At 38.4% G+C, this 144,179-nt stretch overlaps 2 protein-coding genes and 1 long non-coding RNA gene across 8 annotated transcripts in view; 2 read left to right on the top strand and 1 right to left on the bottom strand.

The window, feature by feature from the left end:
* LOC122757341 overlaps positions 1–4,924 on the top strand; it is a 6,461-nt gene extending 1,537 nt beyond the window's left edge. The window contains exon 2 of the mRNA XM_044009209.1: positions 4,091–4,924. Within this exon, the coding sequence (XP_043865144.1) occupies positions 4,091–4,747 (657 nt within the window). The 3' untranslated portion in view covers positions 4,748–4,924. The remainder of the gene's footprint in view (positions 1–4,090) is intronic.
* A 22,606-nt stretch (positions 4,925–27,530) lies between these two features.
* Positions 27,531–129,576, bottom strand: LOC6577922 (fasciclin-3). 6 transcript variants are annotated; one of them, XM_002003817.4, is made up of 7 exons: positions 128,494–129,575; positions 38,263–38,580; positions 37,792–38,136; positions 36,617–37,051; positions 33,241–33,271; positions 28,468–28,831; positions 27,531–27,825 (listed from the first exon to the last, which is right to left on the bottom strand). In XM_002003817.4, the coding sequence occupies exons 1-7, from the start codon at positions 128,534–128,536 to the stop codon at positions 27,622–27,624; spliced, it is 1,740 nt and encodes a 579-aa protein (XP_002003853.2). In that variant the 5' UTR covers positions 128,537–129,575; the 3' UTR covers positions 27,531–27,621. The 6 variants fall into 6 exon arrangements, with proteins under 6 accessions (XP_002003853.2, XP_032584605.1, XP_015021388.1 ...); XM_032728714.2 differs by having other exon boundaries at positions 28,468–28,828; XM_044009318.1 differs by lacking the exon at positions 27,531–27,825 and adding an exon at positions 27,973–28,057.
* Positions 59,986–69,317, top strand: LOC122757361. The gene is made up of 2 exons (XR_006357386.1): positions 59,986–61,738; positions 69,141–69,317. It is a non-coding gene; the product is annotated as an uncharacterized LOC122757361 (long non-coding RNA).
* Positions 129,577–144,179: the final 14,603 nt, after the last annotated feature.

The raw sequence follows: 144,179 nt of genomic DNA, 5'->3' as shown, positions 1-144,179 counted from the left end.
CTCTACAATGATTAGCTCAGTGTCACATTCTAGGAATCTACCGAATATAAAGCTGCCAAAGTTTAGCGGAGAATATTCGGAATATAAGAATTTCATTGGACTTTTTGAGAGTTTAGTCGACAACGAGCCAGGGTTATCAAATATAGAAAAGTTTAACCACTTGTTGTCATGCTTGGACAAAGAAGCATTAGGCACTGTCAAGGCATATCAGGTGACAGATGCAAATTATCCAAAAGCGTTAGCTGCTTTAAAAAATGTGTACGACAATCAGTGTCTCATATTTTTTAACAGCATTTCAAAACTATTTGATCTCCCACACATGTCCGAACCGTCAGCATCATCTTTGCGCATGCTGATAGACTCAGTCCGTGCCATTTACGAATCTCTTTTATCGCTAGGATCTGATAAGCAGATTTCGAATGCCATGCTCATCCATTTGGTAATGATGAAAGTGGACGCTGGCACGCGCTCTAGGTGGGAAGAGAATCTTGACTACAATAAGCTTCCATTGTGGCAAGATTGTGAAGCTGCCTTGAACAGACGGTATCAGCATTTAAGTGCTGAAGACTCATCTGGTCCACGTCGTAAGGTAGCTCAGGATAATAAGAAAAGAATTGGGAAAACTTCTCTAGCTGTCGCTCTGCCAAGTGAGCCGCAGAGTCCCAAATGCGTGTTTTGTAAAAAGAACGATCACTTCATTCACTCGTGCTCGTCGTTCGCAGCAATACCTTGCCAGAAACGTTTTACGTTCGCAAAGAGCTATCCGCTCTGTATAAATTGTTTGCGAACAGGACACTCAGTGGCTGCTTGCAAATCAGCCCACTGTCGTGTGTGCTCTAAGCCGCACCATACCATACTGCATAGATACAGCTCTGAAGCGGCTCAAAGTAGCTCAGCAGTTGTATCAGCAGTCCCTCGTGTCACTTCGTCACAGATTTCATCTGTAAATCACGCACGGATAGCCTCTGATCAAGTTCTTTTGGCAACTGCAGTTGTGAAGATAAAAGATCAATCTGGATCTTATCACTTAGCTAGAGCTTTATTAGATTCCGGCTCGCAAGTAAATTTCATAACTGAAGAACTGGCAAAACAGTTGAAATTAAAACGGCAAAGATCTGGGATTCAATTGTTGGGCATTGCTAATTGTCAGTCATCTGTTCGGCACAGCGTTCAAACTTCGATAGCGTCCCGAACGGACGACATAGAAATCCGAACAGACTTTGGTGTGTTACGTTCCATTTCGTCGTATCAACCAGAGAAGCACACTGAAGAGATCAAGGTACCTGATAATGTACAATTAGCTGATCCTCAATTCCACAAGCCGCAACGTATTGATTTGTTGCTCGGTGCTGATATCTTTTTGATATATTAAGAGAAGGCAAAAATAAAAGGATCCGATAACAACCCAACATTGCAATTGACTGCCTTTGGTTGGATTGTATCTGGTCGCTGCCGAACATTGAATGCAGCTACTAGTTCGTCGACTTTCATTAGCGTCGTAAACGACGACATAGCTATAGATTCAATAGTTCGCAAGTTCTGGGAGTTGGAAGAAAAGCCAAATACAATTAATTCGAATTTGTATACCCCAGAGCAACAACTGTGCGAGAAGTCATTTGTGGAGACTATTTGCCAAACTACCTCGGGTCGTTTCAGAGTGTCGCTGCCATTCAAATCAAGCCCACATTGTCTTGGTACGTCTTACGACACAGCCAAGCGACGATTTCTGGCCTTGGAAAGAAGAATGAGCAAGCAAGAAGACATTCGGCCAATGTATATTGACTTTATGAAAGAATACTTGGCCTTGGGTCACATGAGCCCAACTAACAATCAAATTCCGAGAGAGCCGCATTATTTCATCCCATATCAATGCGTGCTAAGACCGCACAGCGCATCCACTAAACTTCGAGTAGTGTTTGATGCCTCTAGCAAGTCCTCCCTCTCAATTGTCGCTGAATGATCTACTCATGGTGGGTCCGACCATCCAGCCGCAGTTATGGGAGACTTTGCTAAGATTTCGACTTCGTCCTTGGGCTGCTACAGCAGACATCGCTAAAATGTACCGTCAAATTGAACTTGACGAGTCCCACCGCAACTTTCAACTTATTGTGTGGAGGGAAACGCCCACTGATCCGTTACAAATCTTTCGATTAAACACAGTAACGTACGGGACAGCGACTGCTCCATTCTTAGCAATTCGATGTTTAAAACATCTAAGCGACTTGCATGCTTCCACTCATCCAGCTGCTGCAAGATCGTTAGCCCGAGATTTCTATGTTGATGACCTGTTGACAGGAGCAGATAGCGTCGAAGAATTGTGCTTGTTGCATCGAGACTTGATCGCAATTCTTCAAAAGTTTGGATTTCCTCTCACAAAATGGTCGTCCAATTGTAAACAACTCGCAGCACAACCAGCTAGAAACGATATAGTTATTGGTCATCAAGAGGACACAAAAACATTGGGATTAATTTGGAATCCAATGAATGACAGCTTTAGATATTCCATGAACTGTCCAGTAGAAGTTCAACAGACCAAAAGATCCGTTTTGTCATTTGTAGCAAGGTTATACGACCCCTTAGGTTTGTTAAGTCCGATCGTAACTCGTGCGAAGGTCCTTTTACAGGAAATGTGGTTGCACAAACTTGGGTGGGATGACCAATTGCCTGTTCAAATGAGGCAAGAATTTGAGGCAGTAACTAGCTGTTTCTCAAATCTAAACTCGTTGCATATACCTCGTTACGTTGGCACACTTAAATCGAAAGGATGTCAAATCCATGGATTTGCTGATGCCTCAACGAGAGCTTACGGTTGTTGTTTATACGTAAGAATGCAAACAGATAAGGGTATCACTACCAGGCTGCTAGTCGCTAAATCTAAGGTAGCGCCCTTGAAAACAAAATCTGTTCCGCGGCTGGAGTTGTGTGCTGCAGAATTGTTAGCTACCTTATGGGATGCGGTAAGGAAAGTACTTGATTGTCCTATTAATCAAGTCACATTTTGGTCAGACTCTGAGGTGGTGCTTCATTGGCTGCGAATGCATTCATCTAGCTTGAACACATTCGTTGCTAATCGCGTTGCAACCATCCAAGAGTTGACAACTAATGTATCTTGGCGTCATGTACCAACGAAAGACAACCCAGCAGATATTGTATCTCGGGGATGTTCAGTTGAGGAGCTTAAAACATCATTGTGGTTTTGCGGACCAGGATTTTTAAAGCTCTCTGACACATGGTGGCCAGCCAACCCACAAATCACCCTATCAAAGGAGTTAGAGCTGCTAGAGAAGCGTAGAACTGCAATTACTATGATCGCGGTCGATGAGGTAGCAAATCCTATCGTACATCTTATTGAGTCAACGTCATCATTTTCTAAGCTAATCCGCATCGTTGCCTATATGTTCCGCTTTATCAATGGAAAACAAGAAAGTCATTCTTCACTTGTTCCTACAGCTTCTGAGTTAAGCTTCGCATTCCTTGCAGTTATATCTGTAATTCAACACATTGAATTCAGCGAAGAAATAAAGAAAATAAAGAAGTCAGTCGTGTTGCAACCGTCATTGCAAAAACTGACACCATTTTTGCACCCACATCAGCATGGCAGGCGTATGTTATGGTTGCTACGAGTAGGAGGTCGTTTATTGAAGGCACCATTAGCACATAATGCCAAATTCCCATTGTTGCTTCCAAAAAAATGTCGTTTCGTAACGCTTTATTTGGAGCATTTGCATCACTCTCATTGCCACGCCAATCCCCTAGTACTAATGGGCCTGCTTCGTCAGCAGGTTTGGCTGGTCAATGCTCGACAGGCTTGCAGTGCAGTAGTCCGAAAATGTGTACATTGTTTTCGCTACAAGCCGAAACTCTTATCCCAAATAATGGGCAATCTTCCCGCTGATCGCTTACATGGAAATAGGCCATTTGAGATCAGTGGAGTGGACTTTTGCGGTCCAATACTAGTTTCGCTGGGAATTCGGGGCAAATCGCCAGTCAAAATGTATATTGCCATATTTGTTTGCTTTACTTCGAAGGCAGTGCATCTTGAATTAGTCACCGATTTAACCACAAATTCATTTCTAATGTGTTTATCCAGGTTCGTTGGTCGACGTGGGCTTGTCCGGAAGCTGTACTGCGACAATGCCACCAATTTCGTGGGTGCTGCACGCACGCTGGACCTCAAAGCTACGTTCCATGGCAACACAGCGGACATGGAAATGTTTGCTGCGGAGCGGGGCATGGAGTTTGTATTCATCCCTCCTCGAGCGCCGCATTTTGGCGGCCTTTGGGAAGCGGCGGTGAAATCCGCCAAAGGTTTGCTGCTGAAAGCGATGGGCAGCGCTCGATTACGGCAAGACGAGGTGGCCACCGTGCTGGTCGAGGTCGAGGCCGTGCTCAATTCGCGGCCAATGGTCGCTCCCAGCAGCAACCCCAACGACGGCGAAGTGCTCACGCCAGGGCACTTCCTGATAGGAGCAACGCTCGTGCCGCTGCCAATCGCGTCCACAGAGCCAGTCGACGACGTCAAGCTGACACTATTAAAAGATGGCAGCTGACATCCAACATCAAGCGTCGATTTTGGAACGACTGGTCAAGGGAACTACCTGCTCAGCCTGCAGCAGAAGTCAAAATGGACGAAGGAGAGACAGAACATACAGGTCGGAGCAGTCGTGCTCGTGGGAGAGGACAACGCTCCTCCACAACAGTGGATGCTAGGCGTGGTGACGGAAGCCATAGTCGGAGGAGATGGTAGAGTGCGCGTAATTGTCGTTAAGACAAAAAATGGCACATATAAAAGGGCAATTCATCGCGTTGCACCACTGCCACTCCACTAATACACCATGTTATTGAAGCCCTGCGGCCTTTCAACGCGGCCGATGTTAAGGCATTTGGATATTGCCTTCTGAAATATTATTATTATATTATTATAAGAAATTGAATTATTATGAATTATTAATTGAATTATTATCGAAATTGTATAGGTTAAGTAATTGAAGCTGAACCACTGTACAGAGAAGTTGTTATTGTACGCGCTAGCACGGGAGTGTCGCTCTCCAAAAGATCGCTCTCTCGCTGCTCGCTGTTAGATGCGCATAGGTGCGCTCTCTACTGTGCAAGCTGCGCTTGCGTTCATGTTAAATTTAATAAATTCAGTACAAAATTGAACACCGGTGCCAGCACTTCGTATATTTCAGAGAGACCGCAAGTTGCTGTCTACTTTTTTTTATAAATATTATACACTGGCCATCGAAGGACCAGACTCCTTTTGGAAGGACATATAGCTCAAAACCGTTTAGAAAATTACCCGTTCAGGTATCGTATTCAATAGGCAGTTGTATGTCTATGATTACAGGGTATTCTAAATTGTTGCTGCCAACAACAAATTGTTTACTCAAATAGTTTGCTTCAGGGCGATTGCTTGTCGTTCGCATCGCAGAGGCAAGCAGCCAGACAGGATAACCTGGTTGGCCCCCTATACTCCCCTTTTGGGGGGCTTTGGCACATTTACCTTTTTCAATTGAAAATAAATTAGAATCGGGCTGCGTATTTCGCACCCATTTTTGTTGTTAAGTGATAACAGCAAATATGTGTGTGAGTGTGTGTGTGTGTGGCTGCTTTTGACAGACGACATACGCAGCGTGTGCATGAGTTGGGGCAGAGTGAGAGAGAGATAGAGAATGAGAGAGAGAGGGGGAAAGGGAGACTCGACTCGAATTGCCTGCAGGGCTGCAACATGTGTTGTACGTTACATTTCTATTAATGCTCGGCCCTGAGCTGGGGGCAGGGGATCTTTCATCTAGTGCTCTCATTGAGACCCGGACGCACTCTTTTCGCATGCTGAAAGAAAATGGGCTCTGAAAGGCATTGCAACAGCAACGAGGAAATTCACTGAAGAAAATATGAAATGTTCATTACAGTTGACAAATATTTGCGCTTGCTGTGTTTTTGTTTTTTTTTTTTTGTTTTTTGCCTAGAATTTTGTGCCCAGTTTTGTGTACACGCTTCTGGCAACTAGGTTGACACGCCACTCCCCCGTCTTGCCTTTGATGCAACCTGTCTGGCCCCACCGCCCCGAAGGAGAGACCCTCTCTGTCTCCCTCTTCCTCTGTCTCTCTCCGTCTCTCTCTCTCTCTGGCCGTCTGCATGTTTGATTAAACGCATTTGTTGCTTTTTGACGCGCCAGTTTGTCAGTTTGTTTGTTTGTCTATCTGTTTGTTGATGGAGCGGGCTCTACTCTGCAGCTTAGTTCGCAGCGCTTCTATGCAGTTCCATTTAATTGAAAGCACCGCCTGGAATACGCTCTATTTCCTGCCGGATTAGTTTACACATTGTCAAACTTTTTTTTTTTTTTCTTTATATATTTTAAGCTCCATCTTTGCTTTCGCTTAAATGCTGCACAATTGATTTTTTAGGCGAGTGAGTTTTTGGATAGAAATTGTTATTCATATATTTGCCAATTCAGCATATTTTTTGGCAGAATTTCTGTAAATTCTTTAATAAATGTTTTTCACATTTTCATCTTAGAATAGCTAACTGGTTAGCCTAGATTTTAATTCCAACAGAGTCAGAGCGACAGAGAGAGAGAGCTATACCATAATACTATATTTTTAATAGTCTAAATGTAGACTTCTTAATTTCAGCTTTTCAGCTAGAAGTGAATTGTTAAGCAATACAAAATGTGTTTTCATTTGCATCAGCAATTTAAATAAATATTTGCGCAGTTGGACATGCTGAAAAGACATTTTTAATAGAGTTGTCACGACTGGCCGCACATAGAAGAGTCAACTTTTGCGCTCGACAATAGCTACAAAAACAAGAAACTAGAAATAAAAATTGTTTTTAATACAACTCGAAAGTAGTATTTGCTTGACTTAGGCAAAAGTTTTGTTATTGCCCTGCGAGCGATTTAAGCCCACTCCACTCAATGTGGTCCAAAAACCGGCGGCCCCATTTGCGACTTCTGGCACTTGGCCTCAGCTTGGCCAAATAAACAAATTTTCAATGAAAAAGACTTTTGTTGCTGCTGCTGCAGCTGCCAAAAATGCAAAAATGTTTATAAATATTCAAATTCTTTTGCAGCAGTTGCTTTGGCTCCAGCTCTATATGAACTACTCATCTTTAAAGTTTCTTTTACTAGACATGCGATGTTTGTTAATTCTCGCCTGGATTCAAAAATGCCAGGGAAAAGCAAGTCGGGAGAGTTCGACTGGCAGATACGCTACATAGAGCTGGTATATATTTTTTGATTTATATTCACATGGGCTCCGATTTTTAATATTGATGGAAAAGTTGAACAAGTTGAAAGGAGAGAAAGCTTCTTATCGCAGAATAAATATATTTAAAAAAACATATATATATATATTCAAGATGCTTATGAATTTAAGATTCAATGCTTAAAAATTTAATCACAATATCGATTATTATCGATAGGAATAAAAGGATAATATTATAACAAAATTATGCATAATGTTTTCTTCTATTTCCCACACATTTTGCCAGCATACATTTTTCAATAAATCATTATATTTGCTTACTATAGAATTTTAATGTAAATTATAGATAAATTATACGGAAAAAATACGTTTAAAATTTCATGTCCTCCGTTTATGTGATTAACTACATCACTGTGTTCATATGAATGGAAACCCGGTTAGGAGATTATTTATAAAACTCATGGGCTGTGCCACGCCTCTTCCATGTCACATGTATTTGCTCAAAACTATTATATTCCGAATACACCCATTTGCATTGGGCACAGGGTATAGAAAACGAAAAAAAAAAAAAAAAAAAATTGTTGGCCAAAAAAGTCCACAAAAGAAAAACTTGAGGCAAACAACTTTTCTTGGCAATTGAAAAGCTCTGGTGCATGTGTGTGTGAGTATGGGTTATTTTGTGTGTGAGGGTAAATGTGTGTGCATGTGTGTGTTTGTCTGTTATTGTGCAGATAGAAAGCAAATGCTAGAAAAGTATTCTTCGTTTTTCCTTGAATTAGTTTGGAGGTCAATTCTGCATTGAGATTGGCCCAGGTGAGAACAGGGTCGAATCAAGGCTTGTTATTTCTTGAGAAAACACTCAGCTCTTACAGAAAAATGTAAATTCGAATTATATATGCAATGCGTAGGCGATTTCCACTGAGAGTTTCCTAAATCATTGCAGGACAGAGAATCTTGTTACGCATCCATTAGGGCAACTCTTCAAAGTCAATGCTCTCGTGCTTACGTGTGCCTATTAATGAGATTACCACCAGGCCAACTCCACCCCCCCTGCATGGCCATATCTGTGGCGCATTCGTGTGGGCAACCACCTGTCGCGACTTGTGCGGAACGGCGACAGTAAATATCCGAGAGTCGAGCGCAAAGCTGCCGCATTTTAATAACTTGCCGTGCGAAAGGCTGCCACCCACGCCCACGCCCACACTCACTCACACACACCCACGCCCACATTGAGGTATGCCACACCCACTTGAGCCTAACACATGATGGCGGCGACGCGTTATTGAAGTCGTAAATAAAAAGGTGATTCCCGTCTGGGCGCCCAAATGTATGCCACATTAAACTGCGGTTAGGCGTGTAAGCAAGATTTTGCGGTTAGTTTCTGTGGAACAGCTGCGAGATTTTAATTAAAAATGTTCTATGCGAGAGCACTTAGAATATTTATTTCGACTGCTACCTGAATGGCTGTCTAACTCGACTCAAGAGTCTAGACTGCCATCCAAATTTGCCAAAGTTCACAGAAATATACTCGAATTTGTGAATTTGATATGCACTTGACTTTGATTTGAATACAATTTGGATTTAAATGGCATATTCAACTGTTAAATTCGTATTAGACAGCATCATATTAAGATATATTTTCCACTAATATCTAGCTTTACAGCATTACAAACTAAACTTGCAAGGTTTTGCAGGCAAAATAAAAAATGTAATTAAGTGTTGAATAGGGAAAATGTTTTGCATCAAAGTTGTAGCCCAAGTTGAATCAGCCTTGTTCTTGTTGCTGTTGTATTTGTTGCAGTGTGGAGTAAACTGCATTGCAAAAATTAATTTATAAAGCTCTGGGCGCAAGGACAGCCGGCTGGCAATTGGCTTAAATTGTTCATGAAATGCAATGAAATGAAGTGAGAAAAAGTCGTTTTCATTTTGCGGCGTTGCGGCCTTACGGCCCGGCAAGCGGCAGCGAAACGGGTCAAGGATATGCGCCCAACGAGGACAGCCAGCCAGGCTGCAGGATGACCAGGCTGAGGTGGCGTCTGCTATGGATCTCTCTCTCTCTCTCACTCTATCTCTATCTATCTCTGTCTCTCGCGTGCCTTTCTCTTTCTCGGCGGATTTGCAATTAATGTTGCCTTCAACTTTTGTCCCGACAACAGTTCCTATGCCTCCGCCTGGGCCACGCCTCCCTGTAAATTTGCTTAAACGAAAGTGCGAGCATGAATTTAATTAGAATCGCCAGCTATCTGCCGGACAGGATCTGTTTCCCAGGCATGCTCACTGCCTGCAGTTGCTGTTGTTGTTGTTGTTGTTGTTGTTATTGCTGCGACTTTTTTTCCAATTACCCGATGTCATTTTTTTAGTGCAACACGTGCAGCCATTGTTGTTGTTGCCTGGCTCTTAAAAACGTCAGCCTCTCAAGCAAATTAGCTGAATCAACTGCTGTGTTTGCCAAGAGCTTCGCACTTCACATTTCTCGAAAGGTCTACGATTCGTTGGCTAATTAACTTCCATTTGGCATGAGCATAATTAGCCAATTACTCGGATTTCTTAGGGCCTACGCGCTGGTATTTCAATATCACATTAATTTTGAAGATGAAAGATATTAAAATGAAAGTGCTTCACTTGATGTTGTTATCGTTTATACTCAATTCTAATACGAAGAGAAATCGTAGACTTCCCAATTTAATATGTAATTTAATTTACTTGAACATGAAAATCTCCGTGAATTATTGATGATCGCATTTGCCTGGCAGTTTTCTTTGTTTTTATAAATTTACTTGCACTTTTCCCAAAAACAATTTCGAATTTTCCACACATGTGACGCAAACGCAAACGTATTGATTTACGTACGAAACAATCATAAAAATATTGATGTGCATGGTAAAAACAAAACCCAATTGAATAATATATTTTCTACGGCAATAAAAACTAACACCACAGCAACAAGGTATAAAGGCAAACGAACAAAGCAAGAAAAATGAACAGGGAAAGAAAAATACCTATATATTGTATATATATTTTATATATGTATATAAAAAATATTTACAATGTTTATTGTTGTGCTTCGTAGAGCGCAAATACATTTCGTATGCAAATATGAAATGTGATTTTGTATGCAGTTGTGCGACTAGCAGGATCCTGGATCCCTGCAGCACCCACTCTCTATCGCATTCTCTGGCGACCACACATAAAGCATGCATGGATAGGCGTTAGGTGGCGTTAGCTGCCTGCTCTGGGCGCTGCTAGTCGAGCGAGTGCTCTGCGGACGGTGGTGGCCTCTATGCACCGTCAGTGGGGTTGCGGTGGTTGCGCTGGGTCAGCAAAGTTTTTAGCAAATTTAAGTTTCTAACTAACAACGTTTCTTATAAGCCGTCCTGGTTTTAGTTGCACCTCGAGGTGGTAAGAAAATTTCAAAGTTTGTATAACGCACAAATTTAATGGCATTTAGTATTAAATTATAAATTTGTCATATTTTACACAATTTTCATACAGTTCTCTGGCAGCGCAGATATTTTTTCCATTTCTTTGTACGGATCTACGTCAATAAGTGTATCCAATATTCCGACAGTCAATCATTAACCATTATTTCTCAATTAATCGGTCATTGTCATCAGTATTAAGTCATTAGTCATTGGTCGTTAGTCATTAGTCATTAGTCATTAGTCATTGGTCGTTAGTCATTAGTCATTAGTCATTAGTCATTAGTCATTAGTCATTAGTCATTAGTCATTAGTCGTTAGTCATTAGTCATTAGTCATTAGTCATTAGTCATTAGTCATTAGTCATTAGTCATTAGTCATTAGTCATTAGTCATTAGTCATTAGTCATTAGTCATTAGTCATTAGTCATTAGTCATTAGTCATTAGTCATTAGTCATTAGTCATTAGTCATTAGTCATTAGTCATTAGTCATTAGTCATTAGTCATTAGTCATTAGTCATTAGTCATTAGTCATTAGTCATTAGTCATTAGTCATTAGTCATTAGTCATTAGTCATTAGTCATTAGTCATTAGTCATTAGTCATTAGTCATTAGTCATTAGTCATCAGTCATCAGTCATCAGTCTTCTGTATTATGTCTTCTCTCTCTCTCTCTCGTTTTCTCTCTGTCTTCTCTCATCTGCTTTCAGTCTTCTGATCTATCTAATTTTTCATCACAAGACTGTTGCAGCTTTGACAACTTTGCTGCTGGCTTTGCTTATTTGCTTCTATTCGACAGTCTCGTCATCAAGCTCTCATTTCTGTGTTGATTCCTTGCACGTGTTGGAACTAGTTCCCTATGCACTGCTCTTTTTCGCATAACATCTCTGCCCTCTGGCGGCGCACTGCTGCCCAGCAGTATCCAGTCACAAGTTGTTAAAAACTAATCAATCTTTCAACTTGACTAACGGTTTTGCCTGTGCTTTGACTGCCGTTGACGGCCGCACATGCATGGGAATTTCAGTGTCAGTGTGCTGGTGTATGTGTGTGTGTCTATGTTGGTGTTGGTGTTAGTGTTGTCCTGTTTCATTTTTTCACGCTTGCCGCGTTTTTCTAATGTCTCGCTAGCTTCAGGCCACTTAGCCAAGAACTAACTCAGCAACTTGGCCTTAAATCAAATTCAGATGCACACAAACACACAGGATCTATCTCTCTCTCTTCCTTTCTTTCTTTCTCCCTCTCCCTCTCTCTCTCTATCTCTCCCTCTCTCTCTCTTTCTCTCTCTCACCCGCACACTGGGTAGGCGACTGTTTCATGCAACACTGCGCTGCCTTTTGCCATTGACACATCACAATAACTGACACCAATACAGGCGCACTAACACACACACACACACAGCCACGTACATATACACACACTACACTAGCCTATTAGCCATCGATTTTCAACGCCAATTTGTGGTAGCCATTTTGAAGGTTACACCACTCGAGTGCATGAGGCGGGGTCGGGGGCGGCGACAAGAGCAGTGAGTGGGGCTAGTGTAAAGGAAGTGGCTTAGAACAGCATCGAGACACACTGTGCGACTTTTTTGATTGATGTCTCGCTGCGGGCTTGTGTTATTAAGCGCTTGCCATCGGATACCTGTCAGCGCAAACTGCCATCGCATCGAGCTCACTTTTGTTTCTATGCACGCTAAAGGAATTAGATTGATAATTTAAATAATATTTGGTTTTTATGAATGGTGAGTGGGCATATAATTAAATATATCAATAAGATTGGATAAACGAATTAGGTTGATATTTTAAATAATATTTGATTTATAAGTTAGCTGAACTAATAAATAATGAAATCAGCATTTACGTACTCCTTCCGTCAATCTGATCAAGATACCCTGTGGGTAAAGCTACAAACTCTGTATTATTAAATTTATATAAATTATCGACATAAAGAAAAAAAGATTACGTTTCTTGGATTTAAGAAAAGACAGTATTGAATTTAAAATGAAATGTACCTAATCATATAATAATACTATAGGTAAGTACAATCATACTATAGGTAAGAACCACAAGGTCTAAGATTAAGTTTATAATAAAGAATGAAATATTTATATATATATATATATATATATATATATATATATATATATATATATATATATATATATATATATATCTTTCTAATTTATTAATTTATATATTTATTAAACAAGACTCGCTTGTTTCTTGGTAATTGATTTTTTTTTTGTTTTTTATAAAATAATTTTTATTTATATTTTATAGATTTAAAAAATCTAGTTTTGCTTTAATGAATTTATCTTAATTTAAAAAATAATTTATTTTATAGAAGTCCAATTTTGTTCATGTCTCTATTTTAGGTTTAATTTACTTAGCATTTTCTTGGTTGTTTCTGTCTTGAGACATCTCTGGTTTAATGTGCCCTGTGCTCTTTCCAGTTTATTGCATTTCAAATGGAACTTCTTTATTTTTCTTCCGTCTTCTACTAATAGAAAACGCATTTGCAGCCGGCACCTTTCAGCCGTCACTTAATGCACTCCAGCAACCTTTCTCCAGCAGCGTATCCAAGTGTTTGTCATATTCATGAACTTTTATGACCCAGAGGCTTTCGCTCCAGCGACGACGGCTTGAGTGTTCTGTAAACGTGGCTAATAGCATAATTAATTAAAGACATCCAGCTAAGAGCCTTTGATAGTTGTGGAAAAAAGCTGAGTGAATTCTCTTGGCCCCGCGTTGTCCCCTCCACAGCAGTTCCCCCCTAAGTCACGTATTCGAAATTGTTCAGTGAGCTGCTAAACATGCCAAACGATTCGAACTTGCAAATTGAATAGATCTCGCTTATACATACGATATGAATGTTTTTTTTTTTTTTTTTTTTTTTATCGAAGTCTTTATTTTCTTTTCTGTTTGTTTTTGCGTTCTGCTTAAAGGAGATAAAGAAATCTGGCAACAACAAGCGAATTTGTTGCCAAAGCCGCGACTGCCAGTGGATGTGTGCATGTGTTTTTCTTTGGCCCGAAACCCAGAGCCAGGCCCGAAGCCCATAGCCCATGCCAGCGCTCAGTCTCCTTCTGCCGCGGATATGCTCGAAATAACAAGTTTAAAGGCAGGCGAAAATCGCATCGGTACGAGTCGCTGGTGTTGATTGAGGGATTGAGCGTGAAAATCGAATACGCCAACAAGAGCAACAACAACGACGGAGAAATGGCAACAAAGCTCGCCAGCAATTTTCACGTATTTTTCACGCATGCCACTTTTGCTTTTCACAATGCCGTTTTCTTTTTTACAAATACCCTAACTAATTGCTCAAGCGGGTATGTTTTATTCTGCTGGCAAATTGACTGATATGTGAACTTATTCTAAAGTAAGAATAAATTGATTTGATTTATTAAAATAAACAAGATTTTATTTTTACTTCAAATATTTTATTATAAAAAAAAAAAAAAAAAAAAAAAACAAACATAACAAGAAGAAAAAAATATATATATATATATATATATATATATATATATATAGAAATTAAAAATAATAGATGTACTTATGTATTTAAAAATATAAAAAATTGTACAAAATATATACTTAATTTTTGTTTACTGATTTTTTTTTTAGGATTATTCAAAATTAAAATTTGCAAAAGCAATATTCACATATGACCTATGTGAATCTCAATTTCCGATCAACTAATGCCGAGTAAGGGTATTGCAAAGTCGTATACACATTCTGATTTGTTATTCACTTTTTTCCATTTATCGCTACAAAAATTACATTTTGTTGCTGTTACCAAAGCTGTGTATGTGGGCGTACTTATGTACATATGTATATATATCTTTATATACACATATACATACACACATGTATTGTGTGTGTGTGTGTGTGTGTGTGTGTGTGTGTGTGTGTGTGTGTGTGTGTGTGTGTGTGTGTGTGGATGTGTGTGTTGCTGGTGTATGGCAATACAATATTTTTGTGCAACTCAAAAAGCGTAGCATATTTTTCGGGGCGCGCTGTAGAATTGCAGCCATGTAGCTGGCGCGTGGAATCAATTTAATGCACGCCGCTTGGTTAAGCGTTTTCAATGCAATTTTTATTGGCAACTGTTTCGTCGACTGCGTTCGCCAGCCAGTTTCACCATGGCCCCATCCAGGCTAGCCTTGTTTGATATTCTTCTTGCTTGCTGCTGCTTCTGTTTCTGTTTCTGCTGCTGCTTCTGCCGCTGTCGCTGTCGCTGCTGCTGGTTCTGTGTCCTCATCATTCGTTGCCTGCAAATGAAATAAAATCAAAGTATCGCTGCAATTGCGTCAATTGTGTACCCGTCTGCCAGGAGTCCAAAGACCACCCCCTCCCCACTGCCCTCTGCTCTACTCTATTCTCTATCTGCCCCACTTGCTGCGACTTAATTTCAAAAGTTCTTATGCCACCCAGCGCAGCTGGTCTTTAACAAGACGAAAGCATTTATAGCCATGGTTTCCATGATCTATCCTAAAGCCTGTTGCTCACTTCTATCAATTAAAACGATTTACCCAGCGGGTACAGTTAGTGAATGTAAGAGATATATGTATATGTATATACTGCCGATTGCCTAGGAAATTAATTTTGTTGCTTACAATTAAAGAGTTTAAGTGGAATATTTTAGCTTAAATTTAGATTGGCATTTGATTGAATTTTAGCATAAGTAAAAACAGAATTTAAACATATATAATACCCATTTTTTTAATTTTTAAAAATTCTTTTTTGAGGCTCCTTGTCTTAGACTGTATAGCGCAGTCATCATTAAACTTTAACCTAAATTATGGGCTAAAAGCCATTATTCACATTATTTACAATTATCTATTTAGATCTCTGGTCAAAGGGGCGAAGCCTTCCTCTCTTCCTCTCTTTGCTGCTATGCAATTGCTTTCAGTGATTAATTCTTCTCGCAGTTGGCCTATTAGACTAGCTCTTATATAATATATATTCTCCTTACACCAACTTCGTCTGTGTTTTCTTAGCTGTGGCTATAAAGTGATGCCAACTGAAAGTAATTGGTTTCTCAATTTCCTTCTCTTGCTCGTGCTCTGCCATGCACTCACTAAGCCCTAATGCAATCTATGGCTGTGGCGCCGAGCATCAATCACACAGCTGCAATGCTATATTACACCTTTAACCTTATATATATATATATCTATACTCTATTTATATCTGTTCCAGTCGTCGCTTCATCTTTTGCTCTCTCGCATCAGTCACTCAAAATGAAAAGCCATCACAGCCAATTTTCAAATCAAGCAATTGCGCTTTTCAGTAAAATATATAACGTGTCACTATGTAACCGTCAGCACAGAGCTCTAGCTCCAGCTACAGCTCCAGCTCCAGCTCCACTTCCACCTCCTCCTCCGTCTCCTGCACCGCCTGCTCTCTGGCTATGCTATGCGCTCACAGTCGACTTACCATGGCCATCAAGGCCACCCTCAGCTCATCCGCTGGGCTAAGGTCAAATGACAGTTGTAGTTGCTGTCGCTCCGCCAGGTGTAAATTATAACGCGCATTGTGGAGCTGCCAGTTGCCGGACGGGCCGAGCGTGTCCGCCCACCGCCCACCGCCCATCGCACACCGTTCAGTTGTTTATGTTGCTCTTGGCCAGGTAAAAAGCCATCCCGTTGTCACAAAAAATGACACTTAGCGTGCCGTGATGCTGATTTATGGCTCAAGCAATGAGAATTTATTGACTTGGCGGCGGGGTCAACCACAACATCCGGCTTATAACCAATGCCAGCCAATCTCCAACCTCCAACCTCCAAACTCCAGCCTACAACCTTCATCCCCCTTACCATCCCACACCTACACCCCTGAGCCATATTCCATATTCTTTATAGCCAACTGGCGGCCGATCAGCCGCTTTAACTGTTTGCATTGCCTTAAATTGATTTAAGCCATAAAACTAAAAATACATTTTTTGAGAGCCAACTTTTCTCAGGCACTGCACGAAATGGCAAATTTTGCTATTTATGTGAATACTTCCTTCCGGCTTTGTCGCCTCCTGCTGCTCTCCACGCTACTCCTGCTAGCCGTATAATGCGCCAACGAAATGATTTGCACTCGTTTTGCCACCCCCCCCTCACTCCTCCACTCACCTTTCTTTTATTCTCTTACCAGAAACGTGACAAAATTAAACCAATAAGGAAAATCTGAAATAAACAGGACAAGCACAGCAAAGGCGAGAGATTGAAGTCCAGATGCCCTAACTGAATTATTTGATAGTTGTAATAGTATTTGTGTTAAAATGTCTTGAAATCTATATGTGCTCTATAAGTAGACCTAGAGATAACATAAATTCATTTAGCAAGTGACATAGAGTTACAGTTAGCTGATGTACCCGGCGCAGCATAAGTCAGCAGAAAAAACTGTAGCATAGTTTTGTGCGTGGCGTGGAGCTTACCTTTCGCTTTTCTGCTTGTAGGCTTCGGGGGTTGCAATGGCTCGCACGACAGCCTTCGCCTTGGCACACATTTCATGCCAGCCTCCATTGTTTGCCTCCGCCCCACTCCAACACTCCCCCCCCTCTCTATGTGTGTGTGTGTGTGTGTGCTGTGGAAATTAAATACTTTGCCTGAAATGCTACACCCTGACGCGTGTTGACGAGCTGAAGCTGACAGCGCGAAAGTCGGACGAGCAATCCGATCGGGCAAACTAACAACTTGTTAGCTCGCTTGGCTCTATGCTTTTCACTTTCTGCATGCAGCGGGCTGTTGTCTGCCGTCCGCTTTGAGTAGCTAAAAGGCAAAATGCAGCTACAGCAATTTGCAATAAGTCAGCTTATTATTTATTTACACGCATATACACATACATATATCTATATCATAAATGTATTATAACAGAGCTTCGGCAATGTTCATTTGTTGGTTGCGACATTTTCAATTTCCGTCTCATAGCCACAAAACATTTCAGCTGAAAATTGAATGTCACTGTTTGAAAAGTGAAATTGCGCAAAACTGTTGAACTCCAGCCACGCCCCTGTCAGAATGGGTGCCCCACCAACGCCCAGTTGTTGGCTACATTAAATGCGCTGTGCTAGATTTGCGGTTTTTGTGGGTCGCATATTATTTTTAGCTGCATTTCATGCACACGGCGAGGGGTGGGGGGGACGTAGACAGCTCATAAACCAGCCGGCAAATGGAGCGCGAGAAGGACGAAGGTGAGTGCCTCTAACGGGAACAGCAGCTGCTCGCTGCACCTGCACTTCATTACAAGTATGTGTATCTTACGTTGGGCGCACTTGAACCGAAATGTTTGCCATTTATTTTAAATATATTTACATAAAATATTTGTCAGCATGTAATTTAGGCACTTGCCATACAATTTTTCTCTATTTCTATCATATATAGAATATAAAATATTTCTAAAAACTTGAAATTGCTGCAAATTTAATGAGACAGAAAATGCGCGAACAAAAGTGGGAAATAATTTTAGTAGCCGAAATGATTTTACAGGGGCGCTATTACCTTTTATGCACATACTAAATTTATATTTAGATGTAGTGGAAATTATATGAATTTGCCATGTTTGAAGTTTAATTTCTTAAACATTTGATATGTTAAGCATATATCAAATGAATTTTTAAAATATTAAATAGTGTGAAATATATTTAAAAAGAAATTGAAGAGGTTTTCGTTTATTATATATTATTATCATGCTGTAAAATCATATATTTTTTTAAGCTGTTAAGTGCAATCAAAATAATTATAAATTCAAATAAGAAAAAATAATAAAATTAATAAAAATTACATACCGTAATATAATTTGTATCTTAATACATATCTTAAATACTATTTTATATACACAGAGTTAGGCTGTAAGAAGTTTATATACATATATATATATGTAGCATCTCATAAACATGATATGATACAGATATTCTCAAAGCAAGTCAGGACAAGACAAGTCAAGTTAAGCCGAATTTCAAATTGAAACCCTTTGCCAAATTGGAGTGAAAAGTTTGATAAGAATCTTTAAGCGCACGTGCCTAAATAAACTTTAGCAAATATTTTTTTGTTATTTTTATCTTTCCCTTCTTCTTGGTATTTTTTTTTTTTATTTACACATTAATTTTCACGGAGAAAATGGCAAACAGAAGTTCAACTTCAACTTGTTGCGCAGTTTTGGTGTTTTTTATATTTTATTTATTTACTTATTTTTTTCTTTGCAAGAGTAATTAATTGTGTCCCTTTTACGCTTTTCGCTTTGGCATATTATTTTTGCCTTGGTTTGCGTTTATTAAAACCACAAATTTTATAAAAGAAATTAATGTTGAGGATGGCTGCAGAACCACCAGGAATACCTCCGACACCACCAACACGACCAACACCGCCAAAAACACCAAGCAGGCGAAATATAAACAACGCAAATATAATTAAGTATGCGCACTGTTGCCTTTTACGGCTTCCAACAGCTTCAGCGCGTTGCCAGACCAACAGACGAAAGTTTTTAGTTGCTTTCATTACATCTCTTAATTTCTGTTTCTATGTATATCTCATATATATGTTTTTATTTTTATTTATTTTTTTTTTATGTTATATTATTTCATGTTTTAATTTACGCAGCTCCGTGGCAATCAAGCGTAATTGCAACGAGTTGCAGTCGGCAATTACTTTGAATATTTTTGCCGCAGCTGACAAGACGTTCAGGTCTCAAGGTTGTGCTTTGTGAATGAGCTTTATATTTGTTATAAATATATATGTATATATTTTTATAATATTATTTCAGAAGTATTAATGTATGAGCATGAAAGTCGTCGTGGACAGGCATTGAAAAATGTTGAATAGCAAAAAAGTTTTTAAAAGCAGACCTGTTGCTACTTAAAATGCTAGTGCATAAGTAGCCCACACACCGACACACATACACATAAACACCCAGAGACACACACATACACCAACACAGAGAGCGCTGGAATTATGAAGGACACAAGCAAAAGCTTGTTGACTGCTCAAGTGGCACAGTTCCTTTATGAATTACCCAACGTTCAATTTGTATTGGTGCATATCTGTGCGTGTCTGTGCCTGTGGGTGTGACGTCTCGGCGACTTGCTCTTAAAAGTCTCCCTTTACACTCTTAAGCGTTCATCAATTAGGCAGTCTGGCTCAAACAAATTGTTATCCAAAAATATAAAATCTAACTAGAATTCATATACTTGCTCGATTTCGAGACCGTTAGAAGTTAGAGGTCTCTTAAAAAGCTTACTGCTTAAGAGAGCACAGGTAAGAGTAATGGGAAAGTTTTGAAAGCTTTCGCTCTTTTGTCAGCACGCTCTCGCATGCTTTCGCATTCAGCAGAGAGCGCACACTTTGTGTGTGGATGCTAACTGTGTTGATAAGGCCAGCTTGAACAGCTGTTTGGGCGAAAGCTTCCCGGACTACTTTTTGAGCAATTTGTTGGTGCGCCCACCTCTCATATCCTGGCAGACCGGCAAACTTTTGATTGACATATGATGTTAATAATGAGCGGGTTTAAGCTTAAGTAATCCAATCTTGCACGCGGCAGCAGAGTAAGCAATGTGAGTAAAGTGATAACTTGCTAGGAGTAAAAAAATACTTTGTTGTACGTTAAATATATTTTTTTTAATTTTAGATTTTTTTTACTACCAAAATATTCAGTTGTGAGCATTAAATAGATGTGTGAGGTGATTATAGCTAGTGAATAAAATATAAAAATAAAATCTATGTGTAATATAATTAGTTTTAACGTACATTACATTGCTAAGGATATCCTCATTCTTGTAAAGTTCGTTCTTTTGTAATCTACTGTAATTTAGTACATATAAACATGTTAGGTGAACATGTTCCAGTATAGTAGTTAGTGTTGCTTTAACTTAAGAATTTTTTTATGTATACAAATAATGTAGATGTAATGAAGCAAAACCTGGAAAAGCAAAAAAAAAAAAAAAACCTTTTTTGAAATCCTCATAACTCGTTATGGGGTTTGGTTCTTTTAATAATTTTGTACCCTTGTTCTGTTATAGTACTTAATCTGAAGTACAGGCTCTACACTTAAGGAAATAAAAAAAATAAATAAATAAAAAGCTGTTCTCAAACAGCTTTTTTTTTTTTAACAGGGCCTTTTTGCAGGCGATGTTAAAGGCAACATACAGAATATCATTGCATAACTCTGGGGTTAGCTGAAAAATCATTGGGTATATGCACTATACAAAATATAGTTGTATTACTTAGGGGGCTGCTGCTCTTGACTTTGGGACAAAAAACTCTCAGAAGTACCAGGCCAACAGAATTATAAAGCACTTCACAAAAATATTCGTTGAAATTCCGAATGTACTAGGCGAACAGCAATGAGTAGCAGAGTAAACAATATTAATTAACAGTGAGTAAGTATAATACTAAATACTTTTTTTTTTTTTTTTTTTTTTTTTAAATTCATTTATTGCAGCTTATTGTCTGAGACTATTTAGCGCATTATTGACTTAAACCTTAACTTAGAACTAAATACTATAACCGTACTGTTAAAGAACATAGGTATGATAGCTTAATGTTAATTAACATGTTTATATGAACAAGCCGTTATTATTATGTTAAAGGGTGGTTAGTTAACATTGTTATGTTCATGTTAAATAACAGTGCGTACGTAACTGCATTATGTTATGTAACTGTTACCTGTTAACTGTTACATTTTTCAACCTACAGCTCATTTCTGTGGGCCTGGTACTTAATATATACATATATAGCTCTAACAGAGTGCCAGGCGCGCAGAAACAAGCAGCTGGCAATTATCGTTTGAAAATCAATGGTCACTGTGCAAAAAATGGTTGCATTGCCTAAGGAGCCTGTTGCTGTGGCAGTTGCAGCCCTAAATTTGAATGGCTATTATCAGGAGTACCAATCTAATGTTTCTCATTCGTATAGTTTCGACGCGTTGCCACACCCCCTTTTGTCTGTTACATGTATTTTAACATTTTCAATGGGTTCACGGTATACAAACAAAATGTAACAAGTTTATCAATTAAATCTCCCTATTTTCATTTATTCATATATGCTCAAGCTCATTTCGGATAGCTTAATAAATTTTAAAATTTAAATTCTGTCCTCTCTAAATATGTTTGCTGGATAAACATTTTTTAATATCAATTGCAAATGCATTAGCAAATTGCCAATTCGATTAGAGATAAGTCTCATATGTCGGTCATTATACTGCATGGGAGCCACGCACTTATGCAACTGATATCCCTGACTAGTAGATGAGGCATTTGCTTATTAGATAATCAGCTTAAAATGCACGTGGCATTAATTACTGCCGCTGAGTGTGCATGTGTGTGTGCCCTTCTATATGTGATATGGCACAGGACGAGCCCTGGAATTGAGCAACAATAAAGCAATTGACAGGGGCCAGAGATGGCGACTTGTGGCTTATTAATTGAATAACCAAGGAAGCGCAACATAGACGTCAACTAATTAAGCACGACTTTATATGAGCTTACACATTCACTAAATCGATATGCATTAGTCAACAACAAAGATATTAGAATGGAGCTTAGCTACACAGTTCATAACAATGAAAGCCTTGAGCTTTGATTCTAATATAAATAATCCTCTCTAAGCGAATGGGTTTGGCTTTAAATTAGGTAATCAGCTACGAGATCCCCTCAACTAGGGATGCAAAACTATCGATAGTGACACCATCGATTTTTATCTCAAACGATAGTAAAAACCATCGATACTTTCAATAGTACTATCGGAAATTTTTTTAAATTGCAATTTCGTCTGCATTTACAATTCGGTACCAAAATAATGTTTCTGTCTTCGTTTACATTTATAGCTAAAAAGAAACACTTAAACAATATATGAAGCAACTAAATAACTAAAATTAAATTTTTTTTTATAATTTCCTTACGCGTTTGAAGGTGGGCGAGCTTTTGCACATGTAAGACTATCGATAGTCGCAAAATACTATCGGGGTATCGCCGTTATGTAAAACCACCGATAGTACCATCGATTATTTTGCATCCCTACCCTCAACCCATTCCAGAACTGATATTTAAATGATTTTTCGCTACTTTGCTACTAAACTAAAAATTAAATTTAATATGAATTCCAGATAATCTGAAATGGCTATGGGATCAGTTTTTTTTTTTTTTTTTTTTTTGACTTACGCAGAAATTCAAATGATCGAGTATTATCGAGAACGATTATTGATTTAGAGGGGTACAAATTATCGAGACTCGACTGTATATACTATATGGTAGGTTTATATGTATGTTTTTTATTCTGTATCTCACAGAGCTCTGGTATATACTGACTCTTCAGTCAATTCAAAATTCATATCTTAATATTGCCAAAATTTACCAAAATGACAAATTGCATTTTTCGCTTGGGTCAGAGCTGGACATAAATATTAATTGAATTAGTCAGTGAGGCAAGTTGAGCGTCCACTTACCAACTAAGTGAGCAGAAGTTTGTCTGCGTTTACTTTGCCAAATTGCACATACATCAAATCTACATACATTTGTCACACGCATAACAAACATCAAAGAAAATAGTTTCTAGTGTCCGTGCTGAAGTTTCTCGGCTTATTTATACCCTGTCCTGAGACATAACAAATGGAGCAACAGCCACTACTAAGTACAAGTGAATCCCCAGTCCGCTGAGAGCCTCTCCTCAATGTGGGCTGGGTATAGAAATTGCAGCATTCACAAGGCAAACAGCTGGCAGGCGACACAACTCAAATACAATCAAACAAAAATCAAAAATTAAGAGCAGAAGCAACTCAAGAAATAGCCCGAAAGAGTGAGAGATAAACAAAGTGCCAACACAAGCAACAAGAAGCCAGCAAAAAACAAGAAGCAGAGCACAGAAAGTTTCTAGCTATCCCCTCTGTTCATCTCGCTCTGTTTCTGCTGCTGCTGTTGCTCGTTGTGCTCGTTGTTATTATTGTTGTACAGGTGCTTCAAGTGTCTGTCCCATGGGTAGCTGCAAAGCAATTGCTAAAACTTGTCGCACATTGCTTATGTAGGCCTTCGAGTTGGAGATATAACTGCGCCTGCCCTGCCAACTGAGACAGCAATTGTGGAGCAGCATTCACTAGAGACTGAAGAATCAATCGAACTGCTGCTGCTGGAAAGCTAAAACATGATTTATGGTCGATATATATATATACCAATATATACAAAAGCAATATGAATTACAGCTCTAAAGAGATAAACAGCTATAAAGCAGATAAATATCTTCAGCTACAAATGTATATTTATCTTCATGACACATTCATAGATTCTATAATATAATCATTAAAATGAATATGCTGATACAGTTGCATCGAAAAGTAATTAAATGTGTACCTCTAATATACTGTGTATATTTGTAATTGCTAGAGATACGATTGTTTTAAGACAAATTCATATCTAAACCAATTTATCTAATTACAAACAGGCTTTATAACCAAATGTATCTTTGAAATACAAAAGTATCTCAAATCCTTAGGCCAGCCTCTTAAAGATTCTAGTGCCTTTAGAAATATAACAAACAGTTAGGTAACATACATTTGCTATAGGACAGCAGTTACAACAAATACAAATGAATCCCAATGATATAATCCCAATGATATAATTCAGTAATACTTAAGTCTTCCATTATAGAAATTAGTTCTCAAGCTGTTTATATGTATTGCAAGCTTGTATCTGAACCAAGGATAACAAGGACTTGCACCCACTCTTTGGCAGATAATCGTTAATTAACAGCAATATCTTATCGCTAGCTAACTTCAAAAGTGCAGGTGAGCCAACAATGAAGTAGATGGCTAATAGAATTGATTCGAATTGTTTGCAGCCGAGTCAAACTTGTCCCAAACAAAGCTCGTACAAGTCGAGTGCTTCATTTAAAATGCATGCGGCAGCCTGTCAGCCGGCAACGATGCCATTCGCCTCGAGCACATTTGCAGTTTTAAAGGGGAAAAAAGAGCTGTCGTGGCAACCGCTGCTGTTGCAGTCGGTAAAAAGATTTCGAGTCAAATTCAATGTACAGCCGAAGGCAGGAAAATGCAAAAATTGTATTTTACTTTTGACGCTGTCGCCGCAGACATACCCAAAAAACATCAAATGCAGCAAAAAAAAAAAAAAAAATAAATAAATAAAAACATGTCAGAACACTGCAGAAGAGTCTAACTGGCTAAGCAATACACTACACTCAGATGAATGAAAGGCTGTTAATTAATCAATGAATTGATCTTGATGTTACAGTTTATGAAAACAGAAATACATATATTCCAGCTTGTTACAATTTTACCAAAACCAATATACCCCATTCAACTTTGTGCCCAGCGCGTAAAAATGCAAAGATGTTCTTTTTTTTTGTTCGTCTAATGTAAAATGCGAGGCTCGGGGTAATGTGCAGATTTTGAGCTTTATAAATTGAAATGTCAGAAAAAGTTGAGTGCGCCCAGCGCTTGACTGACAAGCAGGCAGCCAAAGCCAAAGCTAAAGCCAAAGCTAAAGCAAACTCTAAAGCCAAAGCTAAAGCCAAATCCAAGCTGAAAAGTCAAAGCCACAGACCCAGCCAGATACAGAGCCTCCTCTACTTCGGCCAAGTCAAGTGCAAAAGTTGTTATTTCTTTTGAAAAACAAAAAAAGAATAATAATAATAATAATAAAAATTATATATATTTAAATAATTATATAAATTGCATTGTAGTAAGCCTGAGGTTTGACGGACAGGAAAAATAAAAGCATAATAAGCATAGACAAATGAGACTGCGCTCGAAAGTATGCTATAGATTTTTATAAAAATATACAAGAGACGAAAAACATTCGATTGTACGATAATTTATATTAGAAAATGATTATTAATTGAATTAGGTACAACTATAAAATTTATGTGAGGATTCTCCACTTGATAATAATAATGAAAAAAAATAAATAATTAAAAAAAAAAGATTGCTTAAACTAATTGCCTCATAGTCCAGGCAAATGATTTAAGCAATTTCTCATTTTTTCTTTCTTTGTTGTATACAATTATTAAATTATTAAATCTGTAGCGATTTCATTTCATAGGTCATAGGCTATAGCGTCTACCCTTAGGGCAAGTCACCCTATATATCAAATCTACCTTTTCTATATGTAGAGCATATTGCAGTCGTTTACACTCAAGTTGGCTAACTTGTTTGTAATTGCAATTGTCCTGGGCATTTGGCTCACCAGCTTAAGTCTTAAATCAAAGTAAGCCAAGGCGAGCTCGCCTTACACACACACATGTGTATATATATATATATATATACACGCACACATGCTGGAATTGCAAATTTGCAAATTTCAAATGTGGTTTTTCTTGCATTCAATTACGTGACTGCAGCAGACATGAAATTTCCATGTTTGTGCCATAAACTCGATTTCCATTTCAATTTACTTACTCGTAGATTTTACATTTCATTGCCAGTCAAATAATTCATATAGTTGGTTTAGTTGTTATATTTATTGCTGTTGTTGTTGTACCTGCAGCTGTTGTCATCAAATTTGTAGTTTTAATTAAACAAATAAAATGCTCTCAGTTTCTGCTTTGCATTGTGGCTTAAAGCACTCGAAAACAGCGAAAGCACGAACACACACGCGCACACACACACACTGACATGGTAGATAGCATATGGAGTGCATGATAATAGAAATTAAGTATACGACCGCGAGCGCTGTCTGGGCCTCCTTTTGTTGAGACATATCAAATGCATGCCTTTCGCTACTCGCCCATGTTCTATTGTCGTCTACTATGCCACTGGCAGGATAACAATTCCGGATTATCGCTAAGTATGCCCTGCAAATGCTTAGCAAGAGGAGAGAATAGGAGAGATACTCGACATAGTTTTATGGTAAAGAATTTTATTCAAAAAAGTTACTCGGCTTAACTTTATACAAATTATAATTTACAATGTAAAAAAATCAATAATCAAGGTATATATATAATTGTAATTAGTGCTGCGCTTAAATTAGACATAATAATTATCATAATCATAGAATACATTTTTTTTTTTTTTTTTGTATAATTAAATTAATAACATAATCATGTCTGCTAGAATTCGATTGGAAAATGTGAATGAAAATGAGCGTAAAATACTTTCGGTTACACTTTTGTTGCGCCTTCGTGGAGATTCGAGAATGATCGATATTTATCGATTACGAATATTAATAAATTAAGCTTTTCGTGTTTCTCTGTATTAAATGCTTTACTCTGGCTGCTCAAATTGTGTTTTTGTTTTTTTATTTATTTATTTTTTTTTAAACGTTTATCAAAAAGTTGTTCAAAAGAATCTATCGTTTTGTATAAAAAATCGTTTATAATAAATAATAATATATTTTTCTGGGGTTTTTGCTGTTGCATATTTTTCTTGGCTTAAATTACATTTAGCTTAATTGCGAGACATTTATGTAAATAATTGAGATTTTCAAATGTTTTTTTAAGGTTTTCATTTCATAATTTTTATTATATTTTTTTCTTATTTGTGTTTTACCTATGTATATTTAATTTATTTTTATTTTTATTTATTTTCTTTTTAATTTTATGCTTGTTTTAGTTTTTTGTTGTAAATTTTATTTAGGTGTGTGTGGGACTGTGTATGGATTTAGCTGTGCGTATCTTTTTTTTTTTTTTTAATTATTATATATTTATGTATGTGGAAAAATGTATTTTTTTTTAGTTTTGTATTTTTTTTTTTTTTTTAACACATTTATTACTCTTTGTCTTGTAATTAGCTTAAAGATTTTTGTTTTATTTTTAGTACACACATTCAATGAAGTTTTTGAAAAACCACACTTATAATTCATATTTTGTTTTTATTTTAAATTATTATTTTATGTTTTTGCATTGGGTTGTTGTGTTTTTTCTTTTTGTTTTGTATTTTGTTGTAGCTCACAATATATATATTTATTTTTATTTCTATCAAATGTTGTTGATTTTGTGTTGCTGTTGCTGTTGTTGTTGCTCTTGTTGTAGCTGCAGTTGTTACAGCCTCATTGGGCATTTGTAGAGTATTTTTATTTCTTGCCATCGCCCTTCTGCACATAGACTATTTCGGCATATTCTGTTGCATTTTTGGCAGCTGCATCTGCGCTTGTTGTTGTTGTTGCTGTGTTTGCTGGTGTTGCTGCTGCTGTTGTTGCTGTTGTTGTTATTGCAGCTGTCGTCTTCTCCTGGGCGGGCTTTAGTACAAGTTCAGCATAGACGAGTTGTTTGTCTTGCTGTGGATAGTAAAATAAAATTCCATTAATATGCAATGTAGAAAAATAAAATTTTTTAAATTATAAATTAAACCATATTTTTATACATTTTAATTGATTTATTTTTCATTTTGGTGGAAGGGCAAATTGTGATACCTTTTTTTTTTATTGCTGCTCTACGTGTTCTTATTTGCTTTGCTTTTTTTTTTTATTTAAAAGTCCACACGGGTGAAGTGCTCTGCCAAACTATAGCCTTTATATAGCATATATCGATAGATTATATAGATCGAGTATTTACACAAGTTACACAAATTTTTTGCATGCGTTATCAACACGACGAAATTACAAAAAAAAAAGCAATAAATATATAATAAGGCAAAAAATTGTGTAGCAGCCAAAAAGAGAGAGCAATAGAGAGAGAGAAAAAGAGAGTAAATAGCAAAAAATTTGTGATTATAGAAAATCATAAATCAATATATTTTGTATATATATATTTATATATTTGGCCTACAAATATTATGCTAAGCTAAATGGTGTAGAGACACACGCACACACACACGCACACAAGCACGCATAGTAAGAGACAACAGAGAGAGGGAGACAGAGATAGAGTGAGAGTTTTGTGTGGTGGTCTATTCAAGGACTGGTTCAGTTTTTGTATACCTTTGGTTCATTGTCATTGCCATCGATTGTTGTTGCTGTTGGCCCTGCTGCTGTTGTTGTATTGTTGTCGTTGTCATTTGCGCCTGTCGCCGTTGTCAACGGCTCACCATTGTTATCCTTGGCATCCTTCTTGCCGGCATCCTTCTCATTGAAGCGCTTTAAAATGGCAACGGCAAAGGCTGGCAGGCGCTTGGCCTTCTTGCCGGCCGGCGCCTCCTGGTCGTTGCCATTGTGGCCCAAATCCTCGGATCCAATGCCAGCGCCTGCTCCTGCTCCGGCTCCGGCTCCTGTAGTCGTTGCTGTTGTTGTTGCCGTGGCGGTTGAGGTGGAGGTGGCTTTTATGTCGGCGCTTTCGGTGTCGCTGCTGTTTTTGGTTTCAATTGTGGTTAAGGGATTGCCGTTTCGTTGTTGTTGTAATTATTATTATTAATATTATTGTAGTTGTTGTTGTTGTTGTTGTGAGTTCTTTGGGGCTACTTATTAAATGTGTCAAAAATAATTGTTTGCCGTGCAGCCGGGACATTAGTAAGATTAACAGACAGTACAGTATAGTATCGTATAGCATAGCAGAGCGCTGGCTGGCCCCAACAAGCGGTATTAGTCGTGGGTTAGATAGAAGGTGTGTTTGTTTGTGTGCGCTTTGGGTTAGAGAGAGTATTTGGGCTTTCCGTCTGGCTCCATTGGCATTGGGTTAGTTAGTGGCTTCAGCTTGTGCGGCGGTAACTGTTATTTGCTGTGTGGCAGCCGATTAAACCAAAATCTTTAACTACTTAAAAAATTTGTTGTCTTGGATTGCAATTAATTGGATGGTCGCTCAAGGAAAAGTTACGAAAAGAGAATGGATTAAGGAATGCGAACTTTGGTTGTCTGTGGAGCGGCATCTGTTAAATTGCTTCGGCTGGGTCTACGGGGGCAGAGTTTGAGACGAACTGGGGATTTTTAGAGCTAGAAATCGAATTTAAAGAAATGCTGCCAATAAATCAACTCAATTTGGATTGAAAAAAAAATCGCAAAAAAATTAGTTTTTTTTATCATTTATACAAATTTGAATATATAAAAGATCTTTGAGATCCTTATGATAGTTTTTGTGGCTATTGCATATTTTTTGTCAGTACGAGCTCCATCTATACTCTTAACTTTTCAACTGAAAAGTAAGAAACGCCTTCAAATCAATTTCCTTTTTTATTATTATTTAGTGAATAAACTTTTGACTGAAATCAAATAACTCTTAAAGTTCGCTAGACTTGAAAATCGAATATTTTTAAGTTACCAAGTTGCTAAAGCTGCTCTCTCTTTCAAGCACATGTTAGTATCCAAAACTCTGGGTCCTGATAATCTGCCTTGAAAACTTTTTGGCTTCAGCTTTACCATTGACCTCTGCTCAACTTGTTTGCAATCGACCTTCAAAGCTGAGGCTACTCAGATGCCAGTTAGCTGATAGCTTCTAGTTGGTCGCATAATTTGTTTGCCACACACACACACACACACACACACACGCATACACACTCACATTAGCACACAGACGTGCAGCACACGTCAAGTGTATCCATATATATTCTATAAATAATTTGTTGGCTCATTTGAATGTCTGGCAGTCGTCTGGCTGCGTGTTTGCTCAGTTGCAAATAGCTATTAAAAACTATTGATGTTTGTGAGAGTGTGAGTGTGTGTCTGCGTCTGTGTGTGTGTGGGTAGTTGAACTGCGGCACGTGTTCTCTATGCGGCCAACCATATTGGAAATGTGAAGCACGCAGCTTCTACAAATCCAATATTATGCAATTTCCATACGAAAACAAATGTTATACTGTGCTTAGTTATAAAAAGTTAAAAAAAAATAGTTGGAAAAAAACATAAAATAAATAGCATTTGAAATATCCCTGAAACCATGAAACACACGCACACACACACGCAGGCATTTATTCAGTTTTATGTTTTGCTTTTGTTAATTTATTAAAAATATATATATATTGTATATATGTATATATATAAGTTATAAAATAAAGAACAACCTTATTAAAAAAGTCAACTAACTACAACTTAATAAATAATTTCATTTCGTCTGCAACCTTAACTACTTGTTCAACTCGTAAACTTATGTTAAATGTTTTAATTACGAAATGAAAAAGAAATTAATACAATTGCAATAAAGGAAAATATGTTTTGGTTCTTAAGGAAGTGAAAGACTAAATATATATAAAGTACAGTGGGCACAGCTTAAGTTGAACACACTATTTAGCTTTGTTCCAAATAAATACTTGAGTAAAGTGAAACAAAATATGAAATCAAATCGATTGCATTTTCGCATTTCGCTTTTCTCTTGGTTTGTTGCTGCTTGAGTGACGTAACATTTAGCTTTTTGACGCTCAGACTTGGCCATGCAACTCTCTTGATTACATACATATTCGAAAAATTCTTAATTTCATGTTTAAATTTCATGCTGTTTTTTGTTTTTGTTTTTGTTTGTTTTTTGGTGAATATTCTTAACTATGTCAAGATTTCGTATATGTGTGAGTGTGTCTTTGTGTGTGTGTGTGAATGAAGCTGTCATGAGTTTCGTTTAGCCTGTCGAGTTGCATAGCTCGCTGCTATGCAACGGCATTGTGAACTAAATAAATTAGAAATTCTAGACTTCAATTTTGTGGCATTTCCTGTACCTAAACACATGTTTACACACAGACACACACACATTTAAATTTCCGTTTCCTGTGGCAGCCTTGGTGTCGTCATCATCGGCGTTGTCATCGTCGTCGTTGTCGTTGTCGTCTGTGCTGCTGGAGCTGGAGTTGTTGTCGTTGTTGCCGTTGTTGTTGCCTGTGGATGTTTGTTTGGCTTTGGGGGCGTGGCTGGCGGCGCTGCCTTTGCCACCGCCTGACTGCGTCCTGAGAGCAGCTTAGCCTGCTTCTCGAGCAGCTCACGCTGATCCTTGGGCAGCCAGCGTGAAAAACGTGACTCGGGTATGCCCAGCTGATTGCCGCGCTGCAACAGATCCGTATCCGTATCGCTGTCCGGAGTCGCTGCCCCCGCTGCCTGACCCATTGGCGCATTACGCAGCGGCTTTGTGGTTGGATTATAGACGCTGCTCTCCCGATCCGTGCCATACTCAAATGAATCATCTTCGTCGTGAACGCGTCGCTCCACCGAGAAGCGTTCATGATTCTGCCCATGCCCATTGCCACGCCCATTACCATTGCCATTGCCACGGCCATTTCCATTCGCCTCGCGCGTTTTACTGGCGCCTAGAAGCGTGATGCCGTTGGGCGTCTCCAGCAGCGCCACATTTTGGCCATGATGCGCTGCATCGCCGGAATCGAGCTGCTTCTCGCTGCAAATGGAGTCCGCGAACGTTTGGTGTGGTTGAGTGGTTGAGTGGTTCAGTGGTTTCAATGTTTGTTTTTGGGGCAGAACAACAAATTTTTGACAGTTTTGAATTTATTTGGACAGTTTAGTTTTTGGTGGATGTTATGTTGTTGTCCATATGAAAGTACATAAAATAAGTACAATGGGAAATTGTGTGGTTGTTGTTGTTGTTGTTGTATTTGAGATGCATTTGCGAAATGGACAGTTTCAATTGTTGATTTTGTTTGCATTTGGTTTTTTTTTTTTTTTTTTTTTTTTTGATATGGCTTGGACAGCGACTTGACGTTTTAGTATATGCATATTAAATTGTTGTTGTTGTTGCTTTTTTGCGGAACGGCACAGTGAATAGTGGTAGAAAGAGAGAGAGAGAGAGAGAGGCAGAGCGAGAGAGAGAGGAAGAGATGGACAGACTGCAACTAGTACGACTAGGGAGCATTTTTTGGTGGACGAGGCGAGGCGAGGCGAGGCGAGCGAACGAGCGAGCAGTGTGTGTGTGAGTGTGTTGAGTGTGTTTGTGTGTGTAGGTGAATGTCTGCGTGTGAGTGTGTGTGTGTGTGTGTGCCAGCGTGAAATTTGTATAGCAAAGTGATTTTGATTTGATTTCAATTTTGAAAAAGACAAGAGACAGCGTCACGCAACAAAAATGAGACTAAACACAACTTTATTTTATTTTATATTTTTTTCGACAATATATATTTAGTAAAATATTCTGTTTTAGTTTGTAGGGTTTTAGTTGTTGTTGTTGTTGTTGTGTATGCATTTTCCACTGACAATCAAAATAATTGCATTTCAAATTTTTGAATTTGAAAATGTTTTCAAACATACAAAAAAGTACCGTATTTATTTATTTAGTTTTATTTTGTTTTGCTTTAGCTTAAATGTTTACCTATGATATATATAACTGTTTACCTTTTCTTTTTTTGCTTTTCAAGAATTGCCAGTGGAAATTAAGAATGTATATTATAATATGTATGTGTGTACGTGTGTATGTATGTGTGTATGCATGTGCTTAGGTTAAACGCTGGCTAAATTTTGTATATGAACACTTTGAGCTTGCCTAAAGATAATGATAATAATGATAATCACGATGATAATGATGATGACTAATACTATATAGCAGCGCTTGTTAATGTAAATTGTAAATATGAAAAACAAATTAGGTAGACAAACTAACTAAAATGAGTCGCTTGAATAGCTATAAGAAGAAGCACATGCAACAAGATTCATGCAGAAAGCTGAATGAAAATTGATCTAAGAACAGTGGATGCAAAGAACAGATACCGTTACAATGGGTTAGTTGGATGGTTTGTCCAGTTAGGTGGAGTTATTTGATGACTTTATAGCAATGACCTGGTCCCGTTGCACATTGAACTTGAATTTTGACAGTTGCTCTGAGGATCTGGTTTGAGTACTTACGTTTCGTTTGTGGGCGTCTTAATGGATTTACCTGTGGAAATATATAAGAGAAGAAGATTGTATTAAAATATATATAACAATAATAATTTGGAAATTGATTTGGAATTGATTGATTGAAATTTGGAATTGATTGATATAAAAATGGAATTTATGTAGCGTAAATGGGTCAGAAGGGAAGCCCCGCCATCATCAACCAACCCCAATGCTCTAGAGAGTAAAGCTAAATGAAGCCAGTTTGTTGATTATTTAAATAAAAACACACTTTATTGTTAACTTTAAAAATAAATGTATATAGATGTTTTGTTTTCATTTGCTTATACAAACTACTAAGTGTGAGCAATTTATAATTATTATTATTTATGTTTTATGTACCGTTTGTGTTTGTTTTAGCCAATTTGTTTAGGATTTACAACTATTTCTAATTTATGTACGTCTCATCTAATTATTCAAGCCAGGTTTTATTTATAGCATATGCATAATATATATATATATTTTGCTTTTATTAACTAATAAGTGGAGCAGGCTAATAAAAATTTGTGTATTGGAGAAACAAAATGCAAAATGCTGGCAGGTCGGAGCTTAAAATAAATTAATTGCTGGCAAAAAAATCATATAAAACAAATGTGAAAAATTATGTTACAAAATACAATTTGTGATTTACATATGTGTATGTATATATAATATGATAAAGGTGGAAAATATGTATGTAAATATATAGATAAATATATATATCTATATTCTGAGCGCGGACGGGTTTATCAAAGTTGCGAGATTCCTGATCAATTCGAGATTTGTTAACCTTAACTTAAGAGAGAACGGCACAGGTTGTGCCACAGCTTATCAAAATACTTGGCCAACTTAAGGTTCTTCTTCTTCTATTTTCATTTTCATTTTCAGTTTTAGTTTTGTATTTTGTATATTTTGATTTTTCGTTTCATAATTTGTGCGCCTTTGAGATTTCTGAGCGGAATAGAGAGCGTTCTTTTGTGGTTTTGTTTAAGGTATCTTTAGGTGTTTTGTTTGCTTAGAGCAGAGGCTAAATGCGCACAGCTGACCGAGCGATCTCTCACTGGGCTCAAACGGACGTGTTTGGCGGCTTGGGTGCATCGGCGCCGCTCTGTTGGCCGTTTCCGGCCGCGATTACGGCAGCGGCGGTCGCTGCGGCGCTCTTCTTCAGGTCGGCTTTCTTCTGCGCCTCCAGTTTGTCAGTGACTGGGGGCGTGGCTTCCTCTGATTGCTGCGTGGTGTCGATGTGCTCATCGCCATTGTCTTGGCCATGGAGTTCGTCGTCCAGCTGATCGGGATGGATCTGGGCCTCCGAATCGGGACCGAGATCCGTATTAAGTGTGGCGCCTGCAAGAACAACGAACAACAAGAACTAACATTTAGCGACGAGCGAGCTCTGACGGCTTGACACAACCATTTTGGGCCAACCTTTGAACCAGTTTAGTCGGTTTGAGCCAAAGCTAAAAGAACGTGTGTGGGGTTAGTCCATTTACCAAGTAAAGCAACAGAGTAGCGAAAGAAAAAGTTACAGTAAAAAAAAAAAGAGTTGAAAACTAAAGTTAAAAGTGAAACAGAGATAAGCAAAAACCAGAATCGAATTTTCATCGACAGAAATTGGAAACACATAGAAATTAAAATTAGAAAAGCAAAGTAAATTTAATTTAAATTTAGATATAACAAAAATGGTTGTAATTAATAATTGTGAAGCGTCTCTTATGTTAGCTCTTCTTGTTGTTGTCATTTGTAGACATTTTTTAAGGCAGAGTATTTGTGTGTTTGCTAAATTATTTATACAGGTTTTTTTTTTTGTTTAGTTTAACAATTGTGTTTTTTTGTGTTTTTTGGTTTTGTTTCTTTTTATATGCTAAATACATTTAAAAAATGGATAATAAAATGATATTCAAATGTTGTTTGGCTTTTGTTTTGTATTTATTATTAACATGCTGCGGCTTGAGAAAGATATTTCTTATAAGCTGTGTAAGTGTGTGTGTCAGTGTGTGTTGGCCTCGTGTATAAACAGCACTTTTATAGGTATTTAATAGGGGCTTTGTTCACTTTTTATAGCCTAAACCGATTGATAATGGACATTTTGGGCTTTTGTTACTTTTGTTACTGTACAATTTTTCAACATTTTTATCAAAGATGCATTTATATATATATACATATATATAAATATAATATATATAAAAGTTTTTTTTTTATTTTTATTTTTTTTTAATGTATGTATAATTGAGATTCTAGTAACAACACATTTTAAAGAACAATTAATAATATGTATTTGTATATTGCTGATGAAAATTTGTTAAAATTCAACTTAAAAATGTGATTTTTACATATGCAAATATACCTACATATATTTTTTCCAAATTCTTAAATCGGAAAATTTAACTAGTTCGGAAAGTATAGAGCATATTAGTTTGACTTGCAGGTTATATTATACCTTTGCTTGAATCACCATAATCTCATGTATATAAAACGACTTCCACTGGACTCTAGCTCAATCAATTTCACCTTCATTTAGCTACAAGTTTTATCTTTAGAGAAGAGAAGTCATCTAATGCTCATTCTTATTCTCATAATAGACTCTCATCATCTAATACATCATCAGTATCCACATGCCAATCGACTACAAGTCGCATGTACTTCTCTTTCTCTTTTGTACAAATTTCTCACTAGTTGCTTGATGGCCTCTCCGTATTTTGTTTTCTTAGCATTTAATGCTAATTATGTTTTTTTTTTTTTTTAAGCATCTCGAGATACATCTAAAGAATCTGTCACAATCCCTTAATTTCCGCCCGCAGCATCAGCCAACAAATTTAGAAAGTGAAGCAAGGAGCAAGCCGCCCAAAAGTCAAGTGAAGTACAGAAAAATAAAAGGGAAAAAAGGACCAAAATATAAAAGAATTCAAATATGAAAAGTATGTTTAATTAGATGAGTTTTTAAGGCTGCGTGAGTTGCTGCCACTGCCAGGCTGCAACTCGACGCTAATTAAAATTTAAAAGCCGCACAATGAGTTAAAAGTTAGCAACTGGCTGTGGCGATGGCTGCCACGCCCACGCCCACACACATGTGCTGGATGAGATGAGCGATGGCCGAATGGCTTGGGGTAGGTTTTGAGGGCCCGAAATGATTGTTAGCATAGCTGATGATGATGGCATGTTGTCTACAATGATGCGAGTACATGGATGATGATGATGATGCTCATAATGATGATGATCATGATGATAGGGGGCTGGGGCAAGGGCAACCGCGCACAAATAAAATGTGATGAAAGCCCCAGGAAGGGAGAGAGATAGAGAGAACAAGAGAGAGCGGGAGACAGAGAGAGAAAGAGCGAGGTAGAGGAAGCAACCAGCTCTGGTTACTTACCGCCAAAGCACCATCTGCCGGTGGCGCGCGCAAACAGGATGAGCAGCACAATCAGGACTAGAACAGCAACAGCCACAACGATGCCCACAATGGCAGCCACATCCAAGCTGCTGCTGGGCGGCTTGCTCGACGAACTGATGCGCACATGGTAGTCGGTGGTGCCCAGCTCGTTGCTGGCGCGCAGATTGTACGTTTTGGTCGTGTCCTCCAGCGTGAGGCCGGCAATGGCCAGGGTCACATTGTACTCGTCATTGCCCACATACTGCGGCTCATAGGCCGAATAGCGTCCCTCGGTGCGGCCCTGCGAGACAATGGTGCCATCGATGTTCCACTCAATAGTTGGCGGCGGGCTGGCACGAATCGTAATATTCACAATGGCGGTGTGCTCCAAGTAGAGTCCATAGACCGATGCCTCTGGCTGATGAACGGGCGCATCTGTGGAACGGAACGGGGGAATATTCAGTTTAATCAATTCGTTGATAGAAATAATCAAAAGTTTAAGCTGCATATTGCAATGCCCTCTATAAAGGTAGAGCAGGCGGTGCTGATAGAGCAGATGGTGTTAGATACAGCAGATGTTGCTGGACTAGACTCAAATGTTAGTCTATAGGCGACTATACCCTTTAAGGATATCGGTTGTAATACTTGTGGGTATCAAAAATGATATTCTATACATCTGTACGTAGTGGAGGGTGTCGTGCCGTCTATAAAATATATTGCTGTATATCTAAATGATATATTATATATTATTCTACTCTTTATGAAGATAAAATAGAGGCTATTCAAGCCTGATGGAGTGGAGTATTCTACTCTCTAAATTGATATAGTAAAGGGTATTGTAGCCTCGAAAAAATAGAGTAGACCGTATTTTATACTCTAAATTTATATAGGAAAATGGATTGTAACCTCAAAAAGTTAAAGCTTTTGTAAAGATAGAACAGAGATATTATACCGTGTTCAAATAAATATTGAAGGGTATTCTACTCTCCCAAAAGAAACAAGAATTTCCTCTCTATTATCTCTAGTATTTGTTTTAAGAACTTGAATATAAATTGATATAAATCGATCAACAGATTATATGTATGTTCTTCAGATGAGACTCTAACTCTCTACACATAAATATCAACTATTTATGGCATCTATGCTATATACCCCAGTCCCTTGCAGCTACTCACATCGCACGTTGATGATGTAGGCGGCCTCCTGGGGCGGGACACTCTCGCGATCGGTTTGATGATGTGAACGGCAGACCAATTTGCGATTGCTGTCATCCGCTGTCAATGGCCATTGGATGTCCTGCACTGAGGTGGACAGCTCGACATTATCGTGGGTGGGCGTGGCCACAACCTGCAGCGGACTGGTGCGCTTGTTGGCGGGCATGTTGTCGATGTACCAGGAAATGTTGGCAGCCGGACGGCCGTCGCGCACACTGCAACGGGCGTGGAATTCGGTGTTCTCCGAGAAGAAGCCATCGCGATTAGGCTTAGAGATGAGCTCAATAATGGGCTGCTGCGGGCGCACTGCAAAGGAGTCGAAAAAAAGGGGAATGAATGAGCTGTTGGTGGAGGTTAACGGCCTAACAATTGGGAATCAATTGGGCTTGAGTGAGAGTTGAGCAATATGAAATGGATATGCGGTTAACTTACATGCCACAACCAGATCTATGGTGCCGGAGAGCTCCTCGCCCTCGACGCCCAGACTGCACTTGACCTGGCCATTGTTGCTGGCCTTGACTCGCTCAATGCTGACGCCGCACTGGCCGGCATTCAGGCCGGAGCCGTAGTAGGTAAATCCGGGCGTCTTGCTCCAGTTGGGCGACAAATTGAGCACCTTCTGCTCGCCGGGTATCTCGATGCGGCAGTAGTTGATGGCGCGTCCATAGCGGCAGAGCAGCTCGGTGCGATCGCCCTCGTTGAGCAGCGCTGTGTTGGGCTCCACGTTCACCTGGCCAAAGCTGAGCGCATCTGAAAAGCGAAATGGGAAAAAAAGTCAGTTAAATGAATGGCCATTGTTCAGACTTTGTTGTTATGCAACAAAAGTATCTTGTGTCTGTTAACTGGTATTTTATGGCTTAAAGATAAAAAGGTATATAAATGCATATATAAAATGAAATAATAATAAAGTAACGCTTGCCCAATGCCTGGGCTCAGCCACGCTCAGACACTTGCACGTTTGCATCTCTAAGATACGCAGAGTATCTTCAGTTACAACAGCTCGACATGACTCTGCGCCTCAAATAGGCATGTGGCTGCTGCGGTTGCTGTCTCTGCTCATTAAGTTTCAATTACGCCAGCTTTTTTCTTGGCAAACAGTTTTCAAATGCCTCCCCCCTCTCTATCTTCCTCTCTCCCTGTCTCTGTGGAGGACTTAACTGCAATGGCATTTGCAAAAGTTCTCTTCGAGTCATTTTTTCTTCTTCTTTTTTTGCTGCTGCCAATTGAGATGTTGAAGCGATTTGCCAACTTACAAATGAAATGATTTAGCAACATGAAAAGTTTTCTCTAAACTGTTTCAGCTGCTCCTGAAAACGCATTCTGCTTAATTACATTTAACTCTGCCGTGAGTCCAACTGCTCTTCCAACAGAAGCAAGCAGAGCATATTACAAATATGGCATTCTGTTTATTCTTTGCTTTCAGCTCTTTAAGCTCTTCCATTTGTGGCTTTGGCTTTTGTTTATTCTCGGCCCACGTTCAGTTGTGTTTTCCCCAGCCATACTGCTCTTTGCTATACCTATCAATTCCAATTCACTTTCCTCAATTCGTTGCCCTTCAACTAGGTATGCAAAACATTTATCCAACTGTTGCCAACAAATTTGGCTTGAAGTTTTCATTTCTATTTCCTTTTTTTTCCCCTTCTTTGTGCTGTTGATCGATTGATTTGTTGTTTTTGCGCTTTTCCGCATAGGCTTCGTTTTTCACACTGCCGCAATGGATAATGCTCCATCCGCTCATGACACCTACCCCTCTGCCTCTCTCTCTTTCGCTCTGCCTGGACATGCCACAATGCCAATCTAACTAATTTTGTAAATGAAAGCCGCAAAATTGCAAAATGTGCCATAAACATGAGTCGGCTGCTGTTGCAGCTGTTTGCTGAGATGGCCACAAGGGGAGGGCTGTGTAGGCTGGGGGCGTGTTGCGGGGAGCGGCGTGAAGGCCAGCCGTGTGCAGCTGGGCATGCATTGATTTCAATTTCGTTGCGCTTTTTGGCTTTTTGACTGACTCTGTCTGGCTGACGTGCGGGCCTGCCAAGACTTTTGTTTGGTCAGGCGCACACACACACACACACACGCGTTCTCCCAGCAGGCGCAGCACGACAGGAAACAGCAACAACAACAACAGCAACAATGCTTGTTTTGCATGCCGGCTGCCAATGCATCGGGCTCGTCTTTGATATTTGCATTTGTTTGGCTTTAAAGCGGGTCAGCCAGCTGGGTCCGTTAGTCTGGCTGAAATTTAAGACCCAGTTTGTACTGCCTCTCCCCTCTCCACCCCACCCCGCGCACTGCTGTTGACAGTTGACAATTGAGTTGCGAGTGATTTTTGCTCTCGGTCTCATTCAATAACTCTTTGTTATTTTATTTCACACTCTTCAGCTTGCGGCGCAATGAAACCACTTAGAGTTCTGTACATAAGCCAAATCGCTGAATTTATATTCAGTTTGAAGCTAGAATTTCAAGCGTCAGCACTTGTCGACAGCTCCCACACCCCAGCCAGACGATGCTCGGCCACCCAGCTGTGGATGAGCCCACTCACACACAACGACACAGCTATGAAAACAAAGATGATGGCGACAATGGCAAACGGATGCTGAATGGATTGGCAACATAGTCATACCCTTGACAAAAAAAAAAAAAAAAATAACCTCGCCTCAGCGTATGATGATGATGAGGTATGATGATGCTGTGTACATGATATGTAATAGAATGAAGTTATATAAATGTTTATATTATTTATAACTAAATAAGTTAAACGCGGGGTATTTGTTATCCATCATTTCACTAAAAATTCCCTTTATCGCTGACTAGCCATGCACGCCTTGTATACCCTGTAACGCATCATGATATTTATTTATTTAGTTTCTTCTGTTTTTCGAGCTGACTGCATTTTTCTGTGGAATCTTGTCGTCTCTACCCGTGTTCTATATACCCCCACACCCCTCTCTCTCACTCTCTCTCACGCTGTGTCTCTCATACTCTTTCTCACAATATGTGTGCTTTATTTGATGCCAAGTCTGCAGTTTTCGCCTTGGTCCAGCCAGACCCAGCGGCGGCTGCTGCCGGACGGACAGACGGACGGACAGATGGACGGACGGACACTGTCCAGTTCAGTGGTCATGGCTCAGTTGATGCTATGTGCAAAAGTTGCTTTCCCGTTTTGTATGTTTTTTTTTTTTTTTTTTTTTCTTTTGTTTTTGATTTCCCTCTCATACGTGCTGTACGTGTTAGTGTGTGTGTGTGTGTGTGTGTGGTTACAAAATCATTTCACTTCACTTTCTTTCTATATAAATTGTACAATATATTTAATTTAAAGCGCAATAAAATCAACTTGCCGACCATTGCCGGGCAATCGCGGCCAAGTGGCACGCCCCGCGGCACGCCCCCTATTGCATGGCTATTGTTTCCATTTGACTTTGGCCACGTTAGCGTCTTTTATGTGAAACGTGATTTTTCCTTAAATATAACGTTCAAGTATTTGATTTTCCGCCCCGCGGGGCAGTCGCATCAACCATTTTTTTCTTCCTCCATTCGAGCTATCAGTGCACAGTGGGGCAAGGCTCAATGTGAAAGCTGTTGGAATAAAATTGTTTTTTTTTTTTTTTTTTTTTTTTTTTTTTAAATTTATTGCAAGCACATGGATTCAATGGATTATCTGTGCCAAACTCTAGCTGATATATGTATATATTCCCATATATATTTTTATCTCTGCCCATTCGATTCCACTGTTGCGTCGCCCATGTTTTATTCATGCCTCGCACAGATTACACCCATCTTTATTATCTTCATTTGCTACACAATTTAGCATGGCTTGGCCCCACTGTGCGCCTCTCTCTCTCGGTTGCACAGGTCAAAAGGAATCAGCCAAATCCAGCGAGCAATGTCTGTTTGGCTGGCTGCCTGGCTGCCCGACTGGGTGGCAAGCCACAAGAAGTCAGCATGCAATTTGGGTATAAAGAAAGGAATCAGCCACACATTGCGGCCATAGAGTCATGTTTATGTCTGTGGCATAGAAAGACATGAGCGAGCACTCGGGCAAATAATGCTGCATTGTTGTCTTCCTTCGTAATTTTCAATTTATCAACGGCGGCTTATCGATATATTATTGTTGTTGTTATTGTTGTTGATTCCACCTGCAGCGCAATACAAAAAGCAACAACAACAGCAAACAAAATAAATATCGATGAAAAAAAAAACTAATAATTATTGTTGATTTATGGCCAAGGAAAGCGCGATTATATCCTAGTCTGGAGCTGATATGTGATATCTATGTGCGCGCATCTTAAGCTTGACTCTTGGCCACGAATTAAGCAAAAAGCGCAAAAACTCGTTGCCATTTCTTTATTTCGTGTTTTTTTGCTATGCGGGCTAACATGGCGTGTGTGCAATTTCTTGGGCTATTAATAATGATTGGTTGTTACATCAAATTGCCGGGTCGCGGTCTCTGGCTTTCCTTTTATTTATTATTAGCATTATTTATGGCCTGTATGAATCACGCTTTATGTACAAGGTGACCAAAATTTATTAAATATTACGTTTGATTTATGCGCCGGATAATGAAAAGTGTTAAGCGACAAATTATCAAAGCCAGCCTCAAAAGCTTGCGAAAAGTCTCTATTTCTCTCCCTCTCTCTCTCTCTCTTATAGAGAGCTCGAGTGTGTCGGCCATTTGCCACACGTGCCACACACAGGCAACGGTAAAAGTGAGCCGCACCCAGCCCTGTCTGCAGTCTGTTCCTCTCAATCGAAAACAGGCCTCAAGTTTGGCTTGGCTTTCGAATTTGGTAAGGGCAATCGTTGCACCGCAGCGCCATCTATGATTGGGCACTGCATTTCACTAATCGCCGGCTTGGGCCTTTATAAAAGTGAAAGACGACGCCAAATTGCCGAATTTCCACCGGTATTGAGTGTAATTTTCATTTGGCCAGGTGAAAGTTGCCCAGGCACTAAGAGTTTAATCAACCCGTGAAGTGTTTCCTGTTGCGCGCAGCAATCGAAACAGTCGAATGCCAATTAGAAGGAGGCAAGAGAAGGAAGTCTTAACAGTAGAGTTAGTTGAACTAATTAGAGTTTAAAATAGACATCTCCATGGATGCATTCAAAAGGCCTATTGACAGTTGAATATACTGTACAGTACATAATGAGTACAGTATTTTTGAGAACATTTTACTACTGTACAGTACTATGGTTTTTTAAATGAATACATTCATGCAGACCTCTAGTTTAAATTAGATTTTTATAAGTTCGGATCAAATCTTACTAGGTTTTGAGATACAGAAACATATACAGATACAGATACAGATGCAGATACAGATACAGATAAAGATACAGATACAGATACATATACTGATACAGATACAGATACAGATACAGATACAGATACAGATACAGATACAGATACAGATACAGATACAGATACAGATACAGATACAGATACAGATACAGATACAGATACAGATACAGATACAGATACAGATACAGATACAGATACAGATACAGATACAGATACAGATACAGATACAGATACAGATACAGATACAGATACAGATACAGATACAGATACAGATACAGATACAGATACAGATAAAGATACAGATACAGATACATATACTGATACAGATACAGATACAGATACAGATACAGATACAGATACAGATACAGATACAGATACAGATACAGATACAGATACAGATACAGATACAGATACAGATACAGATACAGATACAGATACAGATACAGATACAGATACAGATACAGATACAGATACAGATACAGATACAGATACAGATACAGATACAGATGCAGATACAGATACAGATACAGATACAGATATAGATACAGATACAGATACAGATACAGATACAGATACAGATACAGATACAGATACAGATACAGATACAGATACAGATACAGATACAGATACAGATACAGATACAGATACAGATAGTACAATCCAGTACAATACTTAAATTCTTAGATTTGCGTCTATCTATCTACACAAACATTCTTTTTCTGTAAATCAGAGAGTGTTTTGCCAGAATGCTATTATAAAAGCTATTAATGATCGAACACCTTATATCTAGGATGTCTTAATTCAGCTTCTACTTTCAGTTTAAATAATTCAATTTCGAGAAACTAAACAATTAACAATTGCAATTATGTAAAAGAGCAAGGGAAGAGCTTGTTTAACAATTGCACAAAATCTATTTTAATTGGCTTGTTCGTTAACATCCACGTTGTCTATTGCGAATGCTGAACTCTTGTCCAAGTTCTTTCTACTTTTTTCTCTGCTCTCTGTCATTTCACTGGCAACAATTGTGTGCCTGTGTGTGTGTATATGTGTGTATGTGTGTGTTAGTGTGCAGATACAGCTGGCAGCCACTTGAACAGCTTTCAGTTAATTATTATAAAATATGCCAAACACACAAAGGCAAGGGGCAAAGTATCTCTGCCAGAGAATCAGAGACTCTGGAGCTGTTGCTGATGTTGCCCGATGTTGTTGTTGCTGTTGTTGTGGCTGCTGTTATGCAGAGTCAACTTCTTACACTTGGCACTTAAGTTTTCGATGAGCTTATAAGCGTCTTATTATAATTACCTGACAATGCAGTCAAGTGGCACTACAACAAGAATAACAGCAACAATAACAAATGCTACGACAACAACTGGAGCTGACTGCAAGTGGCGAGCTGCTTGCATATTTGAATAGCTCCAACTAGGCAGAAGGCCAAGCAAAGTGGCCACAGAATGCCAAATGCTTATTAAGGCCCCAAGAATTATTATCATAATTAATGCAATGCAATGACCGGAGTGAGGAGCAGGGACAAGGGGAGACACCGTATTGAACTGACTGGGAAGTGGGAGAGACGAGGCTAAACCGCAAAGTTTGCCAGCTGTGTTGAGTTCGGATGTGGACCTCTTGACTCATTATATAAATATACAGATGTGCAAATACGTATAAATATATGTTGTATATACTATACTGTATATACATACATATATACATATATATAAGCGATTTGCCATTCAAAACTCTGTTTGCCGGACATGTGATAAATTTTGCGGTGCATTTTCCTCATAAATTTTACAGCACAACAACTGCAAAACCGATTTATATATAATACGAGAGTGAAAGAGAGAGAGAGAGAGAGAGAGAGCGAGAGAGAGAGAGTGAGAGAGAGAATGCGAGAGCCTGCTCTTGTTGTTGCTGTTGCATGCATTTAAATGTATTTTGCCCAATTACGAATATTTCAAATTAATTGCGCTAGTTTTCTGAGCGAACATTAATATGCGTCAGCTCAGAGACCATTTGACCGAGAGTCGTTGCTCTTGTTGTTGTTGTTGTTGTTGTGACTGAGCACGAAAATGAGCATAACTTGGAGCGAATTCGGCTCATTATTTATATTAAACACATACACGCTCACACAATCACACACATTTGAAGTGCAATTGCACATGGCCCACAAATCGGTTTTAGCCATTGTACAGCCGCCTGCTTGAATTTTCCACTATGAAGTTTTGCATTAAGTATGACTAGGTGCGATTCATGATAAATATATTATATACTATTGCGATTTTGAAAGCGTTTTAATCCTGCCCATTCAAGTCGAAGTGAACAATCCTTTACACTTAGCCACAAGGCGGTCTAGTTTAGATCTTGGCACAATCAAACTTGAGCGTTAGTATAAATTTACATATTACTAATCAGGCATAAGACTAACATACATAAATATGAATACACTCATGCAAATGGCTTTAGCTTGGAGCTCTTCACAGTTCTTTGAACTTGAGTTAAAGCTTTTAGGGCTTACAGGTCTTTAAGCCGATTAATTTTTCAAGCATTTGTAGTTGGCTGAAATATGTGTTTAATCTTGATATCATATTCTAGGAATAATTTCCATGTAGTTTAACACAATAATCTGTCATAAATTTCTGGGAATTTTATGTATTCGATATTAGCACGTGTGAACTCGTTTCAAACCCTTTTGGAGCAGTTTCTGTTTGTTTTGCTTCAAAGAAATACGGTTGCCCGTGCTATGCGACAGGCAGCAGAAAACTGTTACCCGGTCCCGAGGGCCCATTCCAACTCATTCCATTGCCCCGTGCTTCCCCTTTAATTTAATAATTTAATGCATGAAGCTCACGCACACGCAAAATGTGGCAGGGCGGATGTGTTCACAGAGCAGAAGTCAATGCTGTCAACTAGAATACCCTGTAAGGTGTGTAAGCCAAAGCTGCTTTAGCATGCTTATATGGGGGAGGTGAAGTAAGTCTGTCAGGCAACGCAGTTTTCGGTTTTACAGGGTATTCAGATTGATCAATATATGATAAAATATTTATTTATGAGAGCAGACCTAAAAATAGAACTCGAATAAGTCGGCTGGAATTATGTATGTAAAATTGTGCCCGAAGAGCTTTAAGATTATTTAGAATACTTGAAAGCAAAGCAGTTGTATTATGTGGAATACAATCAGTTCACGAGGTATGCCAACATGGAGCACAGTTTAGCCAGCTCCTGCTCTTTGCTGGCAAATACACACACATCCACACACATATCTATATACTGTGAGGCAGAGTGTGGCTTATCGAGGCGTTCATTAACATAATTTTTATATACACGCGCCAGCTGGCCGCACCTTATGCCAGGTGAGGCAGTCCTGTTGCGCCTTCTGCGCACTGGCGGCCTTATGCAAAAGAGAGCAGCACAGACAGGGCTCGGCTTGAATTTTATTCGATTCACATACATATATATGTACATACATACACATTTCAGTTTTTGCTCTTTAAATATTGAAGACAAAATGTAAAGAATATGAGCTCGAAATGGTTTTACGACGCGCACACAGCATGAAAGTTATTAATGCACCTAAGCAGCGACAACGTAAAGAATCGAATGGAATTTATAGAGAGCAAAGAAACGTTGCCTACTTTCAGGTCGCTTGGCTGGACGCCAAGTGTCGCCTGCTATTTGCAAAACATTTATCAAACCTGCAAACACAGAGACAAGCAAACGAAAAAAAAAAAATGGTTAGCCAAATCAGCGCCAAAAGGTAAATAAAGTTAATGGCAATCGCTGCGAGGCGGTCGGGGAGGGGCGGGCCAATAGTCCAGACGTAGTCGCCGTCTCCGTCGCCGACGCTCGTAAAATGTGTCTGGGCTTAGTTTTAATTGTTTTTGCGGCGCAACGTTGACAGAACTGACTAGCTCAGAGGGGGGAGCTGCAGGAGGGAAGGGAAAATGTCTAGAACATTTTTCTGGCCACAAAATAAATTGATCTGCGGTTTCTGGTCTCATAATTTATGTGCCAACGCACTGCACAGAGCACAGAATTTTTGTTTGACAAATGGCTGGCGTATCGTCACATTTCGCAAACGAAACTCGAAACGAAAATCAAATCAATTAATTACCGCTGCAAGTGCGTATTAACAATTAAATGAAAGCCAAATACCAATATAAAAAGCAGAAATGAAATACTCTATATATATATGTGTACATATACATATATGTATATATATGGTATATTGTGCACAATTTGTCTGGCCGCAGGTTATTGATCCCAACGGGTGTTCACATGCCCTCGGGCGGGCACTCCAGGGCAACCGAGGCGTGGGAGTGGGAGCGTGGGCTTGATGAGTGCACAAATTTTAATATTTAATTAAGTATAATTAATAAAATTACAAATTTAAATTACAACTTTTGAAGCTTCATGAAAATTTACATATTTTTATTTCAAGTGTGATTAAATTTCATTTATTTATTTATTGAAATTCTGTTAAGCTATGAAAGTTTCCATACAAATTCATGTCATTGATTGAACTGATTTTTGAGCTATTTAATTAGATAGAAGGTTCTGCGAAATTCATTAGAATTAAATTAGGAAGCAAAAGACAAAAGCTTTGAAAGCATTCAACATTTTAAAGCGAATTAAGCAATGAAAATGTTCTTAATATATAGGCTATAGAGGGTAAGGGTTCAACATTAAACTGGCTTAAGATCTTTAGATATATAAAGTTACATATACGTATATTTGTGTAGGTATTACTTCGACTACGTTTATTAATTATTTTACTTTTCTCGTTTTTTTTTTTTTTTTTTTTTTTGCAAATCGTCATATGCAATTATATCTATTCAGCTGCAGCATCAAAGAAAAATCCAATTTTATCATTTTCACACTTTAGTTAGCCTTAAGTTGGTTCATCACAAATCTTATTGAATATTTAAATACCCAAATATTATTATAAGTCAAAGCATTAGGCAGAATAAAATTGTCTCATATGAAAATATTTCACTCTTGCTGGCTAATTCCTTTGTGGCATTAAAAATGAGTCAAATTTTGTGTTCAATTTTATTTATTTATGACATTCTTAACTTCAATTGAGCAGAAAAGTGTTAAACGTAATGCGGCATGCATACAAATTAAAGACAAAATTGTTGGCACATTTCTTTTGTAACACTTATGTGTGTGTGTGTGTGTGTGTGTGCAGCAGATGCTTGCGGCATTTTAATTGCATAATTAATATGCACAGATATACATATTCATGTTCATTTATATATATATCTACAGTATGTATATGCATGTTTATATGTATATATATATTTGCATGTTTTTTCTTTGCGCAACCTTTAAGTGCTGTGCAAAAAGAAATTTTGTTTGCATGTGTCATCGCAGTCAACAACGCAGCAAACTATAAGAAATTTGTATAGTATTTCTTTCGTTTTATTTCATTCATATTTTGTAATCAAGCTTTTTCTTTTCTTAACGGTGCTTACTCAAGCATTACTAACGGCTGTCATGGCAAAAAGTGTCTTTGAACTCCAGTCCAAAACTTTCCACTGTGCATTTTACTTTACGCTGATCTGCTGAAGCGATTATAGAGCAGCTGCTTAGCCCACTGACTCATAGAGGGCCTCAGCCTCGACTTGTAATGAGCCGACACCAAACAATTTGAATTAACTGTAAATTTAAGCGACACATATGTGCCGCACTTTTGTGTTATATACATTTAGAAAATATTTTTTATTAATAATTTTGTTCTCAAGAATTTTGCTGTCTGCAGGAAATTTCGGTCACGGTGCAAATTTCATTATGAACGTCATGCAAAAGAAATGCGGAAAATATACATATAATTATTATATTCCTCCCAAGCGTATTTGAAATGTGTCATGCTATGTGTAACGCATAAAAAAAAGAGAGGATAGAGAAACAAAGAGAGAGAGATAAGTAGACTTGTTATTCCAGATGCTAGATTTACTATTCCAAATGTTTTACACAATTAAAGAGTTTTATGATTATTTTATATTATAATATATATGATAATGTATATAAAATAGCAGTTCTTGACAGCCGGAAAGCCAAGAAACATTGCTTAAGCATTTCCCATTTGCATTTAGCGCTTTTAAAGTCTTAAAACTAAAAACTTGCATAATTTTATCAAAGTAAACCTTTCTTTTTCTTCTTCTTCTCCAGCAGCTTAGTTTCATTGAGATTTATAAAATACAAGAATATTTTTAAATCATATACACATACACCTTCAACTTTTCAAAATAATTCCAGATTAAATAAAATATTTTATTTCTTTCAAAATATATCTCCTAGGCATTCATTAGGGTATTCCATCTTCGCCTCACCACAATAATTTTGGAACCTTTTTTTGTATTATGCTCTGCTCTTTCGTCACGACATCTGACAAAGTGCTAAAGAAGTTGGCCAAGTTTTTGCTGCGTCTCGTGTGTCAGCAGCGAATGTAAAGAAAAACTTGAACTTTGACTAGGATGGCAGCAGAGAAGAGGGGCGGGGCAGGTGAGAGCTCAAAGAACTTCAGGAACAGCATTTCATTTTAATTTATGCAATATTTGTCGCTATTTAAATGCTTTCCAGACTGCAACTAAATAACTGCAATTTACGAAACGATTGAATATGCATAGTTAGACAGGTTAACGCGCGTCTGTCCATGGCTTCGTTTTTCTTCTATATTTTTGTATCTACCTTTTTTTTGTTTTTTGTTCACTCGCATGCAAATTGCGCAAAGCAAAGTGGGAAACGTGTTTTGTGTTGTTTTTATTTTTGTACCATTCACAGCGCTGATTTGTGGGAAAATAAGCTGACGGCTGCTGCTGTTGCTGGCTCAAGGTTTCATTGCAGTTGCAGTTAGACGGGCTGCCTATTGGACAAGCGCCAAGAGCCCAAGGTGAGCCGCTTCTGGTTAGAGCTTAGTGTGCTTAAAATACGAGTTTGTATTTTTTTTTTTTTTTTGTATAGAAAGTCAAGAGGTAAATATATAAAAACTACGATTATATAAATGTGATTAGGTCTACAATCTGAGCGTGGGTGTCTCAATGGGTCGGCCTTGGGCTCAGCTTGACAATTGCGCTGCGACCTCTGCCCTCGGTTCAAGTACGCCAAAAGTGTTTTACTTTCCCAGCGCATAATAACATTAAAGTCAAAGCTCATTTGCATTTGCATAATATTTATATATTTTTAATCAGCTGATAGCATGATGGCATTTTATATGACATTGAAATTAACTTGGTTAGTTCTTGTTATTATTTGCATTTGTTGCATTTATTTTATTTTTTACAAGCTCGCCTAATTGAAGTTTTATGTATATTTTTTTGTATTTTATTTATTTTTATTTATTTTTTTTTTTTTTGCATTAACTGTCCGCTCAAATAATACGATATTATTAAATATATTTAGCAGCTCTATTAAATATTTTGTGACATTAATGCGCATTGAAAAGGGCTTGTATACACCCTTTATAATTATATTTATACTATATGCAATTCATTATGCATAATTTGATGAGAGACGATGACATAATCGTCAGTTGTTGTTGCACATAACTGTTAATTAGCAAAAGCCGACAATCATAAAAACTGTTAAATCTCTTCCTGAAAGCGTATTAGCTTTAATAATTCATATAATGCTAGTTAAATGCGATTGCTGCCCCTCAATTTCATTGATTTCCCATCACTCAATTGTAGATGTTTCTCAGTCAATCATAAGGAATGAGTTGGCATTATTGTGGAGAAAGTAGTTGGGGCTTATGGCGAGGCAAATGTACATTAAATAAAAAGATATATGTAGAAGACAGTTTTCAATGCGAAATCGGGGAGCCAAAATATTTAATGATGTATGATGTGGAACATGATATGAGGAAGTATCAATTGAAAGAATTACTTGCACTTTATTCTACTTTTTTTTTTCTTAATAATAATTAATTTCATTATTTATTTGTAAAGAACAGACCATTATATTTTGAAATATATATATATATTTTTTTGCAATTTATTTTAAATAAATAATATTAATTTTATTAAATTAATTTTTTAATTTAATTTTATATTTATTTCTTCGAGTCTAAAATATCTCAAGAGCTATAAGCGAATTTGCCGCTTTCTTCACGCTCTACTTTTCATAATATAGTGGCATTCCCTGAGTTTAAATTTGCATTTTCTGGCTGGCGCAATTCGAGGCGCAATTGATTTACGGAACACATGCGATTAGGCGATTAAAGGCGTTCGCCTCAAGTCGAGTACGGTCACTAAAGTTTCACCCAGTGTCATTTATCATAAGTATGGTGTGTGCACAGTACTCCCAGGTGTGGGCTGTCGTTTGTCACTTCGAATGGGTGGAGGGCGTGGCAGGTGCTGAAGAGGGCAGAGGCGGCATTGTTTTCGGACCTTTGTTGAAAGTCTAATTAAAAGCGAAAGGTGACCGCACCTTAGCTCAGTATCTCTACACACATTCTCTCTCTCTCTCTCTCTCTCTCTCTCTCTCTCTGTCCCTAACTCTCTAGTTGTCTCTTTCTGCGTCTACTTAAATTGAAGGTGGCGACAAATGTGTAGCATGCCACGAGGCGCTTTAGCTGACAGCCGCCTGCAGGTTAAATGCGTCTCACTGCGCCCGTTTAGCCTGCACACTGTGTGTGTATGTGTGTGAGTATAAGTAGGTGTGTACCTGTGTGCACCTGAATGTGCCTGTGTGTGTGTATGCGCGCGTTGGCCACGGGCAAACATAATTGAAGTCATAAATAACGAATTATGTTGCGAAAGTTGAGCTCAGAAACTGTTTGCTTAGTCAACTTTGTGTTTTTTTCTCACTTTTTGTGTTTTTTGTTTTTTTGTTTTTTGTTTTTTTCCTCTGCGCTTCACACTTTTGCATAATTATGTTGTGCTGTGCAGGAGCCGACGGAAGGGGCGATGGGCGGGACTTACTTCCCGTTTGCTCTACGAACAGGGCTAATTATGGAGCAAGCCCGCACGCTTGGCCGCCTCCTCCTGTAGGCCAGGCAGCTCGGCTACCTTTGGGCCGGTGTCAAGATTTATGATGATGGAATAAGTTTTTTGCTCAGCTCCAAACGGGGTGTGGGCTGAAGGGCTGGTGTAGGGGTTGCTAGGGCAGCTCTAATTAAAAGCTTCAATGCCTAAAAGGGGGCGTCAGAGGTGGGGCCTTAGTTTTAATAAATGTTGCGATTTGTTGGACAGGCGCGAGATCTTAGTTTTTGTTCTTTTGATGTGGATTGAAAAACAGCTTGTCAAATTGAAAAGTTCTGATGACAGCGCGACAGAGAGGAAAGAGAGAGAGAGACAATGAGATTTATGGAGATGGAAACGTACTTTTAATTAATGAACGTATCGAATCATTCTCACAGCCCGTTGATAGCCTGTGAAACTGCATTAAATTGCAATTATGTTGTATTTCGTGGTGTTAATGTCATCGTTGTTGTTGTTGTTGCTGCTGCTGCTGCTGCTGCTGATGTTATTGCCTACAAGTGAAAACACTTTGCAGTCTGCAAATATACAGTCGTCAGTCATTTAATATCGCATCTGCTGCACTTTGTGTCGAGCTACTATTAATGCCGTGTTGTTTCAGTGTTAAGCACACATATTCAATATACATACATTTATTTTAATTAAGGTCGAAAATACACTTATAAATGTCAAACTCTTTTATGCCTTTGCCCCTCTCTCTCTCTCTCTCTCTCTACATATATATATATATATATATATATATATTTATATTTTCGCCATATTTTTTATAAGCCCGCCAAAGGCCATGTGATTCAATGGGACGTAAAGCTGCCAGCCGCAAAGGCTGAGAAGAAAAAACAATTATCGAAAAGGGTTCGACAATTGTTTCAAATGACAATGGCAGCAGAGCTAAAAGTCGCTCAACGGCAACGTGAAGAAACCGAAATTCATTAAATTTGTATTGTGGCAGCGCTGAAAATTTGCCAGTCATAAAAATCATGTTTTCATCATTTAAAGTGGACTTTAAACGTGTAACTCGACTCGTATATAATTAATTTACCATTAAGCTTTAGATAAGTATTGCTCTACTCGGATATTTGATGCGCAAGACATGGGAAATTGAAATGGAAGATCGACACGTTCGAAATATCATTAAATATTTCAGATACGGTGCAGCGCTGAGAAGAAAGATAAAAGAGTCAGAGAAAAAGACAAGATGTAGAGACAGAAGAGAGAGAGAGAGAGAAAGACAAAATACTAAAAAGTCTGTATGTCACCCATCTTTAAAATCTCTAAGAATCCTCTTAGAATTGTCAAACATTTTAACGTTATCTATTGTTAGCAAACTTTCAGTTACTTTTAAAATATCTAACAGCCCTCTTAGCCTTGTCAGACGTACTTAACTTATTTTACCAACTTCTGCCATTCATATTTTCATTGCCAATTCAACTTTTAGTTTTTCTTGCATTTGCATGCACACAACTTTAGCTCGATTTTCATTTAAATCACAGTCTTTCTCTGGTCAGTTTTTTTCTCTTTCACTCTTCCTCTCTTTCTCTCCATCTTCTGCTTTCTGTGACAATCAGCGCCAATTAACTAGCTCATCTCTGGTGCACAAAGCAAATGTAATTTTTGGTGATTCAAGTCAACATCAATATGCAACACACATTGCTGAAGGAAACCAAAAATATTCCCTAAAGCTGCGATAATTAATTGCAGAACATTTTGCTGGATTTTTGCAAGCGACATTTGCTTTTTGCCAAGAAGTTGTTGTCATGTTTTCGTTGCTTCCGCTTCCGTTACGTCAATCCCCAACTCTCTACCTCTGTCCCGCTCCCACAGTCATTCTTCTGCCAAAGAGTAGCCAACTTCTGCTGGCAGGAGCTGATGCTGAGAATGATTTTCATTTAGCAAACGAATGTCGGGCGGGGTTAGGGGAGAGTTTTGGTCTACCTGCCATAGACCCGTAGTCCCTTTACCCCTAGATGCTGTTCCTGCTAACCACGATGATGATGGTGATGATGATGATGATGCTGATGATGCTGTCGGTGATAATTACGAGGGCTGCTCATTTGCGTTGATTTCAAGCGGAAAACGTTTGTCGCAAAATTTCATTTCGATTCGATTGACATTAATTAATGATTGTTTCAATTCACACACACACACACACTAGCACACCCATTGGTTATAGTAAATATGTGTATTGCATTGATTTACGTCGTCAACGATTCCCTGGTTACATTATTATGCTGGCGCAGCAACAATTCCAGCACCAGAACCAGAACTTTAACAGCAGCAGCGGCAACCCACATGCCAGAGAGAATCATTTCCCTAACCCAATCCCTGGCTGCCTAGTTGCTAAGTTACGACAATTGTCGTTGGGTGTTAATGATGATGAGCTGTCCTTGTCGATACGGCTCTCTCCAGTCCCCTCCCGCTCTCTTCACTGTCCCTCCTGTCCCTCATTCCCTATCAAGTTGGCTGCCCGCCTTGCGGTTTGCCTGGCTTTTAGTCGGGCCCGAGCAGTTTCCAATTCCGCTCGAGCACTGAATTTCACTAATTGTTCAAGACAGTTCGGCCAGAGCTGAAATATTTAATTATGCTTTTCGAATGGCCTTTGGCCACACTCGAATCTCTCTCAGCCCATAGCAAGCAATTCAAACTGTTCGATAATACACTCAGAGAAAACGAGTGGAACTGAAAGTGAAGGCTTAGCTTAAGTGGAATGCATGGAACTAATAAAAAGTAGTTCTACTTGAACTAAGTGTAAATTAAACTATCAAAGCGTTATGGTAAAATATAGTTTAAGATCGTTTTCTTAATATTTGGTATAAAGGAATTTAAGAAAAATAAATTTGTCTTAAGTTCTGATCACTTTTATCAAACCAGAATCATTAGCCTAGAATTAAGTAATCCCAACCAAACCTATTTCGTTTTGCAATATCAATATACATTTTTTTGTTTGACCAGGGACCTCAGACCTTTGGCTGACCGCATTAAACATGCATTGGACTTATTAACATTCAGTGAATGAAAACAATCAGCAAAGAGCTCAAACTACAAAATGAATGCTCTGATCCCATTAAAAATTGAAGCTTTATTTCTGATTTGTCACCACAGGGACTCAAACACCCCCCACACACACACACACACACACACACACACACACACACACACACACACGCTGAATACACGTGTGTGCTTCGATTAGCTAATAAAAATCAGAGCAAATAGCTTGAATTTTTCATGAACTAAGTATCTGTGACTATTGAATATTTCACCCAAACTCCCGTTGATTTGGCACCGTTCGAAGTCCTTCAAGTACCGCAAAAGCAGAAAATTCCCGCACTGACGACACTGGAGAAATCAACGCGAAAATTTTTAGCGCTGCAAAGCTTTTAGCTTAAGCATTGAGAGAATATCGCTGCCAAATCCTTGAGGATTTCAGCAGTTGCTGACTTGCATTTTTTATGGTGCGCCAAGGCGCCAAGGCGAAGCGAGGATGAATAGAGAGAGCAGTTGTTGTTCGCCTCGGGGTCTTTGCGACTAGCAATAAATGCTAGGTGCACCCCCTGAATATACCCTGTAGGTAAGTGAGTGCAGGTGGGGTTGACAGGGTAAAGATCTCAAATGGAAACCGACTTTTATATAAGGAAATTCGGGACTCAGCTGATGTCTCACTTTCTATATGAACTGAAAGATTATTATTATAGATTATTATATAAAATACAAATAAATAACTGTACGTCTAGCCGAATATATTGCATGTATTGCATATATGCCGTTTGACTGCCTAACCCCAGAATAGCATTCAAATAAACACTGGGTATTTTTAGTGCATGTTTCACACAGCGAACTTGCCACATAATAGTTGCTAGCTGTTGTCGCCCTTTCTTTTCTTCTTGATTCTTGTATTTTTTTGATTCTTGCATTTTGTGATTTTCATGAAGTTTCTCGCTCGTCGCTTAATGCGTGAAAATGCAGCAAGCTCAATGAAAAATTTGCATAATTTGATATTAAAAAGCAAAAGTTTTCATTTAACAATTGTAATGCTTTACATTTGATTGCGTTTTTCCACGACTGCCAGCTGTGCACACAAGCGAGGGGTGTGGCTCTGCATTAAGAGGGTAGCTCAGAGAGCTCACCCTAATTATGCCATTGAGCGGAGTGTGTGTAAAAAGTCAGGGTGCCTGCATGCGCAGGGGCACTCACGCGAAATTCGACCAGGAATTATGTCATCAAAAGCATCCCAGCTGTCAGTCGAGATGTAATTAGCTTGGCCAATTCGAAATTGAGACATCAAGAGTGGGCCTCAAGGCATATCTATGCCATGTGTACTATATACGTAGATGTGTGAGCCAAATGCAAACAGGTGCCGGCCAGCTGTAAGGCGAGCTACCCAAAGTGCAGTTGAATACAAATTATTTTTAGCAAGCGGCTACAATTTCAATAGGTCCATAAGGCGGACGCATCTAGCTGCTGCTAGCCCAGGAAGTTGTCAATGGTAACTGGAAACCAAATACTTGGCCTGGTCAGCCACACATACATTAGTCTCTCTCTCTCTCGCTCTCTATCTCTCTCTGTATTTATATATATATATATATACATATATCTATTTGCGCTGTAAGCCGATCTGCTTCTTGTTGGCAAATGCAAAATTCAAAATTTAATTAATTAGTAAGGTCATCGAGCAGTGTTTGGTGTGGCCTGTGGGTGTGCGCCTGTGTGTGTGTGTGTGTGTGTGTTTTATGGCTAATATATTTGGTCTACATAATTAGTGGCTGAAACATGAATGAACAAAGGCAATGTTGAATATTTCATGTTTATTATTATCAAACATTTTGGCTATTAAGTCTTTAAGTCTTTTGTTCAAGCAAATATTATTAATGTTTTAATATTTTAATTGAAACAAATTCATAATGCATTAATTCTTTAAACAGATTATAGGATAACAAAAAATTGTACAACATTAGGAATTTATTTTAGCAAATAGGAATTTATGTTTAATTAACCATGAAAAAAAAAATTTAATATTATGGAAAAATGAAAAGTGTGGAATTTCACGAAAAGCACGAAAAAAGTTTGTATCGGCATTAAATATTATAAAAATATGGATAAATTTACACAAGAATGTATTGATATTTACATGTATATGTTATATTTATATAATATCTATATGACATCCATATAATATCATTTTAAAATATTCTATTATTAGCTAGTGCTTCTGAAATGTTTATAGCCTCTTAAAAAATATTTATTAAATATCTCAGCATATTTTATAATGTGTTTATATTGATAAAATATCTAAACATATTTCATATGTTTTATAATATAAGCAATCTTCTCAATTGAAGCACCTCTATATATACTATATATAATTTTTATCGATTCCCGATCGCATCATTTTCTGTAAAACCTAAAGAAAAAATTGACAGGCGTATTGCCAGCTCAATTGAATCGTTGATAAGCCCTGCATAAATCTCTCAATATGTGCTCACTCAGTCGATCCCAACGATTTCCAGCTGACCTCATCCGCTGGCTGAGCTGTCAATTAGCTGCCCCTAGTGGCAGCAGCAGCTTCACTGCCAGCTGATTGCGATCCATTGAAGCGTTCGCTGCGGACTGCAGTCAAGCAGCCTCGGCTAATCTCGCTCGCTGACTCGCTCACTCACTCATTTACTGCGCCCATTGTCTCTTTCTGGCTGCAGACAATTGTGGACAGGAAGCGCTTAGCCAAATGGCTGCAGTTGCTGCGGAGCAGCAGCTTAAGCCGCATTAGACAAACGCACTGGATGGGTCTTACGCCTTATAGAGCACATGCCAATTGCTACCTGAGTCCACAAATGTGACCTTATTAGCCGATTGGCAAATACGCGCCAGAGCCAGGCAGCAAGGTTTGTGTGTTTGTGAATGGGACGTGGCCTGGGCCATTGTTGTCCTGTACAGTGAAACATATGTAATGGCGTCTGCTTTTCCTGCTTTTGCATAGATGAATATGTTGTAATAGCTATTGTTATTGTTGTTGCCGTTGTTGTTGCTGTTGTTGCCGTACTTGATTTATTATGAAATCCGTACATGGTTATTAGTTTTTCAAATGCTTTCGGTACAGGCAATAATTTTCCAAAAACCAGCCCTTGCCAAAAAAAAAAAAACACAGAAAGAAAATAAAGCGAATGAAAGGCAAAGGAAACCCCTGCCGTGAGCTGTGTTCCTTCGCACACGCAACCCGTGGGCAAACAAAGGTTCAGGATGCCAGGACTCCGGCGTCCCTCTCGCTGCCCTCTGCTGGCTCTGCGCTATGCGCTGCTCGGGTTCCGCTCTTTCATTAAACCCTCGCACTCCTTTTGCCATTTCAGCGCTAAATTTGATTTATATACATTTTATTATATTTGCCCCTTGCCATCCCCTGTGTAAGCCACCTTGTTCTGTCTATCTTTCTTCTCTCTGCCATATTTGCCAATAGCCCCTGGTTGTTGTTGCTGTTGTTGTTATTTCGTGTGGCGCTAATGAATTCAAATGTGTGCGTAATTGAGTTATTAAAATTTCAGTGAACAGCGAACCGAACTCCGACAGCAACTGCTCAGAAGTCGCACTGCAGTCGCAGAGGGGATGCTTTGCTGTCTGCCGAGCCAGGCATTTCTCAATTCTTAAGAGGCGTTCAAGCGAAAATTTCTGTTAGATTTACAACAGCAAACGATTGAAATGAAAAAAATAAAAAATGTAGAGAAAATTATATATATATTTAATTTATGGCCAAGTGCAGTGCAATTTATCTTCGGGCCGTGCTTGCTGCAAGTGTAAATGGGATGAGCGAAAGGGCGAAGTATACGAACACGACTGAAAGCGCCGAACGAGTGTAGCTCGTACCGCAATGCAGACGGGATTACAGATGCTAAAGCTATAGCATTAGATTGTAGCTATAAAACAATCTTAGAGGTGATTACTTAAAGCAGGAATTCAGTAGAAGAAGAAGCAGAGTAATACTGCTGGCAAATTTAACATGCATATTAAAGTGAAGTGAAATTTTTAGCTACTTAGAAATGAGATATTGCATATACACCTATCTAGTCTACTAGATAAGCCTATAAGACTAGGTAAGACTGCTAAGCTCGTAGAAGGTATATGCACTTAAGGCTTTTATAATTTTCATACAGTACATACTTGATAATTTGAGCCCCGCTAAATCAAAAATCGTGATAAATCGAAAAATTCGTTTTCGATAATTATCGATAATTTTAATTTCTGTGTAAATCGAAGAAAAATGATCTCATTGCCATTGCGAATTATCGGGACTCGACCGTATAATAATGCACATATATTCATAGATCTATTATATGTGAAAGTATTTCACTTCCATGAGTTCGCATATCTAAGCACAATTCAGCCCAAGCCCAACAAGCATATTCGGATTAACAAGCTGGGTTTAAAGGTGCATACAAATATACATTTACTGCCAGTACACGAAACAGGAATTTCACTCTTTTTGTACACCCAAAATGTTAACATTTATGATAGAGCACATACCTAATAGCATTTGGCTGAAAAACAAAGCTTTCATGTTAAATATTTGTTAGCTGGCAGTTTGACATGCATGTTGAAATTACACGCGGCTAAAACTAAGCAAACACGTTCTATTTGCGGGCGCGTGTTATGTTTTGGAATGCTCACACATACACACAAACCACACACACACACACCCATGTCTACCTATGTAGAATATAATTTGTTTATATTATTTTATAATTAGCATGCTTATGCGAGCCCTGCTTTAATTATGTCAATTAAAATGTGAACAAATGTGTTGGCTCAATATTTCAATAGTTGCTGTCGATGAAATTGTATATAGATATATATTTGTGTCTTTTATGTTACGGCGAATGTTTTAAATTATGAACTAACTGTGATTTATGGCGCTTGTCTGCCCATCAGCAGGCAACTAAATAACTAACGAGAGGCATTGGCCAAATACCCAATGTGCAGCAACAAAAATGCATCCATTTACAGGAAATCAGCAAACACAAACACACACACAGTCCGCTCACGCGGGCGAATTTTACAGTCAATAATTCCGCTTAAATACATCGCTTAAATTATGCAGCACTTGGCTGGCCCCAACTACCGGAGCCCCCAAACAGCAAATAACAATAAAGCTAACTAACCAAAAAACAAAAACCAAAAAAAAAAAAAAAAAACAAAGAGGAAAATTTACACGTTCATGTTCCACCCTCGATGCATGGGAAAATGACTTTTCATTTTTTTTTTCCATATTTGCCAAATTTTCAATTTTATATCTATTTCTTTTTTTTAAATTTATTTTTTTTTGTTTTGCTTATGACTCTCGAAGGACTCGAAGCTGAAATGTTTAAAGAGCGCCATGGGAATGCTACAGAGAGTTCTGGGCCAATTGGGGGGACGGAAAAAAAAACTACTCTATGTGAAAATTGTGCTGATCTGTGAGTAAGCGAGCGAGCGGGGGCGAGCTGCGTGCATGGGTCGAGCAAATATTACCCTTGCATTTTTCATATATAATTCGAAGCGGCGTCTTTTTTTTTTATTTTTTTTTATTCGCCCGAGCAAACATTTTGCAATCAAACAAACTGCGAGCGGGGGGAGGGGAAGGGGGGGGTTAGGGTTTGTTGGTCCCGGCTGCAAATCTATATAATAATTTCGCGTGTGCTTGATTTTCACGGCACTTGAAACACTCAAGTGCAGCCAAAGTCGAGGGGTTTAGCAGGCAGCCGGCATTTTATGCGCCTCGTATATTAAAACCCATAATTTGGCTTAATAGTTTTTGCAATTACCCGAAGGGTTGTGCGTACAGCGACAGCCCTAACCCTTTTTTTTATGTGTGCCCGAACGAAGCAGGAAGCGCAGCAATTCGCAAAGCAGCAGCAGCAGCAACAGCAACAGCCATGGCAGGAAGTTGGCCGGGCGATGGCTGGAGGATGTGGAAGTGCGGCCTGTTTATGCGTGAAATGCGCCGCCTCGCAGCATTTGTCATGTGTGTGCTGGGCGGGCGAGGGGGGCTCAAGGGGTACTGAAGGGCGTTGTCAATTATGAATTTATTAGAGACTACAATTGTGCCTAGCTATGCACGGATGTGTGTGTGTGTGTGTGTGTGTGTGAGTCTTAGACTGGGTAATTATGGGTTGAGAATCAGTAACAGCTGGCATCAAATATAGATATCAAGATTTCTGGCTATGGCAGCAGCTGAGGATAGTCCCAGACAAAGAGAAGTTAAGTGAGATAATTGACGGAAATGTTTTTAAATCGTGAATATTAACACATTTGAAAATTAAATCGTTAATATTTAAAAGCTTTAATACATTTTTCGTAAATAAATTCTGAAATTTGTACAATTTATTTATCCATATTCGACGGACCCATCTGGCAACGCCGTATCTTTTGACAGAGACGTCACATCAAACAACCCTGTATTTACTTTGATTTGTGTTAAATTTTAAATATACATACATATTTACTTTATTCATAGTTCATATTCCAGCTCACTAAGAAAGTTTCTAACTGTTATTTTTAGTTTAAATATTTAACTAAAAATCACTTGATTCCATTTGTTAACATCATTTCCATTCTTAATGCACTTCAAAAATTTAATCTGCTCACAAAGTTTTGATAAACGATAAAGAACATGCCTGTAAGTATTATTTAAGCCGAGTTACTTGGCAACAAATCAAATTCGTTTTCTGGTTTTTACTTTTGAAACAACCGTAAGGTAGAATTTATCAATATGGATCTGTAGCCATGGTTTTATAATTGTCTCTGACTTTATCGCTTTGTCTGCTTATGCCCTGCACGATGTTGATATAGAGAGAGATTTGAAGCTATTGTAAAAACATTTTAGTTATCCACTTCAACTTTACCTACCACTTCAACAGCTTAAATATTTAATTTAAGAGTTGTTGGAATAATTGAATTATTTTCTGTTTCTTTTCCTCTCCCCTCTCACTCTCTTTCTCTGTCTCTGTCTCTGTCTCTGCCTCTGTCTCTCTCTCTCTCTCTCGCTCTCTCTCTCTGAACAGAGTATTGCCCAGTTTTATGCTTTTGATAACCTTTTCCACAGAATTTGCCAAAGTTCCGTTTTCGTAATTTTCCGCACAAGCTCTGCACACATATTTAGTTTGAACTTTATTTTTTTATGGTCCTAGAATTTGATTTTTATTTTGCTGACTTTCCACTCGCTTGTCGCTTGTCTCTCGTCTCTTATCTCTACTGCTGCTCTGCGTGTGTGTGTGTGTGTGTGCTGCCTCGTTTTTGTTGTAAATTGTTTGAAGTGCCTCTCGAATGCGAAACGATTGGCCTCCCCTACCATTAAACCTCTTGCTGCCTTCACTCTCCCTCCTCAACTCTCTCTCTTTCCCCATCTTTTCCTCACCCACTGTGTGCCTGCAATTGCCCGTCCATGCTTCAATTTATGTTGATTTTAAGTGGCAAATTGTATTTGCATTTTAACTTTTATGAAGGAGCCAACCACAAGTAGCCCTTTGTGCTTGACTGTCTGAAGTTGAGCCACGATAGGGGGTAAGTGATTTGCTTGTCGTGTCACGAGCCGCTCACAAACTCAAAACAGGAGCCGCAACGGCGGCCATCAAGTCTTTGATGGATTTTTAATTCAATAGAACCTCTTTATATATGTATATACAAATATATATGTATGTATATATACATGTTTGCCATCGATAATAATTGTTGTCGTCTGTTAAATGCGTGACTAATTGGGGGCGTGGCCAAACACTTACAATTTACTGTGCTGTGGCCTCCAGCTATGCCTTATTGTGAATTGAACAAACTGTAAATTACCTGAAAGTAGAAGAACAATAAAATTAAATTAGTTCTGTTTGCATAAAAAGTTGGCAAATATTAAAGAACAAAACTTGTTCTAGTTGTAAAATATGATGAAGGCTAATTAACTTTGCTTAGTTTAATTATGCTAAAAGCAGGTCAACAAGCTTAGCTGAAAAATATTTATTCACAACAATTTATCAAGTGTCAAGTCGAGTTAGCATTCAGTTGACATTAGGTTAATTTGTGTGCCATTAACACTAAGTTTACTTCATGGTTAAGCAACTCGGGAACTTTTACAATTTGCTTGCAAATCAGATATGTAAATTGACCGCAAGTTAACATAAAGTTAACATTATGTTCACTTAGCTGCTATACTTTATGCTCGGTCTTAGTGTTGTATCTTACGAGAGCTCTCAGAGAATTCAAATAAAATAAGTTTGTATCTAAACTTTTGTCTGGCCAGCTCATGTAGACACAAGCCCAATTAAAGTACAATTTAGCTTCTTTTTTGGCTGCTAAAAACTAATTCAGAATTATAAGAAAAAGTTATTGGCTAATCCGCTTTTGTGTGTGATTTGATTATGAATTTTGTGGCGTTTGGCTGGGCAACAAGTTTCTTAAATTTCTGCCATGAATGCAGAGCGCATTTAGCACTGCACAAAAAAAGATGATATATGATTCGGAGTTTGCAAGTTATCTCTGACCGAATCACATATCTGTAAAATGCCACACAAAAAGAAGAAGAAGAAGAAGAGTGCAATGAAAATAAAAGTTCTGCAAGGCATTTTGGTTCAATTCCGTTTGGATTCTGGCTTTTTTGGCTCGCACACAAAATGGCTGCATAGAGACTGAAGCAAAGGATTTAGTTTGCCCACAGTTTCACACACACACAAACACACACACAGACACAGTAAGTGCTGCACATGTGCGCATGTGTGTGTACATTGAGGCTTATTACACTAATTACTGTGGGTCACATTCCATTCCAGGCAGCCATTCAGCCAGTGAGCCAGTGCTTCGTACTATCCCTCTCCCTCTCCCTCTCCCTCTACCAATACCCTATCTCTGTCCCTATCCCTTAGCCTGCAGCGTAAACTTTTTGCGGCTGCTCACCATTGGCATTGGTACGAGGGTGCGGGGTTGGAAGGGACTGTTTCGCTTTTTTGCCATGGCTTATTATAGCCGCCAACTGTTGTCTACATACAGAGATATTTGTGAATATTGTATGCATGATATGTTATGTACTAGTATATGGGCAATTATGCACTCAGAGAAATCGGCGACCGATTCGGCATTTAATACATAAGCTGCTTGTAAAAGAATCTTAAATGGTTTTCAAAGCTGATTAAGCCTTAAGCCCAAATACGTAGCTGTTGAATATCAGTTCGCGGGCATGATTTAGGAATATTTAATATATAAGCTTTGAACTCAGTAATACTCTTAATTAAGAGACGAGTTTAGAATCAAGTAAAAAATATGTTTCTTTTACAGCTGATTCATATATCAAATTAAAGATTTATACATATGTATATTTTTAACAATACTTGAAAACTGTAATTATTTAAACGAAAAAAGTATTCTGATTATCTTTAGCAAAATCTAGCTAATATTAATTTTGATTTATTTTTCATTCTTTTATAATACTTATAGGTATTCTCAGTCCCCTACAAAGTACTTCCCAATTTCTCCAAATATATACATATATTTATTGCTATACGGTCTATGGATGTTTGTAAATGTTATATGGGAACTGCCCAGTTGAGTTAGTGAGTTACGGTCCGGAGTCTCTGTTACTGTTGCTGTTGCTGTGGCTGTTATTGCTGCTGCTGTCTCTGTTAATGGCTTTCATGGGAATCGCGTGCAGTAATACGATTTAGCACCGAGCTGAGAGTACAGTACTCTCTCACTCTCTGTGCTGCAGTTGGACTGCGAGTTTGTATGTAAATAATAGCATAAATATAAATAAATATAAATAAAAACATTCACTCACACATCCACTGTTGTGTGTGTGTGTGTGTGTGTGTGTGTGTGTGTGTGTGTGTGTGTGTGTGTGTGCATATGTGCTGGTGCGAAATTCTGTGCATTTCATTTTATTTTATTGCATTTCACTTTTAGCAGCTCCGCGCGTGTGCGACATTGCACGGCCGCAAATACGCGCCGCAAAATTCACGCAAACAAACACAGAGTGTTCTCTGTGCATGTAAGTGTGTGTGTGTGTGTGTATGTGTGTGTGTGTGTGTGTGTGTGTGTGTCAGCAGAGCTAATACCATTGTGGAATTTTTATTGCCCTTCGCCACTGTCAGCGAGCACACTCTGTGCATCCACCTTACTAGCAGAGCTTTAGAGTGAAATATTTCATAAAAGAGGCGCAGGACAAATGTATTAAGCTAGAGCTTAAAGAGAGTTAGACTCTTACACTGGGAGTTATTCAATGTATTCCTTCACTTGGTGGATTTCAAAGGACAATTTTGTGCGCCTAATTACTTAATCTAATTACTTAATCTGCCTTGAGTTAAATTTCATTAAAACTTGGCAGATTTTGAATCAAAATTAAGCGTTTGTTTCAAGAGTTTTGAGTTCCTCAAGCCAAAACAGCTAGAAAATTAAATATTATTAGATTCAAGAAAAAAAAATTCAAAATTATTTATTCAAATTCAGCTGACAGAAGACTTCATATAAGACATATGTTATATATAAATATACGCATATATTTATGTCACATCTGAAGATGATGATGTGATGTTCTCATCCCAAAACTCCCGCTTCATGCATTACGTATTCCAGGGTATTGCAAGAGTCAAAGGAATTTTTACAATTCTGCAAGCATTGCATAAATCCATTAGTGGGTGTGAGTGTGTGTGAGTGTGAATGCCTGAGTGAGTGACTGTGCGTGCATGTGTGTGTGTGTGTGTGTTTGGGCATGCAGAAAAAACCTTATCTGTGTGTGTCTGTGTGTGAGTGTTTGCATGTTTTGAAGTCGGCTTTCATTACGAATTACGTTCTTTTCGCTTTAATGCCAAAAGTAAAACAAAACGAATGACTCGAAAATATTTCATATGTGAGCCTTTCGTTTTTTACACCGTTGCTGTTGTTGTCGTTGTTGTTGTTGTTGCTGTCAACTATGCACGAGTTTTACCTGTAACGTTTGCGGTTTATTTTTAGTTGCGGCAACAAAAACAGCCAAAAACAGCTAACAACAATCAAACTAATGAACTTGCCTCATGCATTTTTCACTGCTCTGTCTGTGGGTGCGTGTGGGCGTGGCATTGAAATATTTAACTACAATTTTCAATAGATTTTCTCACCTGTCGCCAACAGCTCGCTGCCGGTGTCAACACACACACACATACACACACACACGCACACTATCTAGATTTATTTTTGCTAGCTTCTCTATGCGCTGCGATTTTGGATATGGAATTTTAAATAGCGATTGAATAGATGTTGACAGCTCCAGAGCGGGGTGCGCAGTGGGCGGGAGTGTTGTGGCTCTGTGTGCGTGTGGCATGTGCGGCGTCTGTGGCCACAATTGGAATTTTGGATTGAATTTGTGAGTTGATTTTTATAGTCGATCAAACTCTGCATTTAGCTATATATATGTAGTAGAAGAGCCCATTCGGATTTTGCTCTAAACCAACGGAAGGCGGCTCTTAACTAATGGGCGTGGCATTAGTTTGTATGCAATCTGGTAGTTAGTCTGTGGCCCAGCAATAGCTACAATTTCATTTAATAGCTAGATGTGGTTGAATCTATTCCAACAAATTCCATATGCCAAAAAAAAGAAGGAAAATCAGAAAAATTCTAGCTCACGTTTTAATGGCCGCAGAACACATAAATTTCCATTTTCTATGCGGCATAAATCAAAAATGGCGATGCAAATGCTACACGCACCAAAATATGCCAAACATTTAGCCGAAAAATGTGTGTGCGGCTTTATTTATTTGATTTTATCCCCGTCGACAAATAAAAAGTGAAGCAACCCCTTGGCCCTTAAAAAACGAAATCAACAAAAATGGAAGCCAAAGTTCAGGCTTTGAAATTTTCAACATTTGTGGTGTGCCGTGACAGCCCTGACAGCATGTTGGGGTTGTCTCCGCCTGTTGTTGTTGTTGTTGTTAGTGCTACTGTGCCAGGCGTTTTCCTTCTGAGCTTCTTCACGCTCTCTCTATCTCTCTTTCTCACTCACTCTCTGGCTTGCTCGCTTTCTCGGTTTGTTGGTTTATTAAATTTGCCAGCTGTAATGCAATTTTCGCGTGCCAAATTGGTTTAGGCTTGCTTTGGCTAGCGCTGCGGCTGCAGGGTTGTTCCACGCAGCATCATCAACAAACAACATCATCATGATCATCGTTGTCGTTATGAACATCATTAGCTGCAGCGGCGTCAAAGCCATCAATTTTGTTTATTTATTTATTTTTTTTTTTTTTTTAGATATTATCTGTAGGCTTTGCAGCCATTGGCTGTTTGCCAGCAGTCGCAGTCGGCTGCAACCCTAAGCAAATGTTTGCTAAGCCTCGTTCATATGTTGCGCAGACAGTCTGCATTGGCAACATGTTGCTGCAACATGTGCGTGCAACATTTGTCAACTGCATTTGTGTGAGTTTTATGCGCTTCCAACCGGCTGCATTGCTGTGTCATGAAATGTGAAACGCATGCTGTTATCATGGCTTATAAGCCATTTATAACCTCTTCATATGTAACTTCCATATATATATATATATAGTATTCCTGTTCAGTCTAAGTAGCTAAGCTTGTATGGATTTTAATGTATATTAAAAAATGTATTATTCATTTAACAGTTATCATATTAAGTTTGCCTAGGTTTGATATTCTATAAGGAATATTTCGAGGCATTATTTACACCATATAATATTGCTGTCATAGCAAACAGCGGATGATTATTGAGTTATTAGAGGAAAACTCTTAATTATGATTGGCTCTCTGGCTATTTTACCAGAACTTACTGCAGTTATGTAGAAGAACTTGGTGTAAAAATGTATTTGCTAAACCTGTTACGGCAAATCGTTCATAATAACTCAACCGAACTCTGTCAACAAGCCCTCTCTCATCATTCCAACCTCCTAAAACACTTGCCTGGCAGAGTCTAACTTGTTCGGCATATTGAATATCGCTGCTCCTTTTTTTTTTTTTTTTTTTTTTTTGTTCACTGCTTGGGGAATTTAATTCACTTAAAATGCATCTCAGTACATAAATTCACACGTCTTTTAAGCGCAGCATAACAACACAACTCACATGTGCCTTTGCCGCTCTGGAGACACATAAATCGCCAGCTAGCATAAAGTGCTGCAGCTTGGGCTTCTGCTGCTGCTCTGTCCCTGCTCTACTTCACTCGCTTACAGCTCCAGTCAACTTTAGTAATTATTCAAATGTTTCGTCACCCCCCCGTGCTCGCCCAACTCGTCAGCCTCTGCAGCCAGGTGCTGAAAGGGACGTTGGGCGTGGCAGCCGCAGCTGGCAGTTTAGTATGTTAAGTTTTTAGTTGGGCTCTCGCAAATTTAATAATAGCCAAAAACTTTGTTGTTCTTGTTGTTGTTGCTTTTTATTCTTAACACCAAATTGACTGCACGTGTTGCTATCCAGCTATCCAACCCCCCGTTGCATCACACCCTCCCCGTAGTCAGTTGTCGCATTCTGTAACATTTTACCTTGACTTAGCTACATCTTTTTGGCTGTTGTCAGCTTTCAGTTCTGTTGACATTTTCCCTGCCTCAGGTTTTTATCGTAATTTGTTGCTGGCATTTTCTTGGCATTTTCTCCAAATTTAATTTCTATTATTTTCTCTAGCTTCTTCTGCTTCTTCTTCGTTTTTTCTAGCAACTTTGACAAGTTTCTAGTTGCAGTTGGGCTAAGTGAATTAGAGCATCTGGCTAGCAACTAAAAACCTGCAGCTAAATTGTTTTTCAAAATGCCTGCGAGCACTTGCACATTGCACATTGCACACGAAATGTTCTTTGATATTTGCTTAAACTTTGTGGCACATCAATTAGCCAAATGCCGAGCTGAAAAGGACAAACGGAGCGCCGCCTCATGTGGCAGGCAATGTTATTGTTGCTGATTAAATAGAGCCAACTTTAATGTAATTAAACTGTTGTTGTTCTTAATGTAAGTTTTCACTGCTCAGACTGGCGTCTGGGCCACATCTTTCAGGTCTTTGCCAAATTAAACACACGCTGTTTGCACACACACACACACACACACACATACACTCACTCTCTTAATGAATGTCTCTTTTCCAGGAACTACAACTAAGTGGCTGCAGTCAAATGGAAAATCCTCGTACTCGCATTTACAGTTGTAAATGTGAATGGAAATTGAAACACATTAATAATAAATTAAGCAAAACCAATTTAATTTCCAGCCATGTGGCTTAAGCAATAAATTAAAGAGCAAAGTAGCAGCATTTAATAATACAATTAATATTGAAGTCTGTGAAAAGCATTTAATGGACATGGAAGCAAAGCAGCAGAATGGATATGGCAGTGCTAAATGTTTATGATAGTTAATTGGATAAGTTTTGGGTATTTAAGTTTACTATTATTTTTATTTAGTTCATTTTGGTATAATTCATTTTTTAGTTAAATTTAATAAAAATTAAAATTTGATTATTATAATATTATCATGTAAATTACTCCAACTATTTTTTTATATTTCCAAATTTTTTCTTTTTATTTTAATCATTACTTCCCTTTCATTATTAGTTATACAATAAATGTCCTATTTCATCACTATAATTTTTTTTTTAATGTTCCAAAGCTATTTTAATGTTTTTCTTTCAACTCTCTTATAAAATTTACTACATTTTCATTACCTGCGCATTTTTATAAATATTTTAAAAAAATTTAAAGCAGTTAAATTACTTTTCTTTTTATTCTAAAACTCAAATTTCGTCTCCATAGAAATCAATCAAATGCCTCAGCTCAATATCGAGTTCAATAAATCATACTCCATAAATTGCTCAAAATGTAAGTTAAAACAAAAGCAAGTTTCATGGCTAAATAAACTGCTAATTAGCCGTTTCGCTATTGTTAATTAATATGGCCATAATGCAGACAGTTTCGGAAGTGAACTTCATTTTCGTACATGAACCTGTCAAAACTGAATCAAGGTTCATTTGTAACTCGAGCACGCGCACGTCGACTGAGTGGGTGTACTAAAAGTCTCTGTAAGACAGCCAGTCAAGTATCTGTCAGATACAAACAAAAAAAAAAAAAAAAAAAAAAAACAACACTTTCACATGCATATACATATACATATATATTTTGAAGCATAACTGTTGTGCATACCAGCACATACGTAATTAAAATTTTACTCAAAATGTATGCCTGAATTTAATTTAATTTAATTTTACACGAACACACACACACACGCACGCATGCACGCACATGGAATGCGTAAAGTCATGCGAGACTTAAAGATAAGTCAAAGACAGCAGTAAATGATTATTAACTTTGACATCTATGCGAATGGAGTGAGCTAAACACACATTTGCATATGAATAGGCCAATAAAACTGTAAAATAATTTAATTTGCAACACACACATGCACACACACACCACACACATGCACACACACACTCACCCATAACAATTGTCTAATTGTTTCGCATATTTTGCGGTCAAATTGTAAATTTCCAAATTTCAGCATGCGATTAACATGAACTGCGACTGTTAAATAGGAATTTTAATTAAAATGTTGTTATACTATAATCTGAATCCCAGCATGCAATCAATGATGAGCATTCTCCATTCTCAAGCGATAATTGTTGCAGATATCAATTTCAAATTGGTCACAAAAATACAATAAAAATAAACTTCAAATTAAATTGTAATAAACGCGTTCGACTATCTCACGGATTAATCACGTTTTTTTCCTCCACATTTTTCCCCTTTTTTTCTTTTAATATGCACCATTTTCAGGGCTTTACTGTTTGTCATTTTTTAACGACAATTTTTCCGCCCAGCGCATCGCTACTCAATTCATTTTTTGCTCCCATTAATGAAAATGTTGAAAAAAAAATAAAATTTATATATAACTTTTACTGCCTTATAAATGGACCTGGTTATGGTTTCTCATTTTTTTTGTTTTGTTTTGTTTTGTTTTTTTTTTTGTGTTCTCTTCCTATCCGAGGCAAGAGCCATTGACTTTATTGCGTGAAAATTTATATATATCACATATATAACGCATACATATACACATACTTTATGCGACTGTATGTATGTATATGTTGTGTAATTCAGTTGCGTAGTTGGTAGTAAATTGTTAAGTGTTCTGAATGCAATTGAAATGAGAAGTCAACAGGAGCAGCAGCAGCAGCAGCAGCAGAAAAGCCTTTGATACCCTATAAGGTTGTGGGTAATGTGTGCATATATATGTGTGAATAAATGTTCATAATATTACTTTTAATATAAGCATATTTCAAATAGCTCTTTATGGTTTGCTTACTTGGTTCACTTTGCTAAAATATTTTTAAATGTGGAAAAGCCTTTGAAAATATATTGTATTTAAGCTTTGGCTAGATATATATTATCTGTGAGCATAATATTTTTATGTAAGACATTTTACGCAAGTAAACAAGCACTAAAAAGCAATTTAAGTATTGAATTGATGTGAGAGCCGTCTTTAAGGAATAAGGAATAAGGTAAAAGGAATAAAAACTGTCTGTGATAGCTCAACAGAAGCAAGGAAAATATTACAGAATTATAAATGAAAATATTAAAGGCAAACTAGAAATCCTTCATATAAGTTTATTTAGATTAAATTATTCATGTAACCAAACAAAATATTTTATTTTTACTTGAAAATTTACAACAATTATTTTTTGAATATTTAAATGTTTTATAAAAAAAAAAAAAAAAAATTATAAAATATGTATAGAAAAAGTAGTAATTTTTCATTTCATATTTTAAGTAATTTATTTTTATTATTATTAATTTAAATAAGTTAATCGCTTAAAAGCTTAAGGTAAAATACATATTGCATTTTGCGACCTAAAAATTCATAGTAATAAATGTTTGTATATGTATAAACTTTTAAAAAATAATTAATTATAAATTTAAGAAATGCAATTTCTGCGCTTGAAAATGGATGATAAATAAAAATGTATAATAATTTTTTTGTTTTTTTTTTTTTTAATTTATTTTTACTTCTACTTTACATGTATTTATGTATTAAGTATATAAATAATTTTCAGTAATAAATACTGTATCCAAAAATATATATACTTATTTATGCAAAAATCAAAATCAAAATATGTAACTAACTTAAGAAAACATGAATTTCTCTCGAATTTCAACTGCTTGTTATTAATAGGGTATCTGGCGAAAGTTGTGTGCGTTCCGAGAGAGTGTTTACGCTGGCTGTTGCCGTACGACTGCATGGTCATTTCATGGATTTCGATGGGGGCTTTGCATGTGTAAGGGGCCAAGTTAACAGCATTTTCGCGTTGTAATTCTTAAAAAACATGGCCGCAAAATTGTATTTCAGTTGGCCAGCAGAGGGCGCAGGGCGTCGCTTTAAGTTGCCTCTTAAAGATATTGTTGCTGTTGCAGTGCGTGCTGAGCTGAGCAGCAACAGCAGCAGCAACAGCAGCAGCAACAACAGTAAACAGCAAAAGCAATAACAAGACTCAATTTGCATATTGGAGCATTGAACTCCGGCAAATGAGAACTGCGAACTGAGAACTGGGTTGGTAATCGTAATCGCTGCGGTTGAAGTTGGGCTCGTTGACGTTTCGGGGTGGGGTATACACGTTTCAAATGGCATTCGTTTCAATTGAAATGAGTGGCAGGCAGCCAGGCAGGCAGGCAGGCAACGGTGCGGGGATAGGTGCGGGTCTAGCCATGGCTCATGACTTGGGCCAGTTTGTTTGCCCAGCTGATGGACAAGTGTCATGGACGCGACTCAAAAGGGCTTGGCTATCTACCTCCCTCCCTCTCTCACACTCTCCCCCCCCTCTCTCTCTCTCTTTCACTCTCTTTCTCTCTGACTGACTGACTGACAACCATCCAACTGTCTGCTGACTATGTGACGGCGCTGTTGGTTTCAGGGCGCGTCGCACTAAATTTGATTAATTCAGCTAGCATGCATACATCAAATTTAATAAGAGCTAGAGAGAGAGGTAGAGATAGAGCGAGAGAGACGTACGCATAACAAGTAAACTATGCCACGACCGACTTTCCGCGACGGCTAATGAAAAAGCTCCAGCTGCAGCCAAATCAGATTCAGCAGCAGCAGCGGCAGCTGTAGATGAATTGATTTTAAATCAATATTGACAGATGACATTGACAGCGATGTGAATGGACCCGCTGAGAAATGCGCTGAGCGCCCAAGCGTGAAAGAGAAGAGTGACAATAAAAGAAGAAGATGGAAGGAGAATGTGGGCAAACAAAGCAAGACATTTGCATTTGCAACATGTCGCGAATGTGATGCAAATGCTAAACGCAACATCATAAAAATTGCGAGGGCAGCTATTCTCCCACTCTTCCGCACTCCCTCTCTCTCACTCTCTTACATTTATGTCCATCTCTCTCTCTTACCCAATCACTGCTGCGCCGCGCGTCAAGTGCGAAATTAGCGAAGCGACAGTCGAAAGCCAAATAGTCAATAGAAGCATTTTAAAGATAGATGGATGGATCGTTAGATAGTTAGATAGATGGTTAGATGAATGTGAGGCATGGCAATGGAATTAGGGATAGATGAAAGCTGGCATAGAATGCGCTTGCAATGATTCGCTGAGCTGACAACATATCGAATTATGCTGGGAGCTGCTGCTGCTGTTGCTTCAGCTGCTTCTTCTTCTGTTGACCCAAATAGTGAATAACAACTGACAAGAGAGACGGAAATAATGTAAATAGAATTTCTCATTTGTTAATGCCTCAAAGCTGATTGATTGCGAGCTTCAGCTGCAGCAAGAAATTCTTGTGGTTGACAAAAAAACAAAGAAACAACGAAATGAAATAGAAACTAAGCCGATTTTCGTATTTAATGGCAGCAGTCTTATAATTTCTATAGGTTTTTACGTATTCATGTTGAAAAACACTCAAAATATGAAGAAGTGGCATTAAAAATATGAGTTGAGTAAGCCCTTGCAGCCGTCTGAAACTATTCGCCCAACTCTCTCGTAGCGCTGGCATCTTTGAATTGCTCAAACTAAACTCAACCCGAAGCCCGCTCTGCATCTCGTTTTATCTTCATTCATCTTCACGTAGTCGCATTTCAGTTATTCAGTTATTCTGGTCACAGAGCCCGCATAAGCATCGAACAATTGGCTGGGCCAGAAGTGTTCGCTTAATGGAAAGGACTTTCTATAGACTGAGAGGGATAGGGCGAGGGAGCAGGAGCAGGAGGGGGAGAGTGTGAGAGAGGGAGAGAAACAAGAATTGTGAGTTAATAAATGTCAAAAGTGACATTTTGCTGACTACTGGGCGAACGTTAATTGAATGACTTTCTAGCCTTATCTGACTGTGAGTCAGCCAACAGGCAACAGGCAACAGCCATCGGGCATCGGGCATCGGGCATTCGCTTTAGTATCTTTGGCTGTATATCTTTTTGCGTTTTAATGGGCCTTTCAACTGTCAACAGTGGATTAAAACTAAACCCAATTGCCTGTCTGCCTGTCTGTCTATCCGTCTGTCTGTCTGGCTGTCTGAGTTTAGGCCCAAATCCTGATCCTGTGTTGTTGTGGCTAGCCGATGGAAGCGCCTCGATAAGACAACATCATGAATGGCAATTATGTTTAACTCTTGCTAGCTCTCTCTCACTCTCTCTCTCTCTCTCACTCTGTCTCTGTCCCTTTAAACTGGGCCAAGGCTGTTTTTGGTTTAAGCATTAGCTTTACAGCATTTGAGTGAAATTTTGCCATTGCATAATTTCAATAGCTGGCAGCTTTTTGCCATTTTCCCAGCACCTGCGGCGCCGACTTGTTTCCAGTTAACAGTTTTCATGGCTTTTCACAATTTTCCGCATTTGCTTTTCTGTTTTTCTTTATTTTTTTGCGTGTGTGTGCGTTTGTGTTTGTGACTTAAGCCAGCGCACAAAATGCCGTGAGAGTATCTCAGCAATTTGAAAATTGTATCTGACAGATACTTTTGCTTTTGCTTGCAGTTTGTTCTGTGTTGCTGCAATTGCGCTCGGTGTCTTTTTGCGTCTTCATCCTCGCCTGACTTCTGTGGCCATCGTAATGAACTGTTTGTTATTGTTGCTGCTGCTGCTGCTGCTGCTGTCATCGCTTCCGTGTGACTGCGTCACGCCCTGCTCTCCCACTTGCCCCCTTGCCCACTGCCTGAGGGCCTGTTGTCAGCTGGCATCGCATAATCACAATAGACAGCAGCCCGGCAGGCAATCTGCTCGCAAAATCATTTGTGGCACAAACACTTCTGTCGACTGATTGCGTTGCGCTGCGCTGCGCGGCGCGGCGCTGCGTGGCAGTTGTCCAAAAGGCTGCTCAACCGCAATCCTTACAAACGGCCCGCAATCAACAAACGGGGCCAAGTCAAGCGGCGACAGGATTCTGCCCAATATAAATTGCATTAAATTAACAAGACGCATTGCAGCGCATTTTAAAGCGCATTTCACATTTACAACTGCATTCGATTCCATTTTTTATTCACCCACTTTAACATCCTCTTCTCTCTTTCTTTTTTTTTTCTCTTCTCTGTGAACTGCATTCAATAAAGTGTGTAAAAAGTTTGAACAAATGAATGCAACACGCGGTACACAAATTATTGATGCTGATCTCATGCTGCTGCTGCTGCTGCTGCTGCTGCTTCTGCTTCTGTGGGGGGAGACTCTGAAAATAAAACCCTATTATTATATTCTTTTAGTCTACTTTGTTTTCTTTTCTTTTTCCTATATTTTTATTATTTTATTTAATTTTTTTTATTTTATCTTTTAAGCTTGTTTTTGCTACTACATTCGAGAACATTTTTAAAATATTTATTTTTTACTCGAAATTTAAAACATAATTTCCATCCGTCTGTCCGTATGAATGCCAGCCATTTCGTCATTGTCTAGAGACTTGATTTCGGAACATATACTCGTGTATACCCTTGCTTTATAAAGTGCCAAAATTTTCTCGATCCTTTTACCATATATGTTGTATATATACGCCCATAGAGGTTGTGGCAAATGGGTAAAAACTATATTTTGGTAATTTTTTAAGCTAGAGACACAAAATTTATTCTCTTTTAATTCTTTTTTTTTTTTTTATTTATTGCAAGTGGGGGGGGGGCGTGTCAAAGAGTAATATGCTAATATGATATTTTATATTTTTATTTATTTATTTTTATTTTATTTATTTTTTAATTAAACTAATCTTCTTTGTTTTCCGCTCAGATCTTAAGTTTCTACACTTTCGATCAAAGACATTTACTACAGGATATCCATGTCATAATATCATCTCTTGTATTATTTTCACTTAACTACATGGCATATGTAAAGCTGATAACTGACGATAGTAAAATTGCAGCCCTGAGCTCATTTGTGTCATGTCCTTTTTCTGACAAACTTCATATTTCATATATATGTATATAAAGATAAAAATAAATATAAATATTAACATATATATATTTATGGATTGGCATAAAAAAAAATGCAGCTGCAATTATTTATATTTATTTGCAGTGCTCTATTCGCAATTGGATTCAATTTGTTTGCTATTTATTTGCATGAAACATTTTCGATGTTGTAAATGTTTTAATTTATTTTATTTTTTTCGGCTTCTCTGTTGTTTTTATTGTTGCCATGGCAACCATTGAATGCTTTCAATTTAATTAACTTTTTCGCTGAATATTTGCCTAAAGGTATTTTTTTTTTTTCGTTACTTTTGGGAAAGTTTGTAAAGATTTTTTTTGTAACGTCAGATATTGGTACAAGCGTTGCTAAACTTATTAAAGTTTTTAGCCTGGTGGCATCGTCAGTTTTTTACCGTGACACAATCAATCAAATTAAACCTGATATATATTCTTTTTTCCTTTTGTTTATAAGGCTTAAAAGCCGAATTAACATTTAAAATACAGTTTGAAAGGTGCTTGACATGCGAACAAGATTATAAGTGAAGTCAATTGCTGATGGACAGTCGAATCAAATGAAAACAGGAAGTTTTTATATGAAAATAACCAAGGATTGGTTTCTTTCTGTGCTTAGAGCTGATTTTTCAGTATGTAGTGTAGATCAACGAAGAAATCTGACACTTAGCAGAGTTGATTGGTAAGGCTTATAGGATATTTTAGCATATTTTATCTAAAATTTAAAGTGAAACTTAAGTCAAAAGCTTTTTACAACATTAATATACAACATTATAACTCCTTCTACAATTCTATAATATATTCTCTAAATATAATGATCTGTCCATTAAGAGCTTTGAGCTAATGAATTTCAGTCATTACAGGAACCACTTAGCCATCACTCAATGAACTCTCATTAGAATTGTTTGTCTAACTAGATGCTTAACTGCATATCAAGTCAAACCCTTAAACCCTCTGGCTACATCGATTAATTTCAAATCCAATTAAAGGCGACAGCTGGCCAAACACCCATTCGGCGAGTCGTAATCCTCCATATGCCCGAATAGTATCTCTCAGATAGATGCATATCAAATGTCGTTCGTCATTTGCATTCGCTACGGTTTTTCCTACCGCTCAAGCGTTGATATTGATGCGACGCTCGTTTTATAAAGACAATTTGCTTGAACATGTTATTAGAGATCAACTGAAGCGCAGGGCATTCATGCATCAGGCAACTGGACAAACTCCTGCTCGGGGGCATTAGCATATGTTCAGATGAGCTGACATACAAGCGAACTGGTTCCGTTTTCGGGCACTTTTGCGCCGATGTTTGTGCAAAGTATTTAGTGCAACAATTGAGCCGGAAATATACGAAAACAATAGAAGAGATACAACAACAAAAAAAAGACAACACAACATGGCTCAGGGAAAGGGGCAAAACTGCTTCAAGCCGAAGCCCGCTCCTCCTCCTGCCCGCCCCTGTGAGAGCATTAATTTTACGGCAGAGCGCACGGCGGTTTGTAAAAACAATAGCAAAATGTGGAAAGAGTTAAAGCAGAGTGTACTCGACTAGCAGTTACCCTAAGTTTCATACTGCAGTTGATATGGGTAACTCTAACAGTAGGAGGAAATAGGTGGTAGATCGATAACGATTATTATCGAACTGATGGGGTATGCGGGGTAGATAGAGCTGTGATTGGGATGGGAGTAAATACATAGCTCTTAAAAGTCTTCTAGATAGAGCTATAGATGAGGTAAGTTTACAAATCTTGAGGTTTATCACACTTAAATCGAACTCATTATAGCTTAACTAAACCAGCTCAAAGCCCATCAAACCCCAGCTCACCCCAATCACAATCCCTATCTCATCAAATGGGCAAAATGCGAAAACAAAAACTTCAAAAAACGCAGCGAATCCAATAAATTGTTTACCAAGTTTAAGTCCAGCTTTTAGTGGGTAACATAGAGAGCAAGAAAGGTAGGGTAGAAAGAGAGAGAGCGAGCGAGCAGAGTGTGAGGGCAATTAAAATTGGATTCAAATGCGTGTTTGATTCCGGGATGCCGGACACCCAGGGGTATTGCGAGTCAATTAAAAATGCTTGACAGTTGGGCAACAAGATGTCCTAGCAGCGAATAATTGCCAAAGACACGAAAGGGCTTCAAATGGGGTTTACTGAGCCATCTACTTTTTATTTGGCTGCTGTTATTCTGGCAAATAAATAAATTGTTGCCGAAAAACTTTGTCTATTCGAAGATATTGTTGCCAGCCGGCCGAGCTTAGGGCTATGAGTACGAGGCGGCGTTGGGGGAGGCGGAGGCGGAGGCGGAGGCGTAGGGGCACAGCTGGGCACTGACCGTGCCTAAAGTTTGGTACGTTAAGCCAGCCATAATTAAAATTTCTTGCCGCATTGTAAGCCTCGGGCAGATTATAGCCCCAACTGCAACAACAGCAACAACAACAACAACAGCAACCCGCTCAACTTTTGTACTGAAAACTGTGCTCTGCTCTATACGATTCTGGCTTTATTTTCGCCCAGCCTTGATTGATGGCAAACAAGAGACCAAAACTTTTGAGTAATGGCCAAAGAGAGTTGACGCTTTTGGTTTCTTCTTTTCTCGTTTTACTAAAAATTCAATTGGTAACGCTTTAAGGCCGATGCCAGAGTTCAGTTCGCACTAATCGAATTTATTTGACATAAATTTGCAGAACATTTTTGCATGTTCTTCCGCTCATATTCGTTCCACTGAAATTTTTGCCAGTTAAATTTCATTTCAATAAAACTCGCATTAATTTCATTTAATTGCTTTGGCTGTTGTTTTTTCATCTGGTTTTTCCACCTGTCACGCATTATTCAGCTGTTCATTTGCCGCTCCCTCGCACGCTCGTTCTCTCTCTCTCTCTCTCTCTCTCTCTCTCTTTCTCTCTCTCTCTATACACATTTGCTTGCCTCGTCCATTTCAATTAACTCTCAAGGATTATTTTATTATGTCAATCAATTTCCGTAACTAAAAAGGCAGCAATAAACGCAGCCAAGCGTCGAATTCATTTAACTCTTATTCTCTTTTATTTATTTATTTACTTTTTTTTTTTTTTAGTTGGTATGTCTTTTAGGTAGGGGCATTCGCTCTTCTAAACGCTTTTGCAATTTTGTCGCTTTGCCTGCTAGAAAGGATTTTAATTAAATTAAAATTGATATCGATTCTATAATAATTAGTTAGCTACACGAAATGGAGAGTGAGAAATACTTTAAGAGTAATACATACTCTAGAATACTTTTAAACTATTTTCATTTTCTTTTTTCCTAAAAATGCCAAAGTTCATGTTCATGAAATTCTTCGAATTCTACGCATATTCCGCCTGCTCTGCATATGGAATGGGCCAATTGCCCGCATTACAGGTGGTCAGTAGTAGGGCTCGCCATACTCTAGTAATTGCCAGTTTATTACTCCCAAATGTTAGCCAACAATTTTCCTAGAGTATTTTCCAGCAACAAATGCAAAATGCAAGCGGAGGTAAAATCAAAACGGCCATGAATCATTGAACACATTGAAAACACTCGTCCAATTATAATAGTTGGTTGGGTGGACGTGGGCGTGGCTAGGCATAGTCATTGTATATATGTAGATCTGTGGGCTGAACGTGCATACATATGTATGTATGTATGCATGCTAAAAAAGGGAAACAACAACAAGCAATGGTTAGGACTACAATAAATGAGTGGGAAAGCCAATTAAAGATAACAAGAGGCCAGCAGCAAAAACTTAAAGTTGAAAGCTGGAATGAAAAGACATTAGCATAACCAAACAGAGAGAGAGAGAGAGAGACGCCCACAGCAGCGAGGGTAACTGCACACACACACACACACACACAAGCACATGAGTGTGTGTGTGTTCAGCTGAAAAAAGCCTATGAGTAACCGCCTAACTGGAAATAAATGTTGTATAAAGAACAAACAATTGTTGACTGCAATCAATCAGCAGAGTTAAACGTTTACCCACACTGCGAAGCAGTGCTCACAACATGAACGGAGCCCGCCAGCCAGTTCAAGGCGGGCAGGCAGGCAGGAAGGAAGTGCTCTGAGCCCCGGACTTAACTTCTGGCTGACTCTGGCAACGCTGGGCATAACTTCAATGGGCCGAGCAAATGCAGTAAAGCAAAGGGGCGCACATCGACGCAACAGGGGCGCACGGGTGGGCGAGGGCGACAAGCGAAAGGCATTTGAAATGAAGTGCATGTTGTGCGGGCATTGTATGAAATGCCATAAGAAGCAGACGTAGCAAAAGCAGAAGAAGAAGACATAGTAGAGGTGTGTGTGCGCACTAAGCCGACAAGACTGACTGCGCCAAGGCAGAGACAGAGGCAGAGGCAGAGGCAGAGGCAGCGGCAGAAGAAGAGAGGGAGAGTGGAGAGAATGAGCGCGGGTAGCCCAGGGAATGCCTGCAGGAAGCAAGAGTTGTAGCTTGGCATTGAAAAATCATTGCAACGGTAAAGACGAGTGACGAGAGAGAGAGAGAGTGTTAGGGAGGGAGAGAGAGAGAGAGAGAGAGAGAGAGAGAGGAAGCAACAGCAGCAGGGCAAACAAAGCGGCAATAAATGCAAAAATGCCAAGTGCATAAATATGATAGAGGGCTTGTTGTTGCCTCAGCGGGGCGCAGAGGGGGCCGTGGTGCAGGTTGGTGCAGGTGGTGAGTGGAGGCAAAAGGCTTTATAGCTGTAATCGAGCGTAACAGAAAATGTAGCTCAAAGCAATCCAAAGAGACTCTAGCAATGCACTGTGCTATAAAAAAACGATTAATGTCATACGTGAATATATTTTTAATAATGTTAAAATAATATTAATAAATAAAAAAAACACTATTCGACATTTGCTTATAAATTTCTTCAAGACAAAATCACTTTGCCGTCTTAAACTCTTGTCGCGCAGTGTACTCAAAAAGAGGAACAAAACATAACTGTAACGTTTACAGTTCATACTAATTGTGAAAAGTGCATAAATACTGAGAAGCTTAGAAGGTACGAGCGAGACGGCATGAGAGAGAGGCAGAGTGACCTGGGCTTAGGCTCGGCATTCGTTCTTGGAAACTGAATTAACGGCAGACACTCTCTCTCTGCCGGGCAGAGAGAGACAAGAAGAGAGAGAGATCAAGTGATAATAGATGAGCGCATAATATTTATGCAAGCTACCGTCTGCAGCAACAACAACAGCAACAGCAACAACAACAACAAAGCTACTGGCAGTGACTATGACAAAAGCAAAAGAAAGTAAACACAAATAAGTAAAGAAAGCAAGAGAAGGGAGTAAAATGAACTATTGTAGAGCTGACTGAGTGACGGACTAGTTCAGTGGAACCATTCCGGGCTGTTGTTTCTTATTGTTGAATGATTCTTTTATTTTGTGCTGTGTTTCGAGTGCTTCATCTGAATGTATGAATAGCATTCGTAGATGCTATGAAAATGAATTTTCGTTTGCTTGTTTGTTTGTTTATTATGCTGTATTCATGGCCAATGCACTTGAATATGCCAGGGCACAAACAAAATAAGGAGTTTTGTGCTAGATTTCGAGGAGCTGATTGCGGCTTAAGTGGACAAAGGTATATGTAGGTACAGTAATGCAGTGTATGTATGTATGTATGTGTAGGGAACCCTTTTGCGCCTTTGAGGGCAAATCAACTATTGTATTTGGGGCCCATAAACAGATCGTTAAACGTTCGAGCAAATTGCTGGCACACGCAAACCACGCCCAGAAACCGGTTCAAAGGCAACTGGTTGCCACAATGCCAAAGATACATCAAGATGCAAGTAACCACAGCAAAGCAGATGAGCAGAAACGAAGCAGAAGAAGCAGAGCAATATGATGCTGATGATGATGGTAATGCTATGGCAGCAGGCAAGACAAAAGATGAGGTTGCTGCTGCTGGCTGTTGCAGCAGCTATTGCGTGCCACGCCCCCTAATGACCCGGCCATAAAAAGCTCATCAACGTCGTGGAGCAGCTGGCGCAACAACAACAACAACAACAATAGCAACAAAAATTTGATAAAAATTGCCGCAGTCAAGGTAAGGCATTCATTCCCCTCACAAATACACACACACACACATACCCACACACGCAACGATTATTTAAGGTGCACTCAGGCAACAAAATGATAATGCAATGACAACAACAACAACAACAACAACAACAACAATGGCCAACAAGCTGCCCTAAAGCCGAATGGCAACTGTCATGAAGCCAAATTTCATAAGATTGCATAGATTTTTATACCCTGAACCCATTGAAAATGGGAAATCAGGGTATAATGGTTTTGTGAAAAGTATGTAACAGGCAGAAGGAATCATCGCAGACCCCATAAAGTATATATATTCTTGATCAGGACGACGAGCTGAGTCGATATAGCCCTGTCCGTCTGTCCGTCCGTCCGTCCGTCCGTCCGTCCGTCCGTCCGTCCGTATGAGCAAAAGGATCTCAGAAGATATAAGAGCTAGAGAGCTGAAATTTGGCATGCATACTCGTGTATACCATAGGCAGTACAAGTTTGCTTTATTTTTTCGATAACTCATCCGATAACTTTTTTATCGAGAATAATCGAAAAATCGACATTGTTTTTTCTGCTTATTTTGAACACTTTTAGACCTGGAGACTTCAAATTTGCGTTGTATATAAAGTTAATGGATACAAAGATTTTGTAATTTACAGATTTTGGATACCACGCCCCCTTCGCCCCCAATTTGTAAAAAACGCATTTCAAGTACTAGAGACTTGTGCTTTGGAATGTACACACATTTTAACCATATGATTACGCTCTAAAAGTTTCATTAAGATCGTATGTCTACAAAAGAAATTATTCAACAAATAAATTCTCATAATATTGCCCACACTGCAGTGCAGCCCAAGCGCAGCCGCTGCTAGCTGCGCAGTTATCAGAGCGCGTGCTTATACGTGCATGTGTATGTATGTGTGCATAAAAGAAGTCCAGAATGATTAGTATATCAGTTTGGAGGGTTCAGGGTATCTCCTAGTCGAGCAGTCTCGACTGGAGCCTTCTTACTTGTTTTTTTGTTCAGTTTTTATGCATATAAAAATGGCAACAATGCAAAAAAAAGTGAAAAGAAATGCATGCGAAATGCACACACACACACATACACACACACACAAAATTCAAGCTGTTGTAGTTGCTGTTTGCTGTTGTTCGTTGTCTTTTGTCGTTGTCCTGCAAAACGTTTCCGGCAACAGCTTTAACTATAAACGGCGTATACCCTGTAAATAATGTGTGGTTAGAGTATACACTGTGCTCACAGCGGATTGCCTTCATGCTCTCCATAAATATTCTATATCATTTGAGCTATAATCCTATTATACTTTGTGTACTGATGCACATATATTTAATTAATAAAAAAAAAAATAAAATAAAATAAAATAAAATAAAATAAATAAATAAATAAAATGTGATTTGCAAAGACTTTTAAACAATATTTGAAAATAAATTTGCTAAAAGCTGACAATTAGCTCTTATCTGAACTACTTCAAAAGCTAAAGGCATTGACAATGTCAGCTGCCGCTAGAGGTCGCCATTGTGCATGCAATTCAATTGCATCAGCACCAGCTTATATTATATTATTGTACTAAGGCCTGCTACAGGGTATCTGCCAGCTGAGCCCAGTGCTCTCTATAAATTTCACTTCCGTGTTTATTTACTTATTTTGCAAGGTTTTTGACAATGCTATCGATAATGGTAAAATATTTGTTTGTTGTCACGCATTTATTTTATTAATTTATTTAATTTATTGTTTAATATTTTTATCGGAAGCAATCAGCCATTTCAACAGCTGTCACTGTGGCTGTTGCCACGGGCCTAAATCAAATGTTGCATGCGGCATTCGGCGAGCGAAACTATTCAGCTAATTAAGAGTCATAAATCTGAATAGAAGCCAAGTGCATAGATCAATATTTTATATATAGAGAGAGAGATGGAGAGAGAGAGAGAGGGAGCGAGGCTTGAAATCAAAGCGCGAAAAATTTCACTCTGGCTATAAAAGGCGCGTCCACGGGCCCAGTTGACCCAGATTTTTGGGGTCAGCAGAGGATGAGCTGACAGGCGAGACTTTTACGCTATGGAGCTGTTGGCTTATCGTTATGGTTGAGCGACACGACATGACTCCACAAGAGAGACTCTAAGAGGCAGCTGGCAGCATTTGCATGTTGCATGTTGTATGTTGTATGTTGCATGTTGATTGTACTTGACTTGACTGCAGTAGCATTGAAAGTCATGGCCCGATTGCATATGGTATCGTTTTTTTTTTTTTTTTTTTTTTTTATTTCGTTTTGCTATGTAGCTTTTCTTTATAATATAATAAACAAACAGACACACATGCATTCACTGTGTGTGTGTGTGTGTGTGTGTATGTTAAATTTGAAAGTCTTTCGAAAGGCCATTTAGCACTTGGAGCTGCATTCGTCGCGGGAAATGTGAATGCGCTTTGGTCAGCTGCTTGGGCTTTGGCCACGATTCGTGACTGTTTTTCATTTTCTTCTCTTTAGATTTGTTAATGTTCATTTTGTGTTTTTATGTTTATTAATTTATGTGTTCGTTGCTAAAGACATCATTAAAGTGAAAGTCAATTTGTTTCATCTGTCGCTTTTGCTCTTTGTTGTTCCCACAGACTTTGCATTTTGCTTCAGCTTCCCGTTCGCAGACAAATTTATAGCTAATCATTTGTCTTCTTGTTTATTATTATTATTCTTTTTTACAATTTTTCCTCTTTTTTTCAGGTTTATTTTTCTTGGTGTAAGCGACTTTTATTAATGACTGTAACATTGCCTGCATTAGGTTTGGGGTTAAATTAATATTCTGATTATGTAATTTGTCAGCTAGCTTTAGGCTTGGTCTTAAGACAAGATTTGATTTGGTTGCGATGCATGCAATGGAAATTGCTGTAGGCATTGCTTTAAGAAATTTGCAGGATGAAGCAAGATTTTAGATTAATTTTGTAGTAAGTAACAAATTGAAAAAAGTATCAAACATGTATATGTATTAATATGCATGATAATGATCCAGGAAGCACCATTCTGTTAGCTTCAACAGGCTCAGCTTTGACATGAGTCTGAGATTCTGTTAGCTCACAGAGCGCTTTCGTTAACAGAGCGCTGTACAAAAACTGAGCTGTGATGTTAGCTCACGTGAGTCTCTCTTAACAGGGAGGCTCAACTCAGCCTCTACATAGCTCTGTTATACTTAACATGCCTATGTTATATTGATTGCCAGACTGGCAATTTGCCAGTCAATATTAAGAACATAATGCAATAATGTTGAGCTTAACATCGATGTAAAAAATTAAAGCAATAACACAAATATAGCACTGTTAAGCTACTCTGCCCCTTACGCCGCTAACAGTAATCAAGTAAAGCCTTTATATAATTTGTATCCAATTAATGTCTTCATATTTTCTATATTCCTTTCAGCCTTTGACACCCTTTTAGTATGCACAAACTAATTTGCTGTTCATTAGCAGCCGCAGCAAAAATTCAAAATCGATGCCATGAAAAATGTTGGCAACGCTTTTGGTTGGGCGGCAAAGCCAAACCAAAGTTTAATTACGCTAAAGGACTATTTGGTGTTTTTCGAGCCAGTCGTCGCATCGATGATGGTTCGCTTAATGCCAACAAAGGGTTGCGACAGTGTCAAATGGCCAACAGACCGCAACCACGCCCACACCCATGCGCCCGCCCGCCTGGCTGGCGCAAATGTTTAGCTGTTGCGTAGTGCTTCCGCTAAACTTGGCCAGAACAAAAGCAGTTACGGTTTTCCGAGTGTTTTTCATTAAAGCCATGAGCCGAAGCGCGACAGCGCAGAGATGTTAAAATATTTAGCAAATAGTTACAAAAACACACACAGCCAAAAATAAACGAAGCAGCACTGGCGACAGTTGAGAGAGTTTTGAGGCCCGCTGAATGGAATCCAATAAACTGCAGTCAGTTGGCCTCTGTATTTGTATCTCTGTGTGTGTTGGTGTGTGTGTGTGTTGGGAAAGTGGCTTCGAGCTGCTTGGCTAAGTGGTCAGACGGGAATAGAACCAAAGACCGACAGAGCAACAGACCAAGCGAGACCGAGACCAAACAGCAGCGACTGCCAGTTAACTTGGTCAAGTGTAGCGCCGGAATGTGAAAGCTATAACTATAGAGCATGTACATATGTACGTAGAAAGACTCTGTCTCTGTCGCTGTGTGTGTGTTTGCTTGCACAGTCATGACCAGCTATAGCGACCCGCTGACTCTCGAATGGTCGCACGTTTCTGGGCCGCGATTGCAGCTGCAGCACGGCACGGCACGGCTTAATACGGTCAAGTGGAGTGGAGCAATCGAAGGTGTGTCCGTGTACACGTGTGTGTGTGTGTGTTTTTTCTTTTTTTTCTAATTTCATTTGCAGACACCTGAACTTACAAGGCAGCAGCAATAGCCAGCCCGTATTTAGTTGCCTTTGGCATACATTGTTCAGGCATTCTTTGGCCCCATTTTAATTGCAAGCTGTTTGGCCTGCACTCTGTATGCAGCTCTCGGACTCTGGGCCATTCTCGAACACGATTGCGTTTAGTGCGTTTCCGTTTTGATGCCACTTTCAGTTATGCGCTTCATTCGTAATTCGCTTAGCGCCGCTAGATGGCGCTGCTGCGGCGGCTGCCACTGCTGCCGTTATGGCCCTCTTGACCCAATTGCCAGCAGACAAACGCCCTGCAGGCTCATAAAGCGCAGACCGCTCCAGCTGGCCAATGTCTAATATTTTTAGTTTTATACACGCTCAACTTTTTTATGTGGGGGATACGAGTGTGAACTGTGAAAGTGGAACTTGAAAATTTGTGCAGCTCACGTTAGATATTGCCTAAGACCTGGCTCTTATATACCCTTTGTTACCTCTCTTTTATAAGTTGTTTAGTTACAATTAATATTTAAGTATAAGTATTGTATTTACAATCATGTAAGATATTATTTTGCTATTCTAGTATCTCTCTTTCTCTCATTCTCGGTCTTCATCTATCTCTCTCTATCTTCAAGTTTTAGCTCTTGAACGAGTATTTCGTAGTCGTTCAAAATAAATAGACTTTTTATTTCTTTTTCTCTCAATTTTTCTCTGCTTTTACAATTTTTTTTTTTAAATAATTTTTTTTTTTTTTTTTGTGAAACTTCAAGTCTGATTTTTTGTTGTTGTCTTTCTTACAGATCTTTTCTTGAGCTTAAGCTGTTCTTTTCACGTTCTTTTTTCTTCAGCAACAATTTAGTCGGAGTTTCTTAGTGCCGCATTTAGCAGCTATGTTAGATTAAGTTATCAAATTTATGGTATTTAAATATACTAAATTTACCTGTGTCAACGACTCAAAATGATCAAAATGTTCAGATTACATACCTGAAAATGAAAGAAGGTTAAACAAAAATTAGTTTAGTTTGTATAAAAGGCAACAAATTCGAAAACGATAATTATATCGATTCTATCACCTTTTTATCGATAATTTCTCCAACAATGTTTTTGTTGAAGATCTCTATTCATTATCAATTCATAAATAAAATAGACACAAGAATTTCTCAGTTAAAATATTCAATGCATAATTATATTTTCAATTCCCATCTTCATTATTGAAATTTTTGCCCCATCAACTGCTGCTCGTCTTCAGCTTTTCACTGTCAATTGAGTTCACTTTGTTTGCCTCATTGTGTCTATTATCTATACTTATGCGACCAGCCACAAAGGATGTTCGTTTTTGCCTCATGTCTTATTCATTTCACTGTTCTATCTATGCAAATGCAGTCATCCAGCCAGCGCCCAACTGCGAAAGAAGCAGCCAAGAAAATATGGAAAATTACTAAAGAAAAACCTGTGGCAAGTGACTTTTATATTTTTTGAAGTCCTCACATGTCAAAGCAACTTATTTTTCGCTGCAAATTTCACGGGGTTTGCCTTCACGAGGAAAGGCATAGAGAGGAGCGTTTATTTACTTAAATATTATATAGTCTAACGCACATATGCCCCATTAGGTAACTACACACACGGACACGCACACTCACACATTGTAGACACATAATAAACACTCTTTGTTGTTGTTGTTTGCCATTTTTTGCGCGCGTTTTTTTTTTTTTGCGTGAATATGCCAAGTGGGGAGATAAAAAAAATATAATAGAAAAGAAAAAAGTGCCACAGGTGGTTAATATAGAAACTTTTACACTTAACATCACAGCTGCTTGCCCTCTCTGTTCTATCGTCTCTCCCTCTCTCTCTCCCTCTCTCTCTCCCTCTCTCTCTGTCTGTGTTTATGTGTATATTATGGCGTAATTTACATACATTCTGCATGTTCTGCTCAGGTACATTGAACCTTCAACGTTTGCAAACAAACAAAGCAAAACAACAAAATATAGTCCAAATGCCGCGAGCAAAAAACTAACGCGCTCGGCTGATAAGGTGTGGTACATATACATACATACAGATATGCACATATACATTATATATACATATTGGGGGTGGTTGGGCCTTACAAATAAAGTTCTGGCAGCAGGCATGACAGCAACGACAACAACGATAACAGCAACGACAACAACAACTGTTGCTAGTTTCCGGTTTCCTGCAGCGTTGACAAATTCTCTGCTAGCCAGTATTTTGTTCAAGCTTTTTATTTTCAATACCCTGCACAAATATTTGGATAAAGTAAAAGAGGATTAACATTTGTAAATCTATAAAAAGATTAAACTGACATTTTGGGCCAATGTTTATTAGCATTGCAGCTAACAGTAAATTTGACATAGCTTTAACATTGCTATAACATAGCTCTACCATTTGATTAACTCATAATTGATAGTGACTCCCCCATAGGGTATCTCGCTGTCTCTCAACTTGGAGCTCTCAGCCTTTGATCGGATTTGAGCTGTGTGTGCTGCAGCCGATGCTTGGTTTGAGTTTTGGTTGTGTTTCTGGTTCTGGTTCTGGTTCTGTCGTCTGTCACCATATTTCGTCATGCATTCGATTTACATGCATATTTTTTTAGTTTGTCTCGCTCTCTATGGCAAATGCAATGTTATGAAGTTTAATAATGCACCGTGACAATTGTGTGCTGCTAGGGTATTGTGCATGTTTATGGGGAAATGCAAAAAAGAAGAAAAAAACATAAAACAAAACTGTTAATAAATATGCTATCGGGATTTGCATTGATGAACTTCAGGAAGCTCTGTGGAATTCGATTTGAGGCCATGTGCAGAAATGTGCAGAAACATTTAAGGTTGATGTCTGGTCAGATAACGCTTTGTCGGAGTCTGTAACTATAAAGTGCGGGCAGTAATAACGGCATTAGCAGAGATTACAGTGAGTGCAGACATTAAAACTACAGCAGAGTTTTCAATAACTGTAGAAATGCCAGTAAAAACATAGATAACAATAACGACAGCGCTTAAGTACATTAACAGGTGATTAACAGTCCGTTTCCGCTATAGTAACAGCAGCTTAGCACTAGACACAGCACGAGTACGGAATTTTACATTTTATTAATATTCTTAAAGAGGTTTTCACAACTTCTACAAAACTCCCGGCCAACATTAAAGCCAATTTCAAGCCGTTTACCAACACTAAGCTGACAAATTCGAAAAAATGTCACTTCCTTAAAGTTCAACAAGTACAAACTTGATCTCTTTCGCTTTTGCACTTAACCAATTCAGTTTGCCAGTCGAGGCGGTTCGAACTCTCCAGGGCATACAAATTATTTAGGCAATTTCCATTTGGGGTTTTCACTCTCGCCTGGCACAATGCACAGCTCAATTTGGGCTGCACATATCCTGCCTGCCGCCCGACTTCTAAGTACTTTAAATAATGAAGCTGTTTTCGCGCTCAATTCCCATACGCAGGCAATCACTTCAGAGCTCAGACTTTCGACTTTTTGTCCTAAGAGAGACAGAGAGATAGAGATAGAGAGAGAGAGAGACAGACAGACAGACAATGTGAAGGGCCACAGCATTCCGTTTGGCGAACAATGCCAAAACGGGTTGTAGTTTCATTTTTTTTCCGTTTTCACTTGCTTTTAGCTCGAGTCGAGAACTTTACTCGAAATCAATAGGAAAATGGAGAGAAGCAGAAGAAAAAAAAATATAAGGGAACTCCTTTGGCAGTTTGATGCGCGGGCGTTCTATCTGCATCTCTGGCATCTGCAGCTATCTTCATAATCGCCATCATCATCCGTTTGGCATGACCATAACGTGTCCTGAACACGTACCGCGCATCCCCAGTGAACGGATGGAACGGGCTGCAAACGCGTTATCAACATGCTTCGCATTCATAAGATCTCTAAACCGAATCGTTTCACAGTATCGCGGGATATAGCCCCAGCGCTGAGCTACTTAAGACGCGCGACAGAGCCCAGAACCTGGCTACCAGCTGTATGGAATGGGACTAGGAGGGTTGGGCAGACGGTGGCATCGCTGCCGACACAATAGAGCCAAGGCAATCGCGTGGTCCGTGCTGCATTGTGTCAGCATTCAAGCGGCAACGCCGATGCCGATGCCGATGCCGACAACCTGCTCAGGCGAGCAACCAAATATGCTCAGCGTACATATAATACCTGTCTTTTGTGTGTACCATTCCTGTATCCACTCCACTCCTTCACACTCCCCTTCCGGCCTACTACAATGCCAGCCACTTGCTTTTGCCACGACAAAGTTTTCAATAAACTCCCTGAAGCGTGTGCATTAAGTGCAGCGAAGGAAGCCAACTCAATGTGTTGCGAATGTCTCTATAGGTGTGCATTGGTGTGTGTGTGTATGTGTGTGTGGGTGTGTGCAGGTGTCTTGTTGCGTGTGTAAAGTATATTTACAGTGGGATTAGGAAAACCAAGTGGAAGAACACATACGACAATTCTCATCAAATCTCATCTTTGATATGGTTAGTTATGAAAATATAAATTCAAACTGATAACAAATCAATATTATTTGATAAATATCGATACTTCAACTTAAGGATTTGTTGACAAATATATTTCCTTGGTGATAAATTTATATGATTGAATAAAATGCATTACATTAAAAAGATATATAAGTATACATAAAAAATTTGGAGAGTCTAGCTTTAAAGATGTAGCAGATATAAATTTATTACTGGTTTTCGATCAATTTTTTAATCGATAACAAAATAACGGGGCAAGTTATCGATATTTAAAGCAAAACTCGATATACACGGACCTAGGAAAAAAATTGCAAGTCTCTAGCTCTTATATCTTCTGAGATCGACGCGTTCAAACATACGGACAGACGGCCGGACGGACAGACGGACAGGGCTAAATCGACTTCTGCCTGTCATACATTTAACAAAACCATTATACCCAGATTTCCCATTTACAATGGGTTCAGGGTATAAAAATGTATCGCTAGCACATCGCTTACTCATTTGCATTACAAATATAAATTGGAAATTGATATTGAAAAACAAAATCCCAATGACAACCATCGTACGTGATTGTAGCTCATCATTGGCCTCATTGTGGCCATGTTGGCGTCTTATTTGTTTCGTTCCTTACAATTTTATTCTTATGTATATATATTTTTTTGGTGGTTGGTTCTGTGGACTCCCTGTGCCGCACAGCAATTTGCATGGCTCGAGATTCGAATTCGAAATGGAAAAGTAAATCGTGTAAAGCGCCTGCAAGAAATTGCCTAATGCGCCGACGCTCGGTAGCGATCCGAGGGATTGAGTTGAGTTAGTGATTGCGCAAGGAATGGAGGGAATGGGAACGGGAATGCGGGGCTGGCACTGGCACTGGGCCTCAGCTCTGTTATAGTTATGCGAAATGGGAATGGCAACCGCAAAAGTGCGCCGCGGGATAATCTAACAATAAGCAATGGCTATGAGGCATATGGGACCTCCAAGCAGCTATGGCCGTGAACAGGGCCCGGGGCAAAGTGCTAGTTCATAACGAGATCTACGTGCAGCCTGTTGTTGTTGTTGTGGCATGTGCACAACAGCAGGTGGCGTGGCATGCCTGGACGCAGTCTATGCAACTTGATTGCATTGAGGTTTCGGTAGTTTGTCGCTGCGTGTTGATGCAAAAGTTAGATAAATAAACTTCAAGTGTCTGCACAAAGCAAAAATATATAGAAGAAAAGCAAAGCAGCAAAAAACTCGAGGGAAAAGAAAAAAATAAAAATAAACGCACTTTGCCTTTGCAGCGTGGGAGCTTAATCTCTGGTCCGAGTTGTTATGCGTTGTTGTTATGGCTGCATTCTGCCTTCTCCTGCCTTGCTGCCTGATTAAATGCACATTTTTGTGCACAGTTTTTAACACGTAGCAAGTCTGGTGCTGGCTGGTGGGCGGGGGCGGTTTGAGTGCATTGTTGCTGGCTTTATTATTTTTTTTATTTTTTTTTGCCCAATGGGCACGAACAAAAGCGCGCACACAACAATGAAGCAAGCAGCCAACCTGGCTGGCCATGGCCGTGGCCATAAACATTGAGCTGAGTCCGAGTGCGATTGCGAGTCCAGTCTTGTGTCCTGCGCCTTCATTGTTCTGCCTGCCGCCCATCCACCATCTCTACCATTCTCCCTCTCTTTCTTCATTGCTCTGTGACCATGTGACGATTGTCAATGTGTAAGCCATAATTTAAGCTTTAAGCCAAATGTCCACGAACAGCAGCCAAATGTAATCGGCCCCTGGACCATCCGCCCGCTCCCACTCGCTCTATCTAGCTCCAACTCTCTCTCTCTCTCTTGCGCTCGCTCGCAAAAAACAGAGCCAAACTGAGACAAAAACTCAATTGCATTGCATAAAATTAAAACCTGCCCCAGATATCAGCCGCACATTTCGAACTTCAAACTGGGCGAAAATCCACTCCCAGTTGTTGTTGTCGTGCTCGTTGTTGTTGTTTATTGTTTTTTTTTTAGTTCTTTTATGTACATTGCGCATACGTCACGTTGGCTTTGCTTGGTTTTTGTTTTTTTTTTTGGCTTTTCTTTTTTTTTTTTTGCTTTTGTTTGCTGGCCCCCTTTTTTTTGGACGTATTGTTTCGTGCTCAGCGACAGCCTCAAGCAAAAATTATACGCATGAGCGCGCCGGAAATGGCAAACTTTACAGCAACAACAACAGCGGCGGCAGCCACTACAACAACAACAACAATTGCAACAGCGATTGCAAAAACGGAAGTAACTGCAAAGGCAGCCAAATTGAAAGCCACACCAAAAAGTGTTGCCAGGCCGTGTTGCTTTTGGTATGAAAAACTGAGAGAGTGAGAGGGGAGGGGGGAGATAGAGTTCTGCAGCAGCAGGAGCAGCATTTGGCTGACGTGCCAGTGTAGCCCAACAAAAGGTAGCCACTTCTCCACCTGTGCCACGCCCAGCCTCGATTTACAACTGCAGCAGCAACAGCAGCGCCACCTGGCGTGTTGGCTTTGCAATTTGAATTGCATTTCGTAGCGAGCTTTATGGGCTTCTCATGCCGCTTGCGATGCACAGGATGTTCAAATAGACGAAAAGAAACCCAAAAAAAAAAAAAAGATAACAAAAGGAATACAAAATAAAAACGAAAGACAACTACTAAAATCTAGTCAGATTTGAGATAGAGAGTGCAGCAAAAAGCTCGGAAATGGCTAACGATTTTAGGATTTACAATATAAATGCCTAAATGGTTTTTATCACATTCGTAGATAACAAATAGTTGCCAAGGGGAATAAAACATAAATTCTGTCTGTGTAGAAGATAAACGTTAAGTATATTGGTTAAGAAATGTATACATCGAGACATTTAAAAGATAACATTAAAAATGTCGTTTGAAATTGTGAAATAATAAATAAATACATATCCTTGAATTTCTCTATAAAAGAGAATGATATACACAATTAATTTGATGATGAAAGCTTCGTTAGCAGTCCTTGGAATAATATGGAATGGAGCTTAATGGCATGAAACTCAGATTATTGCAGAATAGAAAGTGGAACAAAATGTATTACTTAGTATTACTTATTTACAGAGCAAAGTATTGACCAGGGAAGTTTTAATATTTTATTACTAGAGATAAGAGATAAAAGTCTTAAAAATCAGTTTTTGTGACAATATGGAATGGAACTGCATGGAATGGAACTATGGGGAAAAATTAATCAATATTTTAGGGCAACTTTTTGGATATTTATAAAATTCATATTCAATGTTTTCCCATGCCTTGCCCTAGAGTATTTCGAATTCGGTGTGCACTATAAAGGCCTAAGCACTGTGCTAGCTTGGTTAGCTGTTTATGTTTTTGCAGCTTCGATCAAAATTGCAGAGGATTAGACAGCAATAGCAAAACAGTCAAAACGTTTGCCATGAAGGTAGATGACCAGGGGGTGGCCGAAGGATGGTAGGGGGAGGGGCGCTACAACGTGTAATAGGTTAACACAAATAAACAAACAAATGCAAAGCGAACACCAAACTGTGGTGCAGCCACTGCAGAGGTGCGAGTGTATGCGTGTGTGTGTGTGTGTGTGTGTGTGTGTGTGTGTGCAGGTGTGGCTGTGCCTGCCTGTTCATAGTGCCGTTGTTGCCCATTGGCTAGCGGCCAGCAAAACCCTTTCACTTTGATGAGCCAGCCGAGCTCTGGTCACTGCTGCCAAACTGCTGGATGGGATTAGCATGGCTTACAGCTGCACAAATGCAGTTGCAATTGCAGTTGCAGTTAGTTAGCCAAGCAGCCGGCAGCCCTCGCCACACTCTGCAGCATGGCTGCGGGCATCATCATAAAAATAAAAAGCAAAGCAACTAAAGGCCATAAAAGTGACTGAGACCAGAAACGACAGCTCCAACGAGCTTAGCAGACTTTGGATACCAATTCAAATGCAGGCAGGCTCTTGCCTGCCTGGCTTATCTATGGCCAGATGTGAAAGCTGAGCTGCGGCTGAGCTCATAAATTAATTGCCAAAGCCAAGCAGCAGTCGCGGCCAATGAATGGCCAATGGCCCCCCGAGTGGAGTTGAGTTCAGTCCGAGTCCGGGCGGATCTCGGAGGCTTTTTAAGGCAACTCTTGCAGCAGCTGGCTTAATTGATGTGGGCTTTCCAATTTAGTTGACAGCCGCCAGTTGAATGCACTCGCACAGCAGACGCAATGCGACCCAATAACATGAATGCCACACTGGCCATAATAGCGCGACAGCCGCCAGTGGGCGTGGCTGGCTAATTGGAGTGAGTGCGCCGGCTAGTTGCTTGGCTCAGTTTTCATTTTCATTTCGTTGTTTTTTTTGTTTTTTGTTTTTTTTTTTGCTTTCTTTCACAGAGGAGCTGCACCTCCAAGGCGCCATTGACAGTAATTAGATTGATTGCCGCAGCGCCATCTAGCGGCTGTCAGCTGCTCGAACATGCAAATTGCAGTTGCCCAGTTGCTGCATATTATCGGAGCGAAAGTAATTTTCGCTTTTTTTTTTTTTTTTAATATTATATTTTCCAATGTTGACATTCGCTGCTGCTTCTTCTTCTTCTTCTTTGTCAGATGTTAGCGCGTGATAATAATTTCATATTTAGTTTTAATTATGGGCCAAGCCTTTGTGGCTCACCTCAAGGCGCCTCTTGTGAAAGTTTTATAAACTCTCCTCCTTCAACAAGCAACCAGCCTGACAGCATTATAGAGCTGACTGTTTTTTTTTTTGTTTTGTTTTAGAGGCAACATTTAATTAGCTTTTAATTATTGCATTTTGTTATTGTAGTCGCTGTTTGTTTTTATTGCTTTTATCCCGAGGTCATTCCGCCTGGCCATAAAAATGTGAAGCACGTTTGTTTTCATTTCTATAAAAATCAATTCATTACCAATAATAATAATGAGCTACTTTGACACTCGGTTATTCGATAAATATTGTAAATTATAAAACTATTTATGTTCAATTAAAAATGTTGCCAGCGCGCTAACATTTTGTAAAACGTGTTCTATAGACTGTTAATGAACATGATGATGTTAATGTTAATATTTATTTTTAATTGGCTGTTAGTGCTTATGATAATGTTAATTATGTTAATATTTATATTGAAGTGTGTTTAAGCATTAGGGTACTTTCTTTTTGATTATATAACAACTGTGCCTGATTATGAGAGATCTGAAGTCAAAAGCTTTTATAGAGCTACGATTAATGACAATCTTAATGGCATTATTCATTTTTACCTTTACTGTAAATCAGTTAACATTTATGTTACATCTACTGTTAACTAACTAATATCTTAAAACAGATTTTACAATTTTCGTATTTAATTTGAACTGCTCAGCTAATATTAAAGTAGCTCCACTTTAACTTTAAATATTATTTTCTATGCATTATTCTCTCCGTCCACATCAACTTCATATAACTGACACATCTAGAGCTGCAAGTGACTATTTAGCTATTTATTGTCTATGATCTGTGGTCAAGTCTGCCTAAGATTTCACACCTGCTCGACAACAATAAAACATTCAGTCTCTGGCTGGACATGACATACGGTCGACATATACACCCAACACTACCCACTCGAAAATCGTATAAAGTCATACTCACTTATTCTATCATATGTAGTTTTCACTGTTAATCTATGGCCTCCTGGCGCTGTCCGAAATTCCTATTAGTGTTTGCGCCGTAAATTCACAACGGAAATTGAACGAAATTCATCAATTGCAGGCCAGAGACAAGACACGAGAGGCAATTGTGGCCTGAGGGCAGGCAAGTGGGTAGGGGGCATGGCTTATTAGCCACAACAATCAACTCAAACACCGCAGAAATCAAATGCGAAATCGGAGTCGAGGTTTAGTTATGATTTTGACCAGGCCAATACCAATTGGTAGCTCTAATTACAGGCCAACAGCTGGTGGTCAGCGGCTGCAGGCGTTGCATGCAACAAATTGCCAACAAAACCGAGACACATATACACACACAGACACACAGAGACACACTCATGAATATGTATCTGTGCATGTATGCATTTATCGTTTCAGCTTAATGTAAAGCACAGCTCGACTAATAAATCGCGCAGATCGGCCGACGCTGGCCGATGACAACGTCAACATGCCAAATCGACTGTCTGCTACGCCCGGACCGGGCCAACGGCTCCGGCTCCGGCTTCGGCTCTGTCTTGGGCTTTGGCCTTAGGCAGTCGAGCGACATGCATAAGCAAAGATAGACATCAGGCAAGGCGAGCGCATTAATGACTCACTGAACAGACAGCGTACCACGAGGAGGAGGAGGAGGAGGAGGCGAGATAGAGTTAGAGGGGGTGGCCGCCTCACAATTATTGTGGCTTTGCATTTGTGGCGCAATTTATATGCAGCGATTGCAATTGCAATGCGTGGTGCACAAAATGCATACAAATGTAATTTGTGCACAGCGCTTCGAATGCAAACAGCGGCAAGTGGAGCGAGTGGGAGAGAGAGACAGAGAGAGAGAGAGAGAGAAAGGGGACTGGGAGTGGAATAGAACCAGAGAAGGAACGGGGGTTGATGGAGGCGTATATGTTGGCATTGCTGCGGACAAGGCGCATATGAAATCACTTGCAAACATATAAATACATACATACACACACACACACACACACACACACACACACATGCAAACATGCACATTACATGGCGGCTCATTTCGGTGAATAATTGAGACAATTACGCATACGCCATGTGAAGCGTGCGGCGGTCGTTGATGAGGAATGAAGACTGCTTAAGCGAGCAAGCGAGACAGAGAGAACGAGAGAGAGAGAGAGAGAGAGAGAGAGAGAGAGAGGGAGTTGACTGCGCTGAAAACAATGCGTGCTGCACACATAAAGCATTAAGATAGACAGATAAACGATCTGAGTGAATGAGAGTAAAAGCAAGAGGGAGAGAGAGACAGACTAGGAGAGAGAAGGAAAGAATACGAACAGCAGTAGCCCACTGACAATAAGGCAAATGAATTTATGAGCTCGACATAAAGATAAGCGTTGGATGAGAAGTGAAAGAGAGAGTTGTATAACATCTGAAAAGGTATTTATGAGCGCTTAATCTGCATATGAACAGCGGGATATAAAGGTATTCCCTGAGAAACTGGAACTGGAACTGGAACTTTTATAAAACAAAGCACAAATTTAAAAGCTTAATGATCTTATGCGTTTGGGACATGCATACATATGTACATATGTAAGTAAAATACAAAATTTGTTCGGTTCAGTTAAATATTCATGTGCATATATAGATATAATGCTATGCTAGGGAGTATTATCTTAGTATTTAATACTACTACAATTACTACTTCTGTTCAGGTGTAGTAGTAATACTTCTATTACTATTATCACTACTACTTCGACTTCTACATAGTTCAATTACTACTACTATTGATTATATTTAGAGTTCTACTTTTACTACTATAAGCATCTTTTCAAATGTTTAGTCGTTCTACTTGCGCTATAATTGAATAGTACTTCTGCTTCTACTACCATATCTAGTATTTGTAAATCTGATTTTATTACTACTGCTACTATATCTGGTACTTCGACTTCTACTACTACAACTTAGTTTTCTCCTACTACTTACAGTAGTTTCACTAAAACAGATAACACTTCTATTTATCCTATTCCTTCCTTTTTATCTATTTTTACGACTACTTCTATTTCCAATATCTTAAATTGTACTACCTACTACTACTATATTTAGTATTTCTACCTATACCACTACTGCTCAATTTTCACTTACTACCTACAGTAGTTGTAGTACAACTTCACATATTTCTACTCCTATTCCCACTACTATTACATATATATCCAGTATTTCTTTATCTATTTCTACTACTATATTTAATATTTGCACTTTTACTTTTACTGCTACTACTACTTCTTTAACTAAGTATACTAGTTCTGCTTATCTTTTCATTTTTGCTGCTACTCTTACTATTTTTGCTACTACTACTAGTACTACTCGTTGTACTTCTCGCACAACTGCAATTACTGTGACTATTATACCACTATAACTACCTAAAACTTACTACAGATACATTGTGTTGACTATAATAATATTTGTACTATACCTACTACTACTTTTTCAACAATTCATTTCTCATAGCATTACAAATAATACTAAATCCAATAGCTCAACTAGTTATACGTTTTTATAGCAAATTGGGCCTCTAATTATTTCCTCTCCGTATCTGAAGTAGCTCTAATTTGATCTTTATAATACCATGAACTCATTTCACGTCGGCCCATACTCAATACTGCCCGATTACTCATAGCATTTACTCGTGTAGCGCCCCCAAGTTGACCCTGCCCAACAAATGGGCAGCCAAACATATTCAGTGCGTATAGCAATTTGGAGCTTTATGCAGATTAATTTGTAGCTGCTGCCAGTCATTGAGGGGTTCAAGTGGCCAGTTCCCCTTTAAGTAGCCAGGGCCTGAACTCTACCAATTGAGCATTGAAATAGTGTGCACTTTTTATTCGTTTCATTCGAGTGTGTGTGTTTTTTTTTTCGTTTTGCTACTCTTTTGTAGTTGAACTCAAGTTGGAGCCAAAATTGGCTGGGGCTGCGGCTTTGTTTTTATTAATTATTATTATTAACTCGATGTGCAATCAGAGCTGCCCAGAAAGCGTCCCAGCAGAGCCGACAATCCACTTCAATTGAGTTTATGTAGCCATTGAATGTGGCCTGATGGGGTATATTGGCTTGCATTGGATCTCGATTAATATTGTTGTAACTTTTTGAAACTCTCGTCACATCTCCATCTACAGTTAGAATCGGTTAGAGAAGAACTCTTTGTTTGTGTAGAGCATCGGTTAGTCAAATACTCCTCGCTGGCTGTTTCTCTTTTATTACTCTTCTTCATTTCTATATATATGCAAAAGAGCAGCAACAACTTAATCATTAAAAACGAGTCTAGAGCAAAGGCATTTTAAGTGACTTAATTGCTGGCAGCAACAAGAACAACAACAGCAACAGCAACAGCAACAACAACAGCAGCAGCAAAAATTTTCTACAAACGGGACCATAGGTTATGCCATTTTGTGTTGGCATGCGGCTAACGTGGCGAGGCCTCCCACGCCCCCTTTGGCTACTCCCTTGAGAGGGCGTAAAATAAAAATGGAACAAATAAAAGAAAAAGAAAAAACAAACTGGAAAATGTTGTTAATTACGTTTTCATACACAACAAGAACAACAATAGCTAAAGTTGCAACAGCAATTTGATAACTTACAGCCAGCAAGCAACAGTCGGTGCAAAAAGTGTACGCACGCTTGCCCAGTTTAAAAATGTGCAAAATGTTGAAAATGCACCAAAATAGCTAAACAGAAAAAGAAAGCAAATGCAAACATTTGCGGCTCATTTGTTGTTGTTGTTGTTGCTGCTGTTGCTGTTGCTGTTGTGGACAGCTACAACAACAAGTTGCCATTCATTGTGCATACAATGAGCAGCAAACACGAATGAAACACGCATTGCCATTTAACAGTTTGCTGCATTTTTTGTACATTTACTTTTCGTGTTGCCGCTGCCTTTTGTCTTCCGTGCTCACATTTGTATCTGTATCTGTATCTACATCTGTAAATGTATCTGGCTGGCAGGAGTCTGGCAGAGGGCGAGCTGCGTGTGGCTGCTGCAGTTGCCGTTGCACCAAAGCACTTGCCCCCAGGCGCCCACAGCTTACCAGCATCGCCGTTGGGGCCATGCCCAATATGTGCCACAAAATTTTGCAACTAATTGCAGCTTATCCTCTTTTTTTTTTTTTTTTTTTTTTTTTTGAACAGTGTAAATGAAACAGATACCAAAAAGGCAGCTAGAATACCAAAATGCTTTACTCAGCTATTTTATGCACTGTGGCATGTTGCTTATTTTTATTTGATGCTGGCTTGGCTCGGCTTTGAGAGATGCAAACATACATAATGCTGGTAGTTAGATAGAGCTGAGAATGTAGACAGATTATTTTAATTATATGAAAGAAAATTTAATAAAATGTATAAAATGTAAAATGAAAAACTAAATGTTCTTAAATTTTACATTTTCTGCTAACATAATGTTAGCAGTTAGTGAAATGGATTCATAACATGAACATGCCTAACAGATCCATGCTGTTATAGGCTGATGTTGATTTGAACAGTTGCAATTAACATATTATTAACAGTTAAGCAGACACCTAACAGCTTATGTTAAAGACTAGATAATTGCTAACATTTAATTATAGCAGATTAAAGCACATTGAGCTGTTTTCCAGCTCAACTTCTGCTGCTCGTCTAACTTTTATTTAATGCATTTTATTTGAATTTCATTTTTGATGCATCAATTATGATATTTAAAACTTAAACCAAATTCATGCAAAACCCTTGACTTTGGCACCCCAAATGTTTTCAGAAATAACACACACACCCACACACAGGCTCATTCACACACACATACATACATTGGCAACAGCCCCGCACCGCCCTTTGTGCGCACACAGAGTGGGGCAAACAGAAACTTTAGTTTTGTTTGCATTGTTTCTAAAGTTGCCATTTTCAAGCAATTCATTTCTAATTGCTTGTAATTGTCTTCGTCTGCCTCTGCCACATCAGGCCCCAGTATCCCCGTGACCCCTCCCCATGCTCAGTTTGCTCTCATGCTTCGCTTTCGCAATGCGCAGCAGCTGCGAGACCCAGAGACCTACAAAACTAAACAACAACAGCAACAACAACAAGTTGCGTGTTATAGCAAATTATGTTGCAATTACAAAAGCAACACAAAAGCAAATGCGAACAGCCAGCAAAAATGAGAAAACAAACCAAAAACAGAAAAAATTACTATAAATTGCTATTTCTCTCTCTCTCTCTCTCTCTCTCTCTCTCTCTCTCTTTACATGAGAATTGCGCACATGGCCCAAGTTTCCTGTGCCGCCCCGCCCCCTCTTATCCAACCTCTCGCACTCCACACTCCAGTTAAATTCTAATTGTTTTGTCGTATTTACAACAAAATTTAGCCAGCCAAACAAACTAGAGAAATATATGGCATATAAGCTGGAAAAAAAGCAGCGTTTCACGCTTCAGCTTGATTTGTCAAGTGCGACGAAAGCTGAGCAACAGCAAATTGCAGTAAATTGCTTAAAGACTCGCAGCCGAAGTGGCGGACGGTTCCACCTTGAATACGAGTCTAATAGGTGAGAGCTCAGTCGGCGAGCTCTGAGACATGTGAAACGCCTACACAGCCAAAAATCAACGATTGACAAACAATTTAATTTGTGCCAATTTAAAGAGTTAAGTTGCTAGCTTGAGCACAATTTCTAATGGCGAATACACTTTTTGTGAGAATAATTGAAGGAAGATAAGTAATTTTTATGTAGAGCTCAATCAACCTGATTGTTCTAATTTTGTATGATAACTAAATAGAAATTGAAGATTTCTGCATATTTAGGTGATACTCATCAGTCACTAAATCAATCAGTCAGGCAAATACCCAATCAATCAGTAGATCAGTCTATATGTCATTCAGTCGATTGATCAATCAAACGTTAGATAAGTCACTCAATCAAACACATGGACAGCGCCTATCATTCACACATGCACTCTTTCACTCCACCATTCAAGCAATCAATTATTCAATCAGCTAGTCTATCAATCACAAAGGCATTCAATCAATCAAATACTCAGGCACTCAATCAGCCAATCGCATTCAGTCAATCATTCTATGCCACATTCTCTGCTATGCAGCATCCGTACAATCAATCGGTCAGTCAATCATTCAGTCAGTCAGTCTCAATCAATTATTCTGGCGATCAATCAGGTAGTCAATCAATTCAATTATCAATTAGCTCAGTTAATCATGTTTATTAAATTAGTCACACAATAAGAAAGTCAGCTACTTCATCAGTCAATCAGTCAGGCAATCAGCTACCTACTCAATCAATCACTCACTCAGTCAACTGTTTGTAATTCGTAAGCAACTTAATCGCTCAATTTGTGTAGTAAACTATTACTGAATATGTTTGACATTTAGTCTGTTAATCAATCAATCAAATCAAATCAGATTGGTCTACAATATGTTACAAATCAGAAATAAATACAGAAATGTAATTATATACATATTTAATTTATGTAAATACATATGGACACAGAAGCTTCGCACTGTTCCATCTATTTATAGCATAATCGATATCTAAATGAACTTTTCGTCCACAAGTTATAGCAACGCCACACAGTGGGTGAAAGACACATGTGTCTCGAGTCCCAATCAAACTGTCACGTTCCCATTGCCCTTCAGCGACAATTTAAGCCATACAAAAGAGGAATAGGAATACGAAATGAAGAGAGAAGCAGATGGGAAGAGAGAGAGAGAGTGGGTGTGTCAACTTTTGGCAGCTGCTAATTGCGACTTGATTAATGCCAATGAAAACTGTAAACTTTTGGCTGGCACTGTTTGAGAAAATAAATACTGAATTTAGATGCGGTTTCTGCTTTAGAAATATTTTTCAAAGAAACCCATACAAATGCCTTCTGTTTGTACTTTATTTTCATTTCTTCTTATGCTTGCTAAATGACATGGAAAAATGGGGTATATTGGTTTTGTGGAAGATTTGACATGCTTTGTCTGTTGTCTGTCTATAGTCAAGGAAGAAATCGGAAAATTTGGAATATGGGCGTGGTATATCTGTGGCTGTACCTATGTCTGTAGCTCTTACGCTTTTAGAGGCAGAGTAAGTCAGATAGATCTGTGTTTCAGACTAGTACGGGTATTACGAAGTCGATTGCACCCGATTGCAACAATTTTACTTGTTTTTATTTGATATTTTTCTGCACATTCCGTGTGTTTTGTTTGTTTGTTTTTTGTTTTTTTTTTTTTTTTTTGCTCTTCCTCATAATTAATTCAACTTTTTAGTTACTTTTATTTTTTCTCATAATTATTATGCAGCGTATTTTACCTTTTTGCTTTGCTTTATTATTGTTTTTTGCGCAATTGCTGTTTGTTGAGTTCTTAATTATGAACTCACGCAAGCAAATGAACACAATTACGCTTTTTGCTGTTTTTGTCTTTCTCTCTTTTTTTGGGAAAGCGTTAATAAAGAACTTGAACTCATTTGACCGGAATTTGGGGTTTGGTATAACTGTACTTTTTTTTTTTTTTTTTTTTGAAGAAGAAAAAAACCTGACAAGGCATTTTTTTTTCTTCTATACTCAAGAATTGTTTGTATTTCTGGGTTGGGCAAAGAATTTGATTAGTCATCTAGCGCGGTATTTTTTTATTAGGCTTCTTTGATTTAGTTTCCAGAATTGGTAATGACTCTGATTGGAGTACTTTGGGCTTAAAATAATTGGTTCAAGTGGATTGTGTATGGAAGTACAAACAATTGTTAAATTTGATGCCTTCCTAAGTTGATGTAAAAGTCATAGAAAATATTTTTGATCTAAAATCTCATTAAATATTTGAATTGTTATAATAATTTTGTAATAATTTTTAGTTATTTCCCTATGCAATATTTTTCTACGAAAAATTGTTAATTAATGAAAATTTTCCTAAGAAAATATTATGCTGGTACAATATTTCAATAAGCTCCATTTATTGTAGATTTATTCTTTCGTCACTTTCATCTAACATATGATTAGGATTTTAATATTCAAAAATCAATTTTAGAGCTCTACAATATTTTGATGTAAAAACTGATACGTATATGATAGATTTTCTCTGTTAACACTATCAGCAATATCCAATATTCGAGTAGAGAGATTTTTTTTCCAATACTGAATAATTCTTTTTTTTTTTTTAGAGTTTTAATTTTTCAAAATTGTTGCTGCTTCGCTTAACACTTGCCTAAAGTCCCTATCTATATCATTCACAGTCGGCTGCTTCGTTGCCTCGAAACAAGTTTTGTTGATTGAGCGCAGGAAATTCAATTGATTTCTGAATAATGCAAAGCGGACTAATGAATCTTGTTAACCCATTTCAATCAGCGAGTCGTCAAATCAAAACGGATATATTTTATAAACATATTCATAAAAATGAGGAAAAAGACGAATGAAACGAGTATTAAACTGAAGAGAGCGGTTCACAGAAGTAAACAGGAATGAATGTTAAGGCAAATTAAATTGAGCTGGCAGCTGAGTTACCACAACACCACCAACAACACCAACAACAACAACACCAACTACAACAGCAACAACAATGCCCGAGAACAAAAACAATCACAACTGGATGCTCGTTTGTTGTGGGCGTCGTCGCATGTTTCTTGTCAGCTCTCATTGATGGGTAAACAAAGCGAACGAAACTATGCAACGACAGACGACAAAGATGCATAAACAGAATGCAACAAAAAGTACAAATACAACAGCAAAAGAAGCTGAAGTAACAGCCGCAGCAGCAGCGGCCGCACTTGAAGCCACTTGTGAAGCAAATGAAACATACCAGAGCACCCACCGATACAGACTGCGTGTGTGTGAGAGAGAGAGAGAGAGAGACGGAGGGGAAGAGGTAGAGAGATAAAGGGTAGCTTGAATACTATGAGAATCCAGAGCATACAGCAGACAGCCGGTGCCCCCGCTGTGCCTGTGCCTGTGCCTGTCTATCGAAGCAACAATTCCGGCAGTTCCAGAGCGGAACTGTTAACGGCGACTGACGTTGAGGCTGACGTTCTTGGCAGCGTCTGATAAGAGGCCGGGGCGTTTGCTACAGATGCAGCTAGAGAAACAACACATAGATGCTTTATACAATTGTCACTCGTACGCCCCTACTAGCCCGGACCAGCCCCTCCCAGCTAGATGACTAATTAGGGCATAATAAATAGTTTGGCAGTAGCTAGTCAGCTTGCTGCAACGGCCAAGTGGCATGCCTCTCGAATGTGTAACAAAGCGTTCGATCAATAAATATACAACTCTTGGAGCAGCCCTTCATGTTGGGCGGAGTGGGGCACACAATAACAGTGCGAAGAAGAAGAAGAAGAGAGCAAAAAGAAAATAATGAAAAACACAATCAAAATACAAATAATGAAGAATAATGAACACAAAGGGCCAACAAATTGGTTGCAAGCACCGCCAGATGGAGGCTGCCGCCTGCGGAGCAACTGGAGTCGCCGTACGGCATGTTTATACTTGGAAGCTTTACGGCTGGCAAATGCTACGGCTTAAGATGCTTTTGATTTCGTGGCAGAGGATGGGCACAATCCATTGTATTTTTAGCTACGACAGTCTGGCAACATACTGAAGGGATTATCAATGGCCCACCAAGAGGCGCTGATCAATGAAAATAAAGAAAGCAATGCACAATGTTTAATCAAGAGGGCCTGCCTCTAGGAATTTCCAGCTATGATGAAATGCAGCTGAATTCAGGTAATGTGTTGAGTTGAGAACTTGCAGTGAACGGAATTGGAATGCTGAGAAGTAGTCGAAGACAGCAAACAAGAGAGCGAGCCAAGCGAAAGCTGGGCAGATATTAACGATCTTTCCGAGATAAAAGAAGTAAGCAACTAGAGATCTTTAATCTTCAATATATCTATGCTGACTTCCTGCTAGCCTACCCAATCTATCCTATTTGATATGGCATAGAGATAGTCCCTGCATATTTGTGGATGTTAAATGAAATGTCTTGGGTATTTAGCACTTAAGACTAGAGCTTCTATGATATATTCAAAGTAAGTCAACCTTTCATAAACTCAAATCTTTCTTATCGTGCACTCCAAGTAAAGATCTTGTATAGTCTATGCATATTTATTGACAATTTGTCAGACGAAATATCTTGGATGCTTAGACATAACCTATACTCAAAGCAAGTTTATTTTTCATTGGTCATTACATTTAAAGATCTGCGATCTTCAACATATCTATACCAATGAAATATTCCGATATCATCTAATATACTTTAAGTTATAATCCTCAACCTCAACATATGCCCTGCCCTTACTCACACAACATTCAGAGTTAATTACATTACGTTATTACGTTAATACATGAAAATATTCATAACATTTATGGCTCTCTATTTAAATTACCAATCTAATGCTACTAGCTTATGCATTGCAACAGCTGCAATTCGAATTCTCGATCCTAATAATAATAACCTAGCCACACACACACACACACCCACACTCACAGACTCTCTCACATACACTTATTTACCACACTCGCCAGCAAATACCTTTGAAGAGCAACTACTTTAGTGCACAACAAAACCCAATGAATCTCTAGCTAAAAACTAGCAAATGAATTTATAACACATATACAACTAATCAATTGTGGGCAATATTTACCAGATGCTAAAGCCACAAATGCACACAACTGCAACAAGGACGACACTCGTTGTTGCATTTGATATTAATTGGAAATCACATATATCAATTAAAGCAACAACAGCAGACCGCAAATCGAATTTAGTGTTGTGTAGGTGGAGTGCGGCTTATTGAGGGATTTATCCGAAAAATTGCGAATCTAGAATCAATTTCCATGCCTGACATATTTCCGTTAGTTGCTGCTGTTATTGTTGCTGTTGTTGTTGTTGCTGCGAGTATTTGTGTTAGATTTTTATGGGATTTTAATAGGAAATAAAAATGAAATCATGTGTGCAACAGATTGTGGCTTGGCTCTGACCAAACCAGCTGGACAACAGACAACAACAGACAGCATACAACAGCAAGAGCAACAGCAACAACAACAGCGATTCGAAATGCATGTTGCTCGTATCATACCCAGTTACCAATTAGAAATGTGGCTAAGTGAGAGTATTATGAGATTAAAAATTTAGCCATGTAAATTTTAAAAGAGAGAGCAGGAGACTTAAAATAATTTAAAAATAAAATATAAAAAAAATAAAAAATCAAATATCAAATATACTATGTGGGTGATTATTTATATAAATATATAGCATATATATATATATATATATATATATATAGATATAGATCTATGGGTCCTTCTGCTTTCTTGCTTACAAAAAGACTAAGACTATAAGACTAAGTAGCCATAGCTAAATATTTATAGTTTCCAGTGTGCTTATCAAATGGTTATAAACCGAATATATATTTCTGAGATCCTCAATTTGTGACCCTGCTCTCCCTCTCTATAAGATATAAATAAGATAAGATATAAAATATTCTAATTCTAATATTCCCATATCAACTTTTTGCTCAATCTAGGATATGTCCTAGTCGATCACTATCCTCCGCCGCACACACTTGTTAGCTCGCATTGTTGTCATTGGATTCATGTTGTTATGCCAGTGTTACATACGAAAACAACAACAAAAATGTAAACAATATATTTTGTGGATTTGATTCAAACCACAAAACATTTGATTTCAATTGGTGCGCTTTCGTTGCAAGTCAATTGATTTCACTGGGCAACAGCTCCTGGCCCTACCCCTGCCCCTGCAACTGTCTCTACCCCTACCGCTGTCTCTGTCACAAATATTCAATTAGCTGATTTTTGATAGATTTATTTAGTCTTTAAGCTCTTCGTTGGCGAATTGAATGGAACAAGTAGACCAAAAAAGGAAATCAGAGTGGAATGCAGTTGTGTGCCACGCCCACACATTGCTATGGCAATTCGAGGCTCACACACTTAAGCTGAAAAAAGAAAAATCGCATTTGCCATATCAAAGCAAAACTCAAAAACCGCAAACCGAAAAAAAAACTTCAAAAAATGAAGAAAAACAAACCAAGTGAAAAACAAAAGCCGGAAAACAATTTGACGGCTCGACAAGGGCGGGCTGCCGCATCGCAGCGCACGGAAACGCCCCCAAACAGACACACACACACACACACACGCACACCAGTTCAAGTGGGGCCATTGACATTTACGTGTATGTTGTGTGTGTGTGTGTGTGTGTGTGTGTCTGTTGCACTTGTTATTGCTTTTTTTGTTGGCATTGATTGCAGTTGATTGTAATCGAATTGCAATTGGGCTCTCTGTGGAGTGAATGCTTGCCGTAAATCCCATTGAATGGCATTTCGTTTAGTTGAAACTATTTCTGGCGCTTTCAGCACGGGCCGGGTGTTAATTGCCCGCACACCGTTTCCTGTTAATGAACAACAATTTCAAGGTGTTTACTGTACAAGTTGCTCTCGCTTTGAAGACACCCGTGATTCGATTTTTATGGCGTTAACCTTACCTCTCCCTCCCCTCCCTCTACCCTTTCCCTTTTTAACACCCGCCACAGTTTATGCGTTTGTTTTGCTTTAATTATGGGGCGTGCAATTGTTTTTGTTGTTCTTTAACCAAGCACACACACACACACTCACACATATACACATACATCCACGCACATGTACACACATCGTTTGCCCCACCTATTGTCTGTACTACGCATTGTTTACGTTGCACGTTGCCTGAGCTGTTGCATGCGCTGCAGCATAAACAAATGTTGTGGCACGCATGTAGCGTGCGCGTGTTCCATTGCCAAACGTTCCCAGTGTGCGCCCGCAGCAACACCAACAGCTGTCAACAGGCCGAACATTTGAGCCTGTCAACGCCATCAACTTAAACAACAATCAGAAAAAAAAAAAATTACGTACAAAATTATTCAAAAATCATGAAAGCGTAAACTTTTCTTCAAATCTCTCATTTTCTCATTCTCTTTTGTTTACGAATTTGCTTCCGTTTTGACGCGCGAGTGTCAACAAAAAAAAAATTGGTTTTGTTTACACATTTTTTTTCTTTCTATCTCGCGCGCCTTTCTTTTTTTCTGGGGGGGAAGGGGATTTCGAGTGCGTGGCATCTTCTAATTGCGGCACATTCAGACGAGCCTTAGCACACGACGCCTACTTCTTCTTCTTCTAGCTGCCCACCTCTCTCTCTCTCTCTCCTTAACACACACCAGGTGATAATTCTTTTTTAATAGTTTTCCGGTAGCGCACCAACAAGTGACATTTATTGGCTGGCAGTGCGAGGCGTGCCGCGCATCGAAATTCCCTGCAGCCATCAAAAAAGATTTGTGGGCTCTTCGCGGGCGTTGGACAACTTTCGCTTTGCCGGGTTCACGGTTCAAATAAATAAATTGTTTGGCGTATTTCTAGAGAGTTTTAACGCTTTGCTAGATAGAAATGAGATGGCCCTGGCTTACGTGAGCCTTCAAAGTTCATTTCGTTGCATGACACAATTTTAGGTTATTTACCTGGAAAGAGAAAGAGAGAGATAGAGGGGGAATTAGTATTAGTAAGTACTAAGTATATGTATATACATTTTAGTTTAAGCTTATCTATATTTTTAATTTATTTTATACTTAAATGGAGAAATTGTTTATCATTGAGTATTTTATTTATGAGCTGTTTTTGCTTAAGTGTTTAAATTTATTTTGTACTTGAATGTGTATATTTTTATATAGTGAAATATATCATCAATGAGCTTTATTTTTGTACATTTTCAATTATTTTAACATTTTTTTTTTTTTTATTTTTAATATTTTATCTTTTATATTTTTATTTTTTTTGTTATGATTTTTATATTATTATTATTTATTATATTTATTTTATTATTATTTTTTAACAATTTCATAATCTTCTATACATTTATCTAATGTATTCCCAATTGTGCAACAGAAAAAAAAAACTTTTAGCTGTTTCTCTTTTTTGTCCTTATTTCCATCTTATCCTTAACTGCCTTCAAGTAATTGCCTGCAGCTGAAAACTAGTTTTCGCACTTCATTTTGTCGTCCCATTCTCAACTACTTACAATGATTAGCTTACAAACAATTTCCTGCTAATTAAATGTTCTATAAAAGGAAACCTGTCTTTTCTCTCTCTATCTCTCTCTCTTTTCGACTCATCCTTAATCACATGCAATTAATGGCTCTTGCCTGCAAGCTGGTTTCTTTTCCCTCATTCTTTGTCCCGTCTCAGCCTCTATAGCATTGACATCGAATCTTCTCACACTTTTCGGAAATGTCACAAATTAGCTGTTAATCACATACCTTTGGCAATCATAATAAACAAGTCTCACCTCTTCAATTGCATGGATGCATTATGTCACTAACACACCTGCGAAAGTTGTCCAGCAAATAGCCAAAACCCACACACACACACACACACACACACACACACACTGATAGGTTATTTATGGCAAAAGCTGTTCGGCTTAAGCGTACAGCAAATTTTATGCAGCACTGTGAGGCCAAAGGCAACGTCATCGGCAGAAACACTTTCCTAACGACTCATTTGAATATTCAGCTTAATTAGAGACATTTGCTAGAGTGGGAGAGCGAGAAAGTGAGAGAGTGTGAAAGAGTGAGAGGATAGGGCGGCAGAGTAGGGGCACTCAGTGAATCATGTTCAATTAGTGCAATTGAGCCGCAGCCCCGAACCGGGACCTCGCGTATTCATGAATACATTGTTCGCCTCGAGCGATGAGTGTTTACCCTGTGAATCACACGACATATATTTCATTCATAAATATGATTCGACAATTTCAATGTCAGCGAAATGCGCATGGAAGTGGAAACTTGTTCGATTTTGTGGCTTTGATATTTGAATGGCCAAGTGGATTGCGCAATTTGCATGCAGTGGCAATTAAAGTGGAGTTCTCTCCTACTCATTCCCATTTTTATGGGGCGGGTAAGCTCCACTAATGCCAGAGATGAGAAGCCAAAAACTGACTGCCAGACGAACAGACGAGCGGGTGAGACACACAAAAGGCAAACCCGAAATACTCAAAAAGAAGTGAGAGAGAGAGAGAGAGAAAGAGAAAAATACTTAATGGCGTTGACCCAAACGAACGACCGCAATATTTATGCATTTTTATGGCCAGCGCCGTGTTGTAACTATGAGAATGAGAACTGCCAAAATGGGCGTGGCACGGCATGGGCAACAGCCAAAGAATCAAGTCACGTAAAAGTGCTGCCAAAAGGCGTTGCGAGTGCTGCGACTAGAAGTTGCCCTTGAGAAATATTTTTCTAAATGGATGTTAATTTAAAGAAATTTAAGTAATTTATTATTTTATTAAAATGTATGATAACTAAAAAATAATATAGTAGTAAAAATTTAACAAGATAATTTAATTAAATGAAAAATTATATATAGACAAATTAAAAAAGATTTATTTTAATAATAATAGAGAAAATAAAATAAAATGTATTTTCATAAATTTAAAAATATTTTCAAATTACGATTTGTAACGAAACGAAATTCTTTTAAAGTATATATAGATTAAAACTCAACAAAGATATTTTGGTTTATTTAAATTCATTGAAAAATAAAATTTTGATTAGCAAAAAAAAAAAAAAAATTATATTTGTTATTAAATTTTTAAAGAACATAAAGCTGAAAAAAAAAATGTTTTTAAAAATAAAAATAAAAAAATTAGACATTACTTTTGGCTTGTCATATATAGTTTTCTAGGTATAAAGATAATAATAGGTCTATGACCGTTATTGAAGTGTTATTACTGAGTAAGCCCCATTTTTGATAAAGCAATAATCAATCTATGAGCTGTATATAAGAAAAAACATTTATAAATTGTATGTCCAATTTTTTGTCTTTAAAAGTCTAAAAAATAAACTTCAATATATACATAGATCTATGTATCTATATTTTTGAATAATATTATATGTATGTTTTGAAATATGATTTTTAAAGTCCTTATAAAATTCCACGTAAGACTCTGGAATATAAGATCATCTCCCAGCTACAAACTTATATCCGCTTTACTTCTCAGCTACAACAGCTATGACACCCAACGGTTCTGTACGCTTCGTCTGAAGCATTCGCAATGCCCATAGGGTATGCGAAACGAGAAATGCAAGGAAAACCAAGAAAACCGCCAAAAAGCCACTTGGAGAACTCGTTGGCAGAAGTCGCGCGTTCGGGCCTCAAGTAAGTCGCTTTATGGGCAATGGCAACCGTTTAATTGGACTTGGTTGCCGTGGTTGCTGTTGCTGTTGTTGTTGTTGTAGTTGTTGTTGTTGTTGCTGCTGCTGCAGCTGCTGTAGCTGGCGCATTTTTTATCGCTGACAAAAAGGTTTTACTTGACCCACTCAAGTGGGCTGGCTGACTGACTGAGCGGCCAAAGTGGGTCGGCAGTTACAGTTGTATTTGTTGTTGTTGCTGTTGTCGCTTTAACTTTAAGCGCCGCACTGCAGCGCGCTTAAGTGCAGCCAAATCGAATTTAGATACTTAGTACCATTTGCTGAGGGCTGTCCGTGTACAAGGCACACGCCCCCTACCCTACTCGTCGGCGTCGTTTTTTTAGCCAAACAGTCGAGTCACCTCTCACTTTATTCGATTTTAAGTTAGTTAAGCGGAAAAGTTGTAAACCATTTGCGAGTCGCAGTTGAATTTTTGTTTGTTGTTGTTGTTTCTTCTTGTTGCCGTTGCTGTTGCTATTCAAGTTGTTGACTTGACAGTGCCCCAACTGTGTGTGTGTGTGTGTATGTGTGTGCGTGCAACTTGTGGAGTGCATATATTTTGCAACACTAATATCACGGGCTGCCACAGCGCGCATTAGGGCAATGAGTAGGAAAACAACAACGAGAGTTGCTCAAGGGATTTTCTATATATTATCTTGTTTTCAATTTAAGTTTCTTATTTGAAATAGTTTGTAAGCTTTTTAGAAAGTTTTCACATTACAAATATACATAGCTGATTATATTTTAAATATATAAATATAATTAATTATATAATGTAATATACTGATATATAACTAAATGAATTAAATAAATAAATTTTAATAAAAAAAGTAGAATATAATAAAATATATACATATATATATATATTTAATTTAATTTGCAGCGTATTTTCTTTTTTTAAGATTAACAAATTTATTGAAAATTAAACATTTTTTAAATTTTATTTTCAATTTTTGTATCATGATTACAGTTTTTTTTTTTTTTTTTTTTTTAATAATTCATTGTTTTTTTTTTTTTATAACGAGTTTCATTAAAAGTAATTTAAGCAAAAGCGAAAAAATAACAAATTATTCTTCAAAAATTAATTCCAATCGAAGCGAATTATTTGGCTTTATTTTTTAGTTTTTCTTAAAGAGTCAAAGACTAACAAAGCCACCAATGTAGCACACCATATACTGAATCACTGCGTTCGTATAAATTTAGAGCCCAATTTTCATGCACAATTAAAATTATTGGCCAATTGTGCATTGCGCATATATTTGCCAAAGATTTTCGACCAAAGCCCTATTTGGGGCCTAATTAAGTTGGGCCACATTCCGCATTTGCATTGTGCAACGTTGGACAATTATATATTTAATCGAATTTGCAATCTATTCACAAATTTATGAAATAATTTGCCTCGCATTCTGGTAATGACAATATGAAACAATACACGCACATATATATATATATATATATATATATATATATATATATATATATATATACATATTTATGTTGTGCAGAAATATGTGTTAAATAATTTTCATAATTTGATTATGAAATCATTTTTCAATTATTTGTTTATTAGCATTTTATTATATCATTATTACAAACGTTTTTGATAGGCATAATTACAAAACAAAAACAAAAAATTAATTAAAATAAAATAGTAAACGAAAAGCAATTATTCTAAATAATAATTCTTAATGAAAAGACTATTCAAATTTGGTAACGAACATTAAATGCTCGGCATATGCTGACTTCTGCAATAAATTTTAAAGAGGCCGCCGGGCATATGCAAATATAAATAAAAATAAAAAATAAAAACGTGGAAAAAAGAAAAATCGCTTTAGCTGCACTTAATTTGCATTTAATGTATTTAATTTGTAAACATTTTAATTACTTTTATTTGCGCTGCCCCCATTGTCAGCTCGGCGAAATTGTTGTAAATGTTGATTCTGTTTGTTTGTTTGCTTTGCTGAATGTTCGCTTTTGCAGTTGCCAACAGATTGTCGCATTGTTGTTTACTCGCTCTTATTATTTCATATTTTTATGTAACACAACAAAACTCAAGCCCACCAAAAAAAAAAAAAAAAAAAAAATCCTCAAGCTGTAAAAGTCTATCTATGGCTCCATCTACAGCTGTTTCTGTGATGTTTCCCTGTCTCTGTCTGAGGCGAGGTGAAAGTTTTGCTGTATTTCAAATATATTTTTCAGAAAGCTTTTTATGCTTTTTCTACCTCGTTTTTTGTTGCTGTTGCATGTTAATTCTGTACGTTGAATTACTTAATTAAATGTGGAAATTAGTTAGATGATAAACTCCAACGCTTCGAGCTACCGAAATATGAGAACTCATTGTGAGTGCGATTCTATGAAGTGAAAGTGCTTGAAGGGCAAACGCCCTACAAATGAAATGAAAATGAAAACGAAATTCAAGTCTCGAATTCATATTAAGGCAATTAAAATGTCTGAGCTGTTGGGCGTTAAGCTTTTAAGTGGAAATGCTGAGGCAATTGAAAAACTGTTGGATCAACAAAGTTAGGTGTGAAGAGCGAAATACAAGCGAATGCCTTAGAGCAGCTAAAATTTAGTTAAACCAAGGAAATAGTTTTTGAGACTGCAAAAGGGATCGATCTCAGTTAGTTTAACGATTCTATGTGAAAACCTTGAAGTGGAAGAAGTGCCAAAAAATTAACTTAATTAAAAGTTGAAGCAGGCAGGCATCCCCTTGGATATGGCAATAGCTGACTGGCTAACAGCCAAAGCAGCTCGAACTTGTATAGAAATTGCAGCCAACATACATGATATATAATAATAGGAAATATAATACATAGAAAGTAAAATCTATACCAAAATGTTTAGCAATTGTTCAAAGTCTGCATTGACGCGAAAAAAAAACTTTGCTAAAGGTTTCTTTACCCCGAGACATTATCAACTTTACTATAAATATCATTATCTATCTCGGAATTACATAATTTGTACATTGCAGACTTAATTAGTTATATTTTATCTTCGGCCACGCCCAGGCCACGCTAATTAATCAGCGAGTGAGCTTAAATAGTTTTCACCTGCTTTTTAGCAGCAAATTTTTGCGCTGTTTTTTTGTTTATTTGCAGGTTGGTAACAAAGCTGAATGATTAAGTTGCGGGCTGGCCAACACTATCAGCAAATAGCAAATACTTGTCTGGCATTAAAAGTATATACATATATATATATATATATATATATACATATTCAGTAAGCGATAAGTTACGAGCGGCATTCGGGGCTTGCGTTAGCTAGGCGGGCAGCTAGAAAACTTTCAGCTGTTTGCTGTCAGGCTTACAACAAAGCAAAATAAACATAAAACACAACGCCATAAAGCTAAAAAACTTTCTTGCCTGACTCACGCACTCGCTCACTTAGAAAGTAATTACATAAAAAATACAACAGGCCCCCCCAACTTGTTCGTAGAATAAAAAAAAAATCGTGTGTCTATGTCAGGGAAAATCTCACCCGTTCTCTCTCTCTCTCTCCCACTTTTCCTCCCCCTTTCGCACACTCGACGTGCGTGCCTCGTGAAATTTATTTAAATTTAATTTTAATTCTATGTACTTTATACGTTTTTCTTCGAAAGTTTACTCTACTGCTGCTCATTTAGGCCGTAATGCTTTGTATTTAGAGGGAGGCAAGGTAAGAAACTCTTTTTTATTTCATTTTATGAGCACGGGAGCTGGCGTCGGTGTTCGGGGCTGGTCAGTTTTGGCATTTGCATTCGGAATGTATTGGACTAGTCACGCACAGACGGTTTTCTGATCGGATTGGGCTTTACGTTTGCTGACGTCGAGCCCCTGTTATGTGCTCCAGATAAGGGCTAAGCGTTGAGAAGGGCTTTACTAATGCACACTATGCGTATTTTGACAAGGGAAAAGAAACCGAACTGAAGTGTGTTGAGTGCGCTGATAGAAATCTTTACGGATTTACAAAGCAAACTCACAATTTTGCACTGCTTTGTTTGCACGGTTTCAACATATTCGTGTTCCATTCCAGTTGTTCACTAAATGCTCGTATACAACCTTTAAGTGGTCCCGCTGTCAAACTGTTTCATTCTCAATTTGTTCCACTCTCCACTCCAGTATCATTTTGAATATGTTTCTCAACTGTTTCATTCCATGATCCCATTCTTCCTTCCTTCTTTTAGCAATTCGAATTCTCTGCACTTGCTTCCCAAATTCAGCGCTTTGTCCATTTGCTGTCTTTTTCTAATTGACTTCATTAGCCTGGTGCAACTGCTGTCGCTCTGGCATTCCATTAGCCAAGCCAGTTTCCACCTCATTTCGTTTATTTTGCACAATTTTCCAAACACTTCAAAACTGCATGCAAAGTGTCAGGCACGTTAATATGGCCACATCAATCCTAATCTGAATGAGCGGCAACGGGGTGAAGAGCGAGGCAGCGGTGCCGTGGAAGCAAAAGTCGTTTGCTCGCTCAGTCAGCCAGACATTTTGCTAATGAACAACTGGGCTCATTGTCTGGCCAATAAATGAGTAAGTGGAAGAGGCAGTAGCTGTGCCCGTGGCTGCAACAGTGACAGTGAATGTGGTAGTGGCGCTGGTAGAGGCAGTTGTAGAGCCGCTGGTAGTGCCAGTAGCAACACGCCAGCTGACAACTGTTTTCTCGCACGAACCTGGCACATTTATCAAATTAAACATTGGCCCAGTCTCGGCTCGAAGGCGCTGAGATTGCAGTGATTGCAGCGGCCGGACATGCTCAGTTTTTGTTGCACAGTTGCGGACACAGAGCGAGAGCACAGAAGGCAACCCTTAAACCCCTTTGCTCCCCCCTTAACCAAACACTCGACACGCTGTCCAAGCTGGTGCTAAATTGTCAATTTTTGTCTGTGTCTCTCTTTCTCTCTGTGTGTGTGTGTGTGCCACAAGCGAGAGTTAACGAGCTGCTGTCATGTCATAGCAAAATTGTCACCGTCCCCTTAATTGCAGGACAAACAGCGATCCCAACAATTTAGACATTAGCTGTTGAGTCCAAAGCCGCAGCTCAAGTGCCAGTTACAAAGGTTTTAATTATGTCGATGTATTTTAGTTGTGTCCATGTCTCTCTCTCTCTCTCTTTCTGTCTCTCTATGTGTGTGAAAGAAGAGGAAGCTAGCACAATAACTGGATAAATAACCAACAACAAAAATGTCTGTGTGTCGGTCAGAGTCGGGTCATGGTTGGAAAATGGGTTACAGCATACTGTACACATATATCTATATATATATAAAATAAAATAATAGGAACTTGGAGCACTACAGAAGGGCTTCATAGACTATACAATGCAATACAATGAAGCTAGGTAAGGATAGAGTTTTGGGTTTATAGAGTAACTATAAATGGTTATCATATTATTCTTCTCCTCGATCTGTGGGGAATCATAAGAAAGGATCAACAAGACTTCAATTTGTTTAATAATTTATTAATATTGGAAGATAGACATTAGATTTCAATTTCAGGCACTATTAGTTTTTTGACTTCCCCTACAATGTGATATATGTCTGAAAATCTCTGCAACAAATATGCCCCATTTCAGCTAAATTTACAGTGCATGAAACACAAGTGTATATGCGGCTGTCCAAACTGTCGAAACTTTGAAATTGACTCCCTGATGGTTTGGGTTTTCTCTTTTTTTTCGGGTCTTTTTTTTCACATGGAAAAAAGTCGAAACAGAACAGAAATAAACAAAAACAACAACAAAAACAACAACAGGAGCAGCGAAAAAGTTGTACAAATACAACGTGCAAGCAATACAAACACAAATAATTAACTTTTAACAATTCCAAGCGCTCTCGCTTGCTCGCTCTCGCACTCTCTCGCTCACTCTTAATAAACGGACGGCCAACACCCATAGAACAAATAGAGTGAGTTGCATAGAGCTTGAAAAAAATATGTATGGAAAAATAACAAAACATAATGGACAGTAATAATAATAAGTGCAGCAACAATACAGAGCAATAACAGTTAAAATGATTAACACTCACAGTCACACACACACATACAGAAATGTGTGGTGTGGCAATCATTGCGCATGTGTGCGTGCTTCTGCTACGCTTTTCACGCTTCAGAGCGAACAGTAGAAAACAAACGAAATATAGGTCTAATAACATTTTGTGGCAAATTAAAAAAAAAAAAAAAAGCAACTTAAACTGAAAATGGAAAAAAAATCAAGAAACCACAACTGAAAATAGCTTTAGAAATGTTTAAGAAATAACAAGATGAAGAAGAAGAGGAGCGAGCAGAAGAAACACAAGAAGTTGTAGAAAGAGAACAAGCGCCAAGTTATAATGAACAAAAATGGAAACTAGTCGAGCAGAATTGAGGAACCGGTTCGTGAGCAACAACTTGGCAACTGTTTGACTCAGTATACAAGTTGCTCCACGTATGTGTGTGTGACTGTGTACCTATGAGCTACACAAAAGTTTAGCATTTAGATATGAAAGATAGCAGCTGCCTCTAGCGGGTGTGCGGCGGGGGTAGGGAAGCTACGCAGAAGCTTTGTTCACGTACAAGTTGTAAACATGTGCTTGGGTGAGGCTGAACAGAGAAATAAAATATAATAAAATATACTAAAGACGAACATGCCATAACTCGTGAAGGGCGCGAGTGAGATAGAGAGAGAGGGAGAGAAAGAGAGAGAGAGAGAGAAAGAGAGAGGGAAGTAGCGAGAGTCTTTGAACTTTGAACAGGGCGATCCAAGCTGCGGTTGCATACCTAGCAACAGCTGAAGAAGGTGTGATATGATATATATATGTACATACATACATACATAGATACATAGATATGTACATAATCTGTATGTGGAAATGTGTTGCAAAGCTCGAGAACACGTTTTAGTGAAGCGCATTCTCTCTTCTTTAGAAAAGAAAATGGTATTGGGCAACGGCTATTTGTCATTTTAGCTTTAGCTTGAATTAGAAATTTTACAGTTTTTGTACAGCAACAGCTTTGTATAGTTCTCATATCTCAGGATTATTGGCTTTGAACCTGGTCAATTGTGTTTCTAATTACTAATATTATTTATTATTTATTTCATATTTCTTATTCATTTGTTATTAATAATTCACAATTTATATTTGAATAAGTATTTTATTATTAATTCGAAATTTCTCATTATTATTCTTATTATTTTATTTCTTATTAATAGTTCGCAATTCACTATAATTAATTTATTATACATAATTATTATATACTATTTATTATTCCTTACTCAGCATTTGTTGCTCATTGTTTATTATTTGTTACTCACTAATCATTATTGGTTTTATTACTCTTTACTCCTTATTTATTGGTCACTATCAATTACTCATTACTCCTTACTCCTTACTCATTACTTATTATTCATAACTCATTACTCTTTAGTTATTAATCATTAATAATTATTCATTACTCAATACTCCTCACTTATCATTCATTTTTCATTATTCATTATTCATTATTCATCACTCATACTGCTCAATACTCAATAATCGTTTTTCATTTTGTTCATTGCTCATCACTCATTCAATGCATTACTCACTAACTACTACACTACTCATTGCTCATCACTCATTTCTTAACTTTAACATTCAACATAACATTCCATTATTAGCATTTTTACACCTATTTAAAATATTTCATTCGTATTTTTGTTAATAGGTCAGCTATATATCTACATACATACATATATCTATATGTATGTGCACTTCCTGTGATATTCAATAATTAAATTAATTTCTAGGGATTATGGAGATCTGCCCAACCCATTGCCTACTATTTTTTTTATTTTATTTGTATATTTCTATATGTATATATCTTTATTCATAATATTATTAATATTTATTTAAAGTTATGCTCGGTTATTTGTACAGTTGTTATATTTACTATCTCTGCCATTCATTGTTTGGACAAAAGCATTTTGTTTTGAAATAATTATTAATTATAATTCACAGCAATGTAAGAGCAATACATTATTTTCAATTATTTCGCATTCTGGCAGAAAGGTAAACGGGGCTCCAGGGGTCGCCGAGAGGGAGGCGTGGCTGCGTGGCAGCGGGGCTCTAATGCGTATATGCTCATTTGAGCATGTAAATTTAATTAAAATTGCACATCTAATTGTGTTATAATATGCCAAAAATGCATTCGAAATGCTACATGCCGCATGCTACATGTCACTGCCACAAGCCGTGCCCACACTGTGAAATAACAATTATGTGGACCGCCCCCTCCCACACACTGTCCGGCTATGGATTGTACGACTGAATGATTCATTTAGCAAGTCATGTCACAGAATAGATAGAAAAATAATCAAATTGTCTATATTGATTAAAATTTAATCAGTTTGACATTTGTACAATAGCATCAAGTGGCATGTGGCAAGCGGCATGTGGCATGTGGCTACTATATTGTGGGCTTTTATTAAAATTTAATTACATTTTTAAGCGGCTTGTCCAAATCGAATCTGCTATAACTCTGGTTGAGCAAAGAGATTTTGGCCAGCCAATATCATATTATGTACAGTAACTAATTAGCATTGCTATGAAAGAGAGAGGGAGAGGGAGAGGGAGAGCTGCGGCACACCGGTCGATTAGATGAAGACATGTTGAAACTTTGAAATTTCTACCGCACAAAGCAAATTGCATTGGCCACTTGGGAATTATGCCACACATATGGACAGATCTACGCATATATATGACACAATAAACTGGCCTTATCTGTAACCTGCCAGCGCACAAGGTGTATGTGTGTGTGTGTGTATGTGTGTGTGTATGCGTGTCTGTTACACAAAATGTTGATACTGATAAGAGCTCCACTGGCAGAAAGCTTATCTAATCGCATTTACCCAATGCGACCACAACAAAATCAATGTACACAAATATGTTAAATGTATGCGTGTGTGTGTGCGTGTGTGTGCGTGTGTGTGTGCGTGTGTGTCTGCCCCAAAAACGAGAAGCGTCCAATAATAATGGAAATTACAAATTGTTGTTGTTGCACAGGTGCATTGTGTTATCAGGTAAACGTGGCCTAAATCAAAGCCAACACACACACACACACACATACACGAAATAGCGCAAACAAATACAATCAATTGTGTTCGATTGTGAATGGCATTTGTGAATGCATTCAAACTGAAAACACAGACCGTATCCATGACTAACAACAGTTTTTTTTTCTGTTTTTAATATTCCGTTTGCCAAATGAAATACTTCTAGCCAATAACTTGCAATTGCTAACTGGGCAAGAGAAAGAGAAATACAGAGAGAGAGAGAGAGAGAGAGAGAGAAAAAACTGTTTTCTCTCTGCGTGACTGTGACGAGCTCAACTCGACTTGAGTCGAGCGTGACGAGCGGCGACTCGACTTGAATCGTGAATCGAATATGAGCTTGTGAATCATTGATAGACTCATACTATTTTTATATCATACGCATATATACTCGACCTTAGTTGCAATTATTGTTGTTATCAAGTGTATATAAAGTATTTCGTGGAAAATAGCAATACGTGAGACTGAATTAGGTCGTCATGTATGGGAATTGTATATAGTATAAGTGACTGCGGAAGCTGATCGTGTATTCATGAATAGTGTTTAGTATGGAGAAATTTAAATAAACTTTTATTTAACTGGGCAGTATTCTATAATATCTTGTGAAGAAGAAGAAGAAAAGGAAGAATGTGCGCATGAGCATAAGAGTTGAGCATAAGAGACTGTAGCTAGCATATATCATAGACGATGCCAACAGATGCAGAACAACTGAGTAATCCCGCACACTAAGAGTACTCAGCTACTAGATAAGTGAGTCATATGAGTATTAGGAGAGTTTTGTAAGTATTATGAATACTTTTCAGTACTTCACGATTAGATAAAAGAGTCATAAGTGACTGTTGAGTACTGTGAGTAAACAGCAATGAGAGAGTAGAGTAGAGTACTTTATCAAAAGCCAAAAACCTTATCAAAGTGCAAATTACTCTGACTAGAACAAATAATATTTTTTAAAAATATATATATATCTATAAATAAAAGAAATGTTATATGAAAGAAAGAAAAACTCTGCAAGTAGAACTAGTTCATAATGTAATTGGATAAATACTTTCTAGAGAGACAGTTAGTCATAAGTTAATGTAAATTGAGCTAACAGATTATGGGATTTCTTAAAAATAGTACATATATTTAATATGTGAATTGTAAACTTCATCTACTCCCAACTGCCTCTAGTCAATGCACTACCAATTAGAGTTACTATATATGTATATGTACATGTTTTGCCTACAGTTCGAACTGTAAGTCAGTTCTTGTATTTCTCTCATCATTTGATGTACTTACAAGAAAGTTTTCTCTTTTATTCAGCTCTTAGTACAAATGCTCCGGTACGTGCTCATACAGACAATGCGTACAAATCGATCAAAAGTTTGTCTCACTGTAAGCCGTCAACTGTAAACTGTGCTCTACTTAAGGAGGTACAGGCTAACACACACAGATGTACGCACACGCATACGCACACTCTTGACAAACTTCCAACTTTTCTTTATTGTCTCGCGAATGTTTCATTGTTTGTTACATATGTACATACGTACATACTTACATACATATAAATAAGTAAGGGGGGAGCTTGTGTCTGCTATTATATTTAATTTGCCTGGCATACGCTTTGTCAATATCGCACCACATACCTCTCCTTCTCCCACCCTTATACCTCTACCTCACTCTCTTCCTCTCACTCTCTCACGTTCTCGCTTGCGCGCTTCTAGCCGTTACCGAACGATCCGTATGTGCCTTTTGCCCAAAAAATTTCAACATGGCCCAAACCATAGCCAACTTCCTGTGCCACACACACACACATGCATATACACATCGACACAGTGACATATAAAGCGTTACACAAAGCTGCATTTTATGCATGTTAAAAAAGTTGTCTTTCGGGAGTGCTGTTGTTCTTGTTGTCGTTGTTGTTGTTGCTGATGCTGATGCTGACATTGTTCCGTCATTTTTCAGCAAATTAGTCATGAATTTGTTTATTTTATTTGCAACAAATACTCCGCTTGCCGCTAATGCGCTCAAAATGACAGGGGAAAATGCCCGAAAAGGAAAAACGACACCAATTTGTGCCACATAATCCGCAATTTGTGTGAGTGATTTCGAAAAAGAAAATCAATAGCTATCGCTGCGCTGCCAATCTGACCGAAGGCATCCAAAACAGAACCAAAGCAACCGACAAAATGAGCTGCAAATTTAAAGGCGTCAAGAAAAATGAGAAAAAATGGGCGACAAGCAATTAAAAAGCGGAAATTGAATAAAGCAAAAGCAGTAGAAGCAACAGCAGCCGTAGCAGAAGAAAGGGAAATACAAAAAAAAAAAAAAGAGTTAAGAACCAGTAACTGGGCAAACTCTGCTCGCTGCTTGGCTGGAGGCGCGCTTAAGCCTTTGTCTTAAGCCCATTCACCTGCGAATTGCTTTGAGCCAACAGCATTTGCTCAACTCGCCCAGTTTCAGTTTCAGTTACAAAAATTTTGTTTTCTAAGCCCGATAAAAAAAATTGCATATATATAAAACAAAAAAGAGAAGACGAAAAAAACAACAACAAAAGGTTGCGTCCAAGTCCAAGCCCTGGCACAAAGCAAGGCAAAAGCTCTAACGAAACGAGGATGTTATGAATATGAATGAGAATTCTGCCTGTGCTGCTTCTTATATGCAGCATGTACGTGCAATTACCATACGATGAAATGCTAAGAGAAGAATATGCACATATCACATATAGATCGCAAGATATATTAATTGAAAGAGGAACTTTATAAATATGAATTAATATTAGATAAACTTACAAAAATTTAATAATTGAAAAACAAAAATTATATATATACACCTTTATTGTATATATGTATATAATATATATATATATAAATATATATGTAATAAAATATACAACGAAGGCTTAGATTTTATTTTAAAATTATTTATGTTTTCATTTGAAATTACTTTTTAAAATAATTTGTTGGCTTTCATACACCATTAAATTTGTTTTGACATTATTTAAAAAATAATAATTATATTACTTTGCTTACTCAAAAATTAATCTTTAATAATAAAAAAAAAAGTTTTTTTAAAGGATTACCTTTTTAATATTTTTAGTTTAAATGTTGTTATTATTATTTTTTATATAATTACCTTTTTTTTAATTTTTATTACAGCCAATCATTGTTGAAATGTATTAAAAAAAATTATTTTTTTTTTTAAATTATTTTTGATCAGTATTTTTTTTATATTAATAAAAATATTTTTATATTAATAATATTATTTTTATATTAATAAAAAAAAATCCGTTTATCTCTTTTTGAACAGCAATTAAAGATTTTACTTTAGTTTCCCCTTCTTTAATTTTTTTACGCAAATTTATGTTTTCCTTTTGTCTTCAAGCTATAGTAAACTCTTCCTATAAAAATCAATATATATATATCTGTTTATTATTACATTATTTTTTTTTTTAGAATTTTCTTCTTCTATAAGCTTCAATTACTTGCAAAGTTCAACAAAGTTGATGTTTTCGCTTGGTAAATCATACCGATAACAGAATATCGATATCGATTCACACACACATGCACAAACTGGATGCGATATCACTTAGCAAGTAATGCATGCAAAAGTCTGTTCCAGCAGGCTGCCAAAAAGAGTAGCTGAACAAATGCAGCCGTTTTGCATTCCAAACCAACAACTATCAAATATTTATTTCTACGCATGCTTTTTGTTTCAGTGAGGGCGAGAGAGAGGGGGAGAAAGAGAGTGATGGTATGCGGTAGCGAGCGAGAGGCATGCCTCAATTTGCGGCCATTAAAATGCATAAGTTGCAAGCAAAGTTCTCTTTTGCATTTGACATTTGGCTATTTTGTGCCATAACTAATACGCCGCGTATGCAGCAAGTTTTTCTAAGGAAAAGATGGGCTACAAAAATTATAGTCTGGACACACACTCCCCCACTCAGACTCACTCCCCCTCTCTTGCTCTTGCTCTTCATAGAGCTGCGTCCAGCAGCCCATTAAACATTTATAATTACAAGATGCCAGCTCTGATGTGTGTTTGGCCATAAAAGAAAAAAATACTAAACGAAGCGAAAGCAACGAAACAATGTTAAAGTATTCAGTGTAAAGTGTCAGAGAGAGCCAAAGAGCAGCGGCTGCATTGCGTTAAGCTGCATCAACTTGCAGCAGCAACAGCAACAGCAAAAGCAGCGGCAGCAACTGAAACCGAACCAGAATGTGAATCAGAAGCTTTAGCTGTTGCATTTTTTGGCTTGTTTTTACGGCGGATTTTTTGCTTTGCATACAATTTGCAAGGCAAGGGACTAAAGGGATTGGGGGCTGGGCGTTGGTGTTCGGGAGGTGGCGGCCGGAGTTGTCAGCTTTCGACACACGCTGGGCGCCATTTGAAAGGTTTTGCCTGCGGCAGAGGCTAAGCACAACGTGAACAAAAAATGTCTGTCTTAAAGTCACGTCATGTTCGTGTGTTTCATGGGGTTTTGTGCCTTGAGCGAGTGGAGAGTTGGCTTGTGGTTGGGGGAGAGCAAAGCATACGATGGAATGGAATGGGATGGGTAGGGGGCTAACTGTAATGAGACAGCTGCTGCTGCCGCCCGACTCTGTTAATGTTGTTAGGCAGCAGCAGCAGCATAAATAGCATCAACAGCAGCAGCATCAACAGCAGCAGCAGCATCTTTTCAGCTAATGAGAATGGGAGCCGCCATGTGCGCCCCTCGCTGCATGGGCTCACAAAATTTTGTGTGGCGTAATAAGAAGCACAAAAAAAAAAAAAAATAAAAAAAAAAAATGAAAGAAAAAACTGCAAAACATTGAAGGATTTTAATTAAATAGGCTGCTAGGCGCTGGCAAGTTGTAAATTTAAGCCAGCCAACAGTAGTAGATGGAGCCCTTTAAGGCACACACACATACCCACACACTCACCCACACACAGACTTGTGAGCCAAGAGAAAGGAGGCTTTCGTCTTTTTAATGCTAGGATGTATCATGAGCACCTTTATTGTATACATAACTCTTTGAGCCTTTCATTACGAGCAGAATATTGAAGATTGTGGAATGCCTAAGAGCTAAGCATGCAAGCTACTCAACAGAAGAGGAAGAAGAAGAAAAAGAAAAGTTAATTGCAGCTTAGGTGATTTATGTGGGAAAAGAACATATTTTTTGAAGACCCGCATAATTAGAAATTAAGAAATTTTACTTGAAGAAAAAATTAAAAAATTCAAGAATTTCTTGAAAAGAAATTAAGACAAAATACAAAAATTTTCATTTCTTAAAAAGAAACTCAAATTGAATTAGAATTTTATGATCTATAAAGACAGAATTAAATAACCATGACATAATTTTCGAGTTTTGTTCTTTGAAAGAAACTGAGAAGCAAGAAGAGCGCATAAAATTTGAATTTTATGGTGTATTCAGAATATATTATCATATAATAAAAGATAGCTAGAAAGTGTTTCTATAATATAAACTTTCTCCAAAAATAAAAATTGTTTAAAAATATTTATAATTATGAAATATTTATGAATATGATATAGAAATAAAAAAATTTTTAGATATTAATTTTTTTTTAAATCAATCTTTTAATTAAACATAAATTTTTAATAAATTTAATATTCATCTCATTAATCAAATATCGAATTATATATCTAATATAAACAATAATAATGAAAACCTTTCAGAATATTCCAAGCCTGATATTGTATTCATTAATTATTGCCGAAGAGCTAAATAAGCAGACAACTCGCAACACAATGGCTTCATTAAAAGCCGAGTTACTTGGGCACATTTGACCTTTCCGGCTTAAATGCGAAGCATGCGATGACGAAGCTCAAGCTGTTGCCCACACAAAGGTCACAGAGCATTCGCCTGACGCTTCGTTGGCCTCAGCCGAAGTCGGCTGTGGAGCCTACGAGCATGCGCAGTACGGCAAAGTATCCAAAAGAATCTGTAAAAACGGGTCACTCAGCATGCGAAAAAAACCGCCAAAATATATTAAAAAAAAAAAAAAAAAAAAAAAAAAAGCATACAAACTCACGCGTGACACGGACCACTAAACGATACGGTCAGCTTTTTCTAATAGTTTTTAGCACTTCAAAGTTAATCAATCATATTTGAAATATTTTTACAGTGAGCCAGTTTTACTAGATGTTTTATATAGAAATTACTAGCGAGCAGGTTTTCTATATAAAAAAGTGACACACACACCTACACATGCACATGCATATTGAACAGAAAAAGTTATACGTGTGTGTGTGTGTATGTGTATCAATCAGTGCTTAAAAATAAACGTCTCACTGCCTCGTGATATCATCTCGAGCTTCGCGCTCTTAACTTTTGTGAGTTTGGCTTACCTGCTAAGATGGCTGCCAGAAATACAAAAACGATCCGTGACATTCTGTTGTTGTTGTAGATTCTTCTTGTGCTTCTTCTTCTTCTGTTTGTTGCTCCTGTAATCCTTATGTGTGCACTTTTATAAGTATTTTATGTGACTTTTGCCCTGGCAAGGCGTTTTTTTTATTATTATGATTTTATGTTTGAGGTTTTTGTTTTTGTTGTTTTTTGCCTTTTGCTTTTTTTCACTCTCGCGTATTTGGCAAAGAGCTTAGTGATTTTTGCCGTTGCTATTGTTGTTGTTGTTGTGCTTTAACTTTTCAAGCATTAAATGTGTCGCTTTAGCTGAGCTGAAGCAGAGCACTGAACACTTTATGGCCGCTGCAGCCTTTGTATGTGTATATATATGTGTATGTGTGGATGTGTATGTGTGTATATTTTATATGTGTTTACTTTTAGCGCGCACTGTTGACAGCTCCAAAATTTGATGACGATATTTTTGCGGGTTTCTCGCTTTTTTAACCAAAAATTCTGGCACAAAATATATATTTTATATATATATTTATATATATTCTATATTTATATATGTATTCGATTTTTGTATGCAACTGCCAATTGGCACAGCAAACGCGATAGAACGCAAGTCCGGCTGACTAGTTGGCCAAGACGCCGAGACGGGCACAGACACAGATACAACGATTGCGACTGCGACTGCGACAGCAACAGCTCCTCTACAGATACACACGCACAGCGCACGCTACCAAAACGAAATGACGTTATGAATTTGATGACGTTGAGCGTGGAACGTTAAGTATTCGGCTTTACCGGTAAAATATATACACGCACACGCACTAACACATCAATGCGCGCGTATCTGTTCTCTATATATATGTGTGCAAGTGTGTGGGTGAGAAACGACGAAATCGAACGAACCGACTTGCCGCCGAGTCAAGCCAAACAAAATAAACGAGCGTGCGAAACGAAACACGAACACGAGTCGCACAGCGCACACGAACGAAATGGCGTTGTCGAATATTAAAATGGGAATTCGGCTGGAGAGCGAACGAAGCGTTGAATGCAACAGTTACCAACAGACTGAGTGTATCTGTTTCGATGAAGTTGCCAAACGGCCACGCAGCGGCAGCAGCAGCAGCAGCAACAGCACACACACACACTCACACAGCGACGCCGCGCTCATTGCACACACATATGCAGCGCTCATACACACACGCATATGCAGGCAGCGCAGCACACCCCAGCAACATATTTCATGTGCGCTTGGCAACATGCGCACCAAGCTAGCAACATTTGCTGATGTTGCTAAGGCCATGGCTTGTTGTTGCTGCGTGTCGTGTTCCACTTTAGCTGCGGCATCGACTGTGGCATCTTTTGTCCGTTTGATTTGAATTTGTTTGTCTCTTGTGCATGCTGCTGCTGCTCTGCTGCTGCTGTTGTTGTTTGTTTGTTTGCAGCCGCATTTCTATCTACATGTCGCATGATAATCTCTGCTTTTTGTTTGCTGCCACCCGCTGTGAGCGTTCGGTCCACTGGCAAAACAAATCGCGAACTGACCTACATGATTAGCTGCATCACAAATCGAGCACACACACACACACGCATCTAAATCAATTATGAACAGCAATCGAAATATGCATATGGTATGACAAGTTCTCTGCGGGCATCCCTGGCGCCACCAAGTTATTTATTGTGGCACATAACATATTCATTTTGCTCAGTGCCACCGCCAGCCACCGTCATCCAGCAGCGTGCAACACACGTGGCCAATAACATTAGCAACCTTTTAAATTTAATCGAACCTTCTATTTTTTCAACAAAACTCTCGCGCGCTTTCAATGCCCTTTGGCCATATTTTTGCATACGCTTAACCAAAACCAAAGCATGGGCAAAAATATATGTATACCCTGTAGCGCTGGCAGTGATAGCATGCTGTTGCATGCCATATGCAGCTTGCTTGAGTCCCTTCAGTTGATTGAAAACTGAGCTGAATATGTTTCACAAGAATTTTAGTTAATAATTGAATAGAGAGCAAAGAACACTTCAAATTGTTTGCTATTTACAGGGTATTTCAGCGTTACTTGCTTGATAATATTTATACTTTTATTTTGTATTGAAATTTGTGAATTTTGTTTGTTTCTTCTTTTTAGATTTTTTTTCATTTATTTATTTATTTATTCTTGTTTCTCATTATTATTTGTTCCATGTTTCTGAGCGCTTCCAGATGTCTTGATAGAGAGCAAAGATTACCGAGTAATTATTAATTCGATTAATTAATTATTGTCTCGAGCTCTTAGCCCAATAATCAGAGGTATTCCCATGGTTTGACTCTTAGTTTGACATATTATAGTTTGCTTTGTATATGAAAATATATTAAAATAAGCTGAAAAGTATTAAAATTGAAATTATTATTATAAGATTGAGAAATTGACTAAAAAGAAAATTTATGTTTTTAATTTAATTTCACATGCATTCAAAGGATAAAAATATGTTCTTCCAGTTTTTTAAATAATATGTTAGAAATTAACAATTAAAGCAAAAACTTATATGAAAACATAAAAATCTTAAAATAAAAAAACAAAATATATATATATATATCAAATATCAACTGAATTCTCATGTTAAACTCCATAAAACATATACTAATAATATAAAGTAAAATTGTTATAAAAAATATGTTTGTAAAATAATAAATTAAAAAAAAAAAAAAAGATATGATATATTATTTTATGAATTCAAGTATTCATAAAATAAAAGATGATCTCTATTTTTTTTTTTTTTTTTAAATTTTTTTGTTTATAACAATTTTACTTTATATTATTATTTAATGAACTTTAATGAGAATAAAAAACATCATATAAATATTTAAAAAAAAAAAAAATAATTTCAGAAATTTTTATGAATAGTCATAAATGAATAAAGACACATATCTAAGAGATTTCATCTGACTCTCCCTCTCCCTCTCTCTCTCTCTCTCTGCACATGTATAGGGCATCACTGAGTCGCTCAATTGCATTTGCTACTCGTTTTTTGTTGTTGTTGTCGATGGCTGTGCATTTTGCATGCAATAAAAATATCGCATGCTGTAAAGAATGTGAGCAGTGTGCAGTGCACTGGAAATTGTAAATTCATGTTATGGCCAGGCGACGGCACTATGGAAATAAGCGAGCAGCGTAGAGAGAGGGGTGGTACGAGAGAGAGAGAGAAAGAGAGAGAGAGAGGGAGAGGGAGATTGAAGGCGAAGGGTTGAGAGTGATGACGAAGCTGCCTAGGGTATGTTGTTGTAGGGGGTTCGTCACTTGGGCGAAGGCGTCGCTGCAAAATATAGTCCAGTTACTTGGGGCAATTGAGAGGGTAGAGAGAGAGAGAAAGGGAGTAAGAGAGGGAGTGAAAGCTAGTTGCGAACAGGCAGCATGTGTTTATTGCCAGCCAGAAAATGATGATTACACGTAATGTGTAAATGAAGGGGCTGATGTCGGCTGGCTGGCTGGCTGGCTAGAAAGCGAAGGGCTTGAAGGGTCTACGCTGAGGCGTGTAAAGCCCCGGAAAAGCAGCCGGAAAAGCAAAGGCAAAAACTAACAGACGTTGGCGCTGCCAATGGACAACTGCAGCGCCAGTGCCACATGCAGCCAGCTCAATTTTGCGTGTGTGGTTGCAGCAGCAGGAGTCGCAGCAGCAGCAGCAGCAGGAGTAGCAGGAGTAGCAGAAGAAGAAGACGAGCAAGTTGATGAAGAAGAAGCAACAGCCACAAAGCAGCCCGCCTGGCGACACGAACGAGCATCAGCCGGGGCTAGCAAACAGTTAAGAAATATACATATATACATATATATATATAGACAATGTCGGCTGGCTGGCTGAATGAAGGCGGCGAAACAAGCAACGGGCCAAGGCAAAGGATACAAAGCAGGAGTCGGCCACGTTGTAGTTATTGTAATTGCAAGTGTTTTGCTGCTTTGCCAACGAATTCACAGGAATTCCAGCTACAGCTAGAAAGCAACTTAAAAATAAAATACAAATAAAAATAATAGAAAATAATGCCAGCTAAATAAGCCAGAGCATGCTTTGAGTCTAACCAAAAGTGTTTTCAACCTTTATCTGTTACACACAAATATCATTTTACTTAATTACTTGCTCTCTCGCTTTGCACTCTGTCTATGGCTCTCTCTCTCTCTCTCTCTCTCTCTCTCTCTCTCCCACTCCCTGTCAGTTTAAAATTAATTACGTCAGCGATTTTCAGCTGTAAACAAGCTAAGAAAAATTCTGGCTAGCAGACCTCTATGGCATCTGGCTTTTGTGTTCATCTAGGAATTTCTCTCTTAAAAACTGTCAAAGCTAAAAGTTTTTATACGCTTCTCTTTCTAAACACGCGCAAATGAAGTGGAAGGGTGTAATGCGTTTGTGCTAATTTATGTGGAGTGCAGCAGGAGGCGGGCTGGAGCACAGTTGATTAAGTTTATTAACTGTATGTTCGTCAAGCTGTCTGTCGTCTGTCTGTCTGTGCCTTCAAAAAGTTACGCATTTTCTTCAAAGTTGTTTTCTAATATATAATATTGCCAGAGCCCTTCATATCTTTTTTTTTTTTTTTTAATTTTTTAGGGGTCTAACAATTTAATAAAAAATAATATAAATAAATGAAAAAAAAATATTTAAAAAATTTCAAAATTTTTACGTCTTATTTTTTTTAATAATTCTCAACTGTTTTGAAAATATTTAAAATAATAACAGAAAATAATATAATTATAATAAGAATAATATTTATACATATGTTACAATTTTTAGGTTTTTTTTTCGGTCCTTTCTGTACTCAAATCTTGATTGCTGATTGCAACAAGTTCCTCTGTCTATGCTTACTTGTGATATTGTTTTTCAGTCTCATAACTTGGCTAATCTGAAAGCGAACTAATTCCCAGTTTCATCCATTTGTAGTTCTGGATCTATTTCTAGTTCATTTCAACTGTGAATGCTGTCTGAATCTATGCAAACTGTTCATTATGTGCAATGATATATGTACATCTGAGCATATGCAAGAGCTGTTCTGTACGCATTTTATGCGAAGCCAAATATGGTATCCAATCATGTCACGCCCCTTACGGCAATGTCAACGCCCACCCGAAAAAGCCCAAGTCAAACTCATTATAATTTCATTGCAAGTCATTTCCATAGTGTTTTTCGATAGCGCACACATATCACACACACACACACACACAGAGAGAGAGAGAGAGAGGGAGAATGTCTCTATGTGCGTGTGAAAGAGATGGAATATAAAAACAATAACCTGCAACATAATGAAATGAAAATCGCCTAGGAAGCTGGCAACTAAGCACTAGAAGCGACTCTGCTGCCACAATATATATATATATATATGCATATATATATAAAGTTACCAAAACATGCAAATTTAGTCAAACTCTGGAGGGGGCGTGGGGGGGGGAGCGTGTCTCGTATTAAGCTGTCAGGCAAGTGAAATGTGAATGGAGATGCGAGTGGATGCGAGAGGAAGACCTTGCATTACAATTGAGTTACAGTTGAATTTTTAGTTGTTGCGATTATTACGGGGCTAGCCAAAGGGTAAGCGACAGAGGGCGAGGGAGTGGCGTGGCAGCGGCTAGCACTAGAAAGGCCAAGCTGAAGCTGAGCTCGTACCGCGCTCATATTGTGCAAAACAATGAATTTACATGGATTTTTTGCAAAAACATATTTTTTGCGCCTTCATTTTTATCCCTCCCCGTTTTGCATAAACAAGAACAAAATGCAAGCAAGGGGAGTTGCGCACACACACACACATACGTACATCTCTATATGTGTACGTATTTGACTGCACTTGGTCTCTCTGCCACGCCCCCAATGCGGCTGGTTACAGCTGCAATGACTTTTAGGCCGTGGGCGCTGCGTTGGCAGCAGATTAAACATCGCTTGTAATGAGAATTTTTCAACTGTTGTTGTTGTTGTTGTTGTTGTAGTTGTTGCTGCTGCTGTGTGGGTGGCTGCTGCAGGCGACTCTTGTTGCAGTTGCTGTTGTTGTTGCTGCTGCTGCTGCTGCCGCTGCTGTTGCAATTGTTGCAGCTAGAAATGTAACCCGCAACGTCAGCACGTGCAACGCATCAGCAAAGGTTTTTTATTTCATTTCTTTTCTCTTTTGGTTTTTTTTTTTTTTTTTGTTATATGGTTCGCCCAAGGGCGGCATAGATGGGCGTGGCACGCGTTTATCACAGCCCAAAACGTCATTAGTAAGCGGCACATGAAAAACAAAACTTTTATGAGCGCATTTGAAAGTCAATTGAAGGCGAGCTGGGCTGGTCACACAAATACCCTGGAATGAGTAGAGGCAACAGGTGTTTGCGCGACTCTAAGATGCCCTACAAAGTGATACAAAGTGAATTTGATAGTGGAGCTAATTGAGTAGCATATCGATTATTATCGATAATGAGCAGATGGTGTTATCGTTGCCATAAGAATATATGGATTCAAATTCCAAATTTTTAGTGGGGAGCGCATGACTACAAGATACCCTGGGCTTGTGCCAAATTGATGCAAAGCTAATTTGATACTAGAACAAATCGAGTCAACATATCGATTCTTATAAAATTACATTATCGATAACACAAGAATATTTAGATTCACCTTCGAATTCACTAGAGGGATGTGCACGACTGCAGGATACCCTGAGATTGTCGCAAAGTAACATAAAAACTAATTTGATCTAGAGCTACTTATCAAATCAACATATCGATAACTACATAATATATAAAAAACGCTTTTATTTGTTATTCATTTTTCAATAAGCAAGCGTAAGTCTTATTTAAATGTTGTTGTCGTTCGCTTGTTGTGATTGTGATTGCTATTATTTTACTGAGAAATTTCCGTTTTGACTCATCTAATGGTACTCGCTCATCGATAAGTCACTCTAGAGAGCAGCTACGATTTTATGGACGATTATTATACTTTTAATGCAAATGGAAAAGGAATTTTGTTAGTTCTAAACAAACCTATGCAACAGCTAAAAGAAGGCGTGGTTTTATTGGGTTTTAATTGGGACGATGAGCTGAGTCGATCTAACCATGTCAATTCAACTGTGTTTTCATAAACAACAAAAGCAAAAAATGTAAATGAATATTCCTTTATCCCATATGCTGCATAAATTTACCATATTTCTCCCATATCGATATAAATCGATTATTAAAGCTAGTCTTTAAATGAAAACTAAATAATGTCGAAGCATTGGAATGTCAGTGTGCAGGGTATTTCTTCGTCAGGTATGACATATGATATACATAGGCTGAAGGTAGAAAGTCTTATTGAAAAGAAAATTATAATAAAAAAATAATAATAATAATAATAATAATAATAATAATAATAATAATAATAATAATAATAATAATAATAATAATAATAATAATAATAATAATAATAATAATAATAATAATAATAATAATAATAATAATAATAATAATAATAATAATAATAATAATAATAATGATATCATATCGAGTTAGATAGAACGCCCTGCCATGTCAACCTTATGAGTTCTATGAATAATATCCCCAATTTCTTAAACATCTAGCAAATATAGCACATATGATGGAGATTTTCACAGCTGCGCTAGTCTACCCCATATGCACATTTCAAATACAGGGTATACTTTTGCCTGTCTCGGCTTTTGGGCATTGTTAACGTTGATGACGCTGAAGCTGACTGAAGCAGCCGCGTGCAACGTGCAGCGCGCAACGTGCAACATGTTGCGGTTGGGTGGCTCCAATTGGGACTCGAGTGAGCATAAATTCAAATGTGCTGCACGCCAAGTCGAGGGACTCGCAAGTGAATATGTGTGTGTGTGTGTGTGCCTCACTGTGTGTGACTCATGCGAGTAGATGGCGCAGTATCCGCAAAACTATTCGCACTCGGAGCGTGGCAACAAATTGAGATTTATGTGCGAAAGGTTTGTGTAAAAAGTTGCGCAACCTCAGCCAATTGTGTGCGTGTGTGTGCGAGTGTGTGTGTGGCCTGGTGACCGTTGCGGTATGGGGAAATATGGCAAATGGCAAAAATGGCGCTCACTGCGGAAAGAGCTGAAACAACAGCAAACTGGCAAAAGTTCGCAAAGTTGTCGCCGCTGCAACATTAGCTTGGGTCCTGCAGGGCGCAACAATCTCGGCCCCGCGCTGACATATGTTGCTTGAAAGTTGCTTTCAGTCGTCGTCTGCCAAAGGTTAAGGGCGCTGGGGATTTAGTTAGCTACTTCGGCTTATTTACTTCATGGCACTTGCACAGTTTTTGGCAGTTAACAAGCAACTAAAATGCGCAAAGTAATGCAAATGTTTTCCTCAAGCAGATGATTGCCAAAGTTGCCAAAGTTGCTAAAATAAATTACACTTAGCACGGGCAACAGGGCAACAAGTTGCGCGTGCTTAATTGAGCAGCATGTTCTAAGACTGAAGCAAAGAACAAACACAACTTCATCTAGCTGGGAGGCAACTGAAGATAACAATGCAAGTTGCATATGTCTAAGGAAATTCAATTTGCGCAGCTCAACATGTTGCTGTAAGAAAGTTTTCTAATAAACATAGTCATGTTGTTTGCTCAACATGTTGCTGCAGATCATTGCACGCAACATGTTAGACTGAACTCAACATGTTGCTCTATGTATGCATGTAGCTAGATCAGCAATGTTGCTGCTTACATGCTGCTGGTAAATTTCCGTTGATACAAAGATGCTGCTCTGTAAACAGCAGCTTTCCAGCATGTTGCCCTAAGAAAGTTTTTGAAGATCAGTATATTAACATGTTGCTCAGCTTGTTGTTGCCGACTGTTGTTGGGCGCAGCATGTTTACATTTACCTACCATGCGGCTCTTGGAAACAAATTTCTTAGCAGCTTTGCTTAATACTGAATCAGCTTGCATTTGATCAGTATGCTGCGTCGTATTATAAACTTGTTGCTGTGCAACTTCCTATATTCCATAAGCAACTTCTAAATTGTTGCTCAATATATACATAAATTTATTTATTAGACGTAAGAGTTTAAACAAAAATAAGACTAGCTTAAAGTTAATCACTAGCATGTGAGGCATTCGGCTTTTAACATATGTATATGTAGCTTTAAGTTAATGTAGCACGTTGTTTACTCAATTTATCGTAGCCATAAGCAACAGTTTAACGTTAGTTCAACATTTTGGTTGCTCTAGTCTCAAGCTCGATCAGAGCTCTAGGCAACATGTAAGTTGCTAATTTCCTCTCCCTTTCTCTCACACACATTTCACTAACACGTCATGGGCTCACTTATTCAACAGCTAGCGCTGCTGTTTCATTTTCAAACGTTGCGCTGCTACAAACTATCACTCAATCGTGCTCTCCCTTTTAGTCTCTCTGACTGTTAACTAACAGTTGCCAATTGTTAGCACATAACAGCGCACTGTTAGGGCACAGCTTTGTGCTGCTGTTAATGTTGGGCCATTTGTGGACTGTACCTTTTGTACCTGTTGTCTCTGTTTAGTTGGCTTTTTGAATGCTCTTTGCGCGCGCTTTTAATACACCCAGCGAGACAGACAAACGCACACACACACACACACACACACAGACACACTGAGACGTCTGTGTGCTCGTGCAGAACTGTATTTATTTGTATATTTTACATCTGTAGATGTTGCTTTTGCTGTTGCTGTTGCTTTTCTGGCTTTTGTTTTTATTTGCTTGTTTGTTGGCTGCGCCTCACGTTTTTCTTTCAGCTTCTTCTTTTGAAAAACGGTCAATGCTCAAGCCAAAAAAAAAAAACAACTAAAAAACAAAACTAAAGCGAGCTGAAACGAATTTCCACTGTACATCCGTCTCTTGGTTTTATTTATTTACTGCGTTTACTCTCCTTTTCTGTTTACTGCCGCTGCTGTTGCTGGCACTGCTACGTGCATCTTTTAGCTACCAAGCGCCCCCCACCCCCCACTTCAGCATCACCGCCACTGCCACTGTGCCACTGTCGAGTGGCTGCCACAGAGAACGCGACGTTTGTTGGCCGTTTGTTGGCTGGCTCCACGCTAGATTAGATACAGATACACAAATTCGAATTCAATTGCTTTGCTTTGCTTTGCTCTGCTTGGCTTGGCTCGGTTTCAGCTTTTGGCTCTGGCTTTGGCTTTGACTTTGCCAATTGCCATTTGCCAGCTTTTACTGTACTTTTACTTATACGCTGCCCCAGGGCATTCTCATTTTGTTGGTAAATGCATAACAGCGCTGGGCGAATCACGGCTTTAGCTCTAATGAAATATACAGTTTATACTTTGGTAAATATTTGGCTATTCCTGTGCATTTGATTTAATATAATAGATTACATAATTGTTCATAGGATGTATTGCTTAGTAAAGCACATTCAAATACCTATTAGTGTTAGGTTAAGCCCTTATAAGTACAGTAGAGTCCGGTTATAGCGTCGGTACCATTATTGCGACAAAAATGCTGGTCCCCAGTCAAACTTATACGATTATATCGATCGTTGCTATAACCGAATTCTACTGTACTTAGTATATATAGCACTACTTGTTCAAGAAAGATGGTTCGTAGAGTAAACCCCAGCAGTTTTAAATTCCTATTCGCATACTGATGCTTATACCTATGTATACCTATACTTATACCGATACTTATCATTATAGCCATACCTATTTATATGAATACTCCCTATATTTATATCTATATCTATACCTATTCATACTATATATATATCCATGCTGATACTTATGCCATACCTATTTATATGAATACTCCCTATAGTGATATCTATATCTATACCTATTCATACTATATATATATCCATGCTGGTACTTATGCCTACACCTAACTATATATGTATACCTACACCTATATCCCATATGTATGTACGTATACCTATATACTTATGCCATACCTATTTATATGAATACTCCCTATATTTATATCTATATCTATGCCTACACCTAACTATATATGTATACCTACACCTATATCCCAAATATATAAATATTTATATCTGTACCTATGCCTATATCATATACCTATGCCTACAGCAAGAGTATTTAAAGTTCGTAGTGCCACAGCGCTGCGTCTGCATTCGGTTCATTTCTTTTTCATGTGCGCTGACAACGTTTTCGGACCGAGAGTGTGTTACAGTTCTGGTTTATTTTGGCTTGTTTTGCTTTTGCTTTTGATTTGGTGGCGAATAAAAAGGTCAAATCATTTTTATAGCCGCAGGGGCAAAAGCTGCTCCTGTTTCTGCTGCTGCCTGTCATTGTTTTCTTTAGCTTTGTTTGATGTGCTGCGTGACCCGGGTCGGAGCAGGAGCTGGAGCCGGAGTCGGGGCCGGGGCCACTGCCAATTGGGCATTGGGCATGCCAATAAGAATGCCTGACTGGATTAAATACATTTTAATTCAGCTAAGCAAAAGTGACTTCAGCAGAAGTAACAAGCCAGCCAGTCAGCCTTCCAGCCAGCCGCTGGCTAAAATGGCGAGGCAAGGCAGGGCTCGTTCAAGGCTAAGGACAGGCCTGGGCGCAGACGACGTCCTGAAGCCCTGAAGTCTAGTCCAAACTACTTAACCTTTAGCTGAAGCTTAAGGAGCACACACACTCGCACATAGGCAACAACAACAACAACAACAACAGCAACGGCAACAATGTGTCCTGGCGTGGCCTAGCCGCAGCTCAGCTCTGGCATTAACCCGCCAGGCAAGAAGAGAGTCTGCCACAGACTCCCACATGGCTGCCACAACAGACGTGCGTCAACGCCCAGCAACCAGTTGAGGCATTCGCCTCGCTTGCCTGCTGAAATTTAAAATGTATCATATTGCAGTGTTGCCACGCCCACACGGACAGGCAGTGAGACAGGCGAACAGATGGACAGACACCACCCACAAAAAGCCCACACCCGCACACATGCAGCCGCATGCAGGCATGCTGCATGCTGCATGCTGCATGCCACACATGCCAACCAGTTGCAACATTTGCGCCTCAAGGCAAATGCTCCTGCTCCTACTCCAGCTGCTGCTCCCACTCATTCTCCTGCTGCTGCTTCTACTCCTGCTCCTGCTCCCGATTCTAGCCCGACTCCTGCTCCCATCCCTTCTCCTGCTGCTGTTCGCACAATACTCCTGCTGCCTTTCGCTCCTGCTCCCACTCCCGCTCCTGCTCTTTTTCCCACTACTGCTCCTGCTGCTGCTCCCACTCCCACTCCCACTCCCCCTCCTGCTCCTCCTCCTCAGCGCATCCTCATGTTTGCCTGCGTTTTTATCATCATGCATTTTAATGCGCCTTTGAAATGTGAAGTGCAACTGGAGAAGAAGTGGAAAATAACTAAAGTGTCGCCTCGACTATGCAGTCTAACTGTCTATCTGTGTGTGTGTGTGTGAGTGTGCGTGTGTGTGTGTCTGTCTTTTGTCTCTAAAATATTATAAAACATAACAATAAGTAGACGGCAAATGTGAAGTTTACTTTAGCAGTCGACGTCGCAGTCGACGTTGCAGTCGACGTCGCAGCTCCCTCTAGACATGCAGAGCAGAGCCCCAACTCCTTCAGCCAGTCAGCCAGCGAGCCAGTTGGCAAGCTGTAAAGCCGGTTTGTGTCGTCACTAAAAAAGTCTGGCTAAGACTTCAATTCGTGTTGCTTTTGTTACTTTTGTTGCTTTTGCTGTTTGTGTTTCAGCCATGGTCATCATCACGCATTGAGGCAAACAGGTTTGCTACGTTGCGTCTACTGTTGCAAGACGCACCCAGTTTGGCTGCAACAGTCGCTTGTTCGCTTCACCCCCTCTGACCCCACTCCGTTTGCCCTTAGGCCCGCCTTTTCACCCGCATCTCGTGCATTCAAGTCTTCGCTTTCAATGCTTTTGGCCTGCTTCGGCTTCTCGCTGCTTTTGCTCTTGGCCACATGCATACATATTGTGCGCTCTGGCTTAGCACTCTATTCTATTTGGTAAACCTCGTTTAACCAACTGCCCAGCCCCCGTCCCCCCGTCCCCCCGTCACCGTGTGCCTGTGCCTTTGTAATTGCTTTGCTGTCTCATTTAGCTGGCAGCGTCTGTTGGCACCCTCGCACATCTCAGCATTGTGCCGCAACATGTTGCTAGCGCGGCAAAATGTTGCTGCAGCTTAACTTAATTGCATCGACTCCCAGCAATCTGCTGGCCAAGGCAAACAGTTCACAAATTAAACAGCTCGTGTAACAATTCTGTAGTCGTTGCTGTTTGCTGTTACTGTTGCTGTTGTTGTTGCTGCTGCTGTTGCTGCTGCAGCATTTGCGGTACGTGACTTAGCTATGTGGCTGCTGTTAATGTTGCTGCTGCTGCTTCTTCTTCATGGCATCGTTGTCAGTTGGCATTACGTTTCGTTGACAACAGCATTACAGTTCTCAATTTCACATATCGCATGCCCAACTATCACTACACACACACACACACACACATACACAACATAGTACAGAGGTGCGCTCACACATCTTTTTTTTTTTTTTTTTTTTCTTGCTCCATGTAGGAAAACGCCAGACAGCGGACAAGTGACTTTACAGCATCGAATACTTGAATTCTCTAAGTTTAAAATTAAAATTAAATTAAATTAAATTTATGAAATGAACTTTAGTTTGTATAACAGAATATATAAAAAAATGTATAGGCTTTCGGGCATTACTTATACAAGAGACAGATAGAAATTATGACATACTTATTTAAATAATATTTATACTTTAAATTTGAAATCAATAAAAAATAAAAATTAAATAAAATATTTAAAGTTGGGAAATTTATTTTTATATAAAAAATTGTTCATTACTATTTTTTATTTTGTATATAATATTAAATTAAAATTAAAAAAAAAAATATTTTCTATATTTTTTAACATATTTTTAATTATTTAAATAAAATTTTAAATTCATATTTTAAATTATTATTAAGTGTTTAATTTAAACTTTTATCTACATTTTTGTTTATATTAAAATTTATTTACATACAAATTTTAATAAATTAATAAAAAAAAATTTTAATAATTAAAAATTAAACATATATTTTATTTTATAATTTTTTTTTTATATATATTTTATTTAACAATATTTTTGAAGTATTTTATTAATTTTGTTGTAACACTTTACGAAACATCACCCATTCTCATTTGATCATAAAAGGTCTTATTGGAGGCTTGGAGTAGATATGTAGGAAAGATTCACAATTTTGATTCTTCAACTCAAATTTAGATAAAGGGTTGAAATTTCAGTTTTATGCCAATGCAATTCACATCAATGAGTGCAGATTGCGTGCAAACGGAGATAAATGTCTGCTTAGTCAATGGCTGAAATGCCAATCAGGGCTTTCTGTTCATAGGCCCACGATCAACCTCATGGATTCATCTAGCCATAGCCTTGAGTAAAGCGTTACATGTCTCAGCGCAAAATGCATATACGTCCTGTGTCAGTGTATGGCCAAGGGAAAAGAGTTTCGAGTCGTTTCCACTTTGCTACCTGAAACGTAACCAGCACCACTAGCACCACCACTTGCACCACTTGCCAGCCAGCCGTACCATCTGTTAATGTGTCGAAAATGTTACAAGCAGAAACTTGCGGCTTGTAAGTTGCCTGCTAAAGAAAAGCAAACCGAAACGAGACCAAACCCAACCAAAGCAAGCCAAAACCAAGCTGAACCCAACTGACGACTAGAGGCAATGGCAGTAACATCGGGCAGCCGGTAACCGCAGAGTCTTGAGCTGGAAAAAGCTTTGCTGGGCAACTTTTGATGTTCTCAAGACATAATTCTGAGAAATTTTGACACTTTTGACATTTAGTAGTTTTGTCTATGCGACGTACGAAACGTTGCACAGCTGCAGCAACTTTTGCTGCCTCAGCGCCCATTCGTGCCTCACTTTCCCCCTTTTCCCGGTTCCCTCACTCTCTCTCTCTCTCTTGCTCACTATATCATGTCTGTGGTATGTTTGCTCATTGTATTGGCCATGGCTAGCCAGCCAGAGCATGATGTTCAACCTCGCTCTACTCCTCTTCCTGCTCCGGCTCCTCCTTCTTCTGCTACTACTGCAGCTACTGCAAATCCGTGGCTGCAATTAAAAGTTGCTGCTCTCTGCAAGGCTCCATGTCATGTGCAGCAATATTGGAAACTCAATGGCCACTGGCAGTGGTCGATGCGTCAGTCCTCCAGCGTGCATCCAACCCATCGACCCAGTGAGCCATCGAGCCAGCGAACCAGCGACCAGCCATGCTTTAGCAGTCGGTTTTCTCTTTAAGCAAACAGAAATCTACTTAAAAGTAGCAAGTGAAAAAGGCCCTCAGCCATTTGGCGTGTTGCAAAAGTTGAAAAGGCTTCCAAAGAAAATCTGCATATAATTAGGCGCCCGCTGAATGTACAAAAGTTTTCAGCTTTAGCTTCAGAATGAAAACAAATATGAAGCATGCTCAAGTATAGTTATGGGAAAAATAAAGGAAATAAACGTGATTAAAAGTCATGAAATATATGCTGGATTTTGAGGAGGGAAGAAAAATCAATTGAAGTATTGAAAAACATGTTATTAATTTTCTGTTTTTACATACAGGGCTGTCCGTATTCGACGGACCCATCTGGCAACCCTATATCTTTTGATACATACGGGCACAATACGCCGTGCAGGCTGAAGGCGGCTATTTGAGCGATATAATATTCAACAAGTAAGAAGGCTCCAGTCGAGACTGCTCGACTAGGAGATACCCT

This window comes from Drosophila mojavensis, unplaced genomic scaffold (genome assembly GCF_018153725.1).
Source record: "Drosophila mojavensis isolate 15081-1352.22 unplaced genomic scaffold, ASM1815372v1 contig_49, whole genome shotgun sequence".
Classification (NCBI taxonomy): Eukaryota; Metazoa; Arthropoda; class Insecta; order Diptera; family Drosophilidae; genus Drosophila; species Drosophila mojavensis.
The sequence above is the reverse complement of the archived record's forward strand: the minus strand, read 5'-3'. Positions and strand labels throughout refer to the sequence as shown.

Coding starts and splice junctions, on each gene's coding strand:
- LOC6577922 (XM_015165901.3), bottom strand. CDS start 128,536: ATGTCACGGATCGTTTTTGTATTTCTGGCAGCCATCTTAGCAG. Junction 38,137..38,262: donor CATAGATCTGGTTGTGGCAT/GTAAGTTAACCG, acceptor ACTCCTTTGCAG/TGCGCCCGCAGCAGCCCATT. Junction 37,052..37,791: donor CTACATCATCAACGTGCGAT/GTGAGTAGCTGC, acceptor TCCGTTCCACAG/ATGCGCCCGTTCATCAGCCA.